At 36.7% G+C, this 144,179-nt stretch overlaps 1 long non-coding RNA gene across 1 annotated transcript; it reads right to left on the bottom strand.

Annotated features, from left to right (window-relative positions):
* Positions 1-70,982: 70,982 nt before the first annotated feature.
* On the bottom strand, positions 70,983-143,119 carry LOC126960632 (uncharacterized). The gene is made up of 3 exons (XR_007728087.1): positions 142,998-143,119; positions 121,478-121,644; positions 70,983-71,123 (listed from the first exon to the last, which is right to left on the bottom strand). It is a non-coding gene; the product is annotated as an uncharacterized LOC126960632 (long non-coding RNA).
* Between the last annotated feature and the right edge of the window lie 1,060 nt (positions 143,120-144,179).

Genomic DNA, 144,179 nt, shown 5'->3' with positions numbered 1-144,179 from the left:
GTGCTGGGATTATAGGCGTGAGCCATCACACCTGGCCTATATTTTTCAATCACAGATGAGAAACCCTTTATTCTATTAACTTCACATATTCTTGGAGTCATTCAGACTTATTGAAAAATCACACAGTTTTCCCTCTAGCCATGGGAAGAGCCATGGGAAGAGTATAATCAAAAAGAAAATTACATCACCTGATTATGTTCCAAGTATAAAATTGTCAGGATTAGATGATGGAAAGTGGGTATCTATTTCTATATTTCAATTGTTTGAGAAATTATTGTGTTGAATCAAATATACTTTAATAAGAAATGTAAACTAAATAAAAGGACTGGTCAGAAAACTGTGCCAATAGCTGAAGGATTATAATCGCTTGTGGAAAATTTTCAATCCCCTAGAAGTATGTTTTAAATATTCTGCCAACATATGTCTCAATTACTAAGTCTTGTAAAAATGTGGTCTTTCTTATTTTTGAAGAACACTTACAATAGCTATATTCAGTAAAACCTCATTTATCTGATAAAACTTCATTCAAAATAGAGTACAATTTGAAGACCTACTCTTCTGTAGTTGTATAGAGTTTTCCTGTTGAGTGTTCATTTATTTTGAGATAAAATTTCAAGGTTACAGAAACATATATAAAGAAGCAGAATGGTCACACATTAGTTATCAAGCTATACTATGCTTTTCCATGAAAAAAACCATAAGTACCAGCATCATATCATGACATATTTGTACTGAGAATTTAGGTGTCTTCACACTAAAACCCAGTTGCCATAACTAGAATAATCATAAGGCTGTATCCATTGGTTCTCAAGGTCACTAAGATAAAAGACTAATTTGACATTTCTCTTCACATAAGAAATAGCAGCCTTACTTAGGACTATGTAATAAAGATAAAAGCTCTTATAAATATCGCTGTATATTTTTTATAATATTAACCTTTTAAAATTTTTCCACCAAAATACAAATTATTATTTTTAAGAGTAATCTAAAGTAAACAGAAAGGGAACCAAACAAAATAAGGGCTACTATATGTTTTATTCCTGTTTTTTAGAATTAATGTGTATTTCTAAATTTGTAATGCATGCATTGAAAACAGAGTTCAAGAGGTATTAAAGTACAGAAAATTTTAAAAGTAATTTTCTTTTTTATTCCTACCCAGCTTTTATCCCCAAAGGCCACCACTATTGCTAGCTCCTTGGATATCCTTCCACAGATATCCTATGCACATGTAAGTATATTTATGTGCCTATAGATTTCTTCTTTAACATGTACATTTAGCATGATATAGAATCTTTTCTCTATCTTTTTTTTTCATTTAATATAAATAGATTATTCCATTTTGGTGCATATACTTCTTTTTATTTTTTAAATATCTGCAAAACATTCCATTGGACAGATTTACAACTATTTATTTAAACAAACCCAATCAATATACATTTTCAGTGCTGCAATGTGTACATGCATTATTCTGTGTATTTGAAAGTACTATATATAATACTATATAATAATGCATTCTGTGTATTTGAATAATACTATATATAATACTATATAATAATGCATTCTGTGTATTTTAAAGTATTATATATAATACTGTATAATAATGCATGTACACATTGCAGCATTGAAAATGTATATTGATTGGGTTTGTTTAAATAAATAATTGTAAATCTGTCCAATGGAATGTTTTGCAGATACTTAAAAAATAAAAAAAAATTATATGCACCAAAATGGAATAATCTATTTATATTAAATGAAAAATAAAAATAGAAAAAAGACTCCATATCATGCTAAATTTACATACTAAAGAAGAAGTGGAGGCCTTTGGAGAGAGAAAGGCTGGGTAGGAATAAAAAAGAAAAAAAGTATGTGTATATATCTATACACACACACACACATATGTATGTGTATATATATACACACACACACATATGTATGTGTATATATATACACACACACACACATATGTATGTGTATATATGTGTGTGTGTATGTGTGTATGATATATTCCTAGAAAATGAATTTCTGGAACACAGGATATGCATTTATATTTATGATTAAATAGTAAAGCTGCATTTAATTTCAAATATATCAATTCACAGTCTTTTATAAGGTATAAAAGTATCTGTTTCCCCATACTATATGGTTTAAAATGTATTCGTTGTCATTTTGAAAATGACTAAATTGAAGACATATTTGCCTATGTTTGAAAATTTAAAAAATAAAAAACACAAACATAAGCTACAATGGAAGGTTTGCATATTTTCTTTTATAAAACTAAATATAATCTCCAAATCTGAATTTTCTTTGGATAAAATAATGTCATTTTTCACAAAGCCAGGTTATTTAAAACTAATAATTATCTCCAAATTTCAGCATTATTACAAATAAAATAAAATTACTTCAGTTTGAATACAAATAGTGCAATTGTAGAAAGCGATTCATTTCCTCATGTATCATTTAGAGGCAGAGAATGCTAGTAATCAACTTAAGATCACTTATCAGAAATCAAATATTTAATTCTATTTTTCCAAATTATTTGTTTTCTCAATACTACATGTCATTTTCTCTCTAAAATAAGAAATCCTAGGGTTTGAATTCCTCCCAATAAAGTACACTATTAAAAATTAAAAGAAAAATATTGATCCAAAATTTTATTCATTCAAGTGCTAGTTTCTTTTTAGTACTTAAAAAAAAAAAATGTAGACTTATGCATAAAAACGCTACTCTCAACTTTAATACTTGAGGAATTTCAAGACTGCAATGCTTGGTTAAGAGTTACTTACTCAACAATATTTCTCTTTAAATAAAACTACACTTTACATTTTACAGTTAATCAATTTTGAAAGATTAGACTTGATAAATATATTTTTTATAGTATGTCATGAAGTTTTTATATTGAAAATAGCTATGCGGTTCTGAAATATCCCCAGTGCCTTTGAGCATTGGAAAAATTTTCCTAATTTTCCATAAGATACAGGATTAAATTGCAAAACATGAGGAAAAGAACTTCTTGATCTTTTTTTTTTTTTTTTTTTTTTTTTTTTGGACTGAGTCTCGCTGTTACCCAGGCTGGAGTGGTGCAGTGGTGTGATCGCGGCTTGCTGCAACCTCCGCCTCCTGGGTTCAAGTGATTCTCCAGCCTCAGCCTCCCGAGTCGCTGGGATTACTACAGACATGCACCAGCAGGCCCTGCTAATTTTTGTATTTTTATTAGAGATGACATTTTGCCATGTTGGCCAGGCTGGTCTCAAACTCTTGACCTCAGGTGATCCGCCCACCTCGGCCTCCCAAAGTGCTGGGATTACAGGCATGAGCCACGGGGCCTGGCCACTTCTTGATCATTTTAACATTGTTGTGAAAAACTTTCACTATCTAGACTCATGCTCGTTTCCTACTTAATTTTATTTAGGTTGCCTAACCTTCTTATATGATTCTCTTTTTTTAATCAATACCCATTCACAATTGTTTTTGCTGTGATAAAGCCCCAGTAGTATTAACTGGACACTTTGAAGCATCAGACGTCACAGTTAAGTAAAAACTCCTTTTAAATCAAAAGTGCTCCTTTAAAAAACTGCTCAACTGAAATTTGTCTCACTAAAAGATTCAAGAAAGGGGATGAACAAGGCTGGCTTTTTGGCCTTTTCAACCAGACTCCAGGGACTGAGTGCAAAGATCTGGCAGTAGTACCAGTTTGATTTATCTTTGACCACCGCTGGGGTAAAGAATATCCAGACATAATGAAAGACAGCAGCCAGAGGTCAGTTCCACTGGGTTATCTGAATAAGGCTCTCAGCAGAAGGAAGTGGGGCTATTTATAACCCCTGGGGAAAGGGATAAGAAGAACCTGGGGTGTGTCTTCAATGGGCCCCAGATTCCCAGCCCCAAGAATCCTTATCTGAGCAGAACTTGATAAAAAGTTTTCACAAGACACTAAGGCATTTCTCAGCCTCAGTGACTCCTGAAATACTAATACTCTCATCCATAAGAGAATATTAATCCTCGGTGACTGTGTACAATGCCCATTCTTGCACTGAGATTTTATTTCATAGAAATATATGTTTATATATTTTTACATATTTATAATTTTTCATGAAAATCTATTTTTTTGTTTCTTTTTATTATTATTATACTTTAAGTTCTAGGGTACATGTGCATAACGTGCAGGTTTGTTACATATGTATACTTGTGCCATGTTGCTGTGCTGCACCCATCAACTCGTCAGCACCCATCAACTCGTCATTTACATCAGGTATAACTCCCAATGCAATCCCTCCCCCCCCCCCCCCTCCCCATGATAGGCCCCAGTGTGTGATGTTGCCCTTCCCGAGTCCAAGTGATCTCATTGTTCAGTTCCCACCTATGAGTGAGAACATGCGGTGTTTGGTTTTCTGTTCTTGTGATAGTTTGCTAAGAATGATGGTTTCCAGCTGCATCCATGTCCCTACAAAGGACGCAAACTCATCCTTTTTAATGGCTGCATAGTATACCATGGTGTATATGTGCCACATTTTCTTAATCCAGTCTGTCACTGATGGACATTTGGGTTGATTCCAAGTCTTTGCTATTGTGAATAGTGCCGCAATAAACATACGTGTGCATGTGTCTTTATAGCAGCATGATTTATAATCCTTTGGGTATATACCCAGTAATGGGATGGCTGGGTCATATGGTACATCTAGTTCTAGATCCTTGAGGAATCGCCATACTGTTTTCCATAGTGGTTGAACTAGTTTACAATCCCACCAACAGTGTAAAAGTGTTCCTATTTCTCCACATCCTCTCCAGCACCTGTTGTTTCCTGACTTTTTAATGATCGCCATTCTAACTGGTGTGAGATGGTATCTCATTGTGGTTTTGATGTGCATTTCTCTGATGGCCAGTGATGATGAGCATTTTTTCATGTGTCTGTTGGCTGTATGAATGTCTTCTTTTGAGAAATGTCTGTTCATATCCTTTGCCCACTTTTTGATGGGGTTGTTTGTTTTTTTCTTGTAAATTTGTTTGAGTTCTTTGTAGGTTCTGGATATTAGCCCTTTGTCAGATGAGTAGATTGCAAAAATTTTCTCCCATTCTGTAGGTTGCCTGTTCACTCTGATGGTAGTTTCTTTTGCTGTGCAGAAGCTCTTTAGTTTAATTAGATCCCATTTGTCAATTTTGGCTTTTGCTGCTGTTGCTTTTGGTGTTTTAGACATGAAGTCTTTGCCCATGCCTATGTCCTGAATGGTACTACCTAGGTTTTCCTCTAGGGTTTTTATGGTATTAGGTCTAACATTTAAGTCTCTAATCCATATGTCTTAGAATTATCAGATATTGGTATTCTGTGAGTCATAAAAATTTATTGTTGCCACTAGCTTTTATCACAGCTTAGAAAATTTGAAAACCTGTTTAGGCCTTTATCATTTTGGCACTTACTGTTTACTGTCTATAGTATCTTTCCACTATGTCCCATAATCAGCACTTTTGTCAACTATCTTTTATGAATGAAGCCCTGACTAGCTCTTCCACAAAAGAACTTACATAATTTTGTCCTCACTGCCAAAAGATACAGTCTAATTTCCCAGAGCATTTCTTATACTATTCAGAATCTCGCTCCAATTAACTGCCAAGTCATCTCTCTCTCTATTCAGCTGTATGCATTTTGCATTGCAGACATTTAAAACTTATTGAAAAGTTTCTCAAATGTAACTCTATTTTGTTTTGCTTTGTTTTGTTTTGAGAAGGGACGTCACTCTGTCACCCAGGTTGGAGTGCGGTGGCGCACTATCATGGCTCATGGGTCACTGTAACTTGAACGCCTGGGCTCAAGAGATTTTCTCATCTCAGCCTTCTGAGTAGCTGAGACTACAAGCACATGCAACCAAAACCAGCTAATTTTTGTATTTTTTATTGTAGAGATGAGGTCTTGCTATATTGCCCAGGCTGGTCTCAAACTCCTGGCCTCAAGCAATCCTCCCACCTCGGTCTCCCAAAGTATTGGGATGACAGGTGTGGGCCACCCTGCCCAGCCTCAAATGGGTAACTCTGTACCATTGACCTTACCATTCCACCAAGCACATTCCTATTGTTTATTCAAGGTAAATTATACACCACCTCTTCTGTGAAGCCTCAATAATTATGATGGTGAAACTAGTAATGTCTCAATTTGCTATGACTTACCAAATCTACTAGAGATTGTGTTAATCTGTATTGTAATTACTTCTCTATGTGTTTGATCCCTTTGTTAGACCATTAGCTAATTTTTCAGGACGTGATTTTTATATTTGCCTGTCTAATGCCTAATGTCTGAAGCCTACATGAGATTAGACCATGATAGATAATTGACAACCTAATGTTGAATGAATAAATAAACAATGAAGTAAATACAGAAGTGCAGCAAAACTGCAGAGAAGATCTACATAGTTAATATTTTTCTGGTAGAAGGCTGCCTGTTTTTTAATATCCCAATGTTATAAAACATATGAGTCTTTTAGCACAGTATTTTTCAGCCAATTATTTACATAGAAAAAAATGCATTCATGTCTCTAATACTCAATATGACATTTCTTAACAAAATTGTTTGGGGAAAAAAAAGTTATGTTCCAAATAGAATTGACACAATGTCATAATCACAAGGACATTTTGAGGAGCAGGTCAATTCTCATCAAAGGGGGTATTTATCTTAGATGTTGCTGGCACTAAAAAAGGCAACGTTACTGCAAACAAATTATATTTTTATCAAGCAAATAAATTATATTTGGTGATCTGGAAGAAATATTTTAAATATTCACTGTGTTTCAGGAAATTGAGAGCTTGGAGCTGACAAGTACTCATTATATTTTTTTTCCCATTTTAAATAATGGGAAATAGATTCTTGACAGCATTTCTGTTCAGATCGTGATATTGGAGAACAATATTTTCAATACATGGGAGATAGCTATATAATATTTATACTTATTACATTCAAGCCATTGTGTTGTTTATTAAGACAAATACTAAAATAAAGTGATTTATTTCTTGTCATCAAGGAGCTTATGGTTTAGTTGGAAGAACAAGGCATACATGTTACTAACTATAATATAATCCACATCTGAGAAATATGGCAGGCTCACAATTAATCTTCATATTGAATGCTAACGGATGACATTGTAGTGGATGCATGGGGTGCTATATTATTGAAGACTCTGAGGTCACAACCCAGCTTGGGAGAACAACACCATGATGATTAGTGATGTTTGTAACAGAAACATACTTGCCACCACTGCTCTATAGACTCGGAGAAACAAAAACTTGAAGTGATAAATTAAAATATCTTTAAAGAGGTGACATTTAGGCTGGGCAGGGTGTTTTTAGGATCAGGAATACAAAGAAGTAGTCCAAGTGAAATAGTGCCAGAAATTAAGTCTAGATTAGAGAGAAATGACAAAATACAATGAAAGCAAGTAGTCATGTTGGCTGAAGCCAAATTTGTCCTCAAAATGTCAGCAAAGGACAGCTGTTAAGAGAGCCTCTTTCTGAGGACTCTGTTCTGTTCCATTGATCTATATCTCTGTTTTGGTACCAGTACCATGCTGTTTTGGTTACTGTAGCCTTGTAGAAGAACTCAAACAAATTTACAAGAAAAAAACAAACAACCCCATCAAAAAGTGGGCAAAGGATATGAACAGACATTTCTCAAAAGAAGACATTCATACAGCCAACAGACACATGAAAAAATGCTCATCATCACTGGCCATCAGAGAAATGCACATCAAAACCACAATGAGATACCATCTCACACCAGTTAGAATGGCGATCATTAAAAAGTCAGGAAACAACAGGTGCTGGAGAGGATGTGGAGAAATAGGAACGCTTTTACACTGTTGGTGGGACTGTAAACTAGTTCAACCATTATGGAAAACAGTATGGCGATTCCTCAAGGATCTAGAACTAGATGTACCATATGACCCAGCCATCCCATTACTGGGTATATACCCAAAGGATTATAAATTATGCTGCTATAAAGACACATGCACACGTATGTTTATTGCAGCACTATTTACAATAGCAAAGACTTGGAATCAACCCAAATGTCCATCAGTGACAGATTGGATTAAGAAAATGTGGCACATATACACCATGGAATACTATGCAGCCATAAAAAAGGATGAGTTTGTGTCCTTTGTAGGGACATGGATGCAGCTGGAAACCATCATTCTTAGCAAACTATCACAAGAACAGAAAACCAAACACTGCATGTTCTCACTCATAGGTGAGAACTGAACAATGAGATCACTTGGACTCAGGAAGGGGAACATCACACACCGGGGCCTATCATGGGGAGGGGGGAGGGGGAGGGATTGCATTGGGAGTTATACCTGATGTAAATGAAGAGTTGATGTGTGCAGCACACCAACATGGCACAAGTATACATATGTAACAAACCTGCACGTTATGCACATGTACCCTACAACTTAAAGTATAATAATAATAAATGAATTAAATAAATAAATAAATAAATAAATAGTAGAAAAAAAAAAAAAAAAGAGAGCCTCTTTCAATTTGACACATTATGGAAGGGACAGTACTTTGCTCTTATGGGAACAGAGACTTACTCTGGATACAGATTTGCCTTTGCAGCACCAATGCTTCTCCCAAAACTACCAACTACAGACTTATGGAATGCCTTATACACTGTCATGATATTCCACATGGTATTGCTTCTTATTGAGGAAATTAATTCACAGAAAATTAAGAAAGGCAATAAGCCTCACTCATGTACAATTACTCATGTAATTCACTGGTCTTAAATGTTTCCCATATTCTGAACTGATGGCTTGACAGAGCAGTGGAATGGACATTTGAAGACTCACTTATAGCATCACTAAGTGGCAAAACCTTGCAGCTCTGAAGCAATGTTGTTCAGAAGGCTGTGTATATCTGAATCGGTGTCAAATATATGGTATTCTTTCTCCATGGCCAGGATTCACAGGTCCAGAAATTAAGGGATGAAAATGGGAATGGCACCACATACTATTACCGCCTAATGACCCACTAGTAAAATTTCAGGATACTGTTTCCATGACCTCATCCTCTGTTGGCATAGAAGTTTTAGTTCCAAAGGAAGGAATGCTTTTACCAAAAGACACAACAATTATCCACTCAACTGGAAGTTTAGACTGCCACCCAACCCATTTGGGCTTCTCATACCTCTGAATCAATAGGCAAATAAAGGAGATGACTGTGCTGGCTAGGGTGGTTATCCTGACTACCAAGAGAAAATTGTACAACTGATCCACAATGAAGTGAAGGAAGAGTATGTCTGGAAGACAGAAGATCCCTTAGGGAATCTCTTAGCATTACCATGCCATGTGATTAAGGTCAATTGAAAACCAAAACAACCCAATCCAGAAAGGATTTCTACTGGCCCAGACCCTTCAGGACTGAAGGTTTGGATCACCCCATCTAGTAAAGAGCCAAGACGAACTGAGGTACTTGCTACAAGTAAAGGAGATCCAAAATGGGTAGTGAGAAAGGGTTGTTATAAATACCACCTGCAACCATGTCACCAGTTACAAAAACAAGTACCGTAATTGTCATGATATTTCCTTCTTATTTTTACGAATACATTTGTGTGGGAGGGGTGGGGGGAGTGGGTTTGTGTGTATGTATTAAGCAAATATCTTTGTTTTCTTCCCTTCCTTTATTTTTTGTTAATTCCCTTATCATGTAAGATAAGAAGATTTCACATCACAGTGTTTAAGTATTATTAATTTTACATCATAGTAGTTAACTTATGGAATATCGAATATTAAACGTCACTCAAAGACTTTACCACTTCTTCCAGGGAAAGTTAGAATGTGTTTTTGGTCATATGCAGGATGGTTGCACCATGTTTTGCAAAATTATGCCTTGTTATTGTCTTTATTTGGAGACTAAGTATGTTTAAAAGAGACGTGTATCAATGCTAAGTTGACAAGAGGTTGGCTTGTGATGGTCAATTTTATATGGCAAGTTGACCGAGCCATAGGGTGTCCAGACATTTGGCCAAACATTATTTTGTGTGTGTCCATGATGCTGTTTCTGGATGAAATTAACATTTGAATAGGTAAACTAAGTAAAGTGGATTGTCTAATGTGGGTGGGCCTTATCCAGTTAATAGAAGACCTGTGTAGAACAAAAAGGCTGAATAAGAGGGAATGCCTTCTGACTGCTTGACCTGCAATATTGTTCTTTTTCTGACCTGGAATTGTAATTTAAACATCACCTCTTCTGGTTCTCAGGCCTTTGGACTTGGGCTGGAAGTCATACCATCTGTCCACTGGGTGTCCAGCTTGTCAATTGCAGATCTTGGGACTTCTCAGATTCCATAGATGTGTGAGCCAGTTTTTTATAATAAATCTTGAAAATCTCTTTCTCCCTATATATATATATATGTATGTGTGTGTGTATGTATGTATGTATAATGTGCAACAGAGGATTGAATTATATATACATAAAATCTATTGTTTCTTTCCTCTGTAGAACCCTAAGACAGCTCATACCAATAAATTTGGCCTCAATAAACTTTATGTTTTCCCGGTTATCCTATACCCTTAATATCTATTTCCATACATTTTCACCAGGTTTTTATATAAATATTTATATTTTAAATGTGGATTTATTTATTTATTTATTTATTTTTGGTGCATAGTTCAGTGAAGCTCCTGGAAAGTCACACTTCTTATCTCATCATTTAGAGCTGAGTCTTCAACTTGAATCTAGTTAAAGGTCTGGAAGCACTCATGCTTATTAAGTCCTGAGAAAAATCAACAGTGCTTTGCAAGGCAACTACCACAGGGGAGGCCAACACTGGTGCTTTAAGCTAAGGACACTAGCCTTCTTATAAATGAATATTGTTTATCATTTCTCAAAACTTCTAAAACACACATACATATTTTATTTTACAATTTAGCATCTTCCACATATTTCTGGTTAACACATTCTTTTACTTAGACATGTATTAGATATTTTAAAAAAATCCATTGGATGACAAACATCATCTACAATTTTTTCACAAAGCAAGTGTTCATTTTTTACTACAAATCAGCAGAGAGGTAAAACAAAAGTCTCAGATAGAGGTTGTGAAACTTACTATTTTGCAAGAGCGTCCAAAACCAGCTATAAAATGCATAATCTTTGAGGTTATTCATCTCTATTTTATAATAATTTTCATTCTCCTTTTTTTCCCTTACGTCAATAGTTCATTTCTTCCTCCACTGCTAAAACTATCAGCCTCATCACAGCACATTGTATCCTTAATACATCAGAAACTCCCAATTGACTTCAAAATGCATTCCTCTCTATTTTATTTTCATAAAAAATTTATCTTTACTTGCTTTTAAGGGAGGTGGCCACTCCTCTTATTGTCTTATGCCCAATTTCTGTCTCCAAAGAAAGAAGAAGTAAGAAAGAAGAAAGGCAGAAATGAAATCCACAGGCAGACAGTCCTGGGCCTGGCAGTTAAAGATCGACCCCTGACCTAATAGGTTAAACTATATCTATAATCTATAGATTGCAGACATTGTATAGAAAAGCACTGTGAAAATCCCTGTCCCGTTCTGTTCCATTCTAATTACCAGTGCATGCAGCCCCCAGTCAGGTACCGCCTGCTCGCTCAATCGATCACGACCCTCCCATGCACATCCCCTTAGCGTTGTGAGCCCTTAAAAGGGACAGGAATTGCTCACTAGGGGAGTTCAGTTTTTGAGACGTGAGTCTTGCTGATGCTCCTCAGTGTCTGAGGGATTTTGTCTGCAGCTCGTCCTGCTACATTTGGCTGCATTGATAAATATATGATTATATAATCTATTACATATTTACATATGTAATAAAATTTTATATAAGCAAAAACAAGACAAAACCAAATCCTATTTATTAAGCAGGGAGAGAGCAGAAAGAGGGAGTGACTTCCTTCTATAAAACCCTCTTATGGAATCACTGTGAAAGGTAAGGTTACTACAATATTGTCACTGTTTTTAATGAGACAAACATGTAAGCAGCTGTAGTTATAGCCATGGCCATGTGTAGTAGACAGAATTCCAAAATGGCTCCCAGGATTCTTGTCTTTGGGGGCACATTTCCTGGTATAATAGCCTCCTGTTGAGTCTTAGCCAGATTTGTGGATATAATGGGATATCCTTACCATGACTGTGCTGCATCATAAGACTGAAGATGTAATTAAATTTTCGAAACAGTTGACTCTTGATTAATCAAAAGGAAGATTATTCTATGTGACACTGTTAATCAGATTACCACTGCGATGGTTAAAATTGAGTGCGAACTTGGTTGGATTGAAAGATGCAAAGTATTGTTCCTGGGTGCGTCTGTGAGGGTGTTGCCAAAGGAGATTAACATTTGAGTCACTGGACTGGGAGAGGTAGAACCACCCTCAGTCTGGGTGGGCACCCTCTAATCAGCTGCCAGCTCGGCTACAATAAAGCAGGCAGGAGAAGATGGAAGAATAGACTTGCTGAGTCTTCTGGCCTTCATCTTTCTCCTGTGCTGGATGCTTTCTGCCCTCAAACATCAGACTCACGTTCTTCAGCTTTTGGACTCTTGGACTTAGGCCAGTGATTTGCCCAAGGCTCTTGGGCCTTCAGTTGCAGACTGAAGACTGCATTGTCGGCTTCCCTACTTTCGAGGTTTTGGGCCTTGGACTGGCTTTCTTGCTCCTCAGCTTGCAGACGGCCTATTTTGGGACTTCGCTTGTGATTGTGTGAGTCAATACTCCTTAATTAACTCCACTTCATATATACATCTACCCTATTAGTTCTGTCCCTCTAGATAACCCTGACTAATACAGCCACTTCAAAGAAAAATACACAAAGCACTAGCAGACACTCTCCTGTTCTGTTGTCCTTGAAGAAGCAAACCACCTGTTACAGAGTGGGCCGCATGGCAGGAAATTCTAGGTCCCTCTAGGAGCTGACAGCCTCAATCTTACAGCCACAAGGAACTGAAATTTGCCACCAATCTAAATAAGCTTAGAAGAGAATCTGAGCTCCAAAGAGAGTGCAAGTTGGCAGACATCTTGATTTTGACTTAATAAGACAGTGAGCAGAGAATTCAGCTACATGGTGCCTGAACCTCCAACTTACAGAAACTGCAAGATAATAGTATTGTTTAAGGAGCTAAATTTGTAATAATCTGTTACAAAAAAATTGAAATTTAATACAACATGCATAGGAGAAAATACATAATTCAAAACGGATTTCACAATGCTTCATTTCAAGGTAATTTTCTTAACTGCTTATTAGTCTTTTTCCTACGTGCCTTCTCATGTGATCCCAGCTGATAGTGCTGATTTTAAGCACTTCCTGTCTTCCCCAAAGTAACGTGCTGCTAGCTATACCTGCTACTGAAATAAGCAGCTAGCCACGTCACAGAGAAGAGAGGGAGTCTTAACTCCAGTGAAATCTACTGAGAGAAGAGAAGAGCAAGCCAGCCTTGAGTATGCCACAGGCTTATTTCTCTGAGATTTCAGAGTTATGTGCTAATCAGTCTTTGTCTCTTTCATCACCCAGACACAAACACCATGAATTCAATAAGCCAGTGGTCTCAATATGATTTGGGCATATCTGTATACTTACTGGAAAGAGTTTCTCTTTTACAGGAATTTCTTAACTTGGAGGAAATTATTCTTCTCTAATAATACTTCTTTCAACTGCAAATATTGGTGCCTAACCTTCTTATGTATAAGCTGGAGACTTAAGCTAAATATACTTGATTATTTATTCTATATCTGCTTGTGCCGACTAGACTGAAAAATTATTCTTATCCTAGGTCTTGGCCAGTTACAATTAATTGCTTTGCTTACACAACTGAACACAACTCCAAGTTAGTAGGTCGTGATATTTAAATACCTTCAACGTGAAATGCACCATACATTCCAATGGAATCAACACAAACTGTGTTATTTTTGCACTGATATTAAACAATCATTCCACTCCACTCTTAATAACCTTCCAATAATTCCCATTATTCAAACAGCGTTTCCCAGTACAGTAGCTATTAGTTACATGTGGCTATTTAAAGCTAAATTTAAGCCAAAAAATAATTAATTGCCTCCATCTTACTAGCCACATTTCAACTGTACAATAACCACATGTGGTTAGTGGCTACCATAGTACACAGTGCAGACTATAGAATATTTCAGTCCTCTCAGAAAGTCCTATTGGACAATGCTGAATGAAGCCATAGATTCTCAAGCATTTATATTAAAGCCTTTCATAGTTTTACCTCTTCTGTGTTTTTAAAACTTAGTTCCCTCTTTCTGTCACATTTAGCCAGCGCTCCAACCATTCTAAATCACTTGTCTTTTATAAATCAGATATAATGGAAATTTTGTTTGTGTCATTCTCATGGTCATTAATATCATCCATTCCTTTTCCCACCTGATGAATTCCTTCTAATTCTTTAATACTCGGCTCCAGTTTTATCTCCTGTGAAATACCTTTCCTGATATCCTCAAGCACAAATAAGCATTTCCTCTGTGCTCCCATGATACGACTGTCCTATTGTAAACCGTGGGTCATATAGTATTAGTGATTATGAGCCTCTAGAGGAAAGGGGCCTTGTTTCTCTCTTTTTTTCATATTTATATTCCCCCATTCCAGGTGTAATAGGCACTAAATACTTATTAACCTATCCATTCATATGTTTATTTTCCTCATATTATTGATTGAGTGACATTAGAGTGATAACTTTATTAACTGCTTACATACAGAAACCAAAACTCCATGTTACTAATCAGAAGCTGACCATATAAGATGGGAGCTACAGTAAAAAGAAGAAGAGAATAAGAAGATGTCTTAAACAAAAAGTATAGCTTGGCGGATAGTGTAACATGTTACAAACTTACTAAATAAGAACTTAGAGTTATCTTTCTTGAAACCTCATAAAGTGTATTATATATACACATACACACACATTTTTTATAGTTCCATGGTTCTTGGCTTCCAGAGAAAGTGATAAGTAGTCAGAAATTTCAAGGAGGCTGCTGAGTTATCCTTGATAATTTGATGGATCTGGGGAGAGCACAGCTTTCCAGTTCATTGTAATTCCATCACTATATAGGTAACCAGCCTGAATTTATAATATATTCATTTGAACATTTTCTTAAATTCTGATTACACAATTCTCCCGTATGTTCTAATTCCAGAAAGTGGTTAATTGAAACGAAACAAAATAAATTCTAAGACGTGCTATTTGTAAAAGTTGCACTTAGAGCTATGAATAAAAATATTGTTTCAGTGTCTAGCTGTGAGTCATAGTTTCTGTTTGTTTGTTTTGGTAGCCTTTAAAAAAAAAAAAACAAAATGCTCTAGTAGCTTCATCTGGCAAAAGCAGCAGAGCTCTACAGATTTTATTCTAGCTGCCTGCCATCAGTCATGGATCTGGAAAGGCCCTCAGGCACACGAGACTCTCTGAGTGACGCAGAAGAGTCCTTTTCAAGGGTCTTGGAATATGCAATGACTTGGCTGCCATCAAATATTTCTAGAGGGAAGGAATCCTCAAGTCCAATAGACCAGAGGGTCTTCTGGCTTTGCCAAGAAGAGTGACAGAGGCTGTAAAACTGTCTGCTCTCCTCCTCTGCTAAATGTCTTGCCAGAAATCACACAGACTCAGAGCTGTTGAAAATACGGCTGTTTTATTTCAAACTGCACCATGCAAGGATGCTGCTTCCTACTCTCTTACGCCATCTACTGGAACTTATTCAAAACACTGATCTAGTTAACAGCTAGGAAAACTACATTCCAGAGTACCTTCCGTTTTCCTGTTATTTCTCCTTGAAGTTTTTATCCTCAAGGAGCAAAGAGTCTGATTGTCAGCAGTTTGAATTATTTTGAAGAATATTTTTTAAAGAAAATGGGAGCCATGGACAAGACAAGTAAAACATAGTTCATTCTGAACACCATATCTATTTTTTGAGCTTCTCCTCTAGAATAAAGTTTGTACTGCTTTGCACCTTTTCTGCATTGACCTTGTAATGTGTGGTGATTGAATCAGTAACTTCCAAGAGAGGAACAGAGCCTGGATTTGAAGTCAGATTATTAAATTTCAGTTCTGTATGCCTTAATATGAGAGATTTGCCAGTAGTCTTAAAATGTTGAGAGCAAATGCTCTTATATATGGGATTTTCGTGAAAAACTCTGGTGTGGCAAAAGAGGTGTGCCAATATATCTGTAATAGCGCCAATAATGGAGCTCCCACCGTCAATTCTAACCCAGACCTCTCTTTCTTGTTTGCCTCTTCAACTTGCCTTTGACCTTCTTTTTAAAAAAATTTTAAGGCCGGGCATGGTGGCTCACGCCTGTAATCCCAGCACTTTGGGAGGCCGAGGCAGGTGGATCACGAGATCAGGAGTTCAAGACCATCCTGGACAACATGATAAAACCCCGTCTCTACTAAAAATATGAAAATTAGCTGGGCGTGGTGGCGAGCACCTGCAATCCCAGCTATTCGGGAGGCTGAGACGACAGGAGAATCGCTTGAACCCAGGAGGTGGAGGTTGCACTGGGCTGAGATTGTGCCACCACACTCCAACCTGGGCGACACAGCAAGACTCTGTTTCGAGAAAAAGAAATTTTTTAATAGACTTTTAATCTTTTAGAGCAGTTTTAGGTTTCCAGAAAAATTGAACAGAAAGTACAGAAAGTTTCTAAATACATTTGTTACAATTGATAAACCAATATTGATGTGATATTATTAACTAAAGTCCATCATTTACATTAGGGTTCACTCTTACTGTTGTACAGTTTTATCGATTTTGACAAATATATACTATCATATATCCATCATTACAGTATCATACAAAATATTTTCACTGCCCTAAAATTCTCTTGTGTTACACTTAATCATACTCCACCACAGCCACCTCAACCAATAACCAATGATTTTTTCACTGTCTCTGCAGGTTCGCCTTTTCCAGAATGTCATTTCATTGGAATCATACAATACGCAGCCTTTTCAGACTAACTTTTCCATTTGGCAATGTACATTTAAGGCACTATTGCCTTTTTGTGACTTGATATCTTACTTCCTTTTATTGCTAAATACATATTCCATCATGTGGATGTGCCATGGTTTGCTTATCCACCTATCTTGGGTTGCTTCCAATTTTGGTCAATTATGAATAAAGTCGCTATAAATATTCGATTGCAGGTTTTTGTGTTGACACAAGTTTTCACTCATTTGAGCACATATCTAGAAGCACAATTGTTAGATAGTATGTAAGGCTGTTTATCTTTGTGAGAAACTTCCAAACTGTCTTCCAAAGTGGTTGTATTACTAGCAACAAATGAGAGTTTCTGTTGCTCTACATCCTTATCAGCATTTGATACTGTAAATGTCTTGGATTTTAGCCATTCTAATAGGTGTGTAGCAACTTATTTTCACTCCCTCTTCGTATGGCTCTCAGAGCTCCACTGTGATTTTTCCATTGCTGACTGGCCTCAAGGACCCTGTAAAACTAGGAACATCTTAATGAAAGTATTCACCTTTGTCTCTGTCTCCAGTAACCACAAGGCTTGGCATGCAAAGGGTTCCAAAATTGAATGTGATCTTCTGATCAATTGTTTTTTTCTGATACAATTGTTTTTTTTCTTAACCGTCCTTGGAGTCAGGCTCTGTCCAGCCACCTTATTCTGAACACTTCACTCTGTGGCTGTGTGACCTCAGGCAAGTCACATAATCTCTCTGAATATCTATGTACTTATCTAAAAACAGAACCTTCAATAATCTTTATGGCAATCTTAAAGATTTTGGTATAGATACATAAAGTATGAAGCACTTTATATGATATAAAGCACTATATAAATATCCCTCCCTGTATCCTCAAATATATTACAGAATATTACACATGCACACACACACACACACACACACACACACAAAATTAATGTCTTAATTGAATATGTAGGCCAAATCATGGTAACATTTTAAAATGTTTCTACATTAATGATAATGCACACCAAATATGTGCTTCTGAATATATTGTTGAAAGATAATCGTTCTGTGTTACAAAAATTAAAGTGTATTATTTGTTCTCTAGTTATTTTGTGCAAGCTACTTACCAATTATCTGATAATTGAAGGAGTTGGTACTGATGGTGTGGGATTGACGGGTGGTAATGATAAAAACTGTAGTCAATAATGCTAAATACTGCATACCTGACAGGGGAAGCAAGTAAAACTAGGCTACCTGCATTACAGAGTCTGATATAACATTGTCCAAAGCCATTGGGATCTGAGGCAAGGATAACTGTATGATTGTTTTCCAGGCCACGGTCACTCTTAATATGGAAAAATTATTTCCTAAGCACCTACAATGTCTCAAGAATTGCACTTGCTCAGCTTTTGTTTTTATAAAATTTCTGTACTTTGCTCACATTATTGAAATATATTTTCAGTGAGTTAGCAATTAGTTTATCATATTGAATATATTATTCTACTGTCTCTGACTTCTACATATTCTATAAAGAAGTTAAATATTAATCCACATACCACTCTTTGAATGCAATCTGTATTTTTTGCTCTGGTTGATTTTTAAGATTGTTCATTTTGTCTTTGGTACTACGATTTCATTTTAATGTTTCTTGGGTTAGAGTAATTATTCTTTCTAAAATTATTTGGGATTCATTGGGAATCTTAAATCTGTATCTTTCATCAATTCAGAAAGTCATATATTTCATTTATTATCTTTTCATGTCTCGCCTCTTCTGTATTCAGTTTACCTTCTCCTTCTGGAACACCAATCATATATACCACAGAACTTATCACTTAATCTTTCTTCACTCTTAATCTGTCCTACATATATTTTTCCATCTTTGAATTCCTCTATGCCAACTTCTAGATAATTTCTTCTGACAAATCTTTCAGTTTCTCTTTTCTCTTCAGCTGTGTCTGATCTTCTTTTAAAATTTTCTATTGAGCTTGTGATTTTATTAGTGGCATTTTTTATTTCTAGGCATTTTCTATGATTTTTTTTAAAATTGGTCATTTTTACACTTTTCTATAAGACTACAGATATTTTCGAATCTATCTTCTTATTTTTTCAAATACAATAAGTAAATTTTATAGTCTTCTCTTAAAAGTCCAATATCTATCATCTGTGTGCATGTTTCCATTGTCTATTTTTTCTGATCATTCTGGCTTAGCATGCCTGAATCTTCATGTGATTGGTTATTTTTAACTCTGTATTTCTCATAGTCTTAAAAATATCTATATGGGTATTTTGAAGATTAAAATTAAAGAACCTTTTTCTAGAGATTCGCATTGGCTTCTTGGAGGCATCTAAGGGCACTACCATTCTGCAATTACTTTGATATTTATTCACATCCTAGGTTGTTTTGTTTTGTTTTGCAACTACCAAGTGATACTAATTTATGCTAAAACTCTTATTCAAACTGGCTGTGATTACAAATTTCTTTCAGATTTTTTCTCTCTGTTCTACACGACTCTACTTTTCCTGATTTTTGGTGGACAGGGTGGAGCAAAGGCAAATCTACTTCTCATGTACCCTTACTCTGATGGTGTTGCTTTCTGAAGTCCTAACTTTATGTAGGAAAAATCTCTAATCAGATTTATTCTCTCGGTTTAATGGTAAGCCCTGGGTTTTAACTTCAGTTACCCTCATGTTTAAGCCATCAAAACTGAAGTGTGATTGTCCTTGATTGACAATTGCCTTCAGGGCAAAAATAGCACTAGTACTCCCTTGCCATTTGCGTTCCAGGTTTTCCTTAGATTTTGGTTTCCTAATTCCTTACTACCTTGTCATCTCTTTGGTGGCTTTTGAAAGGTACTTTAAAATATTTTATCTAGCATCTGTTATTGGTTTTAATGGGGGGACTGGTCTGAATAAGCCAATATACTAAGTCCTTGGAAACCGAACAAAACATGGGACATTTTCTAAACAAATTGCTTAAACTGAGGTTGAATCTACGCCTGATTGAAAGTGGAACAGGACACTGAGAAAATAAACCTGGCCAGATATTAAATTCATTAACCAATCGAATGTCTCAGAAATAGTGATGCTATGATAAGTGTGTACTGACAAAAACTTTGCAGTGTACTATCTAGGGAAACAAAGTACAGCTGAATTAAAAATAATCAGCTGTCTTTGAAGAGAAATTGTAGCAATTGTAAATAAAGGACCAAGGGTACCTCCCAAATAAAGGCTCTTATTCAAAGAAACATTAACTCAACCTAATTTGCAACGGTATTAGAACGAGATAGAAAAAAGAGTATACTATCAAAATACTGCTGATAATCAGAGAAATTAGAGACATTAAGCTGGTTCTTTCAGAAATAATTTTAAGTCTCATAACTCTAAAAGTTTTACCAATTTCCTATTGATAGTAGACTTGGCCTTCAATATTACAACTTCACTCCATACCATGCATAAGTTTGATTTTGTTATACAATTCAACTTTAGTTAATTTTAAAGTAAATTACATGTTTTTCTTTTACTATAGTTTGAATTCAGTTATTTTTTTTTTAAACTCCTTTTGGACTCTGTAGCATCCCAAGCTAAAGAGTATACCCATATAGTATTATAGATAGATATCTGGACTGACAGAGCTTCACTTTTTCCAGGAGCCAGGCTTATTTCTGGCTGAGTACACATAAAAAGTAAGATACAGACATATAAAGAAAGAAAAATACATGATGTTTATTTATTTGTTTTCTTTTGTGATTTAAGCAGGAGTATAAGAAATTGATTCTCCAGCAGAAATACCAGCACTTTGCAAGCCCTGTAATTATGTAATGAACACATTCCTTTCTATTCATTCTCCATTAAAAAAAAAATTCTGCTATCTAAATGTTTGACCTCTAAAAGACTGCATATTAAAAAGCTTAATCATATAACACTTCAAGTTCAAATGGCTTTTTATGGAAAACTTCATTACTTGAAAGGCTTTGTCATCTACTTTCTTGATCAAAATAGGTAGTGACCTGTAAAGCAGCCAAGAAATTTCTATTTGGAGTGGTTTTCTCCTGATGGATGAAGGAGCAGGCAAAGATTCTTCCTGGTAAAGTGTGGGTGCGTAATTTTATGTGACAACCACATTATGAATGAAGCAATATGAGCATGAAGTAGTTCACAGCATTCACTTCTATCAAGTTCTGCTGATTAAAAAAGCAAGGTGTGGTTCAAAAATTATCTGAGCCTCCAATAATTTTTGGCTTCCTCTATAAGTCAGCCTATATGAGAATACACTAGAGGTTCTGGAAAGGAAGCCATGTCATCACTGGTGAAAAGACTTCCAGAATTGGCCCCCGTTGATTTAAACTGAGCCTTTCAATGTGGCGTGAAGAATGGAACTGGTGCATGTAATGGCATGAAACCTCATATATTAAAATCTAAATATCATTCATAGCAGTTGTAAGCTTTATCAGAAATCCTAGATACAGGCATCTTTGCAGGATCTCAGGCATTGAAAGGACCTATTGTAATATTGCACACTGTATAACAAACATTGTTGTCTTCAGCAGGCTTGGATCTTCTGGGAGTCTGCACTCTGTCAAGGTTCTTGGCAGAGATTCAGGTAGAGAAACATTTACTTTAAAATGATTAATTATTCCCAACTCTATTTTGCCAAGGACCATGCTTTCTGTCCTCTCTTTTTAGTCATTGATTCTGAAATACTTCTGCAACTTGCTCAGCTTTCAAATTAACATGTACACTTTGAAAAATATACATATTTGATTAGATCTTTCTTTTCCCTGGAAACTGATCATGGCAGACTCTGTTGGACAAGCCCAGTGTAAATATCTATTTCATTAGTGTTATTTGAAGAATATAATTTAATTAGTCCACTTCTAAACTACATTAATAGGCCATCTGGTAAAGCCAGTATTCTGAAATATAACCTTGATTTGATGGAGTTTTAATAATGTAGTTACTGTAACAGTATGTCACACTACAGATTACACAATAATACCATCAAACTATTTCACAATAAACAACAGAATAACCTAAGACTCAATTTTTTTCCAGTGCATGTGACCTAGACCTAAGAAGGCAAAATCTGAGAAAGTTATAAATACAAACTGTGTTATAATTCACTTACACTAGTAATAAAGTGAAAATTTTGTTTCATGTCCCTCTTCATTAAATGTCCTTTGCTGTGCGTGAAGCCTTCTTCCCCTTTAGGAAGGAGGAGGAAGGGAACAGAAGTACTATGTTGGGGCTATTTAGGGTATGTGTATGTGTGTGTCGTAAAATGACCAGTTTGTGAAGTAACTTACTTACTATGCTTTCATCAAAATATGTATTTAGAACACAGGTTTTTAAATTGTTTACTTTTGGTTGGAGATGAGCAAAAAACAAAACTAAAAAAATAGGAAAGTATTGTTGAGATAAAATTTTCTCATCATTGTTTACGAAAAAGTCTGGCTCTATTAGTCAAGGTTCTCCAGAGAAACAAAACCAATAGGATTTTTTTTTTTTTTTTGAGATAGAGTCTCACTGTGTTGACCAGGATGGTCCCAAATTCCTGGCCCAAGAGATTCTCCCATCTCAGCCTCCCAAAGTGCTGGGAGTACAGGCATAAGCGCCACCATGCCTGGTCCCAGTAGGATCCATTTATGACATGGAATTGGCTTGCATGATTATAGAAACTGGTGAGTCCCGAGTCTGCAGAGCAGGTGTCCTAGTGTGCATCTGAAAGCCAGCAGGCTGCTGTAAAACCAGGAGGAGCTGATATCCCCGGTTTCCTAGGTCACTCAACAAGTATTTATTAAGCAGCTGGTATGTACCAAACTCTGTTCTAGGTATGGGGATTTGACAAAGAACAAACAGAAAAAACTCTTATGTCCTGAAACTTGTGAAGATATTTGATCATTGATAGCAGGTTTCCACAGACAAATTTATAGCAGGGGCCCTTGAGTCAAATCTGAGCCACTGCCTGTTTTTGTGAATAAAGTTTTATTGGCACACAGCCATGTTTCATTTGTATATGTATTGTCTCTGGCTGTTCTCACACTGCAATGACAGAGTGAAATAACTGTCCTTGAGACCACATGGCCCACAGAGCTGAAAATATTTACTATCTGGCCATTTACCAAAAAAAATTTGCGAACTCCTGACTTAGCATTACTATAAAACAAGGCCTTGTTTATTAGACTAGATGCAGCAAATCAATGTAAAAGTACATAACTCACAAAATAAAAGAGAAATTGAGATTTACGTTCTAAGAAATTTACTTTATTCAACATAGAGGTTTTAGTAGAGAGCACAGTAGCACCCCCAAAGATGTCCACAACCTAATCCCTGAAATTTGTAGATATGATTTTTGTTTCTTTGTTTGTTTGAGATGGAGTCTTGTTCTGTCACCCAGGCTGGAGTGCAGTGGCAGGATCTCGGCTCACTGCAACCTCTACCTCCTGGGTTCAAGTGATTCTACTGCCTCAGCCTCCGAGTGTCCAGCATTACAGGTGTGCACCACTGCACCTGGCTAATTTTTGTATTTTTATTAGAGACAGGGTTTCACCATATTGTCCAGGCTGGTCTTGAACTCCTAACCTCAAGTAATCCACCCGCCCCAGCCTCCCAAAATTTTAGATGTGATTAAACTAACGATCTTAAGATAGCAAAATCTCAGGATCTGGGATTATCGAGGTGGACCCAATCTCATCACAATAATCCTTATAAGAGACAGGCAAGGAGGCCACAGTCAGAATCAGGGAAGGAGATGTGATGATAGAAGTAGATGTAAAAGAGAAATAGACAGAGATTGGGTGATGCCACACTGCTGAATTTGAAGAAGAAGGAAGGAGCCACAAAGCAAGGAATGCCAGTGGCATCTAGAAGCTGCCAAAGGTCATCAAACAAGATTCCCCACTCAGAGTCTCCAGGAGAAATCAGCCCTAAGGACACCTGGATTTTAACCTGTCAGACTAATTTTGAACTTCTTATGTGCAGAACCATAAGATAAATAATTTCTGTGTTTTAAACCACTAAGTTTGTGATTATCTGTTACAGCAGCAATAGGAAACTAATACCACTAATACCATGGTAGACACTTTGTATGGAGTTACATCTTGACTTTACAACTTACTAGATAGGAAATGTTTGGCAGCTTAATTTCTCTAGAGCAATTTCCCTATCTAAGTCAGATAAAAAATAGTAATAACTCCAGAGTTTTTTGAACATTCAGTGAGATACAATGCATGTAAATCACTCAGTATGGTGTCTGGCATGTAATAATTGCTCAATAAGTGATAGAGATTGTGATCATGATGATTACAGAAAAATTTATAACAGGGATCCCTGAGTCAAACCTGAGCCTTAGGTTTTCTCAACTAAAATCAGAGAAGGGCTAAGTTAATCTGTAAATTATTATACATTTAAAATATTATGATCATGGGGCAGTGGTTACTTAAATGTTTTCGGAGGGTGGGATACCTAGTAATCATGATCCATTTTTTGTGGTTCATTCACGTATTGAATCCAATATAGTTTCTGTGACTTTCTCACCTTTGACATTTATTATATGGTTTAAAAATAACTCTAAATGAGTCCCCCTGGCTGTCTCTCCAATCCACGCTGGTAACAGACTGATGCTTATGAAATGCAAAGCAGATCTCATCACCACTCCACTTAAAATTCTACCCTCCCTATGCTCCTTAAAATGGCACAATTAGTTAATAGATACATATTTATGAATAAATAATTAAACGAATATTCACCAAACACCCCTTTGGACCTTAGCTGCCCATTCTGTATTTTTCTCTTATTTCAATAGTCTATCCTTTTAGTAAGAAGACACTCCAAGAAGCTATTGCTAGCACAATAAGGACTCCCCTAGATCAAGCATTCAGTTAACATAATTGAGGTTTCCTAGTCTTCAAGATAACATATTCCTCAATGACACTGCTCCTCCAAGAAATAATGCTCCATCAGCATTTCCTAAAGGCTACCCGCTCCAGCCATTTATTTCCCCTGTAACCTTGTTATTTTGCAGGGAAAACATTACTGTTTGTTTACAAGGTGCAAGTTTTAAAGGAAATGACCACAAAAACTTTTTAAAAGATATCCTGATGAACATCATCAAAACCACCATTTCTATTAAAGTGCTGACATCACACAAGTGGTCCTTAGCAAATATATTTTTGCCGTATGAGAACAGAATAACAAAAAATGCATAGAAAAAAATAATTTTATTATTAACTAGAGCCTTTGAATGCATTGATCTGTAAAATACTGATTTAACATAAGCCTCATACAAGTTGCCTTATGAAGGCAGGAATAGGACCAAAATGTAATTTTTTTTACCTCATACATGGCATTTTTTTTAAAACCACGGAGCAATGGGAGAGGGCTCAAAGAAGAAACCAGAAAAATGAAATTATATGCAAACCACATCATGTCCATGTATGTCACTCATCTTTTGGTGTTTTTATGCCTGCCTCTAGACTGCAGAAACACTATAGCCACTGCTATATCTATCTCTGCATTTAGGATACTTATTCATACCTTACGAGTACTTAGGAAACATTTTCTTTCTTTTTCTTTTTTCTTTTTTTTTTTTTTTTTGAGATGGAGTTTCACTCTTGTTGCCCAGGCTGGGGTGTAATGGCATGATCTCGGCTCACTGCAACCTCTGCCTCCTGGGTTCAAGCGATTCTCCTGCCTCAGCCTCCTGAACAGCTGGGATTACAAGTGCATGCCACCACGCCCTGCTAATTTTGTATTTTTAATAGAGATGGGGGTTTCTCCATGTTGGTCAGGCTGGTCTTGAATTCCTGACATCAGGTGATCCACCTGCTTTGGCCTCCCAAAGTGCTGGGATTACAGGCATGAGCCACTGTGTCCAGCCCAGGAGACATTTTCTAATAGTAATTACTCAAGAAAACAAATCACAAAGTAATAAATTCTATTGCACTAAACATGTCATTGTTAGTTCCACTCAAAATATAGATTATTATTTTTCAATCTCTACATGTTTACTTATTCAATTCATATGTCTAGAAAAGAAGCAATTTCTCACTATTCTGAACATACCCTGTGCTAAAGACTTTGATGCAATTGAATGCCACATGAGTTTTTACTTTAATCCTTCATGATACTTTCTGAAATTAACATTAATATATTTCTGTCCCAGGTATGGTCCTACTTCAGAGTCTTTTCAAGTCCTGCATGATATTTGCATTTTGCATCAAAACTCATCGCTTTTAAAAATATGATATATTCCCAAACTTACAAATAATACAATTGTAACCATATCTATAAAGAAGCTCACATTTCATTATCTGACAGGCAGAGCTTTGTGGGAATTGTGGTTTAGAAATCTGTAGTTACTTTTACATTGTCAGAAGTTTGACACTGATATCATGGCTTAGCCTATTCACATGATTCAATAATACTTTAGTTCTGACAAAATATCATTTCCTAAGTCAGTTTGGGTCTTTTGCATTTGTTACTTAATTCAGCGAATTTTTTTTTTTTTTTTTTTTTTTTTTGAGACGGAGTCTCGCTCTGTTGCCCAGGCTGGAGTGCAGTGGCGCAGTCTCGGCTCACTGCAAGCTCCGCCTCCCAGGTTTACGCCATTTTCCTGCCTCAGCCTCCTGAGTAGCTGGGACTACAGGCGCCCGCCACCTCGCCCGGCTCGTTTTTTGTACTTTTTAGTAGAGACGGGATTTCACCGTGTTAGGCCAGGATGATCTCGATCTCCTGACCTCGTGATCCGCCCGTCTCAGCCTCCCAAAGTGCTGGGATTACAGGCTTGAGCCACCATGCCCGACCTTCAGCAAAATTTTTAAATAGTAGGTATTATTGTATTACTTCGTTTGGATGAAAAGTATTAAAATGCACAAGATGTTAAAAGTTACTTAAAAAAATAATGCTTGCTTGTGCACAGCTTCTGTTTTTAAATAGATTTTATTTTATAGAGAAGTTTTAGGTTCAAGCAAAGTTGAGCAGAAGATACAGAGGTTTTCCATATGCCTCCTGCCCCCACAGATGCACAGCCTCCCCATTTATCAACATTCCCCACCAAACTTGCACATTTCTTACAATTTATTAGCCTGCATTCACATATCATAATCATCTGATGACCAAGGTTTACATTAGGGTTCAATCTTGATGTTGTACGTTCTATGGGTTTGGAAAAATGTGTAGTGGCATGTATCCACCATTACAGTACAATATTCGGCCATTCTTGCACTTCTATAAAGAAATAGCTGAGTCTGAGTAATATATAAGAAAAGAGGTTTAATCGGCTCACAGTTCTGCAGGCTTTACAGGAAGCATGGTGCTGACATCTGCTCAGCTTCTGGGGAGGCTTCAGGAAGCTTACAGTCAAGGCAGAAGGTGAAGGGGGAGCAGGTGCATCACATGATGAAAGCAGGAGCAAGAGAGAAAAGAGGAGGTGCTAATACACACTTAAACAACCAGATCTCACAAGAACTCACTCACTATCACAAGGAGAACACCAAGAGGTGCTGGACCATTCATGAGAAATCTACCCCCATGATCCAATCACCTCCCGGCAAGCTCCACCTCCAATACTGAGGATTGCGATTTAATATGAGATGTGGATGGGGACACATATCCTAACTATATCAAGTATCATACCAGAGTAGTTTCACCACCCTAAAAATCCTCTGTGCTCTGCCTGTTGGTTCTTCCCTCCCCTTTAATCTCTGGCAACCATTAATCTCTTTACTGCCTTCAATGCTTTGCCTTTTTCAGAATGTCATACAGCTGGAATCCTATAAAATGTAGCCTATTCAGACCAACTTCTTTCAGTTAATAACATGCATTTAAATTTCTTCTATATCTTTTCATGGCTTGATAGCTCATATCTTTATAGTGCTGAATAATATTCTATTACCAGTTTGAATTAATTTATTTCTCCATTCACCTACTAAAGGACATCTTGACTTCTCCCACGTTTTGGCAATTGTGAATAATGCTGCTATGAACATCTGTGTTCAAGTTTTTGTGTGGACATAAGTTTTCAACTCTTATGAGTAAATACCAAGGAGTGTGATGACTGAATCCTATGGTAGGAGTATGTTTAGTTTTATAAGGAACTGCCAAACTGTCTTCCAAACTGGCTAAACTATCTTGCATTTTCACCAGCTGTAAATTAGAGTTTCTGTTGCTCCACGTATGTGCCAGTATTTGGTGTTTTTAGTGTTCTGGATCTTGGCTATTTTAATAGGCAGTAGTGGCATGTTTTTGTTGTCTTAAATTGCATTTCTCTAGTGATATATAATACAAGGCATCTTTTCATATGCTTATTTCCATTGTTACATCTTCTTTGGTGAGGTGTTGGTTAAGGTGTTTGGCTTATTTTACCATCTGGTTGTTTGTTTCCTTACTGTTGAGTCTCAAGAGTTCTTCATATATTTTGGATAACAGTCGTTCACCAGGTAAGGACTATTGCAAATATTTCTTTCCTAGTGCATGGCTTGTCGTCTCATTCTCCTGAAATTGTCTTTCTCAAAACGGAGGTTTTAAATTATAATGAAATAAAGTTTTCAACTCTTTGGGGTAAAGACCAAGGAGTGTGATTGCTGAATTACATGGCAAAGTATATTTAGTTTCATAAGAAACTGCCAAGCTATCTTCTAAAGTGGCTGTACCATTTTGCATTTTTGCTAGCAATGAATTAGAATTTGTTGCTACACACACTTGCCAGGATGTGGTGCCATGCCTTTAGTTTTGTACCTAAAAAGCCATCATTATACCCAAGATTATCTAGGTTTCTCCTATGTTAACTTTTAGTAGTTTCATAGCTTTGCATTTTTACCTTTATGTCTGTGCTCCATTTTGAGTTTATTTTTGTGAAAGTATGAGGGCTGTGCTTAGATTCATTGTTTTTCATATGGATATCCAGTTCTAGCACCATTTGTTGAAAACACTATGTTTGCTCCATTGAATTGCCTTTGCTAGTTTATCAAGGATCAGTTGACAATATTTATGTGAGTTTATTTGAGAGCTGTCTATTTGGTTCCATTGATGTATTTGACTGTTTCTTTGTGAATACCACACAGACTTAATTACCAGAGCTTATGATAAGTTTTAAAGTCAGCCGGGCATGGCGGCTCACACCTGTAATCATAGCACTTTGGGAGGCTGAGGGGGGTGGATCACCTGAGGTCAGGAGTTCGAGATCAGCCTGGCCAACATGGTGAAAACCCTCTCTCTACTAAAAATACAAAAAAATGAGCCAGGCATGGTGGCAGACACCTGTAATCCCAACTACTTGGGAGACTGAGGCAGGGGAATCGCTTGAACCCAGGAAGCAGAGGTTGTAGTGGGCTGAGATCACACCAGCCTGGACAACAGGAGCAAAACACTGTCTCAAAAAATAAATAAATAAAAAGTAAAAAAGGTAAGCCTTAAAGTCAGATAGTGCCCATTCTCTAACTTTATTTCTCTTCTTTAATATTGTATTGGCTATTTTGGGTCTTTCACATCTCCATTTGTACATTAAAATTAGTTTGCCAATATTTACAAAGTAACTTGCTGTGATTAAAATTACAGTGAATTTATATATTAAGATGAGAAGAACTGATATTGTGACAATATTGCATCTTCCTATCCATGACCATGGAATATCTCTCTATTGATTAGTTTAAAAAATTTTTTTTTTCATCAAACTTTTACAGTTTTCCTCACATAGGTCTTGTGTGTGTGTGTGTGTGTGTGTATGTGTGTGTAGTCTTACACCTAAATATTTTATTTCAGAGGATGCTAATGTAAATGGTATATTGTGTTTTTAATTTCAAATTTCACATTTATTGCTAATGTATAGGAAAGTGACGGATTTTTCTAATATTAACCTTGTATCCATAAGCCTTGCTATATTTGCTTATTAGTTTCAGACAGGTATTTATTGTTTTAGATTTTTTACCTATAGGATCATGACATCTACAAGCAAAGATGGTTTTATTATTTTACAATCAGTACACCTGTTATTTTCTTTTTTTCTCTTATCGCATCAGCTAGGACATCCAGTATGATGTTGAAAATCAGTAATGAAAATATGTATTCTTGCCTCGGTTCCTTATCTTAGGGGGAAATCATTAAGTTTTCCACCAGTAAGTATGATGTTTATCTATAGGATTTCTGTAGATATTCTTTATCAAGTTAAGGAAATTCTCAATTCCTATTTCACTGAGAGTTTTTATTATGAGAGGATGTTGGATTGTCTCAAATGCTTTTTCTGCATCTGTTGATATAATCATATGATTTTTATTTTATTAGTTTGTTAATGTGATGAAATATGTTAGTTGACTTTTGAATGATAAACCAATTTTATATCCTAGGATAAATCCCACTTTGTGGAGTATAATCCTTTTAATACATTGCTGGATTTGATTTACTAATGTTTTGTTGAAAATGTCTGTACATGTGTTCATGAAAGGTATTGGTCTGTAGTTTTGTTGTAATACATTTGTTGGATTTTGGAATTAGGGTAACACTGGCCTGATAGAATGAGTTACAGAGTATTCCTTTCGCTTCTAAATTCTAAAACAGATTTTAGAGAATTGGCATAATTCCTTCCTTAAACATTTGGTAGAATTCACCAGTAAACCCATTTGGACCAAGTGCTTTCAGTTTTGGAAGATTATTAACTATTGATTTGATTTTTGTAATAAATATAGACTTATTGAAATTGTCTCTTTCTTCCTGCATGAGTTTTGGCAGATCATGTCTTTAAAGATATTTGTTCATTTCATTGAGGTTATCAAATTTGTGGGCATTGAGTTGTTCATAGTATTTCTCTATTATTTATTTAACGTCTATGCAATTTGTAGTGTTTTCTATACTTTCATTTTTGATGTTAGTAATTGTGTTTGTTCTTGTTTTTTCTTAGTCTGGTTAGAGGCTTATGAATGTTACTGATCTTTTCAAGTAATCCACTTTTTGTTTGTTTGATGTTTTCTGTTTATTTATTTTTTCAATTTTAATTATTTCTGTCCTAAATTTTATTATTTTCTTTCTTCTACTTACTTTGTATTTAATTTTCTTATCTTTTCCTAGTTCCCTAAGGTGGAAGCTCAGATGATTTACTTTAGATCCTTATTCTTCTCTAATATATGCATTCAACGCTATAAATTTCTCTCTAAGCATTGCTTTGGCTGCATCCCATAAATTTTTATATCTTGTGTATTCATATTCATTTGGTTGAAAATATTTTGTTAAATTTCTGTGGAAGTTTCTTCTTTAAACCATGTCTTATTTAGAAGTGTGCTTATTCTACATGTCCTTTGGGATTGTCAAATTATGTTTTTGTTACTGATTTCAAGTTTAATTCCATTTTCATCTGGAGACAGACATTTTATGATTTCTATTATTTTAGATTTGTTGAAGTCTCCAACTATAATATTGAATTTATCTATTACTCCTTGAAGTTCTATCAATTTTTTTCCTGATGTATTTTGATGCTCTATTGTTAGGCACATACACATTAAGGAATGATTTTATCTTTTTGGAGAATTGACCCCTTTATTTTTATGTAATGCCCTTCGTTATCCCTGATCACTTTTCTTGCTGTGAAGCCAGCTCTGTCTGAAATTAATATAGCTACTCTACTTTCTTTGGATTAGTGTTAGTATGGTATACTTTCTCTATTTACTTTTAATTTATATGTGTCTTTAGATTGAAAGTGAGTATGTTGTTGATCAAATTAAGTTGGATTCTTTTTTTGATTCATTCAGAAAATCTCTGTTTTAATTGGTGCATTTACATTATTAGTATTCAAAGTAATTATTTATCTAGGTGGATTAATACCTGTCAAATTTGTTTTTTGTTTTGTTTTTAAAATGGAGTCTGTCTCTGTTGCCCATGCTGGAGTATAGTGATGCTGTCCTGGCTTACTGCAAACTCCACCTCTCGGGTTCAAGGGATTCTCTTGACTCAGCCTCCTGTGTAGCTGGGATTACAGATGTGCGCCACCACGCCTAGCTAATTTTTTGTATTTTTAGTAGAGACAGGGTTTCATTATGTTGGCCAGGCTGTCTCAAACTCCTGAATTCAAGTGATCCACCTTCCTCAGCCTCCCAGAGTGCTGGGATTACAGACATGAGCCACCACGCCCAGCCAAATTTGTTAGTGTTTTCTATTTATTGACCTTATTCTTTGTTCTGACTTTTATCTTCAATTCTTTTTCTAAGCTTTCATTTTCATTTTACCTTTACTTATTCCTTCTTTGATGCTCTTCTTTCTTTATGTAGATCTGAGTTTTAAACTATAAATTTTATAGAGAATTTTAAAACTCTATATTTTATAGAGAGTTTAAAGTATATATTTCCCTTCTTTTAAAACAGCTGCTTTTAACATTTTTCGCAAGGCATGTCTACCGGCACCAAATTCTCCAATTATCCTTTGTCTGAAAATTTCTATGTATTCTTCATTTTTGAAAGATTATTTTGCAGGATACAGAAGTCCAGATTGGTGAGGTTTTTATTTAAACACTTTACATATTTTATTCTACTTGCTTCCCACTTGCATGGCTTCTGAAGAGAAGTTGAATGTAATTCTTATCTCTTCTTTTCTATAGCTAAGGTGTTTTCTCCCTCTGACTTCTTTCAGTAGTTTCATCTTTATCTTTGATTTTCTGTAGTTTGAAAAAGGTAAGCCTAGGTGTAGCTCTTTTCTCATATTTATCCTGCTTGGTGTTCCTTGAACTTCCTGAATCTATAGTTTGGTGTCCTGAAATTAATTCAGGAACATTCTTAGTCATTATTGTGTTAACTATTTATTTTCTACCCTTTTTTTTAATCCATCTGGTATTTTCATTTTGCCTATGTTACACCTTTTGTAGTTGCCCCATGGTTCTTGGTTATTCTATTGGTGGTGGTGGTGGTGGTGGTATTTGTTCTCTTTATTTTTCAGTTTCTATTGAAATATCCTTAACCTCAGAGGTTCTTTCATCAGTTATGTTCAGGCTACTAATAAGCCCATCAAAGACATTCTTCATTTTGGCACTGTGTTTGATATCTTATACTTTACTTTTATTCTTTCTTAGATCTTTTAAATCTCTTCTTACATTGTCCATTTGTTCTTGCATGCTGTCTCCTTTACTCTTTAGGGTCTTTTGCATACTAATGGTAGTTGTTTTAAGTTTCCAGTCTGATAATTCCAATATCCCTGTCATATCTGACTCTGATATTGATGTTTGTTCTATCTCTTCAAACTATGTTTTTGTATATTTGTGTGCTTGTCTTTTGCCTTTAGTATATGTCTTGTAATTTTATTTTTCATAGCCAGACACAATGTACCAGGTAAAAGGAAATTCTGTAAATGAGTCTTTAGTAATGTGTTGTTAAGGTCTGAAGAAAGGAAAGTGTTCTATGCCCCTTTGATTAGGTCTCAGTCTTTTAGCAAGCCTGTACCTCTGAATTGTGAACCTGACACGTGCTTCTCAACCCTCCTCACCACTTAGATGGGGCAGGGTGGCTAGAGTGGGCTAGAGTTGGGTATTTTCCAAGTCTCTGCATGGAAGGCTAGAAGAGAAGTTGGTTATTTCTCTTTCCTCAGGTCAGTTCAGCTCCGATAAAATCCCAGCAGGCTAGGTTCTGATTAAATTGTTTCTCCTGAGGGCAGATCTTGTTAAAAAGAACAAGAGTGCTCTGGTATATTCTAAATGGTTCTTTTTCATCTCTCCCCCAGAAGCAGGAGGAAATATTTCTCTGATAATTACTGTGAGGACCTGGTAGAACTCCTGTAGGTAAAACAGACAGAAGTGTGAGTATGTCCCTTATAACTAGGTAACCCTGAGATTTTTAATTCTCCAAGTTGTCCACATCAAGCCTCCAGCAATTTATCAATTACAGTTCAAATTTCCCTAGCCAAACTATGGTTTCCACGGGGGTTACTAGTGGTGAGTTTCTGTTCTAGTAAGCTGTGATTCTCTGTATTCACCTATTGGTCTCTCTACTTTTGAAGGCAGCAGTTTACTCTATGACCTCGTTTCTTTTACAGATCTAAGAAGAGTTGTTGATTTTTGTTGCTATTGTTGTTGCTGCTGTTTTTCAGTTATTTTAGCTTTTTGCTCATTGGGACACAGTGGCAATTTCCAAGCTTCTTACATGCCAGATAAGAATTCTGAAGCTCCTCTTTAGCCTTTTAAATTTTGTATTTCTCTCAGAATTTGCTCAGTGAATGCCATGGAAAGGCATTTGGATAAATTATTTTGAAAATAGCCATTGACATTAAAGACATATTATACTAAGACTACTGTCAGAGACTGCAAGATGTTGTAAATATTCTTTGCTAACCCAATTAGAATTGAAGTTATTTGAAACTTGTACTCTTGTCCATGAATAAACAGTGGTTTACTTTTAACAAACGCATTTATTGGAGTTTACCTATTTAAAAGAAATAGTATGTGAGTAGCAGAGCAATTTATACAGACATTAAATTGTACCCAGCTCCTATCTGTAATCTTACTTCTCCTTCCTGAGCCATTCATTCATTTATTCATTAAAAAATATTTATTGAATATTTTCCAGGGGTCGAGTGTTAATTAGTGGAAACACAGCAGTGAGCAGACAAAAGTACATGCCCCTTAGGGCTGTCTAAAAATCCCTAATCTCAAGAAGTTTTGAAGAAGCCTCTGTCTTTTCTTGACTCTGATTCTAGTGTGATAGAGGACCGACGGATTCTAGGAAAACCACCTCTTTCCTAGTTGTGGTCTTGGCCGTGACCACCAAATCAGTGGTGATCAAAGTGGACAGAAAACTAAGGGGCCCCTTTTCTGACACTTCTGTACTGGGGAAGAGGAAGTTCTTTGGGAGAATGGGTATGAGAGAGCACAAGTAGGAGTGAATTCTCTACCAAATGGGACCTGAGAGCACATTCCATTTTATTTAGGAAAGTACAAAAGATACTGTTTCTTTTTTTTGTTTGTTTGTTTTGTTTTTTTTTGGTTTTTTTTTGAGACGGAGTCTCGCTCTGTCGCCCAGGCTGGAGTGCAGTGGCGCGATCTCGGCTCACTGCAAGCTCCGCCTCCTGGGTTTACGCCATTCTCCTGCCTCAGCCTCCTGAGTAGCTGGGACTACAGGCGCCCGCCACCGCGCCCGGCTAATTTTTTGTATTTTTAGTAGAGACGGGGTTTCACCGTGATCTCGATCTCCTGACCTTGTGATCCGCCCGCCTCGGCCTCCCAAAGTGCTGGGATTACAGGCGTGAGCCACCGCGCCCGGCCGATACTGTTTCTTATACCAGGAATTGCAGATTAAAATCATACCTATTAGCAATGTTTAATTATAGAATTTTTTTAAAAAAAAATAGAAAATAATTTTTAAAAAATAAAAAAAATAAAATACAAAATATGGTATTCTTATGAGAACATCATTCAAGAACTACATTAAGATCATCTAGTTAATATTCTGATCTGATGTTTCTCTTAGAAATATATATTTTTCCATGAATCCAAAATAGTCTTCATTGATATGAATTTTAAAGGACTCTCAAAAATTCATTGATTAGGTGTATACATTCCTAGTGATAAATCTCTTAAAATTTGCGGGAAATGTATATAAGCAAAATAATCTTTTCAAAACTCAAACATTTCTTCAATTATACTTATTGCCTGACTGGCAGTCTAAGAATCTCTAGTACGTCTGTTTAAATGTTTAATACAAAAAGCAAAAGCTCCAAAATTCACTGATCCATAATGTCAGAGGCATGTGAACCAGAGCAACTCCGTATTAAACAGGAGCTGGGTAAAATGAGGCTGAGTCCTACTGGGCTGCATTCCCAAACAGTTAAGACACTCTAAGTCACAGGATGAGAGAGGAGGTCAGCACAAAATACAAGTCATAAAGACCTTGTGGATAAAACAGCTTGCAGTAAAGAAGCCAGCCAAAACCCACCAAAATCAAGATGGCGACAAGAGTGACCTCTGGTCATCCTCACTGCTACACTCCCTCCAGTGCCTTGACACTTTACAAATGCTATGGCAACATCAGGAAGTTACCCTATATGGTCTATAAAGGGGAGGCATGAATAATCCACCCCTTGTTTAGCATATCGTCAAGAAATAACCATAAAAATGGGCAACCAGCAGCCCTCAGGGCTGCTTTGTCTATGGAGTAGCCATTCTTTTATTCCTTTACTTTCTTAATAAACTTGCTTTCACTTTGTGCTGCGGAATTGCCCTGAATTTTTTTCTTGTGAGAGATCCAAGAACCCTCTCCTGGGATGTGGATTGGGACCCCTGTCCTGTAACAATAATGCAACTCCAAAGAGGAAATACAGTTTAGGTGGCATTTGGTTCTGAAATTAGAGTATAATGTAAAAAAACTAGGTTTTTATTAAAACTCTTACGAATTCCATAAAGAGGCAATCCAAGGAGACTGACTTTTAGTATGTTTGCCCAGCCAGTTTTGTAGCAGCATTAGTGAAAATTGGTGTTTCTTTGGCACAGTCCAGTTAAAGCAGTTGAGTTGCATCTAGGTACTATGTTGCAAGAAAACTGTGTGGTGGGTTATCAGAACCAAACACTCCTATGAAATTCCCATTTTATGAGAAGCATATGGAGACTGAGGCCCATGACAAAGCAACAGGTTTAGGTCCCCTTCATCAGTGCTTGGACATAGAGGAAAAGAAGGCTCTGTGAAGAAGGCAGTTTTTAATTTGGTTTCTGAAAGTTCTGTGGGATAAACAGGAAGATGGTATAGGAAACAAGCATACATATGAAGGTGGGAGGCTGGCAGAAGGGAGGTGCTAATATATTCCAGGTGTCAGGTTGACAAAATAAACAACGCTTTCAAGGAAACAAAGCACCATAAATATTGAAAGAAAAAAATAGCATAGCATGCATGGCAGGGGAGAATAGAGAATAGGATCAGAAAATAGGTTTAAGTCAAATTTTGATGAACTTAAGCTGTTGTGGAGAAAGACTAGTAGAATCGTTCAGGGAATAAGCCTTAAGGTTCAGATTGCCTTGCAATAGGTGGACAGAGACCAAGCTCTCCTTCTGTCCCAGTGGAAGGAACTGCACAGGAACTCAGCTTCCTATGGGTCTGAGTGCATTCCTTTCCCCAAGCCGCTAACATTTTCAGACAACTCTACAAATGAGCTGGCGTGTACATTAAATGTTGACTCTTGCCTCTCTCAAATGTACTCCAGAAGGAAGCAGACGGATAGTGTCCCCTCCCTGGAACACAAACCCATGGTGTATCCAGAAGTACTCCGTCCTCAAAGAATTTCTCAGGGGGCCAGTGAGACATCAGGGGACCCCTGCCTTCTCCTCCTGAACGTTGATGTGTTTCCCCTGTTAAAGCCTATTGTCTGTAACCATACTTCCCAACATCATGAAATACCCTCTAACCCACCTCTCTATGGTTGCTGGTTGTTTTTAATCACTACAAATTCACTGTAGATTTGTAAGCAGTGAACTTTCATTGCAGAGGTGTTCACTGTTCTGAAAGGAGTGCATGTGGGAAAGAAGCAGCCGGAGTCAAAGAGCTAAGTCAGGAGCTAGCTGAGACTGAAAACTATTAGAAGCCCTAAACTTTGAAAATGTTATGGTATTACCACCTCTAACTGTAAACCAAAATAAAATCAATGCTTAACTATTAATAATGAAACATGTGTAGGATAACTTCAGTATATTTTTCAAGGTTTTCTGATGGAAAAAATCCTGGAAAGCTTCATTAAAGCTGAACTATCTTCATCTTTAGGATATCCCTGCTTTGAAGGACCCTAAGGATTTGCTTGACTGCCTATTGGGTAATCCAGTCAAGGTTTATCTGGGGTCTAGATAAAAAGCAATAAGAATATTAAATGTGGCAGTGGCAGTGAGCCTGGAATGAAGGAGAGAACTAAAGGGAGGGGGAGTGAAATTGACCTTAGAAGGGAATTGATTGGAAAAACAGAAGGGCTAAGGGAGAGAATTAATCACACCTCTGGTTTTTAACTTGGGTGGTTGAGAACCAGTAATGGCATTATCATCAGAGAAGCAATGAATAGGAGGAGGAAGAGAGGGCAGAGAAGGAGGAAGAGGAGTAGAAACAGAAAGAAAAGAATAACAATAATATTTTTATTATAGTTAACATTTATTGAGCACTTACAAGGTGCCAAGAACACTTCTAAGTACTTTATTTGCATTTTCTCCAAATATCTTGGCATGTACTCACAGGAGGACTAGACTGTTTTACATGAACATATTTATGACTGAACATGTGTTCTTTGCATTTCACTTATACATATAGGGAATTTTTACAGAAATGTATGGCTATATTTCTCACATATACATAGTGACATTTAAACACCTTAGAAGCCTGAGTGGATTGCTTTGGCCACATGAAATATCCCTGAGCAGTTCATGTAATATGAGTTAAAAATGGAAGTTTTCATAAATCACTGCTATGACCAGAAGCAATCTGTTCTCAATTTCTGGCTTCAAAGGAATGAATATTAGGTGGTGTCTGTGGAAAATAAATGGGTTCATCTGCATGTTTGGACTTGACGTATTGGGCTGCTACATGTGTGCAGTTCCCTCCCATGATTCTATCTTTTGACCCAGATAAAATTGATTCACTGTAAAAAAAACTTTCAGTGGCTTCTGATCATTTCTCAGTGTTTGGTTTGGTTTTGTTTCCTTCTTCTTACTAAGCAATTACCTATTTGGCTTTTCCACCTATGTGTGAAAAGCACCAGGCAATCCACATATCCAAAACAAACCCAATATCTTCCATCACTTGTAAACACTAATCTATGGTCACACAACAGACCAATTCCTTCTTTCTTAATTTCTCCACTATAGAAATTGGAAAATCTGTAGATAGGCATATCCCCCTAATATCAGCAATTCATTTCTGAAAATCTGATATTCTGGGCAAGAAACATTAATCAGAAACTTACTTTCCATTATTTTAAATAGAAAAATTATAAAACATTACACATAAACACTAAACCCCCAATCAATGTTGTAAGTAAAATATACACACACAAAACACCCACCTATATACAACTAACAAACTAATATTTACTCTATAAAATATTAAAATATTACTAGTCTCCAAGCAAATAACATGTTTTTTAAGAAACATATACAGGAGCATAACATGTATGATACAGCATGACAAATTCACAGCAACTTTTGTAGAAAAACTGCAGCAAAATTTTCAGTGAAAGGGCAGCCCTTCCTTCTAATGACATATTACTCACTACCTTGACCAACATGGAGAAACCCCATCTCTACCAAAAATACAAAATTAGCTGGGCGTGGTGGTCCATGCCTGTAATCCCAGCTACTTGGGAGGCTGAGGCAGGAGAATTGCTTCAACCCGGGAGGCACAGGTTGTGGTGAGTCGAGATCGCGCCATTGCACTCTAGCCTGGGCAAAAAAAAGTGAAACTCTGCCTCAAATAAACAAATAAATAAATAAATAAATAAAAGAAAAGAAAAGGAAAAGAAACTTAATACTTGAAGAAATCTGAGAAGAGAGAAGTGGAGGAAAGTGGAAAAAGCCACAATTTGTCATTTGTTGTGCTGAATGCTAACAAACAGTTAGGGATGGGACAATTTTAGATGTTCCAGTCATTCATTGCTCCATAAAAACTTAATGGCTTAAAACACCAATTCATAATTACTTTAGCCTTGCTTCAACGTCCACCTAACTCGTAGCAATTCAGTCTGCAAGTTTTGGAAATCCTTCTGTCCAATTTGTGTTGTGCAAAATTAAGAAAGGGATCTGCTTTAGCCACACTAATCTACTGACATGCTCCTTGCTTATCCTGATGTAATCATTACAGAATGACACTGCCACCTTTTTTCTGACCTGATAAACTGGTGTTCCCAAGGCCAGTGCTTCATTGATGAGTAATGACTCACATAGACTGGTATTCACACTCTTATAGCAGAGATCTGATCATCTCTCAAAGCTTCTTTCCCATGACCCATTCCAGTCTCAGGACTGGGAAACCCTCATCGCCTCCCCATTATCAGGAAAAACTCTCCAAGTCTCTCCTTGGTATGATTCTTTCTACTTCCTACCAAGTTCATAGTTCCCTCCACTTCCTTTTACTGGGGAGAATACCACATAATTTTACCTTTATGTGCCTTGAAAAACACAGTACTGGCTCCTCCTTTCTGTGGCTCAGACTAAAGTCAGAAAAGGCTGAGGATGTTTGGTTTGTTTGCTTGATTTCTTTCAAGCTCATTCCATTAAACCGTCTACCATTTCAGTCTACTGTATACATTATGAACACACATATTTTCCAAGTGCAAATAATGTCATCCTCTTATCTTAAAAACTTCTATGACTTTCCATTAGAATCAAGACCAAAATACTAAACAGACCTTAGAAGGTCTGGCTCCAAACTTTGTCTTCTCCTTTCTCTGTATATCCAGTGACTCTGGCTAGCTTCTGGATCCACACAACACTTATGTCTGACACGTCATAGTCTGTGCTCTTCTCTCCACCCTTTCCTATTTATTTCCCTGCTAGTGACTCAATTTGCCTACTTAAGGCCCACTCATCCTTCAGAGCTTAGCTTAAATGATACTTTCTTAGGAAAATTCCCTACTCTTCCATCACCGAGGAGTTACTAAGTCACTTTGACAAACACTCAAATTATTCTTCCTCCTTGTAATTTTTCCTGTTAACATTGAAAACACTTTGTGATTATACTCTTGTTTGTAGGATTCATTTTAATCTCTTTCTTTGTATTAATCTATAAATTTCTTGACAGTCAGGAGTCACATCTGTTAGACTGGATTTTTTACTAACATGTATCTGACATGGAACTATTTGCCTAATTAATAATAATGAACTAGTGGTGAGTGGGAACCAGCCTGGTTACAAAGGATTCCCTGTTGTGGTAAAATCCAACCTTGCTTTTGTGTTTCACAATTTTCTTCTCTGGTCTGAGACCTTCACTTCTTTTTTCAGGATCCCTAGTAACAAGACTTGTTCTTTGCTTACATAAACAGTCATGTAGGGTTTTGGGAAACCAAGCTTTTATATGTTACTCTCTCAAATCTCTCAAATAACTATGTAATACATTGCTGTATTGCTCTGAACTGAGCACTGAGCATATTGTGCCTACCACCTCTCTCTCTTAGTCTCTCTGCAAGGAAAAAATGTTATTTTCTGCTCCAATTATGTGCTCCCCCTACCTAAGTATGGAAGGGGTTTTAAAGGCCCTCTGATGGGAGGATCTGCTCCTGCTTGGATACTGAACTAGGCACAGATCCTACACTTGGGCAACAACCATGACACTTACTTTGTAGCATCATTAAAACTTCCCAAGGCAACGGTAGCTGGAAGCATTGCTGTTTAATCACTTTATACCCAGTAAAGTGTAGGTTACACAATATTTTTATAATGTCATGGTAACCTAATGAGTCATCCTCCACTATAGGCCAGAATACTGTATCCATGATCAGGGCACACTGTCATGAAAGCCAGGATGGAGGCATATGGTCAGAGTCTTACGAATGTTTATTTTTTTAGACTTCATGATAACCACCCACAACATTGGCCCAAGTTACTGAAGCAACAAACTTAATTCTTACAACATGCTTTCATTATGTGTTGTGATTTCCATATTTTAAAGTTATTTCAAATTGATCATATTTAAGGATATCGGGCTTCAAATGATGCCTGTAAAAGATCTTAATCTTATCAATAAAATATTTCCAATTCTGCTAAAGAATGGCGACTTCTGAGAAATGTTCCTGAAGGTGATAATTCAGTCAGCTGTGATCAGAGATGCCCTTTCCCTGACATAAATATTCTATTGACTTCTTGATCTTTTGTCAGTCATTTCTTGTTCTGAAACTGATACTTCTACAAATTTATATTTCCATTTTAGTTTTATAACATTATTCACTCTGTCTGTTAAAAATAGACTGATGTTTTTGGTATACTAAACTGCTTAATTCTTTACTATACATTAATAACATTATTTATTGTTTATTTGTCTGCTTGGCAGAAATACTAAGAAAATAACATTATTTATTTTAAAATGTTAAAATTTAGTTGAAAATACAGCAAACAATAGAAGGCAGCTCAATATGTGAGTTAGCACCAATTTGGTAGAATAACTGAATACTACAGAAATTTGGAGAAAAAGAAGATCAATGAGGCTTGAAGAAGATGAAGAAGAATTGAGAGAGGAAGAAGTGACTCTTAACTAAAGTAAAAACGGATATAGAGTGTACATTTATCTAGGAAATATAGAAGAGAAGGGAGCATTCTGATTAAAATAAATAAATAAAATAAATAATAAATATAAATACAGAAGTACACATAGAAAAGTATAATCAAGGATCAATGAAATGGGATGAGTGGAACAAATCACAATCCCTCTTGGGATTTAATTGATAAATATAGCATTTGGCTGAATTTTACCAAAAAACAGAATATTAAATGTTAATTACACTAATGTTTTCTGGGTGTTAGCACAGGAAGAAAATGGATGGTAAAGCCAACACAGAAAGATCTGGTGTTAAATACCAGACCCTTTACTTATTGGCTGTGAAAATTTTGGTAATTATTTTTCTCTCAGTATCAGTTTTCTTATTTCTAAAGTGAGGGAGAAACATTGACTCAGTCTTTTGTTGTGACTACTGTATAAGATAATGCATGTGAAGGACTTAGGCACTCATTATTTATCAGCTGTTCTTCTTAAATCCCACTGATGAATTCTCAGTATCCAGAACAGTGTCTGGTATCTATTAAGCCCCCAGTAAGCTTTTATTCATTGAATAATATTACTTCTAAAAATTCCCCACTCTCCCAACCTTTTATTCATTAAGATTCATTTTTGTTTAACAAGTACAAGTGTAAAGATGGCTCAAATAGTCAATCTTCTTTAATAATAAAATAAAATAAACACAAATTCAAGGAATGTTAACTTCAACTTCATATATAAGTTATGGAACAAAGTGATAATAAACAGAATTTAAAAAATGAGCTATGAAATAAGAGTTTGTGATTACATATAGTACTTGGAGGTGATTGCCTGCTAAACTCTTCGTACTTTCCACAGAGGTGTCTTAGAACTAAGAATTGTTCCCCATCCCCAATTTCATACTCCCCTATACATATACCAAGAGTTTTATAAATAAGTTGATTTCAATACGGAGCTTAAATTTCCAAATGGTTTCAAATGGTTCTTCAGTGCCTGGGATTCATGTATATGGTTAAAGAGGATGGTCAAGTTTATTCTCCTTAAATAGTAAATTAAAACTGTGTTTTAGAAATATTTTACTATTTTGATTCCAAGTATCCCAAGAAATATAGAATGAAATACATAAAATATGTTACTCTGCTTTCACATTTATTACCTAGCAATGGTAAAATGGCAGTATACAAATGCATGACAAATTGATAAAGAAATCTGGTAACTAAATCAGCTTCCTGCATTTCAAATATCTGTGCAAAAGGGCCAGATGGTGAACTGAAAATCTGCATGAGTGCTGACTTTTAATGAAAACACTTACATGCTCTTCATGGCCACAATTAGTATAGCTTCTCTGCTTTCCTCCCTTGATGTTAGGACCTTGTTAGACTGACCTCTTATGTCAATAAAACCAGCTTCAAGTTCACATGCAAACACATTCATAGCAAGCAACCTCCCCTGTTAGTTAGAAAGGTTAATCAAGGTAAAGCCCTTGGTAGATGCAGGATATTCATTTCTAAATTGAAAAGTCCTCTTGATATTAAAGTTTGAAGGGAAAAATATTTGCTAACCCTATAAAATTGAATTACCATCAAGCAGGGGAAGTGGTTCTGCATATTTCATACATGAAAAGGAAATATTTGGTACTCATTCAATTTTTTTTTTGCTTATAAGTCCTGTCTCAGAGACATCACACATATATGAAAAGGAAAAAAAAAAAACATTAAATTAATGCAATACCATTCCAATAGTTTGGCTCACATTTTTTCCTGGAGTCCCCTTTTTTTTAACTGCTGAAAAAAAATAAGAATATGCAGCACATAGAACAGCAGTTCTCAGACATTTTATGCTTCATGAAAACCTCATCTGAACAGCTGTTGTTCAGGGCTGCTAAAGAGAAATGGACATCTGTTATACAGACATCTTGTTTTTACTAATATTAGTTTTCTTAAAATTGTAAGTAACATGGATTGGAATATTCATCTGTCCATGTTCTTGGTGTAAATACAAGCATTTTAGCTTTGAGACTTTCCTTCCCCAATATTTACTTCCAGAAATTCAAAATGAGAAGGAGCCGAAAAGACAGCAGTAGCTCTACTATAATACGGAGAAAATGAAGGGAATTTTTTGTCCTTCCCCCTGAAGGTTTGAGTCCCCTGATGTAAACTGACAATAGATTAACAGTAGAAGAGGCATACAAATTTATTAATGTGCAAAAATGTATGGGAGCCATACAAAGTATGAGACTCAAAGAAGAACCAGATAGTTGAGTCTTAAATACTCTACTCATAGGAGAGAGGGAAAGTGGGGATGTAGGCAATTTTGAAGGGTGGTAAATGATTTTCGGAGGAATTAGATGGGCCCAAAGAACAGACGGTAGCTTGTGACAAAGTCTGCCTAGGTGTGATTACATTCCTCAGTCTTTCTTCCTGCAATATAAATTTAATCATCTCTGGTTAATAAAATTTCAGGGAGGCAGTTGAAGGCAACTGTGTTCCTTATGGAGGAGCTTCAGATAAGAGAACTTCAGAGAGAGTTCCACCTGGCATTTAGGGGAAGAAACAGGATGAGGTCAGAAAAGTTCTTGGTTCTGAGGCTGCTTCTAAACCCTTTTAATTTCCTTTATTTTAAAGTGCTCAGCATGCTAAAATGTCACATGTTCATGTACCGTTTTCTGAGCCCCAAACAAAGGAAACCTGTATTTAATATAGAAGATAATAATTCCACTGGTAATGACTTTGAAAATTATCAACTCTCAACTCATTTCTAGGACATGAAGGATCTTATAAATGTTAAGCACCTTCAGCATAACCCTGTCTCTCACATGATTTTCAGACGTATTGCACTTGTCTTTCGATATCTGCCCTATCCAGACGATGCTGGCTAATGTGGTCTATCCTAGGAAATATTTTGAAGAGGAAATTTAGCTTGATCTTTTTAAAAAAAGTGTCGGATGTTGATGAGTAGAGAAAAAGAAGAGTGATAACTTTAAACGGAGGATACAGACGAGGGGGAAAAAAAAAAAAAGGAGTAGATACTATGCGCTGTCTGAACCCAGATATACGGCCTTTAAGACCATGGTCTCTGCAGTCAACCAAACGGGTTACAGAACAGCTTCTCTCCCTACTAGCATATGACTTAAGACGGATTTCCAGATCTCTCTGCTCCTTAGTTGGATCATCTATAAAATGGGGATAATAACAGTAGTACTTACCTCTACAAGTTGTTATGCAAATTACATTAGTACATATAAAGAACTCAGAATAATTCCTCCAAATTATAAGTACTCAATAAACTATTATTATCATCATCATTATTATTATTGGCACACAAGATATGCTTATTGAATAAAATAATTCAAGAATATGTCAATTAATGATAGTAAAGAGACAGTAAGGAGACAAGCCAAGACTGAGTAGAGGTAGTGAGAACTATACTTGGAAAGATCCTTCCAGAATTTACATTTTCTTGTTTTGAGCTCTCTCTTTGTTATTTAGGTCTCTGTGAAGCCAAAGATGACTTAGGTTCAACTACAGGGTGATTAAGAGCAAGGCCTCTGGATTGGGATTGACCTGCATTTGCATTCTAATTCTAGCCCATACTATTGCTTGACCTTGGAAATTTGTTTAGACTTCAGTTTTCTCAACCATAAAATCAAGGAAATAATAGAGTCTACTTCAAAGTCTTGTTGCAAAAGTTAAAAAGTCTTGTATAGCTTTTTACCACAATAAATGAAACAGTATTTAGTAAATAGTGACTTTATATCATTTTTTATTATCATTTCTCCCCTTCTCCGTGAGACCAACATTTTTTGTATAAGTAAAGTACATAATTGGATGTGTATGTAGGTCTGGGGGTGGGTTGGGTCCTAGGGTGGTAGTGCCTTCTAGGCAGAAAACTACATTTAACCAGACATCAAGTTATAAAGTTCCGAACAGTGATGCAGTTATATAAAAGGAAAGAACTGGAAAGGTAAAAGATCTGTTAAAGGGTAAATCAATCAATCCTCTGGGATGCTGCCTGATTAACTATAAAGAGTAAAGACGAAGAAGTATGTGGATTCCAATTAGCAGCAATGCAAGGCACCACTGACTCAATTACTAGTCAATATTGACCTCAAATATCTAGAAGATCTGCACAATAACTTAAAAAGAGCTTTCCTATATACCACTTCATTTAGTTTTCATAACATTTTTATAACGTGGATTTTATTATAATCTTTCTTCTTTAATAGGTAAGGGAAAAATTTTTCCCAGAGAGGAAGAAAACACTCCCACTGTGACCAGTAAGTGCTACAATCAAAGCTCTCAATCTGGTGTCTAATTTGAAATTCCATGGTCTTTGTATGATATTATTGCCTATCTGGAAATGAGGTTGTCTCTCAGGGTTTGTCTGTATAAATCAATTATGATGAAACAGTTGATAGGTTTTCCAATATTGAAAATTGAATTTGACCAATTGAGTTTTTCAGACATTCCTGTCTGATTCAGTAGGAGTGTGAATCCCTTAGGGTCAGTGCAAATTTATTCATGGAAAGAACCCAGAGATGATTCTTAGTCCCCAGGCAACCTTCTGTGTGCAGACAAACTGAAGGTTGTTTGTTTGGTTGTTAGATTGAAAGTGGTCAATTGGTCGACCTTCATCTAATACTGAATCAAGTGAGAAGCAGACTATGATGAGAATGTTGTCTGGTAGAGTGGTTCTCAAAGTATGGTCCCCAGACCAGCAGCAACAGCATTCCCTAGTAAAATGTTAGACATGCAAATCCTCAAGCCTGAGTCCAGACATAATGAGTCGAAAGCTCTCGAGGTGGGGCTCAGTCATCTGTTTTTAAACAAACCTTTTAGGTGATTTTGATGCATATTAAGTATGAGAACCACTGATACGGAAAAAATGCCTTATGAAAGCATTAATTTCATGGCATAAGGCATGCTGTATTCAGCTTGGCATTCAGATTTCCCAAAATATTATAGTCGTCTAATAAATGTTTACTAAATCAATAAATGCAAAACCAGACGTGGTAGGCAATAGTACTATCTGCAGATTTTAAACTTCTTTATATATCTTCATTTTCATATTTTTCTGTACAATTTTCTTTTTAATCCTTGAGAGATGCTTTAAATATTTAGTGGCTGGTTGCCAATGCGTTGCCTCTAAAAATCAACTGGCACAATTGTATACTGAGTGTGGGTCAAGGAGAGCAAAGATTATCTGGACATGGTGTCTTAAAAAACATAAAAATAATTGGTGATCTGTTAACACTTCACATGTTAAAATAAAAAGTTATTTATTAATAGGAAATTTACATTTTTATATAGTATTAGTGATCTATAGTTACTGTATACACTTCAAGGAAGGCCCTGAAAGAGATTCAGACAGTAAGAGCAAATTATAGTACTTAAATTCCAACAGCAAGCGCCTGAAGAAGTTCCCCAAATGATCCACACCTCGCTCTACTTAAGGTTTTGGTAGCCTCCTCCCACAGGCAATTTGGTCTGACCCTGTGTGAAATACTTAGAAGACGCTGCTTGGTTTTTGAAGCTGTGTCACAGGTAGCCTCACAGCTTCTGTTTGCTTTCTTGAAATACACATCCAGGGGTGGGGGTGGGGAAGCAGTCAACATATAAATAGTCCTACTCTCTTGAGACTGCCATGCTGTGAGGAAGCCCAAGCTAGCCATGTGGAGAGGTCATGTGGAGAGTGTTGCAATAGCTGGCCCAGCTGAGTCATCAGCCATTTGAGTGAAGCATCTGTCTTAGACATCCAGCTCAGCTCAGCCTTCTGGTCACTCACCTCAGTCACCACATAACAGCAATGCCAAGAAAGACTCTAAAAGTGGGAAAAGTGCAGATGAACCCAGTTAACCCACAGAACTATGAAAGATAATAATAAATTGCTGTTTTAAGCCACTAAGTTTTGAAGTGGCCTTTAACACAAAAACAGATAAAAGAAACATTAATGTTTAAACAATCTTTAGGCTAATAATCACAGAAATAAAATATATGCATGAGTGAATATTAATCTGATTTTGCTATTGGTGAGTATTTCTATCATTTTATTTCAAAGTTACACAAATTTTGATTTAATACTCAAATGTGATAGAAGTATCCTCCAAATTCTGTCCTTTTCTACTGATGTGATTTGATCAACAGAAACCTGGAAAAAGCTGAATTTTGGGCCAGGCACAGTGGCTCATGCCTGTAATTCCAGCATTTTGGGAGGCTGAAGCGAGTATATTACCTAAGGTCAGGAGTTCAAAACCAGCCTGACCAACATGGAGAAACCTTGTCTCTACTAAAAATACAAAAATTAGCTGAGTGCGTGGTGGTGGGGACCTGTAATCCTAGCTACTAGGGAGGCTGAGGCAGGAGAACTGCTTGAACTCAGTTGGTGGAGGTTGCAGTGAGCCAAGATCATGCAATTGTACTCCAGCCTGGGCAACAAGAGTGAAATTTCATCTTAAAAAAAAAAAAAAAAAAAAAAGAGGCTGAATTTTATACCTGACCATTGTAGCGGTTTTGTGTATATAGTATCACTTATCAAATTACTCTCTGTTGAGCTCTGAGCCATAAGAGAGGAAAAAAAGATAGGAACAGCACAGCAAATAACAAAGCTTAGAATATAAATGAGAATGGTTGAAAGGCAACTCTAAAGGGTATGCTTCAGGAGGTTAATATGCTTAATAAGATGTAAGCACATTTGTATTTTTATTCATCTCACTGTGCTTCGTACATTGATAAACAGTGGATAAAGAGGAAGTACTCCTCTTTTATCATTTGCTATTAAACATATTCAGCCACTGCGTTTTTCAACTGTACCTTGTTAAAGAGGAAATATGCAGAGAAAGGTGATAATGTATAGTCTTGTTTTGTACATTAGAATATAAATCACAGCAAGAAAACAGATTGCTGCTAGAATATTATTAGCATGGCTCATTCAATACATATAAATGGATCCATCCCTTACAAATAGGTAAATACCCAAAATCGAATTCTGTATCATACTTTTTAAGTAGTTTGGTTATTTTGATCATCATGAAACAGAGTTAGATTAATAATATAATTAGTAATTGGAATTCACTATTAATAAGCTGCTCGATTTACTATCTTCTAGAATTTTCATTAACAAAAGACATTTATCCCAGCTCAAAGAAAACGATTTTTCTAGACCAATGGGTGTATGTTTTATCCTCCAATTATCTCCTGACAACTTCATCCCACAGAGCCAATGTGACATAATTGAATGAGCTGTGGACTACAAGTCAGGAAGCATCAATTATTTAACTAATACTGTCAAGCTGTCATGAAATAGCAGGCCCCATGTTAGATTCTGGAGTGCACAGTTCTTCTTCGTGTGGATTTTAACATCTACTATGTTCTGTTTCTGACCCTGTCATAAGGTAGAATTGTGAACAAGAAGTCGTGTGACCTTAAACACATTAGTTAATGACTCTGACTTTGGATTGTCATCTATGAAATGAGGCTGAGGAGGTGACTACCAATACATCATTATTCCAGTATCTTGAGGCTAATAAACCACATTTTTATCAAAATATGGTGCTTCATGATTCCATAAAAGAAAAAATAATAAGCCTTATCTGAATAATGAAATTTTACTAAATTTTAAATTCTACTTCTGTCTTAAATACATTTTACTTTTCTTCTGTTTTAAAAATTGTATTGCCTAAAAATCTCCCTGGATGCTCCACTGGTTTATGCCTTTCAAAAGCTTTGCACTGAGTGCCCACAGCTAAAGTGAGCTAGAAGAGCCATGTGTACTTCTAGTGTTCAAAATTATCTGTAGGAGACAATTTTCTTTTAAATATGGAATAGAATGGTAAATATACCTGATAACTATTTTGGAAACACTAACCAGGAACATCCAATATGACCTGGCTGGAAATCAGGGAAGGCCAAGTGCTTCTCTTATGTAATGAGTCATTTCTCTACAAAGCACTATTGGAATATTGCATGAGACAAGTCTTCCTTGTGTTAGGGTGTCTCATGGATTGAAGGCCATTTAGCACCTCCTGTCTAATATCCAGTAAATGGCAGTAGTCATCCCCAGGCATGTGATACTCAAAAATATTCTCAAATATTTCCACATGTTCCCAGGAAGGGGATGATACCACTGGGTTAAGAGTTTCATAACCTTGTATCTGTCAAGATGGTTTAGACAAGTCTAGAGGATAAACGAGTATCTACTTGAAAATAACAGGAGAGAAAATGCAATGAATGAATTCAGGAGGCCTGTGTTGTTCACTTGGTCTGCAGAAACAAGATGTGCCTTATCAAGATCTGGCTAAAATACGGATGAAATATTTTCTTAAACCTCTTCTTTAAAATTCAAGAGGTAACACTTTGCACAACAAAATTAAGCGGACAGGAGAAATCATGATATACCCACCACTATGACATTGTCTTCTTATCGACCAATGTAAAAGAGAAATTCAAACTGATGTCATAACCTATAATCCCTTTTATGGACTGGGAACGTCCAAGTAAGGAAAATGTAGAGGTTATATCTTAGCTAGCAATACTATTTTAAAAGTTTGTTTTCTTTAAGTCCTTTATCTAATAAATTTGAGAGCCCAAAGAATTTAATAATCTGATAAAATCAAACTAAAAAGAAAAAGAAAACTATTGACTCTTTTTAATAGGTAACTCTGTATGCCACTGGCGGTTATAGTTGTCTTTGCACATAATGTCACAGGATCGTTGGGGTGTTGCTTTTCTGGCTGGAAACCTCTGTGGCTGGCGATGCCTTTGCCCAAGTTTTGGTCAGGCCCACTGGGCTCATTCTGCCCACTTGGGCTGGCAGGCTGCACTTGGCTCGTGCTATTGATCTGGGTCCCATGCCTGCCAAGGGCGAGCCAGGCGCAGAGCGGTAAGGAGTATGTGAGTGAGCAAGTGTGGGGTCCAGCCACTGCACACAGCCAGGCATGCTGGCTGTGGTGGGCCAGGCAGCTCCAAGTACAGGCACAGGCGTTGGCTCCCTGCAAGGCTGAAGCTGGACCAGGCATACTGCAAGCAGCTTCCATGGCTGGCACCAGGGAACACGATGGCACTGGAAGCTTGGAGTCACCAGAACCAGAGATCCCCAAAGAAGGTGTCACAGCCCTGGCTTGGGGAGCTCCTAGGTCTGGGCTTCCTGAAGGGCAGCTCTTTTCTCCTTCTTATAGCCCACAATGTGGCAAGCAAAGGCGTGTTTCAGCTCTGTTTGTGTTGCCTCACTTTCAGAGCCATCATTCGGTGAGTCCCAAGTTGTTGCCCTGTATCCAGGAAGAACGAGGTACACAGACAAGTGGAGGTGGAGCTAGGTGAAGAAGTGCTTTCTTGAGCAATGGAACAGCTCAGAAGAGATCTGCAGAGGGTGCTCTTCTCCACAGGCAGGTTGTCCCATCATCTGCCCAGCTCTCAGCAAAGAGGGACCCACAGTGCACAGCTCCTCTCTGCAGGCAGGTCATCCCCTCATCTGCCCTGGTCTGGCTGAGCCTGGGATTTTTACGGGCTTCAGAGGGTAGGAAGTGCGTGCTGATTGGTCCATGGGTGGCCACTGGTAGGCCCATAAAAAACACCGTAAGTTCTCACTCCTGTCGTGGAACTGGCAGCCGGGTCTTCAGGCTGTCCCTGGCCTGAAGATTGGGTTTCACTTGGGATCCACCTTTTTCTGCCCAGGAGTCTGTCTGCCTCCTGCTGCCGTTAACCTGCCATCCATGGTGCCTGCGGTGCCAGGTTGTTCATGCGGAGGCGTGCCTATAGGCCGAGATGAGCCACCCTTAACTTCCTCTCAGCCTCCCTCCCATGCTCATCGCCCCCCACTCCTCATGCTCGTTGGCGCCCAAAGTCCAGAGGGGGCTGAGGCAGCAGGGGTCTGGTGTGTCAGTGCTGCCCTGAGCGTGCACATGCGGCCGGGTCATGACAGCACCTGGGCTCAGCCACAACTTTGCTCTGAAATTGGAGTTCACGCCAAGAGTGGGGAGAGGCCAGGCAGTAGGAGGAAGTATGTCCAAGCCTGCAGGGGCAGGTGTGCTTCTCGGGCCCTCGAGATTGCAGAGATGCCAGGTCCGCAGTCACAGCTGGGTGGCTGCAGCAGGTCCCCGGAGGGAGAGAATCCCGCCCCTCCAACTTGGAAGGGGGCGGGGCTTCCACCTGTTCCAGGTTCCCCCAGCTCTCTGGAACGTACAGCCCCAGCTGCGCCTCCCCCACTGCAGCTGGCATCATGGCAGCAGCCACTCCACACAGGCCGCGGCTGCCATCATTAATACATAAAACTACTAATTATTCACCAACAGAGTGGCAATTAAAGTTTATCCCAGCATGAAACTACTGGAAAGCAATAAGCCTGTTCTCTTATGCTGACCCACTTAAAAAGATTTAAATTGTATCTACTTTAAATGTTACTAAGTCAATGAAAATTATGTGTTGGGCAGCACTATACTACAGATTGCAAGTTATATGTGCATTAAATTGCTGTGAAATATCAATGAAGCCTCTCGTGCATTTATATTCCAGCCTAAACTGTGTTGGTTTTACCCTAGCCATGCCGGCTCCATTTCTTAACACAGGAAGCCTCATGATGGGACACTAGGGTAACTCTTCATTCTTCTGTCTACATGGAAACATCTATCAACCAGTTCTACATAGTGCTTCACAGAAAGTATTAAACCATGTCTACATTGTCCACATGCTGGATGGCAGACAGCTCAGTATTGAGAATAATAATGTTTCTGTACAAAAAAGAAAACGAATTTTTTTCTTTATCCTTTACTATTACTCTGGTTGTTGCCTTCATTTTCCTTGAGTTGCTTCGTTAAAGTGTCATTTCACAACTGTAGGATTATTTGCTCATGAAAATACATACATGTGTACACATGCATACACACAGATGCACACACACATTTTGTCCCACAAATTATATGAAAAGCACCAAGAGTGTTTAATCAAGGCATAAATTAAGATATTAGAAATTTTTCCTTATTAAATTTTAATCTTGTTGATTTAATCACACACATTTAATCACCATAACAATGATATGATTGCATTTAGGAAAATCTCACAATAAGCACAGAAAAAAATGAAGCACTAGTCTCTAGTAATATTTTCAATCAACTATAAAATTGAATATGAAAATAATATAGACTATGCAAGCCCAGGAAATCAAGAAAAAAGGCATTTAATACTTGCTCACATCAATATAGAACTAGTCCAATAATAGCCACCAATGTTTTCAGTAATCCAGTTTGTAAATGTCTTTAGCAAAGTAACTTATTCTTCAGCCCCAGGAGATTATCTCATAACCCAATCAATGGTAACCTAAGAAGGTTTTCACTAACTACCTTAGTCTATTTCCTGGTACTAGATAATAATCTTTCCCTTGTTGATTTTTAAAGCTTTCATATATTTGTAAATAGTTTTCTTACAACTTCTCAGATGTTATTTAGCCCAATAAAAATTATCTATCTACCTATCTATCTATCTATCTATCTATCTGCATATATAATATATAATGTTGGTCAAACACACATACATACACACATATATGCACACATTCGCCCTTTATGGAAAAGAGACTCAAAATCAGTTCTCCTTAGTTGTCAATTAGAGTTAGTTTTAACATCAATTAAGTTTGCAACATTATTCACGGTTAGGAATATGCAGGGAATAACATTTTTTCTCTCAAGATTTTTTCCATTTAAGATGTAGAGTTAAGATAACCATAGCCTTATATGTGCAAAACTGAGAGTGAAATAGGGAGTGGCATTCTGTCGTCTCTACTTCCAATGCCAATAACTGTACAAAATTGTACGTTTGGTAAGACAGATAAAAATCTTTTAAATACATGTTATACCATGACTTAATAGAATAGAATAAAAACAATTCTGTTCCCTGCAACCTCTGTATAACTGCATTTACGTAAACCAAAATTAGATCAAAAAGCAATTGGACTACATAGTTTCCACTGGCCATACCAAATTTGTTCTAATTTTTATGCACAAGAATATTTTAATTTGTCTGCCAGATTTAACCAACATATTAAGCAATGTTCTGAAAATAATAGAGCTAATTCTTAAGTAAGCACCATGTCTGTGGTGTCACCTACTCATGAAGATAAGCCCTTTAACTAGGATGCTTGTTGAGCTATCTTCCTAACATAAAACCAAGCTCTATGTCCCCTTTTAATTATCCTAGTATTACTGAGACCTAATTAATAGAAAGAACTCCAAAATGCCCTCTGCTGAATGATCTAGGCAATGGATTCAAGGGTCTCAGTGCTAATTTCTGAAGTATCAGAAGGATATTCATTTGGAGGACAAAGGCAAATGCTGGGGGATGCAAACTAGTAAATGGAAGTTTAGGAATCATATGTGCTGGACTCACACTTCTGGGAGATTTGCCAATTCAGCATTTCAATAAAAATAGACGGAATGCCTACTATGTGCCCAGTGCTGAAACCATAGCTGTCAACAAATTGGCCAGGTATCTGTCGTATGAAGCTCATATCCCATACAGAGCTGTCACCTACACCTTTAACAATGGATTTCAAAATGCCAGGAAACTGACTACAGAATTCTAAATAGGATTCACTTTTCACCTGCTGGTATTTATTATATGGGGAATAGCAACCACTACAATATGCGATGCCCATGCTACTAACATGAATTCTAGAAGCTAGCTGGAGAGAGTTTGCAGTGCTCTCCATTCCAAAGTTCAGCCTTTAGGCTTTTGTAGACTGCATGCCTTGAAAATGGTCATGAATCCCTATCATTTCTTCCCTAAACTATTTATTCTCCTCTCTGCTGGAGTGAATCTGCATCTCTGGTTACTCTGATTAATAACCAATTAACATCTTGGGTTTCTAAATTACCTGAATTGATAGGAGGTTCTATTTGCTATCACCTTGCGTACCACCAAGCAAATAACACGCAGCACTAAAAATAACACCCTTCAAAGTCATTGAATAAGGCAGGGAAAATAATTATTTCCTCTTCTTTCTCTTTTCTTTCCTCTTGCCTCCTCCTTTTTTCCCTTTCTCCTTCGTTCTCTTCTTTCTCCACTCCTCATCTCTCTTGTAGTCTTCACCTCCTTATCCTCCTCCTGTAACTCCTCTTATTTGTTTTGTTCTCTATCCCTATATATTTCTTGATCTAAAAGACACTCACTGTCCCTTTGCGTCTTCAATGGACCCTCTATTTACTCCTATTAACAAACGAATTTTTTATATCAGTATTTCAGTCGTATTTCACAAACAAGATATAGAACATTATGTTTTTAAAAAAAACTGTTTAAGTTTCTGTCTACTTTCAATTTCCTTTTTCCAGAAACTTAATGTGTTTTAAAAAAACAAACCAGGAACAAAAGAAAACTCCAAAGGAAGCCTAAGTCACACAAATATCCATTTCAATGGGTATTGCTACTTCTGTTTTAATAAATGAGAAGAAAACCCCACTATTCACATGATTAAGGTCTGCCTGGCAACCCAAAAACTTCTTGAGTCCACAACTTGCAAGTTGGAAAATCTGGGGATAAACTACATGTATGTTCCAATGGCAAAGTCCTCAGTGGAGCTCTGTTTCCTTAAACCTTTTGTTGTTGTTGTTGTTAAACTGAGAAAAGCAGACACATATTATTAAAGCATATTTAATCCTATTACCAAGGCTTACTCAGCCACAAGAAGAAATTCTAATATTTCTTTTAAGTGCCATTACCCTATTCAGAGTGCTCACCACCCTGACACAATTAATGCAATGTATTTTTAATTGTGTAGCGGGTCAAAGTGATAGCATCCAAACCTCTGGCTTTTCACATTCAGTGTCAGAAATTCTTGCTGCCACAGGAATATCTTTCAGTTGGTTTAGACTCATATAAGCAGTGACACCCAGTGGATGGAAACATCTCGAGCAAGAACCTCTCGGCTCTCTGCCCTCCACCCCCATCTTCTCTCTCCAGGGAAAGATTTTTGTAAGTGCTTTGTTTCTCTGACCTTCTTACAATTCTCCACAGGAAAGGAAATTATCAGATTGCCTAATGCCAGCCAGCTTTTCTTTAAAATTTACTCAAATTAAAAAGACTCAGACCTTTCCTTTGCACTGAAGACATTTAAACCTATCAAAATATGTTCAACTAATCAGATATTTGGATTCTAAAAATAAAAGCAGACTTACAAGTATAAGGATAAAAGAGAAAGATGCTCAATTAATTTCCTACATTTTGCACTTAAAAAAATGTAATTGCCAGCAGAAATCATGGCTTTATTATTTATTCATTGCAAATCATTTAGAGAATATTAAACTAAATTTGTGAGGAAAAAGTAATATAAACTGTGGACTGAAATCATCTTCATTCCAAATGATGGCTATCAATAAAAATATATCCATTCTAATGCAACCATTTTATTAACTATTTCAGCTGCTCTCACAATATGAAATAAAATGTTTGCCTCTGATTTGAAGATAATAACAAAATGTAAATCTTTTTAAAAAGCTCTAACCTATAGCTTTTTATTCCACAAACTCTTCTGAGCAATCATTTCAAATGGGTCTTGTTTTATTTTGTTGGCAAGACAAACTGTTTTTTTTTTCTTCTGTGTAATTAGCGCCAAAGGAGGTATTAATTCACCTTTATGTAGATCTTTGTCAAGAATCAAGTATTAGCATAAGCTGTCTTAGTTACTGAAATACAAGTCAAGGAAGCAGCTACTGAAAAACATTGATGGTGGGGTAGGGGTTAACATAACTTTTTCTTACTTTGTCAAAATCACTACCTACTGCTGGGATCTCTGGTTTTCAAAGTAGGTCTCTAGCATGGATGTGCATATTTCTTGCTTGAAGAATTGAGGCGATTTGGGAAGCAAAGGAGCCATGACTCAAGTATTATTAAAGTGGCCAACAGCAAAGTTAGGAAAAGGCAGCAAGCTCTTTGAAATAAAATTACCTTGAGGAAATGAGAGGTTATGCTGGTAACCTAAGCTCAGGAAAAGGAACGTATTTGATTAAAGATAGTTGATTTAGTTTGCCATAGTTTATCCCTATTTCTTAAAGCTCATATATGCCTAGATACCATGACACGGAGATTGCCTGAGAAGAAGAGTATGACATAACATGTTTCAACATGGCGCCTAACATGGAATGACATTCCCCAGCAGGAGTGAGTCCACTGGATTCTGCAGGACAGTTACTAAATAGTGCTACCACATGGTAGTAAGAAGGGACAGAATTTATGGTCTGTTAAGACTTCTCTGACCCAGGGCACTCCAAAGGTTATATTCTTCCCAAGTCACCAACATCTAAAGGTTTACCTTTCATCTATTCTTTGGGAAAGTAAAATGCAGGTCTACTGGGTAAGTGCTAGAACAGCAGTAGAGAGGTATCTCCAACTTAGTTTGTATGAACTATGGTCATGCATGTGCAATTGAAAGAGTACACTCTCTCCCACTCACTAGAACAGCTGTCTTGTCCCTTTCTTTGTGCTGTGGTTTGAATGTGTCTACCAAATTTCATGTGTTGGAAACTTAATCCCCAAATTTACATGTTGGTGGCATTTGGAGATGAGGCATTGGGAAATAATTAGAATTAGTCATCTGGGTAGAGCTCCATGACGAGAAGTGGCTTAATAACAAGAGGAAGAGAGACGTGAGTTAACACACTCTTGCCCTCTTCCCATGTGATAGGCTCCACCATGTTATGACACAGCAAGAATGCCGTCACCAGATGCTTGAGTCATGATCCTGGGCTTCCTAGAACCATGAGATAAGTAAGCCTCTATTCTTTATAAATTGCCCAGTCTGTGGTGTTTAATGATAACAACAGAAAATAATTAAGACACCTTGCTTTAGTCCCCTCCTGAGGTTGCTTTTCTCACCCACTCACAGCTCTGGCACATTCAGTTCCACCTACTAACTCCCATTCCTCTTTGAATATGACTGGTTGCCCTACTTGAAAGAGCCTATGTGTGTACACAGACTCTAAGGCCCAAAAACACTCTCCTAGACCATACTACTCGGATTCCATAATAATCTAGTCACTTAATAAAATTTTCCTTATCAGTTGAGGAAGGAACACTTTCCCTAATACCCACAAAGGAAGAAGGGTTCTGATAGTTTAAGAGTTAAATAACCTAGTGATCAAGGAAGGCAATGGAAAAGAAAAAAAAAATGGCGAAGAGAAAGAAGGAAGGAAACATGTAATGTGAGGTCTGTGATATCCATGTCACTGTAAGGAGATAAAGTTTATTCATTCTTAATATTGTACAGTATTTTATTGTATGGATATGCCACAGATTATTCAACCATTTTGCTAATGAATCATATTTTTAATATCAGTAATTACTTGTATAAAAGATTGTTTTCTATGAATTTATTTTTAGAATAGATTTACATGAATAAATAGTCATATTCATATTGGTCCTTAATAAGATTAATTCTTAATACGCTATGTCTAGGAGAAGTTGAGCAAAAACCTTCTTGTCCACACACCCCCCCCCCCCCCCCCCACACACACACACACACACAGGTTGAGTGAAAGAAAAGGGGCAGATTGTGTTTCTAAGTCGAATGAACAGTATGAGAAAGGAAGTAAAGTTACCAAGCTATGTTTGAAACCAACTGAGTTAAGGCCATGTTGAGAAAGAAAAGATTTATGACTGACACCATTTTTTTCCAAAACTTATGTATAGAGGTCAATAATGACTCTTATGAAACTCATGGGCTTATTATGGAAAAATTTTTATTTATGAATAATAAAGAATTTATTATTTTCAGTTTAAAAAACTTTCTTAAATCTATGGAAGAAATGCAGAATCTGGTTTGGTTGTTTATGCATACACACACACGAACACATATGTGTACAGGCTGAAGAGCAAATGGTTTATAAGACCTGCCTATAGAGGGCCCACAAATGATCGAGTCAGACAACTACCCCTTTTCTTTATTTAATTGAAAATAAGGTCTATTTTGCAAAATATAACATACAATTTACCCACAAGAAGTGTGAATTTATGCAGTTTCCTATATGAAAGTGTGCATTGCACTGATCTAAGATAGACGTCTAAGGCCAGTTTAAACCTGATGATATACTCTCTCCCATAGTGCCATAGCAGTAATGTTTCTGATAATTAGTTACTCCTGTGGGCTGGCCATTTTCTGTTTCACTACACTCATACACAACTCAGGTTCTGGCTCAGCCTCATACATGCAATCAGTCAGACTTAGTAAGCTCAGGGGGCCTAGTCATCCAAAGCAAAGTTGAAAATTTCCTTATCTCCCACATTGTTACAATGAATCTGGCTTTAATATGTGTCCCAGTCCTATCAAATTTCACTATCTACAAAGCTTAGAATGATCAGAATTTACCAATTCTCCATCTCCTTTTTTTTTGTGGGGGGTGTGTGTGTGTGTGTGTGTGTGTGTGTGTCGTACATTCATAACAACAAAAACTGTACCATTATAGAATCAGGTATTACCATGTCCAATAATAAAATCAAATATTACTCTCTCTTACCTTATTTTTCTAATAATTTATGACTGAATGAAAATGAGACTAAGACACTGTCGATGCAGAATCCTCCCAGCATATTCTTACTAAATAAGTCTTTCTGTATAAAAGGAAAGGACTTAACTGTTTTTTTAAGTAATATAATGCATTCTTAACTAAGTTGCTTTTGGCCACAGTGATTATTCTGCCCTCTTTTGGAGAGAACTTAATTGGAAGTAAGTTTATGAATGAACTCACTTCTGCATATTTACCCATTTCAGCCAAAACATCGCCCCAATTCTTCAATTACTTTAACATGGGTTGATAGTATTAAAGAAAAATGTACTAATGCAATTTGACAGAACTAAATAAATGAAGAAGTTGAATATGAAAATAGGGAATTTTCCCTGTTCTCTTTAAACTTAATGGAAGAGAGGAGAAACCACTATTCTTTTCAGTGACACCAATCAAATGGTTTCATTTCTACTTGAGCACTGTCGAGCTTGTCTAAATCTGGGCACTCATCTCAAAGTCTGGAAGAGGGATATGGTTATTGTGGAATTAGTCTCTGGGGACCACATGCTTTCACATATTTCACTAGTCCCCGTGGCAAACCTTGTGTGTGAACTGCCTAGTATTATTTATTAACTAATGAGGACTTTTCTATTCATTCTTTGCAAACTCAGACATTTACTCAGATATCTCATGTTATGACCAGGAAATGAATACAAAATTAAGTAGACTTCAAGCTATTATCAAGATAATTCAAGCTATATGACATTCTTCTTAGTATCTCTGGAAAACTGAAGCAATAGTATTTAAAAATCTTCTTTCGGTCTTATGAATTATTTCCTCTTGCCTCCATTTCACTAGAAAACCATCAGTGCATCCCTGGGGAAAGCAGGATTATGACCTCTGCTTCCTGAAACTCATCTGGTGCTCCTCACTACCATGATCCAAGAAGAAGTCTGCCAAAGAGTTGGGAAGCCATATTTCCTGTTTGGGTTTGTGTGCTGAAGTCTGTGGTCACCAGTTAAAAAACCAAAAATAATTGGTCACTAATTGTTCCGGTTACTATTGCTACATCACAAAATTAACTCAAAATTGAGTGTCTCAAATTAATCATTTCATTATTCTCACAAAGTCTACGTTCTCACAAAAATTCAGACAGAAAACTGCAGAAATGACTTGTCCCTAATCCACAGTATCAAAGAGTATCTGGGAAAATTTGGAGGGATGACTGAAGGCTAGAAACTGAAGTCATCTGAAGGTTTCTTCACACACATGTATGGCACATGGACTGGTAGACTTGAGCTATGCCAAGAGCACTTATAAGAGTCTTCACCATGTGATTTGGGTTTCTCTTAGCATGGTGGCTTCAGAGTAGTTGGAATGTTTACATGGTAGCTCAGGTCTCCACTTAAGTGCAAAAGGGAAAAACTAGATTGCCTTTATGACCTCATCTCATAAGTCATTTCTGTCATGTTCTATCTGCTCAAGTAGTCACAAGCACACTCTGAATTATGTAAACCTGCTACAGTCATCTAAAGATAGTAGTAACTATCAAAGGCATTTTCGTAATGAATTCATATGCATATAATATGCTCTTCTAACTAATATTTTCTGTAGAAGTTGCTACACATGTCTTTACAAGACATCAAGAGAAGCCAGACGACAATTAGTTTCAGGTTATGTCAGCTTATGACAACAACTATTTGAAAACTTGAAAATGTATGCAACAATTTTACTTGAGATCAACAGACAGTTTGACCTATTTCAGCAGAGCAGCAGGTTGTTGGCTAAAGTATTACAAAAAGTCCAGTCATTTATTTCGTATGTTCACAGATGAAGAAAAGTTAGCTTTCTTTATTTCAATCTGTAGTTTCCAGCTTGCTTAGACTTATGTCTTCTGAAACAAATGGGAATTACTTAGGTTTACAGCCAAACATTTTTGAAAATCCCCAAGACTATGTAATTATTACTCAACACATTCTTCTCTTTGGGCATTTGAGTCAAGATTAGTTACCTGCTCAAAAAATAAAAAATAAAAAAGAGAGATAAAATAAAAGCTTAGGTATTAAAATGTCTACTTCCCACTTATGTGTCACTTAATAATTTATTATATTAATTTATAGACCAGTGGCAATTAAAAAGTTATACACATATGAGAAAATCACAGGGAGCTTTCCTTAAGTTCATGTGTTATCGAATCTAAATGAAGAGAACATTCCAGTTTTAACGGGTACCGTAATCTTTGAGGCCCCACTGTTTCTTAGGCTCGGTGTAACCTCATGGCCTAGAATGATTAGGTTTCAGAGATAGTTTTTATCCAGAAATGCCAAACTGATAAACATCTGAAATTTCAACACAGCTGCTCTGAGTGGTTTCCTTATTGCTGTAATCACACTGAGAAATCAAAATTGGAATAAAATATTTGGAACACATTTTCTTTCCTATTTAATAGTGTGTTTGAGTATGTGTAGTGTGGTGATAGGTCCAAGGGAGGTGGAATAGGAGTCAGTTTTTTATTACTGTCACCATGTGTTTCTGTGCCTTAATGGAGGCTTTCTGATATTTGTCTTTCATTTTCTTTGGATTCTGATGGTTGAAATTTTCGCATGTATATCTTAGAAGGGGATTTATTTTGAGAGTCAAACTAGCTTTGTCCACTCAAGGAAAGTAAATGGTTGAAGCGATTATTCTGGTTATGTAGACCCCAAATCACTTTAATCTCCCTTTTAAAAATATTTCAGGTGTTTGAATCCATTTCAGCAACGATGAACTAATTTCAAAGATGAAAAAGACACGATTTTAACACTCGAATAGCTGCTTTCAGTGCCTAACCTAGATAACTAACATACTCTTCTATTATTTCTTCTGCAATCCTCTAGTATATTTCTGGGGTCCCATAACAGCCTCTCACTGCTACTATACAAGATTTCTCATGTTAAGGGGCAGACACCAGTGTTGTCAACAGCAGACAAGATTCTGTTTATAAGATTGTGGATATGATAACTTCCTGGAGCTTTCCCTACCTGTAAAACAGCAATAAAACTAGTGCTTACTTCACAGGGCGTGAATGAAACCAAATGACACAATATGTGTGAACACAACTTGTAAACTGAAAGCGGCCATAAAAATGCCAATTAATTCAAAGTTCCAGGCCTAAAAATGACTGGCACATATTATATGTGAGTTCGTTTATAGGGCCACTGCAGGTGATGTCCATGTAGGACAAGCAGAATAACTGGTGAAGTAGTTCTAATGTATTCGTTCATTCAGTATGTACTGAGACAGAATAGCAAGGGAAGTTTAGATTAGATTGGGGAGTGAGCTGAGATATAAAGGCTGTATAAGTGTTAATACCCCGAAGATATGGAGGAGAGCATGTGTGAATATTCTGAGCCTCAAAAAGCTTGGTGCATTTAATGGACTCAAGAAGAGTCTGTTCTCCAGTGTAGCTGGAGTAGAATGAGAAGAGAAAGAGGGTTTCAGAGTGAAACCAAAAGATATACAAGGGATAGACCACTCAGGTTTAGCAATCTGAGTTAGAAAGCCTTGGAAAATCTTTGAAGGATTCAAGAAGAAACTATTGTGAAAACATTTACATATTTTAAAAAGTACTGAAAATGTTGTTCAGGGAATTGATTAGATGTTAGATGGACAAGACTATTATGATAGAAGAGGAAAAAAGGTAGGCTTGGATTATGGTGGTATCAATGAAAATGGAAAGATATGGCCCTAGATAGAACTAATAATGTGGGCTTGGTGATGAATTAAACATACAAGAGTGTGGGTGAGAAAGATAGCAAGGATCAGTCTTGATCTGTTCCTGCATGAAGCAAAGGGGAGAAGTAGTGGTATTTTCTAAGATGAAGGCTGGGGGAGGATTATATTCTGGATGGAATATCAGTAATTTAACTATGTTAACTTCAGTATGGTAATAACCGAAACAACAATAGATAATCTGCAGTCAACATGTATTAAATAAAATATATTTAATGGTACCAGATATTGCACTATGTGTGCATGATTTAGGTAGTAAAATTACCTCCATTATTCAGATGAGGAAACTGGTGTTTATGAAGGTTAAGTAAAGTCCCCAAGGTCACATGCCCATAAATGATAGAATTGCGTTTTGAAGTCCCACAGTCTGACTCAAATCCATTTGCAGCACTATACTCTATCTGAATTTCAGATTCACATCTCTAAGGGAAGGTGCTGTCCTGTAGTCTGAAAAGTGGGGCCTGAATTTAAATTTTGGTACACATAATGCAGTATGACCTTGGTTCAGGTAATTTCCTGTCTACGTCTCAATGGTGTCACCTCTGAAATGAAGGGAAAAGTACCTACAACCAAAAGGTTGTTATTAAAATTAAATGAGATAAAAAATTATTCCTCCTCATAGGAAATAATACATTAATAAATCATAAATATAATACATCTGTGCATTATATTTATGTACATACTATATGTATGTATAATTTTAATACTAATAAATATTACATCTACATTAGAGTGAAATACTGTAAGTTTATTATCAAATAATCATATTAAAATTAAATGAGATAAAATGTGATTCCTCCTCATAGGAAATAATACATTAATACGCCATAAATATAATACATACATGTAGCAGCCTTGTTGGTGTCTTGCCCAGATACACAAATTCATTTCATAGGCTAATAAAGATATATAACTTAAATGTTCTATGAAGGATTACCCTTAGCTTTGATGAAAGATTCCTGGGGGTTACGAACCCCATCCTGGGCAGCCAGGTTATGTTGACTGGTGCAAGAATACAAAAGTTTCACCCCCTTGCCTCAAGGTATTAATAACTCCTCAGTGCCATTTAAACTCTAGAGTTCCCTGCAGAGTTATGTGAAATCTTTACTTAGCTTTTTCATGTTTCCTATTCTTTTTCATTTATTCTCACGTAAGTTTCTCCTGCAATTTTAGGTAGTAAAATTACCTCCATTTTTCAGATGAGGAAACTGGTATTTATGAAGGTTAAGTAAAGTCCCCAAGGTCACATGCCCATAAATGACAGAACTGGGTTTTGAAGCCCACAGTCTGACTCAAGTCCATTTGCAGCACTATACTCTATCTGACTTTCAGATTCACATCTCTACTCTTATTAATCACCTACACAGTAAACATTGACCCAGCCTCTGCTTCTAGGGAAGCCAACCAAAGGCAGCTGAAGCATGGAAAAAAGACTGGAGAAATATTGAGGAATCAGCATATTGCTATTTTTTAAGTTACGAAGATGGATAGGATAGCCTAAGGAAGTGTGTGAAGACAGAGGAAAATTAAACCAACTTCAAAATTCTAATCCTTCCTAAATGTAGGTGTTGGGAGGAGAAAATGGAGGAGCCAAAGGAAGCTAAGGAGGTAAGTCCAGAAAATTAGGAAGCAATTCAGATAAGCAGGTAACATTAAATGCACATAAAATGCACAATCTAGAAGTAAACATCTGGTCAGGGAGAATCCCAGACTTATAGAGAATGGGAAGGAATACAAGAATCCAAAGGAGAGAACTTAGCAGGAAGAGGTCAGCCTGCCACAACTACATAGGAGCTGAAAACAGGCTCAACAGATTAGAACAAAATGGTTTATTACACACAGCAGCAAACAGTAGAAACATCAGCATGGTAGCATCAGTTCACCTGCCCCTAAGTCCCATGGGGAGATTCAGTGTGCACACGGAGCAGTCACACATACAGCAGGTTGTAACTCGGATGAGGAACCCGAGGCCAAGGGCTCAGTACCTTTTATACTAAGCAGTAAGCAAGCCAGTAGACATACGAGCAACAGGCAGTAGATTTGTGCTAGTCATGCTGGGGTGTATTAGTCTGTCCTCATGTTGCTCATAAAGACATACCCAAGACTGGGTAATTTATAAACGAAAGAGATGTAATGGACTCACAGTTCCACATGGCTGGGGAGGCCTCACAATCATGGCTGAAGGCTAATGAGGAGCAAAGTCACATCTTACGGTGGCAGGCAAGAGTGTGGGTGCGGGGGAATCCCCCTTTATAAAACTAAGAGATCTCATGAGACTTATTCACTATCGCAAGAACAGCACAGGAAAGACCTGCTTCCATTATTCAATTACTTTCCACCAGGTCCTTCCCGTGACATGTGGGAATTATGGGAGCTACAATTCAAGATGATATTTGGGTGGGGACACATCCAAACCGTATTACTGGGGTCACTTTGACTTATTAAGTTACCTAGGAGACTACCTATAGATACAGCTCAGGGTAGGAGAAAAGTTTGGCCTTGCAGTTTGGCAGACTCAACAAGGATGTGTAGGGACATTGGAGACAGTCTTTCTCTACAGCTTAACTCCCCTAGACTCTCAGTGATGACAACTGAAGTGGCTGCACCTTTCAGTGATTTATATCAAAAATTAATAACCAGCTAGGATCTACTACCTATGCGCTACAACAGAAAAAGCTGTAATTATATACTTAAAATAACTGAATAACATATATATACTCAGTTAATTTTAATAGTGGTAAAGATAATTATCAAATTGACAAATGCTAGGTGTCCTATTTTAAAATTTATAGTCTTTTTGCTTTTATGTAAATGTAACATTTATACCTTCCTCCTGTTATTGGCTCAAAATGCTTTCCAATAATTTCCTTCCTTTTTAAACACTTCAGGTGTTAGAATGGTTTTTCCTTTAAAAATAAGATATGTGAAATACAGGAAATGCTGAGAGCTGACAGGAGTGTCCAAGCCTTGCAACCATGTTTATGGCAGATATGAAACTAGATCACATGTATCTTTGAACAGCTAGTGTTATACAGGTTACTCTTTCCTATAAGGGAATATCTACTTGACTCATGAGGATGGTCTTCAAGTCATGTCGGCATCCCTCAGCTTTAAAGCCCTTCCAACTTTGAGCTGGAAGATAACTCATAGATTCCTTACAGAGCATATAGGAAAATTGATTTTTCTATTTAGGACATAGTTGCCACATAGGGTGCTCACAGGGGCTCTGGCTCCAGAGGTGAGAATTAAAGGACTTCAGTAGGTGAAGTCCACATTGGAGAAAGTATTTAGAAAGTGATTCTGGGGAATTAGCAATAGACTCCATCCTGTCCTTTTTCTCACTCTTCACCCCTGCTAGTTTCCACTGACAATATTCTCTTTTGTCTGCCTTCCCACACTGTTCCCTGCCTTGTGTTTCTCCTCCTGATCACAGTGTTCTATCCACTCTGTCATTTCCCTGATGATGCAGTCATGGCTCAGAGGAAACTGCTAAAAAATCCAAGTCTCCCTTTATTTCATGGATTCAACTGCTATTAGAATAGAGAATTTTTGTGAAATACAATCTTTTCTAAAGTGCTATATAAGTTGATTAAAATGTCAGCTTGTCTTTTTGAACCCACCTTCCATTGGAGGCAAAATTAAACAGTCTGTGCACAGTCATAGAGACATGACATGCATGTGAAAGCGGCAAACAGACGGCAAGATACTAACCAGTTCAGATCCAGAAATGGGCGCCCTTTGAAATGAGGCACTTCTGGGAGCTCCTACTGCATTTGAATAGGAGAAATCAAGCTTTAGACTAGTAACCTGCACACTGATCCCAAGTGTTCTGGGGCCATTGATATTAACAGTTGTGACAAGAGTAAAAAAGCAGGCTACCAGGCAGTAATAGCATCTACTTACAAAAGGATCTCATTGATGGGTGATGTGATCATAAACAAAATTGGGATAACATTGTTTCCTCCACCGGGTGTTGTAAAGGTGAGAGAGATAAGTGTTGTACCTAGTGGTTTGTCTGTAAAGTAATGGAAAGATATTAGCTCTGATTTTTTATCAAACCATCATCTTCAAAGTAAGTGGATGGATCTTCCTCATTGCACTATTCCTTGCATTTAACACATTGTGGCGCAAAACATAGCACATAGATAACCCCAAATAAATGTGTGGAAAGGAATAATGAACTTTTTCTTAGTCTGGGATTCTTAACGTAGGGCAGCAAACAGTCAGGAGAGAGTTGGCTCCGTTGCCTTGTTATATTAAGTTATATTGCATTGTATTGAATTAAATTGCATTATAGTATATTGTAGTATCCATTTCTCATAGCCTCATAGTCTTTGAATGCCTGCTGAAATATAAAAATCAGGGAAGGTAACTCTGTGTGTGTGTGTGTGTGTGTGTGTGTGTGTGTGTGTGGTGTGTGTCTAGGTGAAAGAGAGAAAAATGACAGATATTTATTAAGAGTAGCCTTGAGAAAGTGAAGATTAGGGCTAAGAAGCGTTGTAACAAATGGCTGACCACAGGATTTGCATAGGAGGACTACACATTTTTTACAAGAATTCTAGGGAGGAAAGGGAAGTAGGGGGCTGGGGATGATTGCTGGATAGGAAAGATATGAAAGCTTGAATAAGGCAGATCTCCATGAAAAGAGTTGTTGGAGCTTGTTCTGGTAACTTTCTTGATGGTTTAAGGCTGCAGGTGAAATACACATTGGTTTCCAAAAACAGAAAATAGCGATAAAGCCGCAGAGAAAAACAGTAACTCATGTTTCAGTTGTATCTGCTGCCCATAACTCTCACATTTTCAGTGAAGCAACTAAAATAATGTTGTGCCTGTTGTGATTCCATTTCTTTTAATGGCCATCAAGGGGCAGTGTTTTGCACTCAAACTAGAGCAGGGGACAAACGTAAAAGAAGGTGCCTTATAGGTTATAACTTTGTAAGGATCATAAAAGTACACACACTTGTAAACTATGAGAAATTTGGGCTTTAAGCCAAGTTTATGTGATCACTAAGGACAGGAAAATACTAACACAGTATCTGGGTAACACATATAGTCAACATCTCCTCAGCCTTACTTTGTAATATCCAGTCAATTTGTCCACCCCCAATATCCTAAATAACATAAAATAGTAAATACAGTTTGCAGATTAATAATGTCAAGATATCTTAAACATTCTCTGAAGCCCTTTTGCTTACTATTATTCTACATACAGGACCACAGTCTTTATGATGTAGAAAATTGTGAAAACATTTTTACATGTAATCTGACATGGTACATATTTTTCTTTTATTTGTCAACTTAACCAGAATACCCATGCTGATCTTTTTGAAAATTTGGTTAGAAGATCTGGCTGTTTATTTTGACACTTTGACATTTTCTAGTTCATCTTTGTTTAGAAAGCCGAATTTTAAGTATTAAGTCACTAAATGCTTTAACAAGTGGGATACCCTGAAAGTGCTATATCCATCATGTTGAATAAGTTTCAATTTTTTCAAAAACTATAGAGACACAAAAAGAAACACCCTGTAGGCATCAAAAAGAAAAAAACTCAATGCCACAATTGTATTCTAATGGCTAAAGGCATTTAAATCACCTACATTTTGGAAACATTCACACCTAGCAGCAAATATTTGGTTTTTATAACTCTCAGACTTTGTCTTGTTCTTTTAAATAAGATTCTACAGATAGATATTTCTACCCATTGTCATTCTAGGGGAACAGTTTGTTTCTTGATAAAGTAAGGGCCTTGGAAGGGGAAAATATAATAAAATGAAAAGAGTACCAAAGTAAGAATTAAAAAGTCCATATTATTGTCCTTGTTCTGCCACAGGTATGATGAAAAATCTCAGACAATATACTCTGTTTAGTCTTAATTTTTAATATTTTTTTAGCCTTTTCTGCCTTTGGCTTCCTGATAGCATTATAGTTGAACAAAATTTTCTGGAGCTAATAAAACAAAAAAGGGATGGAGTCATGAATCATAGAGGTGGATAATTTCTAAACTGTCTTCTATTTCTCAAATCATATCAAACTATAGTAACAAGCAAAGTCCTTGATCGTGTGAAAATCGATGTTATCCAGAGCACTTATGAAAGTAACATAAATATTATTATTTTACAACATAATATTAAAATCCTCCTGTTACATTGGACTTTTAGTTCCTCCAATATAAGAGGTATGAGAGAGAGAAGGTGGGTGCAAATGCGCATAAATTTGTTCCTCTGTTGGTGAGAATATGCTGGTAATTCCCAGCTAATGGCTCCTCTTCCTTCCTCTAGTTTGTGATAAGTGACTTTGGACAGCATACTTCTATGAACTTCAGTTTCTCCCCTCGGTTGACTAGATAACATGAGAAAACACATTTGAAAGAGGCTAACACTCATTCTAAGTACTCAGTAAGAGTGTATTTCTGTAGGAAAATAAGAAAAGATTTTTCTTAATATTTGAGGTTGGATAGCAATATAATTTTTAATGGTCAAATGGTAACCTTTATAGAAGAACCAAGTATGTGAGGGTAAACAGAGTTACCAAAATATCAGTCAAGGACATCCAAGAATAGAGGCATAAGGATACAGTATGTATAAAGAATGGCAAAGTGCTCTATGGTGAGATGGCTACATGGTGTGTTGTCAGGAGTGGCAGCAAGAAGAAAAGCTCATTGATCTAGAGACCTTTTCCATAATCCATAGGATAGTGTTTCAGTTTTATCTTAGAGACTTGCACTCTCCAATATAGTAGCCACCAGCCACGTACGATTGTTGACCACTGGAAATGTGGCTAATGTGACTGAGAAATTAGATGTTTTCTTTTATTTAAATTAATTTAAATGTTCAAGCTGAAGTGATGTATACTTGTATTAAACACAAATTTATTTGGGGACAGAATTCCATTTCACTTTAGTTGCTGAAAATTTGGTATCCTAGTTGAGATGTATAAAGCATAAAATACATTTTAAAGGCTTTATACAAATAATATGAAGTATTAATAATTCTTGAAGTAATTGCATGTTGGTATAATAATATTTTCTATATATTGGGTTTATAAACTATATTATTGATCCCTTAGCATTATAAGCAAAATATTGTGAATATGAGTATGTATGCAATTGTGTTCATTTTTCTAATGACATGTGTCAAGGCTTTTACCATATTATAAAAGGAGGTAAATGACACTCTCTGGTGGAAAAAAAAAGACTAAAGTCATTGATCTATGATCTATGTAGACTAAGAAGACATGGATAAATAGAGAAAAAAAACTGAATACACAACCTTGGAGAAGGTTCACATTTATATGAGAAAAGAATAATTAAGTAGAAGTAGACTAACCCTCAAAATGTAATTAAAAATAAATGACAGTTTTTCATAGGCTTTTAATGATTTGAAAAACTTGGAAAGAGTGTTTGCAAGCTGGAATACTTTATTGTTTGTAAGGATGGTTCCCATGAAAATATTTTTTGATCATGCTCTTTTTTGACTAAGATATAGTATCTGCTAGGGTATCTGTATCTAGAAGTAAGATCTCCATTTTTAAATACCATTTCCTGCCCCGGAGCTGGGAAGTGTCTAGCTAGAACATCTGTGAGATAATCAGCAACTACTCACCAGCTATCTCAATGGCCCCGTGTCCTGGAAGTTGAAGCTGGTCATTTCAAAACAATGGGGAGACTGAGTTGTACCCCCATGGGCAGCTGAGAATTTAAATGGATTTCAGGTGCAGAGGTAGTATCACTTACCACTGAAGACTTCTAACAGGAACAAGCTTTGGACCTGGGAAAATTCAAAATAACAGAACAGATGTAATCATAACAAGCCGAGCCACAGCCTTGTAACTATAGCCCCAGAAAACTGTGGCTCAAAATGGATTCACATATGGACTCATTGTAATGCACTCATTGAATAAATCAGTGAAGACCAGAAAGAAGGCAAAAATTTTAATGAATATGTCTTTTCCCAACATGTTTGCTCAAGCTTAAAACTCCAAAGGGCCTCTCTGCCATTGCACAGGTTGATGACAAATTTTTGCCATTATATAAACAGACTGGCAGTTTACAGAAGGAACACAGGGAGAATGAAAATGAGATTGAAGTCAGAAGACTCTCATCTAGAAGTCTGTTCTAAGATCATTAGATGTGTCCTCCTAGAACTTCACTTTTTCGTCTTTCCATTGAAAAGATTGTACTAACGGACATTGAATTCCTTTCTTTCCCTGACCTTCAATGGTTTTATATCAAGGTATCATTAATAAAAGAAAAATTGACATCGTGCATGGCTTAGGTTTTTGCTTAACTAGCTTAAATGTAAGCACTCTATTCAGTATTATTTTCAGCTCAAGGATTATAGATAAATGATTTGTGTTTAAACTCAATTCATTTATTTTTATTCTCAATTGGTATCCAAAATTGAATTTCTCAACACTTATGCAAATCATAGCCAAAAGAAAAACAAATAACTGAATGTGGGTTTTTTTGCAAATATTTCTGCATCAGATAATCGTAAAAATTTGGTTAAAGTATTTACTTTTTCCACATGTTCGTATTTTATTTTCAAATAAGACAGAATATATATACACACACACATATATATTTAAAATTCACCTTCTATGCTTTCAGACAAGCTTTCTACAAATGTTGATTTTCTACAAATTATTTTCATTTGTGTAATCTAAGTCACAAAATGCACACTGCTAGTAGGAGTAACTCTATTATTATTCCCATATATATGAAACACACTAGGCAAAGCATTACACATATTTCATCCTCACAACTAATACATATTATTTCACTCATTTAACATAAGAGAAAATTTAAATATTAAGTAAGTAGCTCAAGGTAAAATAGCAGATAAGTTGCATAACCAGGAGTAGAACAAAGGTTAACCTTACTCCCACTTCTCATGATGTTTTCATTTCACAACTCCTCTTCTCCTACTTTACTGACTGTTTTCCTCATCCACTAAACATTGCACATGATCCGGCTTTAACTCCAGAGGTTGGATAAAAGGTCATTCCAAGATCTTTGAACAAGTCTTTGCATCTCTTTACTGAATTATGTAAGTATTCACTTTTGTGGAAAAAAATTTATGTCTATTGGCATTTGAAATTTTCCATTTTTCACCTAACCAAGAAATTTGGGAAGCAAACTGGAGAATTTGGAGTCTCCCAATGAGCACTTTTACCATAATAGTGACCCAAATTATTTAACATCTATTAGAATCTTCTCAGTGACAGAAGATCAACAGTTTAAAAGTAATTCATTCCTGTAAGATGAATTTCTAGGTTTTTAGAAGCTATACCTACGGAATGAGTAAGAATATACATTTATCATTCCAAAGTCTTAATTTTATTCTAATCTTCTCATTGAAATTTCAGAATAATATATTCAGACACTAACTAACATCTCTTTATAAGCTTAGATGGTTCAGAAGCAATTAAAATCCACTATATTTCAAAGTATTGCCATCCTCTCCTTCCCTACACCCGCTCTTCTTCAATGTTTTCTATCTTAGGAAATGTTTCCTTTCTTAGCAAATGATACCATCATCCACTCAGTTTCTCAAACAGAATCAACAAGATTTGACAGTTTCTTGGGAGGGTTAGATAAGAAGTAAAAATGTCCTTTGATTCTTTCTTCTTTCATTCTCACTAACACTGTCATCTCATTGTTAGTTTTCTCCAGTTGTCTTTTAATTGATTTTTTCAAGCTTTTGAAAAATTGTTGAGCATATAAATAAATGTGCACCAAATAAATTGAAAACTGAAGCCAGAGGTCTATGTGGGCCAGGTTATAACCTCATTTCATGGTTGCACAATCACCTTCAATGAGATCATGAGAGGTTTGTCTCCAAGTGGGATTCTAGGTAATAACAAATGCTTAGAACTAGTAAACTGAGCAGAGATTCAAGAAGCAAGACTGTTTCATGTGGATAGAATGAGGCTCCCAGAGACCTCGGACAATACAGAAAAAGAGTGGAAGCCTTCAAGAAAAAAACATTGATTTCCTTTTTAAAAGTTAATGAAACTTTGATTATGTTAATAATAACAACAAATGTTATCTACCAATTGTTATATTCCTAATTTGCGAACAGGGGCAAATTATTTAGATTTAAATTATATTATTTTTGTATCTGCATAATTAAAGTTTCTAACTCTACCACAACAACTTGCTTTCAGATTGCTGATAATGTGATAAAAATAAACTATGTTTTTAAGCCCCATGGTATAATTTTCTATTCTTTGCCTGCAAATTAACCCATAATCAATATAGCTGCATGGGTCCCTTTATTTTCTCCTGTGTGAAATTGTTCTCTTCTCATCTAAAGTATACTAACTTATTAGATATAAATTTCAATGTCATACTATTATTTAGCCTGCCATAATGTAAATATGACATCACAGAAGTCATCTGTTATAACAATACCCATTAGTACTGATTCTCCATTTGGTTGGTAGGCTACTTATTACTGCCCCAGTATCAGAGTTTATTACTGGTCTGTTCAGGGATTCAGTTTCCTCTTGGTTCAGACTTAGGAGGGTGTATGTGAAACAGCAAAAATGGCAGCCTGCCCCTCCTGGGAATTCTGTCCAAGGGAGGTCCAGGCCTGTTGCTGGACTGAACATACATGTAGGTGGCTAAAGACCCCAGTTGGGAAGTCTCTCCAATTCCATTCCTCCTCCTCTCCTGGGAGGAGGAATGGAATGGAATCAGGGACCTGTTTAAAAAAGAAGTCTGGCCATGTTTTCGTAGAGCACCTGTGCTGTGATGGGGGTCCGCTTCAGACCCCAGTCACCTCGGACATGCCAAAGCCCAAAGACTGGAATAGGTAAGGCACCCAAACAGCAAAGATGACAGCCCACCCTTCCCTCCATGACCTCCATCCCAGGAGGCCTAAAACCACTGTTAGCCGGGGAACACTGGTGGAGGTAGCCAGAGAACCCGATTGAGAGGCTCCACCCAGTGATGAGAAACAGGATTGGGGACCCACTTAAAGCAGCAGCCTAGCCATGCTTTTACAGGGCCACTGTGCTGTGCTGGGGATCCACTTCCACCCCTCAATCGGCTTGGGCTCTCCTAAGCCTGAAGACTGGAATAGGTAAGTTGCCCAAACCCCAAAGACTGTAGCCCGGCCTCCCTCTGGGAGCTCTGTCTCAGGGAATTTTCAAATCTCTGTCAGCCGGAGAATACCAGTGGGGTTGGCTGGAGGTCCTGGCAAGAGACTGAGTATAATCCAACCTGTATTTTCAGTGCCTGCGTTATCTGACACTTAATGCGTTTGTAGTAAATGCAGAGTTGATGCTTAAAGAATAAATAAATAAATATTTATTTGATTTGATTCCCGTATCTATGAATGTTCTCACCTATAGTCAAGGCAGTTATTTTTCTAAATAGAATAATATTTTTTGGTGCTAATAGCTCCTTATCTTTAACACATACAGCAGGACCTGGATTAACCAGATTATTTTTAATGTCTGCTATTTCCTCTATTCAAAGTTAATGCTAGAGTTGACAATTTTCTTACTTCCAGTAAAATAATGCGTATTTTAAAATCCTAAAAATCTAAAGCTCAATCAAGAAGAACTCATAGTACAAATGCAAACGCAGTAGTTAACTCTCTAATATGTATTTCCCTTTTTATTGAAGAGAAGCCTACACCTGCCACTTAACTAACTTACAGAAATGTTATTTAGATGTTATTTAGAAAATAGGTGTGAAGAATTCCGTGAAAGGTGATATACAACTACAAAGTGTCATTATAATAGTCAAGCTGGTATTTTGATTCTTGTGTCTCTAGAAATTCTGTTTCTCTTACAACAAATTCTTGAATCATTTTCAGAAGGTTGCTGCACAAGTCATTCTTCACATATCAGATCTAATGGCCCATATGCTACTTAGGAAGCATTAGCACCTTCCTACGGAAATATTCACTAACACATGATGCAAACTTCTGTAGCATTAGTTTGCAGGTGCAAAATTTGTTATAATATAAAGACATATGAGCTTCAGTTTTTACAGCATTTAAATTCACTTTTCAGTTGTAATCATTTTTTAAAAATTATTTTTTCCATACATGGGAGGGGAAAATGCTCTTTCACACTTTTAGGCAACGTTAACACAGAAAATTAATTTAATTTCACCTTTGAATGTAAAAAGAACTTGAAAAACATATAATTCTTAAACACAGGTGATAACACCAGGATTCCAATAACCCCATACTCTGTTCTTAGAACAGCTGCATTTATAGCTGCCCCTCTATGTATCAAAAAACTAAGACCACTCGGGCGAGGTGGTGGGCGCCTGTAGTCCCAGCTACTCGGGAGGCTGAGGCAGGAGAATGGCGTAAACCCGGGAGGCGGAGCTTGCAGTGAGCTGAGATCCGGCCACTGCACTCCAGCCTGGGCGACAGAGCAAGACTCCGTCTCAAAAAAAAAAAAAAAAAAAAAAAAAACAACAACAACTAAGACCACTCAAGGAAAGATATTTTACACAGGAACACTGAAACTGGTAAATATAATGCTAAAAATAATGTTAGATAAGGAAGCTACAGAAGGTTTCTTAGGGATTTTCTAAATTTCATTTCATGCATTTCCTCACTTAATCTTCAAGGCAACCCTATAGTGTGGATGCTCCTATCCTTCCTGTTTCCTATTCAAAGAAACCAAACTTAAGAAAGTTATAGCTAGGACAAACTCATACAACCGGCATTTGGAAAAGGTGAGATTTGTCTACCACTGACAGAGCAAAACTTGGGGCAATCTGCATTACTGCTTGCCAGCATTTTAAAAAGTCATCGATGCTGAATTCTTCAACTTGTAGAATAAGAAGTGTAAATCTTGAAGAACCTGTTCCTCAGTTATTATATATTTTAAAAAAATAATATTAAATAAATTACTGTAAGGGACATTTTAATCCTGGAAAGGAAGTACTATAAGACATGAAATTCAGGTCACTGTCGTAATTCACAAATTGCCAGCAGAGAAAAGCCTTCTATTGTGATTGTGCAGGTATCATAACTCATAACCCAAATATCAAGAGGCAAATCTGTATGTATTTGTAGTTCAATACTAATATTCCTGTGAGTTACAACCTTCATTCACAATACCCACTAGCACTGATTCTCCATTTTCTTCATCTGAGACTTGTACGTAGAAATCAAAGCCAAAGAGCTAACAGCTTATTTACAGAAGAAGCAACAGTTGGAAGGTATTGGTGACTTTTGTTTTAGCTGGTTTTTACTCTATGAAAAATATGTGTTCAATTCAGAAAGGAATATATAATGATTATATAAATATATAATCATTCATTCAGCAAGTATTTACTGAGAACCTACTATGTAACAGGCACCACTGCTGGGTACAGAGCTGACAAAGTCCTTGCTTCCATGGAGCTAAATATTCTAGTTATCTAATTAAAAGTATGTGATTCTAATTTTTAAATACATAATTGTCTAATAGCAATAGGCAGCAAACAAACTGGCAAATATAGTGCCAAGTACCAAAAGGTGGATGTGTGGTAACGTGGGTAGCATTTACCATAGAGATAAGAAAAGGCCTCTCATATAAAGTGACCTTTAAAAGGTACCTAAAAGAAAACAGGGAGTGAGTCACGCTGACATAAAGAAAAGGTCCCAGAACAAATAGCAAGTGCCAAAGCTTTGACATGCAAGCTGACTTAGTATCTTCATGAGACACAAAGGAGTTTGATGTGGCTGGAATGGAGTTAGGTGAGTTGGAGAAAATGGGGGAAGAAGGGGAGCCTGATAGGAGACTAAGTATTGAAGATAGTGTTGAGAAGGGTGAGGTACAGATCTTGTAGAGAGCACAAGAAAGCTTTTAAGTATTTCTTCAGAGGGATTTGGGAAACCATCAGTGAATTTTGGCTAGACGATAGATTTGATGATGTGCTTTAAAATAATCACTCTGAAAACAAGGTTACAAATAGTCTGTAGGGCAGCAAAGGCAGAAACAAAGAGAAGAGTCAAGAAGCAGTTGCAATGATACCACTAAGAAATGTCAGGGACTTAGATGCAGGAAGTCATGGTAGAAGGGGAGGTGTATTCTGATAGTGCATGTAACAGATATCATGACAGACTGGATGTGAGATGTGACAAAAGGAATCTAAGATGACTGACATGAGTCACTAAAGAATGAATTTGTCCTACTCTGAAATGGGGCAGATTAAGAGGGGAGCAGGTGGGAGAGGAAGATAAATTTAGAGTTTGGCCTTGAACCTATTCATTTGTGATGCTTATTAGATATTCAAGTAGTGATGATTATACAAGTTTGGATTGCAGGTGAGCAGTCCATGTTAGAGATACAAAATTTGGCTGTAAAATAATTAAAGGCCATAGGTGTGAACAAGATCACTTAAAAAGTGAATATAGATGTGGGATGTAAAGGTCCAAAGAATGAGCTGTGGGGGATTCATTATTTAAAGAACACAAGACTGAAAAAGAAAATCAGGTAAGGCATAGAAGAACCAGGTAATAGGAGCCCTGGAGGTCATGTGAAGAAAGTGTTTAAAGAAGGACAAGATAAGCTATGGCAAATGCATCTGATAAGCTTATTTACATGAAGATTGAGAAATGATCATCAAATATGACATTATCTAGTCACTAGTGATTGGTCTATGGCAATTTTAGTTCAGAGGCTAGAAATAAATTTGGATTAGAATGAATTCAGGAAAGATTTGAAGGAGACTTGCTGCCAATGGCAAGTGTAAACACAACATGGTGACTATATTTTTCTAACAAAAATTCAGGATATATGGTATCATACATCATCTGTTAGGAGTCAGAACATTTAAACTTAATACTGTTCTAGCAAACCCAAGATCTACACTGGTATGTTACAATGCAATTGTATTTACATTCAACTTTCCTTTCATAGAGAAAGCCCAGTAACTAATCTTCACAAATTCTCAGTTCCTAAAGATAGCTTGTCACAGCAGGCATCCATGGTGGATTGATAAATATCTATCAAAAGCTTTAGTCCTTGTATGATTTAGTAGGATGTTTCCTGAAGCATAAGGCCAAATACTATTTCTAAATTTAAAATATCCTCCATATTATGTTTATGCAAGTGTGCTTACTACCACATTTTCTCTCCATGAATAATGCATGTCCTATGCAACTTGAGTCACAAATAAGAAAAATGCTATACATCTAAAAATCCATATTAAATACAAGAATAAAAATGCTTTTCTGGATAACTTAATCCTTGAAATAAAAGGAGTTACTGGGTTACTTCTATACAGAAAAGAAAATAAAGTCGAATAATTTTCTCCTTTTCTCTCTTATATTTTTTATTGCCATTAATTTCCATAACTGTTCAAATAAATGAATTCTACTTTAAAGCCACAGGGCAAAATGAATGGGTCATTCTAGACCAACATGAAACAGCCAAAGTAGTGGAAAGTATATATACTTGGAATCAAAAAATGCAAATATGATTGCTACACATATCTCTGACACTTTCTTATTTCAAACAAGTCAAGCAAGCTCTATCCTGTCTAGATCATACAAACATTATCTTATTAAAATTTAAATTCAAAAGGAAAACGCAATTGTGGCTATCAGGCTGCAGGATTACTTGTGACTGATTATTTTAATGGATTGACTAACTTGTCAGCTAGAGCTTAATAAAGTATGCCAGCTATTAATTAGGTAGTCATTGTCCCCACTGTCTCTAGTAGAGTGAGCTCTGGCTTCAGCTGTCAGGAGATTGGGAATTGAATTTTAGCTCCAAGGTATACCAGTTAAATGACATTTTGTTGGTGATATGATTTTGGATCTTAGTTATATTATCCATAAATTAATAGCATCATAGTTGTTGTGCTTATGTGTTAGAGAAAGACAGACTGAAAGAGACAAAAGTGAGATAATGTATGCTCTGATCAGTGTTTCCTCCTGTATCCTCAGACAATTATTTCCTCTTTTTTGTCTTCAACTTCTTCCTCTTTTCTGCTCAAATTAACCTCAATCCCTCTCTCGGCCATATGTCCTTCTCCATCTTTTGTTTCCTCCCCGTTAAAGCCAATTTTTTAAGAGTTGTCTACATGTGCACACACTTGTGCTCTCTCTCTCTTCCTTTCCATCTTTCAGTCCTCACTTTAGATAAAACATTTTGCAGAAAGTCTTCCTAGTCTGTTCAACCAGTACCTACAATTAATCTCCATCCACAAAAATGTATTACTCATACCCCCAAAATCACATTTTTTTCTTAAATTCCCATTTCTCAGGTTTATAACTTGAACAAGAGGAAACAGTATATATCCTCTTGCTTAAGCCATAAACTTTGGAAAATAATCTTCACACCTGCTCTTCTCCAACTCGCTGCAATTAATTCATCACCAGGTGCTGTTGATTCTACCTCTATGCACTTCCAAATACTTCTCCCTATGGCAGTTACATAAAATTACCTCCTCCATCATTTATTGTCTGAATTCCCCCAATGGCCTCCTAACTGGGCTCCTTGCAAGCATATTTGCTGAAAGTAATACTTCTAAATGTAGTCTTCCTCTTTCTTAAGAACCTTCAGACCAGATGCAATGGTACACGCCTGTTGACCCCACTACTGAAGAGGCTGAGCTAGAAGGACTGCTTGAGCCAAGGAGTTTGAGGTCAGCCTGGTCAACATAGCAAGACCCCAGTCTCCAAACAGAAAGATTTTTCAGTAGTTCCCTATTTCCCATTTCTCTATTTCCTTAGAAAAGTATCTAAAATTCTTTAGATTCATTTGATTTTAAAAGTCAATGTAAATCTAGATGGTGCTAATTTGTCCACTGTGGTCCCTTGCCACTCTCCCCTATAAGATATACACCACTGATTTTGAATTATTGCCCTCCCCTTTTTTGTACATGTACCATGTCCCTTCATCTCTAGGCTTTCACATTTGATTATCTCCTGTGGCAATCTCTCGTGACCCGAAAGGTTTGAACAAGTGGACACATCATGAAATCTCATTTAGTACTTGTAACAGTCTGTTCTACTGCTAATGAAGACATACTTCAGACTGGATAATTTATAAAGAAAGGAAGTTTAATTGACTCACAGTTAAGCATGGCTGGGGAGGCCTCACAATCATGGTGGAAGGCAAAGGAGGAGCAAAGTCACGTCTTACACAGCAAGTGGCAACGAGAGTTTGTGCAGGGAACCTCCCATTTATAAAACCATCAGATATCATAAGACTTATTCACTACAAGAACAGTATGGGGGAAACCACCCCCATTATTCAACTATCTCCCCCTGGTCCTGCCCTTGACACATGGGGATTATTACAATTCAAGGTCAGATTTGTGTGGTGACACAGTCAAATCATATCATTATGCCCCTGGTCCCCTCACAAATCTTGTGTCCTCACATTCTGAAAGCCAAACATGCCTTCCCAAAAGTCCCCGGAAGTCTTAACTCATTTCAGCACTAACTCAAAAGTCCACAGTCCAAAGTCTCATCTGAGACAAGACAAGTCCCTTCCATTTATGTGTCTGTAAAATCAAAAGCAAGTTAGTTACTTCCTACATACAATGGGAATACAAGTGTTGGGTAAATACAGCCATTCCAAATGGGAGACACCGGCCAAAACAAAGGGGCTACAGGCCCCACACAAGTCTGAAATCCAGTGGGGCAGTCAAATCTTAAAACTCTAAAATGTTCTCCTTTGACTCCATGTCTCACAACCAGGTCATGCTAATGCAAGAGGCAGGTTCCCATGGTGTTGGGCAGCTCCACTCCTGTGCTTTTCAATTGTACAGCCTCCTTCCTGGCTGCTGTCATGGGCTGGCATTGAGTGTCTGTGGCTTTTCAAGGTGCACAATGTAAGCTGTTGGTAGATCTACCATGCTGGGGTCTGGAGGACAGTGGTCCTCTTCTCACAGCTCCACTACACAGTGCCCCAGTGGGGACTTTGTGTGGGGGCTCCAACCCCACATTTCCCTTCTGCACTACCCTAGCAGAGGTTCTCTATGAGGGCCCCACCCCTGCAGCACATCTCTGCCTGGACATCCAGGCATTTCTATACATCCTCTGAAATCTAGGTAGAGGTTCTCAAATCTCAATTCCTGACTTCTGTGCACCTGCAAGCTCGACACCACATGTAAGGTGCCAAGGCTTGAGGCTTGCAACCTCTGAAGCCATGGCCCAAGTTGTACCTTGGCCCCCTTTAGCCACTGCTGAAGCAGCTGGGATGCAGGGCACCAAGTCCCTAGCCTGCACAGAGCACTGGGACTCTGGGCCTGGCCCACAAAACTATTTTTCCTCCTATGCCTCCTGGTTTGTGATAGGAGGGGTTGCTGTGAAGTCCTCTAACATACCCTGGAGACATTTTCCCCATTGTCTTGGCAATTAACATTTAGCTCCTCATTACTTATTCAAATTTCTACAGCCGGTTTGAGGTTTGAATTTCTCCTCAGAACATGAGTTTTTCTTTTCTATCACAACATCAAGCTGCAAATTTTCTGAATTTTTATGCGTTGCTTCCTTTTAAACATAAGTTCCGATTCCACACCATGTCTTTTGAATTCATAAAGCTGAACGCTTTTAACAATATCCAAGTCACCTGTTGAATGCTTTGCTGCTTAGAAATTTCTTCTGCCTGCCGGGCACGGTGGCTCAAGCCTGTAATCCCAGCACTTTGGGAGGCCGAGACGGGCGGATCACGAGGTCAGGAGATTGAGACCATCCTGGCTAACACGGTGAAACCCCGTCTCTACTAAAAAATACAAAAAACTAGCCAGGCGAGGTGGCCAGCGCCTGTAGTCCCAGCTACTTGGGAGGCTGAGGCAGGAGAATGGCGTAAACCCAGGAGGCGGAGCTTGCAGTGAGCTGAGATCCGGCCATTGCACTCCAGCCTGGGAGACAGAGCAAGACTCCGTCTCAAAAAAAAAAAAAAAAAAAAGAAATTTCTTCTGCCAGATGCCCTAAATCATCTCTCTCAAGTTCAAAGTTTCACAAATCTCTAGGTGAGGGGAAAAATGCCACAAGTCTCTTTGCAAAAACACAGCAAGAGTCATCTTTGCCCCAGTTCCCAATAAGTTCCCCATCTCCATCTGAGACCACTTCAGCTTGGACTTTATTGTCCATATCACTATTAGTCTTTTGGTCAAAGCCATTCAACAAGTCTAGAAGGTTCCAAACTTTTCCACATCTTCCTGTTTTCTTGTGAGCCCTCCAAACTGTTCCAACCTCTACCTGTTTTCCAGCTCTAAAGTCACTTCCATATTTTTGGGTATCTTTTCAGCAGCACCTCACTTCTGGCATTAATTTACTATATTAGTCCATTCTCATGCTGCTAATAAAGACATACTTGAGACTGAGTTTAATTGAGTCACAGTTCCACATGGCTCAGGAGGCCTCACAATAATGGCGCAAGGTGAATGAGGAGCAAAGTCATACCTTACTTGATGGCAGGCAAAGAGAGCTTATGCAGGGTAACTCCCCTTTATGAAACCATCAGATCTCATGAAACTTATTCACTATCACGATAACAGTATGGGGGAAGCCATCCCCATGATTCAATTTATCTCCATCTGGCCCTGCCCTTGACATTTGGGTATTATTAAAATTCAAGGGCCAGGTGCAGTGGCTCACAACTGTAATCCCAGCACTTTGGGAGGCTGAGGCAAGTGGATCACAAGGTCAGGAGTTTGAGACCAACATGGCCAACATGGTGAAACTCTGTCTCGACTAAAGATACAAAAAATTAGCTGGGCATGGTGGCACACACCTGTAATCCCAGCTACTCTGGAGGCCGAAGCAGGATAATTGCTTGAACCTGGGAGGTAGAGGTTGCAGTGAGCTGAGATCGTGCAATTGCACTCCAGCCTGGGCTACAGGGCAAAACTCCATCTCAAAAAAAAAAAAAAAAAAAAAAAAAAAATTTCAATGTGAGGACACAGCCACATCATATCAGTACTTCTCCCAGTGAAGCACTTTTTCAAATTATATTGATATGCTGTATCATTATAATCTGAGGTCCACATAAATACATCTGTTGAGCTTAGGTTGAATATCTCAGAATTTTCTTAGTGTTTGGCACTTAGTGACTAATCGATTAAAAAGTCTGATAAAGAATTGTGCAAACTGTTAACCATTATATAATTGAAAGGAATATTATCTAATTGAAATTCTTGTAAAACACAGGTATAAACAACTTAAATTTCTTATACCTATTGCCACCTGACTGAATTTACCATTTACATTTATGTTTTAGAGAGAGCAACTATTTACTTGCTCCATAAAAAACTATAACCCAAAGAAATTTTTTTTCAGTTGTATCTGTTGAAACTATAATTATACTGCTGTTTTGTGTAACAATCATTTACATTTCAAAACATAGGAAGAAGGGTATTTATTAGATAAATCCAAAAATACAGGTAAATCTTGGTTTTTTATAATGGATAATATAATGGAGGGCTTCTATTAAGTTTAATGTAAATTTTTTTAATTCAACAGTAGTTCATATAAATGAAAGAATCATAATTTTCAGAAATCCTCAGGCGATTTTTTTTAAGTGAATAATTTGTCAACAAACGAGCCACAATTTCAGTTTAGTGAAAACAGTTTCTCTGGCTGGGCACAATGGCTCACACCTGTAATCCCATCACTTTGGGAGGCCGAGGCGGGAAGACTCACCTGAGGTCAGGAGTTCAAGACCAACCTGGCCCACGTGGTGAAACCGCATCTCTACTAAAACTACAAAAATTAGCCAGGCATAATGGCTCACGCCTGTAATTGCAGCTACTCGTGAGGCTGAGGCGTGAGAATCGCTTGAACCCAGGAGGTGTAGTTTGCAGTAAGGTGAGATTGTGCCATTGCACTTCAGTCTGGACGACAGAGTAAGACTCTGTCTCAAAAAAAAAAAAAAAAAAAAAAAAAAATACAGTTTCTCCAGTTTGTTTGCTCAAAGAGATTCAGGTCTACATTAAAAAAAATTATTAATGATTTGTTTGATAGTAGAGAATAAGCATCACTATAATTAGCTGCTACAGATATCTAAAACATGTAACAAAATATATCATCTAATAAATTGCTACTAGCTACTAAAAACTCTCCTAGAAGCTTTTAAAATGTTATAGTTTTTCATAAAATCCTTTCTTCTTAGGGAGCTATTTAGATTGTGCTCATATAACTTGGCTAAAAACTACTCATTTGGATTTTGGAATACCCCATAGTTCTACAATGGATATTTAATTTAACCACTGCCTCGTCAAATGGATTTTTCTCCTGAAGCTATCAAAAAGACATAACTGAAAACATATGTTATAAACAAATTACCTAAATGGTAGTGTTTCCTTTATCAATTATTGAATAACAAATCAAACCAAAATGTAGTGGGTTCAAACAACGAAAATGTATTATTGCTCATGATTCTTGTGAGTTGACTGGAACAATGCATTGTCCTTTTGTAATTGAAGTCACATTTAGAACTGCAATAAACTAGGAACTCAGCTGTGGCCAGAGTATCCAAGCAGGCCCTCATCCTCCATCGTCTCAGACTCTCACATGGCCTTCTCACCACTGAATAGCATAGCCCAAGATTCTTTACAGCATAACATTTGACGCAAAGCAACAAGCCCCAGTAGTCAAGTGCTTTATCAAGCCTTTGCTTGTGTCATGCTCGCTAATGTCCTGTTTGCCAAAGCAAGTTACATGGCAAAGTCCAAAGCCAGCATGAACAAGAACTACTCGAAGCCTTAGAAACTGGAAGGAATGGCCATTGGGGGCCACCAGGGTAAGACTACTGTAGACAATTTATGTTTATATATTTCTGTTGCCTGATCATTTATTAAAAGTAAAATCTTGACTCAGCATCAGCTTCCATGCAAATATAACTTTAAGCAAAACAACCTTGAGGTTAGGCACAGTGGCTCCCACGTGAAATCCCAACTTTTGGAGGCTGAGGCAGGAAGACTGCTTGAGGCCAGGAGTCTGCGACAAGCCTGGGCAACAAAGCAAGACCCTGTCTCTACAAAGTATTTGAAAAATTAGTAGGGTGTGATGGTGCACACTTGTAGTCCTAGGTACTCAAAAGGTTGAGGCAGGAGGATGACTTGAGCCCAGGAGTAGATGGCTACAGTGAGCTATGACTGCATTACTGCCCTCTAACCTAGGCTACAGAGTGAGATTCTCTCTCTCTCTCAAAAAAAGGGCAACCTTTCTTAAGTTGCAACTTAAATATTAGAAACTTTGAAGTCTCCATTTATACATGTGCATTGCTGTTGTTATTTTTTTTGTTGTTGTTGTTGACAGGCTCTTACTCTTGCCCAGGCTGGAGTGCAGTGGCACAATCACGGCTCACTGCAACCTTAACCTCCTGGGCTCAAGCAATCCTCCCACTTCAGCCTCCTCAGTAACTGGGACTACAAGTGCATGCCATCACACTTCTAAAATTTTTTTTGGAGAGAAGTCTCACTATTTTGCTCAGACTGGTCTAAAACTCCTGGGCTCAAGGAATCCTCCTGCCTTGGCATCCCAAACTGCTGGCATTACAGGTGTGAGCCACCACATTCAGCCTGGGCGTTCTTTTATGTTGATTTGCATTTACTTTTTTATGAAGTCCTGAAGATTCATATATAATATCATCTGTATATTTGAACTCTTATTCTAAAATTAGAAATTTTAAGTGTTTGCATTGTTTTCATTTTGACGCATAAGTTTATGTATAATGTTACTTAATATTGGCTCAGATTTTTTTTTAAGTTTAACATTTGTCTCTACTATAGAAGTCGCAGAAGCATATTGCCAACTTGGAAGACACTTGCTATTTCTGGAGTCATGGCTTTATAATGCATCATTTCCAAGTCTTGTTAAACAACTAGACTGGGGTTGTATCAATCAGAATACTTTCCATTCATTCAGCAGTGCTATCTTCTTGAAACTCAAGAGTTGGAAACCAGAGACTATACCAGCTGAGTTGATTCTCTTCTATGATTGCCACAGTTCCTGGAATTATAGAAAGTTTTCCCAGATAAATAAGAAGAGATTAGAGTACTTTGTTTCAAAACATATATTATATACACCTGTTCTCTTACACTTTCTTGTTACCTTTTCCTCACACCTTTTTAAAATGAATTATTTAATTTCATTAAATAGTGAAATTTAGAGTAGGAAAGGGTTCTAAAAGTCAGTTACCTGACTTCTTTTTCGTCTCTTTAATTCCCATAACCTCATGCCAAATACTTCATCTTCCAAAATGGGTTTTGATATATGAGAGAGGTTTGCTACCTCAAAGGCGGCTATATTTTTTTTTTCCGAGATGGAGTCTCACTCTGTCACCCAGGCTGGAGTGCAATGGCACGATCTCAGATCACTGCAACCTCTGCCTCCCGGGTTCAAGTGATTCTTCTGCCTCAGCCTCCTGAGTAGGTGGAATTACAGGTGCCCGCCACTACATCCAGGTAATTTTTGTGTTTTTAGTGGAGATGGGGTTTTACCATGTTGACCAGGCTGATCTCAGACCCCTGATCTCAGTTGATCTGCCCGCCTCAGCCTCCCAAAGTACTGGGATTACAGGCACGAGCCACCATGCCCAGCCAAAGGCAGCCATTTTTTAACAGCTTTGCCTTTTTGAAAGTTCTTTCTTATGATGAGACAAAAATATCTCTCTACATAATTGCTACGTATGAATTGGAATTTCTATTCTGGGGCCACATAAAACAAGTCGAATCCAGCATTCCTGGTTTCCGTGTTTAGCACTATGTCCCCACTGCCTAGACCAGTAGTTATTTAGATTGTGCTCATATAACTTGGCTAAAACCTACTCATCTGGATTTTGGAAGGCCCCATAGTTCTACAATGGATATTTAATTCAACCATTGCCTCATCAAATGGATTTTTCTTCTGAAGCTATCAAAAGACATAACTGAAAACAAATGTTATAAATAAATCACCTAAATGGTAGCGTTTCTTTTATCTATTGTTGGATGACAAATCAAACCAAAATGTAGTGGGTCAAAACAGAGGAAGTACTCAACAAATACTTGGTTAGAGAGAGAGAGATAACAATTACTGAATGCTTACGATATGTTAAACATTGTATTAACTTCCTTAGACATTGTACATTATCACATTTGAAGGCATTTATCAAATTTCTGCCTCCCTATGTACAATTACCACTATTCCTCTTCAAGACTAAATATCCACAGATCATCCAAGAGTTCCCCAATGTGACCTGGTTGTTATGGAGTGAATTGTATATTACAAAATTCATATGTTGAAGGCCTAACTCTTGTATCTCAGAATGTGACCATATCTGGAGATAGTGTCTTTACAAAGCTAGTCTTGTTCAAATAAGGTATTTAGGGTGGGCCCTAATCCTCATAAAAACAGAAAATGCAGACAGAGGAGACAGATGATGAAAAGGTGATGTGAAGAAACACAGGGAGAAGATGGCCATCTACAAGCCAAAGAGAGAGGCCTGGAAAAGATCCCTCCCTCATCCCCTCAGAAGGAACCAACATCTTGATTTTGGACTTCCAGCCCCCAGAACTATGAGACAATAAATTTCTGTTGTTTAAACCAGCCAATCTGTGGTACTTTGTTACAGCAGCCCTGGAAAAGTAACTTTGTCTTCTCATGATTTTCCTGCACAGTCTTAAAAATACCAATGACAATAGCTACCATTTTATTCAGTATGCCAACTACAAATATTATTATCCCCTTTAAAACTTAAAAAAATTGACAGACCAGCCAAGATGGCTGAATAAGAACAGCTCCAGGCTACAGCTCCCAGTGTGAGTGACACAGAAGATGGGTGATTTCTGCATTTTCAACTGAGGTACTGGGTTCATCTCACTAGGGTGTGTTGGAAAGTGGGTACAGGACAGTGGTGCAGCCCACCAAGTGAGAGCTGAAGCAGGGCGAGGCATCGCCTCACCCGGGAAGCACAAGGGGTAAGGGAATTCCCCTTCCTAGCCAAGGGAAACCGTGACACACAGCACCTGGAAAATTGGGTCACTCCCACCCTAATACTGTGCTTTTCCAAGGGTCTTAGCAAACATCACACCAGGAGATTATATCCCGTGCCTGGCTCAGAGGGTCCCATGCCCATGAAGCCTCCCTCATTGCTAGCACAGCAGTCTGAGATCTAACTGCAAGGTGGCAGCAAGGTTGGGGGAGGGCCCCCAACATTGCTAAGGCTTGAGTAGGCAAAGAAAGTGGCCAGGAAGCTGGAACTGGGTGGAGCCCACCACAGCTCAAGGAGGCCTGCCTGCCTCTGTAGACTTCACCTCTGGGGACAGGGCATAACCAAACAAAAGGCAGCAGAAACCTCTGCAGATTTAAATGTCCCTGTCCTACAGCTTTCAAGAGAGTAGTGGTTCTCCCAGCACGGAATTTGCGATCTGAGAACGGACAGACTGCCTCCTGAAGTGGGTCCCTGACCCCACGGGTACCCTAACTGGGAGGCACCCCCCAGTAGGGGCAGACTGACACCCCACACGGTTGGGTACCCCTCTGAGACGAAGCTTCCAGAGGAACAATCAGGCAGCAACATTTGCTGTTCAGCAATATTCACTCTTCTGCAGCCTCCGCTGCTGATACCCAGGCAAACAGGGTCTGGAGTGAACCTCCAGCAAACTCCAACAGACCGTCAGCTGAGGGTCCTGACTGTTAGAAGGAAAACTAACAAACAGAAAGGATACCCACACCAAAACCCCATCTGTATGTCACCATCATCAAAGAACAAAGGCAGATAAAACCACAAAGATGGGGAAAAAACAGAGCAGAAAAGCTGACAATTCTAAAAATCAGAGCTCCTCTCCTCCACCAAAGGAACGCAGCTCCTCACCAGCAACGGAACAAAGCTGGACAGAGAATGACTTTGACGAGTTGAGACAAGAAGGCTTCAGATGATCAAACTTTTCCGAGCTAAAGGAGGAAGATTGAACCCATCACAAAGAAGCTGAAAACATTGAAAAAAGATTAGACAAATGGCTAACGAGAATAATCAATGTAGAAAAGTTCTTAAATGACCTGACAGAGCTGAAAATCATGGCATGAGAACTACGTGACAAATGCACAAGCTTCAGTAACTGATTTGATCAACTGGAAGAAAGGGTATCTGTGATTGAAGATCAAATGAATGAAATGAAGTGAGAAGAAAAGCTTAGAGAAAAAAGAGTAAAAAGAAAGGAACAAAGCCTCCAAAATATGGGACTATGTGAAAAGACCAAATCTACGTCTGATTGGTGTACCTGAAAGTGACAGGGAGAATGGAACCAAGTTGGAAAACACTCTGCAGGATATCATCCAGGAGAACTTCCCCAACCTAGTAAGGCAGGCCAACATTCAAATTCAGGAAATACAGAGAACGCCACGAAGATACTCCTCGAGAAGAGCAACTCTAAGACACATAATTGTCAGATCCACCAAAGTTGAAATGAAAGAAAAAATGTTACCCACAAAGGGAAGTCCATCAGACTAACAGCATCTCTCTCAGCAGAAACTCTATAAGCCAGAAAAGAGTGGAGGCCAATATTTAACATTCTTAAAGAATTTTAAACCCAGAATTTCATATCCAGCCAAACTAAGTTTTATAAGTGAAGGAGAAATAAAGTCATTTACAGACAAGCAAATGCTGATTTTATCACCACCAGGCCTGCCCTACAAGAGCTCCTGAAGGAAGCACTAAACATGGAAAGGAACAACCGGTACCAGGCACTGCAAAAACATGCCAAAATGTAAAGACCATCGATGCTAGCAAGAAATTGCATTAACTAATGAGCAAAATAACCAGCTAACATCACAATGACAGGATCAAGTTCACACAAAACAATATTAACATTAAATGTAAATGGGATAAATGCTCCAATTACAAGACAGATGGGAAAACTGGATAAAGAGTCAAGACCCATTAGTGTGCTATATTCAGGAGATCCATCTCACGTGCAGAGATACACATAGGCTCAAAATAAAGGGATGGAGGAAGATCTACCAAGCAAATAGAAAAGAAAAAAAGGCACGGGTTGCAATCCTACTCTCTGATAAAACAGACTTTAAACCATCAAAGATCAAAAGAGACAAAGAAGGCCATTACATAATGGTAAAGGGATCAATTCAACAAGAAGAGCTAACTATCCTAAATACATATGCACCAAATAAAAGAGTACCCAGATTCATAAAGCAAGTCCTCAGAGACTTACAAAGACACTTAGACTCTCACACAATAATAACGGGAGACTTTATCACCCCACTGTCAACATTAGACAGATCTATGAGACAGAAAGTTAACAAGGAAATCCAGGAATTGAACTCACCTCTGCACCAAGCGGACCTAAGAGACATCTACAGAACTCTCCACGCCAAATCAACAGAATATACATTCTTCTCAGCACCACAACACACTTATTCCAAAATCGACCACATAGCTGGAAGTAAAGCACTCCTCAGCAAACGCAAAAGAACAGAAATTATAACAAACTGTCTCTCAGACCACAGGGCAATCAAACTAGAACTCAGGATTAAGAAACTCACTCAAAACTGCTCAACTACATGGAAACTGAACAACCTGCTCCCAAATGACTACTTGGGTACATAACGAAATGAAGGCAGAAATAAAGATGTTCTTTGAAACCAATGAGAACAAAGGTACAACATACCAGAATCTCTGGGACACATTTAAAGCAGTGTGTAAGGGGAAATTTATAGCACTAAATGCCCACAAGAGAAAGCAGGAAAGATGTAAAATTGACACCCTAACATCACAACTAAAAGAACTAGAGAAGCAAGAGCAAACACTTTCAAAAGCTAGCAGAAGGCAAGAAATAACTAAGATCAGAGCAGAACTGAAGGAGATAGAGACAGAAAAAAAACCTTTCAAAAAATCAGTGAATCCAGGAGCTGTTTTTTTGAAAGATCAACAAAATTGATAGACCGCTAGCAAGACTAATAAAGAAGAAAAGAGAGAAAGATAAAATAAATGCAATAAAAAATGATAAAGGGATATCACCATCGACCCTACAGAAATACAAACTACCATCAGAGAATACTATAAACACCTCTACACAAATAAACTAGGAAACCTAGAAGAAATGGATAAATTCCAAGACTAAACCAGGAAGAAGTTGAATCCCTGAATAGATCAATAACAGGCTCTGAAATTGAGGCAATAATTAAAAGCCTACCAACCAAAAAATGTCCAGGACCAGATGGATTTACAGCCGAATTCTACCAGACGTACAAGGAGTACCTGGTACCATTCCTTCTGAAAGTATTCCAATCAATAGAAAAAGAGGGAATCCTCCCTAACTCATTTTATGAGGCCATCATCATCCTGATACCAAAGTCTTGCAGAGACACAACAAAAAAAGAGAATTTTAGACCAATATCCCTGATGAATATCGATGCAAAAATCCTCAATAAAATACTGGCAAACCGGATTCAGCAGCACATCAAAAAGCTTATCCACCATGATCAAGTGCATCCCTGGGATGCAAGGCTGGTTCAATATATGCAAATCAATAAACGTAATCCAGCATATAAACAGAACCAAAGACAAAACCCACATGATTATCTCAACAGATGCAGAAAAGGCCTTTGACAAAATTCAACAGCCCTTCATGCTAAAAACTCTCAACAAATTCAGTATTGATGGAATGTATCTCAAAATAATAAGAGCTATTTATGACAAACCCACAGCCAATATCATACTGAATGGGCAAAAACTGGAAGCATTCCATTTGAAAACTGGCACAAGACAGGGATGCCCTCTCTCACCACTCCTATTCAACATAGTGTTGGAAGTTCTGGCCAGGGCAATCAGGCAGGAGAAAGAAATAAAGGGTATTCAATTAGGAAAAGAGGAAGTCAAATTGTCCCTGTTTGCAGATGACATGATTGTATATTTAGAAAAACCCATCGTCTCAGCCCAAAAACCTCCTTAAGCAGATAAGCAACGTCAGCAAAGTCTCAGAATATAAAATCAATGTGCAAATACCATAAGCATTCTTATATACCAATAACAGACAAACAGAGAGCCAAATCATTAGTGCACTCCCATTTGCAATTGCTTCAAAGAGAATAAAATACCTAGGAATCCAACTTACAGGGATGTGAAGGACCTCTTCAAGGAGAACTACAAACCACTGCTCAATGAGATAAAAGAGGACACAAAGAAATGGAAGAACATTCCATGCTCATGGATAGGAAGAATCAATAATGTGAAAATGGCCATACTGCCCAATGTAATTTATAGATTCAATGCCATCCCCATTAAGCAACCAATGACTTTCTTCACGGAATCGAAAAAATCTACTTTAAAGTTCATATGGAACCAAAAAAGAGCCTGCATTGCTAAGACAATCCTAAGCAAGAAGAACAAAGCTGGAGGAATCACGCTACCTGACTTCAAACTATACTACAAGGCTACAGTAACCCAAACAGCATGGTACTGGTACCAAAACAGAGATATAGACCAATAGAACAGAACAGAAGCCTCAGAAATAATACCACACTTCTACAACCATCTGATCTTTGACAAACCTGACAAAAACAAGCAATGGGAAAAGGATTCCCTATTTAATAAATGGTGCTGGGAAAATTGCCTAGCCATATGTAGAATGCTGAAACTGAATCCTTTCCTTATACCTTATATGAAAATTAATTCAAGATGGATTAGAGACTTACATGTTAGACCTAAAACCATAAAAACCCTAGAGGAAAACCTAGGCAATACCATTCAGGACATAGGCATGGGCAAGAACTTCATGTCTAAAACACCAAAAGCAATGGCAACAAAAGCCAAAATTGACAAATGGGATCTAATTAAACTAAAGAGCTTCTGCACAGCAAAAGAAACTACCATCAGAGTGAACAGGCAACCTACAGAATGGGAGAAAATTTTTGCAATCTACTCATGTGACAAAGGGCTAATATCCAGAACCTACAAAGAACTCAGACAAATTTACAAGAAAAAAACAAACAACCACATCAAAAAGTGGCGAAAGATACAAACAGACACTTCTCAAAAGAAGACATTTATGCAGCCAACAGACACATGAAAAAATGCTCATCATCACTCACCATCAGAGAAATGCAAATCAAAACCACAATGAGATACCATCTCACACCAGTTAGAATGGCGATCATTAAAAAGTCAGGAAACAACAGGTGCTGGAGAGGATGTGGAGAAATAGGAACACTTTTACACTGTTGGTGGGATTGTAAACTAGTTCAATCATTGTGGAAGACAGCGTGGTGATTCCTCAATGATCTAGAACTAGAAATACCATTGACCCAGTCATCCCATTACTGGGTATATACCCAAAGGATTGTAAACCATGGTGCTATAAAGACACATGTACATGTATGTTTATTGCGACACTATTCACAATAGCAAAGACTTGGAACCAACCCAAATGTCCATCAGTGACAGACTGGATTAAGAAAATGTGGCACATATACATCATGGAATACTATGTAGCCATAAAAAAGGATGAGTTCATGTCCTTTGTAGGGACATGGATGCAGCTGAAAACTATCATTCTCAGCAAACTATTCCAAGAACAGAAAACCAAACACCGCGTGTTCTCACTCATAGGTTGGAACTGAACAATGAGAACGCTTGGAGACGGTGTGGGGAACATCACACACTGGGGCCTGTCGTGGGGTGGGGGGAGCGGGGAGGGATAGCATTAGGAGATATAACTAATGTAAATGACCAGTTAATGGGTGCAGCACACCAACATGGCACACGTATACATATGTAACAAACCTGCACGTTGTGTACATGTACCCTAGAACTTAAAATATAATAAAAAATTAAAAATAAAATTTAAAAAACCTTTAAAAAATCACTCCAAGAACAAATTATGTATTCCTTTTTACAGATGAAGACATGCAAGCATAAAGAGGTTGAGAGATTCACTCAGCGTCCTACTAGAAAGTAGCAGAGCGAGGGTTTACACCAGCCTCTATCTGATTCCAAAGTCACTGCACTGAATCTCTATTCTCTGTTGGTGCTCTTTGATTACAAGCTTCTAAAATTACAGAGAATAGAAATTAGCACAGCACTTCACTTACGGATTTACCCAGCCTGTACCTTAACTGGCACCCCAAGCTATTTACGAACTTTTCCATGTATTTTCTAGAAAATCAGGCAGTTAATACATGTATTTTTATGACGGCAAGAGAATCCTAAAGAAACTCATTCAATTGTCTCCTACTATCCCTGCCCCATTTTATCTTAACACTTTTGATTGCCCCAACTTTCAACATACAGATTATATTTACAAGAAATTACATACAGAAGTTTAATTTGTTAGATTATATTCCCAATCCTCCCATGTGGTCTGCAGGATTTTGGAGTGATCTTTCTCCTGTAGCTCCAGATAATCTCAGAGGACAATCAAATGAACTCCAAGCCACAGAATGCTACCCAAACTAGGATAATCTCTCTCTTTCTCTCTCTCTCCCCCGCCCTCTCTTTCTGCCCCCTCATTCTCTTTTATTCTGTTTCTTTCACTGGAATTTTATTCTTGAGTAAAAACATCCAGGGACAGTAAATGGATGGAAATAGTCCGAAGTGAAGACACAGCCCTAACAGATTGTGGGACATCTCTGCTACTGAGTTACGAGAGCTTCTCTGGAGTTTGTTTCTTCCCAGAGTTTGGCTTTTTAGTGTTTCCTTATTTTCTATGATTTACTTAACATTGCTACAATAAATAATTTTGTATATTAATTAATCAGGCTCAATAATTGTTATTTGAGACAAAGAAATATAAGCAATGCAGTTGGAAGTGACATACCTCAGAGGGCCAGAAGAAATGATGAATGAAAACTAAGATGGACTACCACTCTGGTCCAGACAATTGGTCAGAATAGGAAAAATCTAGCAGATGCATATTACCTCATAGTATGATGCTGAGCTGCCTATTAGAAAGTGGACATGCCTGCCCAGTACCACTGGATTTTCCTGATATTGTTTCATTACTAGTAACATGTAAATGATATTTTAATTTCTGATCTCTGTTTAGACACCAAAACCAGTACTCAATTTAATTCAAAAGTATACATCTGAATATGCAGTAGAAGGTTCCAATACTGCTAGAAGAAATTGGGTAGGGTTAATATGAATTTACCTGTAATAAACTCATATGTGTTAACCAGATTTCAGTAATTAGACACCTTGAGTTCCTTCTCTCTCTCTCCCTCTTTTTCTCTTTCTTTCTCTGCATCTCTTTCCACCCCACCATCACCCAGGAACTCTCTAGACCAAAAATATTCTATACCATGAGTTTGAAACATGGTAAGTCCCTTAGTCAGTGTAACCTGTCAACTACACAGAATCTTCCTCACTCTGACTTCACAATTTCAAATGGTATCTTGTGTTTATTACTTTAACACCTTTGCTTCTAGTCTCTTGTATTTCAGACAAGTTCTGCTTCTGTTCAGTTACTAATCTCTGTGTTCTGAATCTCAGGTGAAAACATAGCCCTGATCACTCATGTGGAGTCTCTTACTCAGGACTATAACCTGACTCTGATAAACCTCTTGATAGTGCCCCTGCAGGATTTCCCTGCCCCCCTTCCTTTGGGGCAGGAAATTGCCTTAGATCGACATCTCTATTTGCAACCTGTTATCAGGCAACTTGGCCATACTGTCTTAATATTGAGATAGAAACGGATGTACGGTGGAAGTCTTTTCACTTCCAAATCTGTGAAATCAGGCTGCAGAAACATGTAGCCAGAATGAGAGACATAACGAGGTGTGTCAGAGGCTGGGCCTGCCAAGGCACGTCAGGTGGAATGAAGGCTCCTACTATACTTGTTCTCCACCACCAGGACACAATTTGTCCTGGCACTATTGCATACCAGCAGCCAAAGGAGGCATTTAAAAATGATATATGAAAAGGGGGATTATGAGGCTTGCATGTTAATATTTTCAATGAAATTCTAGACTTCGGCAAATGATGACACTCCATCAATATCCTTCAGGAAAAGACACAGATGCAAAGGAATGTGCAATAGAGTAAAGGGTTTCAACATGTACAGGCTCCAGTAATTAACGGAGGAAAAGCATGCCATTTGAAGTAAATGAAAAATTAGATGTAATTTGTTTCAGGAATAAATAAGAGCACAAAATCACTTTTTTATTTTCTTGCTTAGTTCCCAGAGAAATTTACCATATTTTTAGGAAAACTATGTCTAGACAGGCTCAGGTCACTCTGGAAATAGATTGTTCGAGAAAGAACCAAAGGATGAGTGACTGCTGAGGGCGCTGATATATTTAGATGTGAGAAGATCAGTTCTGACAGCTTGACACCAAGTGTTTGGGGCGGGGTGGGGGGAGTTGTGTTTGTTTGTTGTTATTAAAAATATTTTTATTTTTATCTTTTTTTTTTTTTTTTTTTTTTTTTTAAGATAGGGTCTCACTATGTTGCTCAGGCTGGTCTCAAACTCCTGGCCTCAAGAGATCCGCCTCCAGTCACCTCCCAAATAGCTGGAATTACAGGCATAAGCCACCACATCCAGCTCCCAAAACATAATTTTAAAGATATTTAAATGTGAATATATCATAATTACTACTTCTCTTTCTGTCACACACATGTAAAGTAAATCTAAGTGGAAAGTTTCCTATCTTCTATCCTCAATCATTTTCTTTCATTCCCTGGAAATCATTCCATTTGATTATTCAGAAGCAGAAATATTTGCACTTAGTAACTATAAATAAAGTTCTCATTTTTTAAGTTCCAACGTGTTCCCCCAGCTTCCACCTTTACTGTCTTTCTTCTTTTAGGAATGAAAAAAAAATAGAAGTCTTAATGCCTTTCTACTTAAACTGTCATATCCACCCAAATCACATTGTAAAAATCTCACTTCATGGGGATGTAGCTGTCAAATGAGACAGCATCTACAAAATGTTCATTTGCTGAAAACTTTTAAAGAAATTTTCACTGAATCCAATTCACTTTATTAAGCTTTAAACTTATCAAAAGTCTTTCACTTAGTTTTTAACCTTTGTGAGGCGCATGACAAATTTATTGTTCTTAACTCTCTGAAAGGGTAGCTTCAATATTCATACAGAAATTGATAGATCTATGTAGTTGGAAGTGCTTGAGCAATTTTCTTAAAACCAGCTCCTCATTATAGGCAGTATTCCTCTTAATGAACCCTGGAATAACCTAATGATCACAAGTTACCAAGAACAAATCCTCTTATTTATAATATTTGTCATTATTTTTAAAATACCTCTAGTCCCTAATCCATAGACATTCATATAGCCCTCTGAATACAACTCCGTGAGTATTTGCCATATGCTTCAAGATGTTGATGACTGAAGTATTTCATCCAATGATGATGTTTAGAAAGAAATTAAGTCTCAGAAGTGATTGGCAGGGGAGGATAGTCATCAAAATGTGAAAATGCCACTAGTCATTATAATGAAATGGAGATCAGGCAGGAGAAGAAACAAAGGTTTTAGATCACAATAAACATAATTTCAAAAGACCTCTAGAAGCACCAAATGCAAAAGTAATAGCATTTCAGTATAGTAGAAACAATTATTTTTAAATTGCCCATCTTAGAGGAGAAAACAAGGCTTGAATTAAAGAAGTAGCATATTTAATTGTACAACACTGCGAAGATGTGCTATAGTTTGTTTACAAGAAAGCTATTGTTTACTACAATGTTATGAAAATATATTTTTTTCTTATAACTGCATAGTTGCTCATGTGTGATCTTGAGAAAAACACTGTCTCTCTGCTATTTTCTATTTTGTATTAAACTAGAGAGGACGTCTCGCTTTGTTGCCCAAACTGTTCCCACCTCCTGGGGTCAAGCGAACTTATTGCCTCAGCCTCCCCAAATGCTGAGATTACAGGCATAAGCCGCGATCCCCTACCAACATTTCCAATAATTTAATAAACGGCTCTCAGGAGCCCGTACAGCCAGCTCTAGCACACTACTATTTCCCAAATACATTCCTCCCTAGAAGGTATTTTTCAACATCTGTTCAAACTAAGCAAGGTAAAGTAGGTTGTCAGCCTATTAGAAAGACTTCATTGTTGGAGACTCTTAATTTGAAAAAGCACAAAAAATATGACATAGAAATAGGTGGTATTCACATCGATTTCTACATTCGAACAGATAGGCTTTACAAACGTTTCCAGTTAACTGACTGGTCTCATGCAGTATTCCACATTGACAACTTGTCATGTTAAAAGTAAGCAGGCAATCTCACTAAGCTTGGGATTGAGGAAATGCCAATGGGGAACACGTGAAGAAGAGAATTAGAAGAGGATAGGCTTTTTGAGTCCAGGCATAAGTATGGATACTGAAAGATGACTTTGAGCCTAAAACTGTGGCCCCATGTGCCTACAATGAACAATCAAACGACTCTAATAAAACGAGTTTACATTTTTTAGGAGTCAGCAGCCTTTAATGTGAACTCTGAAGGAATGTCCTGTCAAAACAGAAAAAAGGAATTAAATTTTGAAGAACTGGACAGGAGACATTGAATGAAATAATGCAGCCTTAGATTTTTAGAACTTCAACCTAAAGATCATAGTTGAAATAGATCAGGTTTGGTGGACTTAATCAGGGGATTGCAAAGTCTTTAAATTTGAAAAACTCTCCCTTTTGGAATGTAAGGAATGTTCCCATGGTAGCCCACAACAAAAGATTGAATTCTGCCTTTTGAAGAAAAAAAAAATGTTACTGTTTTGATCACAGAAGAAACAGATCCACAGGACAGAGGGACCACCCCACATAGAGGAACCCCTACAACAAAGGCAGCTTGGGAAGGAAATCTGCCTATAATTTGTGTTAATTAGACAAACTCAATGAAATAAGAGAAATCTGAAGTTGTATAATGGTATTTAAATTTATTTCAATATTGAAGTAAGATATTAAGTAATGTGGTTTTTATTGTTTTTAAGATTAACTACTTAGGTTTGTATATTTCTATATAGTTTACAAAATATACTAACATTCATTTTATCAAGTAATCCCTAGAATGACACTATAAGGGATTATCCACACATTAAAGACAGGAAGGCAGCCTCAGACATTAAAATAATTTACTTGATTTTTGATTTTTAGAAGGCAAAAGATTGAAGAATCAAATACAGACTTTCTGGCACAAGTCTAGAGCAAAGTTCCAAAAATTTTTCAGTGTAGGATCAGTTTACAATCATTTTTAGCGTTGCAAGCCATAGGTTTCTGTGACAAGTCAATTCTGCCACTGTAGTGCAAAAGCAATCAGGGGCATGGCCGTGTTCCAATAACACTTTATTCTCCAAAACAGAGGGCAGGTTAAACGTGACCCCCACTGTGCCCAGAATTGGTTCCCTCAGGGTAGGGGGTGGTTCTTGGTCTCACTGACTTCAACAATGAAGCTGCGGACCCTCACAGTGAGTGTTACAGTTCTTAAAGATGGTGTGTCCGGAGTTTGTTCTTTCAGATGTGTCTGGAGTTTACTCCTTCTGGTGGGTTCATGGTCTTGCTGACTTCACGAGTGAAGCCACAGACCTTGGCAGTGAGTGTTACAGCTCTTAAAGGTGGCGCGTCTGGAGTTGTTCATTCCTCCCGGTGGGTTCGCAGTCTCACTGACCTCAGGAGTGAAGCTGCAGACCTCCCAGTGAGTGTAACAGCTCATAAAGGTAGTGCAGACCCAAAGAGTGATAAAGCGGCAAGACTTATTGACAACCATAGAACAAAGTTCCACAGTGTGGAAGCAGACCCAAGCAAGTTGCCTCTGCAGGTTAGGGTGGCCTGCTTTTAGTCCTTTATTTGGACCCACCCACATCCTGCTGATTGGTCCATTTTACAGAGAGTTGATTGGTTCATTTTACAGAGTGCTGATTGGTCTGTTTTACAGAGTGCGGATTGGTTCATTTTTACAGAGTGCTGATTGGTGCGTTTACAAACCTTTAGCTAGACACAGAGTGCTGATTGGTGCATTTACAATCCTTTAGCTAGACAGAAAATTTCTCCAAGTCCCCTCCCTGATTAGCTAGACACAGAGCTCTGATTGGTGCGTTTACAATCGTTTAGCTAGATACAGGGCACTGACTGGTGCCTTTACAATCCTTTAGCTAGACAGAAAAGTTCTCCAAGTCCCCATCAACCCAGAAGCCTAGCTAGCTTCACCTCTCACCATTATGGGCCATAATTTGCTGACACCTGGTTTGGAGGAAAGGACTTGGACTTTTAGGTTAGACTTAGAAGAATTCAAATCTACTACTTAGTATCGTGGTAATCATGGGCAAATTACATAACCTCACTAAGAAACCTCTTCCTCAGCAATAAAATAAGGGTAATTACACCTGTTTTACCACAATACTGTGAGGATTAAATCAGGTAACATGTGTAAAGCATTTAATACCATGCCTAGCCTGTTGTAAGTCTTCAGTACATGTTGATAACCTCTTCACTTTCCAACCCCACAACATTTTATTTTTCTTAAAAAGCATCTGATAAATATCAACTATGCCATACATGTCCACTAAAATATATATATAGTTTTTGAGATAGGGTCTCGGTCTGTCACCCAGGCTGGAGTGCAGTGGTATGATTATAGATCGCTGCAGCCTCAAACTCCTGGGCTCAAGTGATACTCCTGCCTTTGCCTCCCGACTAGCTAAGATTATAGGTTAACTCAAATTAGGTATTAACTGAGCTTCCCACTTTCTCACATTTTATTCTTTTCTTCCTCACTTCTTTTTCATTTTTCAAAAGAAACATCCATATTGTATTAGTTTCAAAAGGCTGCTATATCAAATTACCACAGACCAGGTAGCTAAAACTGAAAACAGTTTATTCTCTCAGAGCTGCAGAAGCTAGGAACCTAAAATCAAGATGTCTGCAGGATCATGCTTCTACTGAGACTTTGGGTAGAATCCTTCTTTGCCTCTTCCTAGCTTTGGGTGGTGGCTGTGCATCCTTGACATTTTCTGGCTTTCAGCTGCATCAGCTCACTACAGTCTCTCTGCATGTAACATCACATACATCATCTCTGTGTGTCTCTGCCTTCACATGACAATCCTATATGACAGTCATATCATATGGGACAGTCATATCCTATGACAGTCATATCATATGGGTGGGTTAGGGTCCACCCTAACCACCTCATCTTAATTTGCATACATCTGCAAAGACCCTATTTCCAAACAAAGTTACATTCAAAAGTGCTGGGGGTTAGAATTTTAACATATTTTGTAGAAGGACACAAGTTAAGCCACAACTCAAACCACTGCCATTATCTTCTTTGTGAAGAATCTCTTGGTAGGAACACACGAAATCAAGAGGAATAAATATAATTCAGACTGATCATTACAGCAAAACATAAGAGCTTTATGTGATTTTCCAGTTAACTAGTATCTCATACACAATATTCAAAATTATCAACAAATGTTCATGTTTTGGTATTTAATGCTAAACTGACATTTGTCTGCATGCCAAATAGAACAGCAGTCTACTACTGTCAGAGGCGCTACAGAAATTTCCAGATATTACTTTAAGGCAATGCCCAAATTAGATATCTATCTATGTTGAATCATTCATAAAATGAATTGTTTCCTAGTTGTATCAGTTAGGATACATTTTACTGCAAGAGATATATAGCCAACTCAAACTGTGTTAACGATTAGCAAAATGTATATGTTCCCTTAAAAATGTTGAGGGATTATGGAATGTTAAGGCTGGTTAGATTCTACACTTTTTAATAATAGTATTTTCTCTCTGGTCTGTTTTTCGTGTGTCTGCTTCATCCTTAACACTGTCTTCTACTTTACGTCTAATGCCAACAAGTTCTTGGGGCTCCATTCTCTATGTTCACACTGAAGCCTAGAGAGCAAGTAGTTTCTCAAAGATAGTTTCAGAGTTGATGGGATTCATTAGGTTGAGAAACACGAAGCCATTCTCTTTCTTACTGAAGTGGCTGAAATTAGGTCTTAAGATTGTCCTTGAACTAGTAATGGCCAGAGGATGACATGTTATTTGCTCCAATCTCTGAAGCTAATATAATAGTCTCAAAGCACATGGACACCTCCAGGTAGGATAAACAGCTGGAAGAAAACTGAAGCACTGGAAACGGATATTGCAAAATGTTGCTGTATCCTTCAGCGTTCAACCAGTGGGAGGTTGGGGGTGGTGGAGAGTGTGCAAGGAAGGTTTATTACAAGGCATTGGCTTATGTAATTGTAGAGACTAGAGACTATGTTTGCAAGTTCAATGTCTATAGGGAAAGTCAGAAAGAGAAGATCACGAGCAGATTAGAACCTTGTCAACACAGGCCATCTTTAGTCTCTAAACTCAGAGAAGGCCTAAATCCTTTCTAAAAAGGCTCTTAGGCCTGATTAGGCCAGACCCACCCAGAATAATCTTTTTTTTTTTTCTTTAGCTTAAAGTCAACTGAGTAGGGGTCATAATCAGATAATGCAAAAATCACTTCACGGCATATCTACATCAGTGTTTGAATGCCTTGGGACTGTAGTTCAACCTACTGGAGTTCACACATCAGAAAGCCATCACAGTTGCTAACAAAGTCAGTTTTCTACTTCAATAAATATTATTTTAACTGAACAAATCGCTATCTATGTAAAAGACTACATTCCTCAACCTCCCTTGCATCTATGTGTGGCTCAATAACTATCTTCTAGACAATATGATGTCAATGGAAGTACAATGTGGGATTTCTGGAATGTTATCTTAAGAGACAGAGTAAACTTTTCTAATGTTTTTGACTTTCCTGCTGACTGGAATTTTGATGTGATGACCAGAGCTCAGCCTATCGGGCAATTAGGTTACAGGCTAAAGTTAGTATAATAACATGAGAGGAGTCAGAGTTCCTGACACCAATGAACCGCCAGATGAGCCATGGACTGTTCCACTCCGGACATCAATGCGTGATAAAAATATACTGCTACATTGTATAATCCCTTTTATTTGGACATTTATGTTAGAATCAGCCAAAACAAACCCCAACTAATATTGGAAAGAAACCACAACACCCACTAAACAGTGATGAAATTGAAACAACTTTTAAAGAATGTTGCCAAAACAATATTCTCTCTCTATTGGAGGGGGAAATTAATAAATACTTTTCAATTTTAAGCCAAAAAATAAGGCATTTTTGGATTTCATAGGTTGAAATAGGGTCGAAAAATACAAGGGAAACAAAGGCATGCTATTTATAAAGCTTAAATGTTAGGCTACATCTCATCGGAAAGCAGGAAGGGCACTAATATGATTCCTTTAATTTAAAGGGTAGTTAACCCAATTAATGTAGAAAAGTTCAAATGATCCTGCACAGCCAACACTTCTGCTGTACTAGAATCAGTAATATTATTAAGACAAAACCCAGGCCCTTTAACAAATTTAAGTAGCTTTATTATGTATTTCAAGCAAGAGAGTATAACTTCTAATTTAGCATAATTAGACAAATATAGGGGTCAACTCCCTTCTTGATAACGTCTGCAATCTGTTCTTTAAATTTTAAGTCTGTGTTCTTCACTATATATGCAGAAAATGAAAGCATTGAAACCGATTTGTATCACAGACAAATGAAGAAATATACAGACAAAAAGGAAGAAAGTCTTTTTGGTAGCCTACTACATCTAAAGTATCACCAGATTTCAGAGTTGTCCTTTAATTCCAATAGCAAAGTAAGATATTTTAATATTCCTGTTTTGTTCTGTTATGGAAATTATGTATGTTTGGTTTAACAAAAATTTGATCATGGGTGTATGACTGATTTTTTTTTAACTTTTACATTTTTGTGGCTTATATGAAATAAAGGTGTTTAATATCAATCCTTGGCAATTTTTGTGATTTATTCCAACTCTTAGATCATGATTTAACTTGGTCAACATCCCTCACCACAAGAAAACAAAATGACCAGTGTCAAACTGATGAATTTTGGAGAAGATTTATTGAGGTTTTATATGAAAATAAAATATAGCTTCAGACCAGAAAGAATAATGGGAAATCACTAGCCATTCAGAAAGTCTTCAGAAGGCCGTATGTTCCTATTTATCTATCTATCTATCTATCTATCTATCTATCTATCTATCTATCTATCTATCTATTTATCTATCTATATATTTTTTTTTTTTTTTGAGACGGAGTCTCGCTCTGCCGCCCAGGCTGGAGTGCAGTGGCCAGATCTCAGCTCACTGCAAGCTCCGCCTCCCGGGTTTACGTCATTCTCCTGCCTCAGCCTCCTGTGTAGCTGGGACTACAGGCGCCCGCCACCTCGCCCGGCTCGTTTTTTGTACTTTTTGGTAGAGACGGGGTTTCACCGTGTTAGCCAGGATGGTCTTGATCTCCTGACCTCGTGATCCACCCGTCTCGGCCTCCCAAAGTGCTGGGATTACAGGCTTGAGCCACCGCGCCCGGCTATTCCAATATATTACAGCTTTATAGGAGGTTATGCCAGGACAAAGTTTATGTCATACTGTCCCATCAGAGTTCTAATATTGACAAGTTATAAATGTCAATCTTTTGAAAATGTCCTACTGAGGCACACAGAATCTCATTCTCTCTACTTTGTTGTTTATAGATTTTTTAAAAATTTCTCCACGAAGTATTTTCTTTGAACATAAAAGACCATTATGCAAAGATCACTGTGCAAATGCTTTCTGAAGCATGCTGTCATAGAAAAAAAAAAGTCTGTGCATGTTGTGAAAGGGCTTTTCTTGACTTCTTTTAAGAGCAGAAATAATAAACCCGTCTTTTTTAAATCACAAATCACCACTGGCAAAGTCTAGAAGACATTACAATTATTCAAACTCAAGATGAATCAATCCACAATTTCTTATATAAAATGCACATATTTTATACAAAATGTTTAATAAATTGGTCGTTCTGTATTCCAGGTGACTCTTCAATTTCTGACTTATAACAAGGACATGATTTTTTAAAGAGCCTTTGAGGAAAGCTGAAATTTTCACATCATGGGTTGACCTCCTTTATAGCATCTATGACGCTGCTTGGCTTAAAGTGCAAATAAATTTTTTTCTATTGTTAGAGCAGGATAATTATTCCTTTCTACGGAAAAGTAAATATATGATTGACCTATTGAAATTTAGTTAAACTGGACGATGACTCTATTATTGAAAGATACAGAGAATTTTCTATCCTTGTGAGTCTGAAATGTTTAACTACAAAAATAAACAAAAAGCAAACGCGAAAACTAATAAAACCAAAATGTCATTTATAAATCTCCTTATCAGCTATAGTATGTAAAATTCTTGGAAGTCATCACTGTTGTTCTTACAAGTTGAAAAAGCTAGACAAACCAAAAATCAACAACTTCTTGGATTCATGAAGGAAATGAGGCCTCTAGGCAAACCACTACTATGAAACCTACAAAAACAGGTACATCCAGATATACAAAAACCAACATTTACTTACCTGGAACAGAAGATGCTGGAGCCACAAACTAGCAGTAAATGGTAATTTGAAAAATTGCATGAGGCTGAGAGTAGCCTAGAATGGGAGTAAAAAATTCCTGAGGGCTCACAGTCTTAAAGGGATCCTACACATTCATGGGCTTTTCCTCTAGGAATCCCAACAAGTCCTATGGTGAAGCTCTGAGAAATGGCTCTGAGAGGAGGAAGGCAAGCGTGATCATTATGAACTACATCCAGTGTCTTTGTTACAAGCTAAAGAAGAAAAAGTTTCTAGGACCTTATCCCAGCCATGGGAAGTGCATTCCTCTCAGTCCAGTCACCTAAAGTTTTGTGTCCCTTTTGGAGCCTGGAGTGAATATGGAGAACGGGGGTCAGGGCTTCAGGGAAATAAATTGAAAACTCTGTTTCCAGGAAAAGCAGGAGGGAACAAGGAGGACAATAATCTATACTAATTCCTAATGATTTTATTGTTTAGATTACTAGAAATATTTGTGACGTTCACAGCCCTGAATCATGGCCCAACTAAAAAACATAGATTCATTCAGAAGGTAGAATGTTTCTTTTTGTGGCGAGGCCTGGCGGCTCACGCATGTAATCCTAGCATTTTGGGAGGCCGAGGAGGGCGGATCAAGAGAGTTCAAGAGCAGCTTGGCCAACATGGTGAAACCCTGTCTCTACTAACAATATAAAAATTAGCCAGGTGTGGTGGTGGGCACCTGTAATCCCAGCTACTTGGGAGGCCGAGGCAGGAGAACCATTTGAACCTGGGAAGCAGAGGTTGCAGTGAGCCGAGACCACAACAGTGCACTCCAGCCTGAGCAATGAGACAGAAACTCCATCTCCAAAACAAACAAAGAATGCCTCTTTTTGCACACATCTAACTACCACACCAACAGGATCCTAGAATAATAATAGTAGAGTACAGTTGAAGAGTTGCAAGACACAGACTTTCTATGAGATGTACCTAGGAAAGCCTAACACAAGAAAAGAAACAAAACAAGCATAGTTAGAGGACTATAAAGACAATAGCATCTATAACTATGTAGCTCAAACACTCAACAAAGCAGAGCCACAGCCAGACAATTATAAATCTTCATACTAAAGGACTCTTCACCACCATTTCTGTTACCCAACATAATATATCTGACTTTCAACAAAAAATTCCAATGTATGAAAAGGCAAAGAAAAACAGTGTGAAAAGACAAAGCAATCATCAGAATCAGACTGTTATGACAGAGATGCAGAAATTAACAGACAGGAAATTTGAGATAATTATTATTTGCATGTTTAGGGCTCTAATGGAAAAAGTGGACAACATGAAAGAATAGATGTAAGTAGACAAATGGAAAGTAAAAGACAAATTTTGTAAAAGTCCTGTATATTTTAAAACAGTGTAATATAAATGAAGAACACCTTCAATGGGCTCATCAGTACATTCAAAATGGCCAAGGGAAGAATTACAGTGAGGCCAGGCACTGTGGCTCATGCCTGTAATCCCAGCACTTTGGGAGGTCAAGGCAGGCAGATGACTTGAGGCCAGGAGTTTGAGACCAGCCTGGCCAACATGGGTAAACCATGACTCTACTGAAAATACAAAAATTAGCTGGGCATGATGGCACACACCTGTAATCCCAGATACCCAGGAAGCTGAGGCATGAGAATTGCTTGAACCTGGGAGGTAGAGGTTGCAGTGAGCCAAGATCATTCCACTGCACTCCAGCCTGGGCAACAGAGTGAGACTCTGTCAAAAAAAAAAAAAAAAAAAAATTACATTGAATGTCTCAAATGAAACCATGTAAGTTAGAAGACAGTGAAGTATTTGAAGTTGTGAAAGAAAAAAATAATATCACTATTATATTCAGCAAAATTATCTCTCAACAAGGAGAAATAAAGGTTTCTTAAATGAAATTTAGGGAAGTTATCTCTAGTGAATCTTAAATTTGAAAATAATGTTAAAATGTTAATTCTTCAGGCAGAAAGATAATGATACGTCAGAAACATATCTGCATAATGTAAGAGCATAAGAACTGAACAAATGAAGGTAAAATAATGTATTTATCTTATTATTAATTGATATAAATCATAACTATGTGTTTAAAACTTAAGGATTCACCAGGTGATTATGTATGTGAAATGAAAGGCAGTAATGTCACAGGAAGAGACAGAAGAGAGAAAGTATGAGCACTCTATCATGAACGACCAGTACTATATGTAAAGTGTTATACTGTAATTTGAGACTGGATTTAGATAAGTCAAAAATGTATATTGTAAACTCTAGGGCAACCTCTAAAAATATATTTCTAAGTGTCATTGATGTGCTATGAGATGAGAAAAAAATGAGATTATAGAAGATGCTCAATTAAAACCAGAGAGGCCAAAAATAAGAGTGGGGTAGAGGAGAAGAAAATAGAATACATCCAACATGCAAAAAACAGTTACAAACATGGTAGATATTGATTCAACTATGTCACTAATACATTTACATCTGAATACCAGATTTTAAAACTAGTTAAAATGAGATTGTCAGACCATATTAAAACACAAGACCAATTATGAGTTGTTTACCAAAAACTTACTTTACTCTCTATAAAGACATATAGTTAAATTAAAGAGATGTAGAGTGATATAGCATGCTTATAATACTCAAATGCAAGCTAGAGAAGCTTTGTTAATTACTGAAAAAAATCATACTTCAGACAAGAAAATTATCAGTAATGAAGAGAAGCATTACAAACATAAACAGAATATAAAAATATGTGAAGACAAAATTGATAGGATTTAAAAGAGAAATAGACAAATCCATTAGTACAGTTGGAAACATCAAAAGTCCTCTGACAGGTCTGAGAGATCAAACAGGCAGAAAGTCAGTAATGATAATGATGTATAAGACCTGAGCAGCATTAGCAATCAACTTGATCTAATTGACATTTATAGAATATTCCACATAGAAACAATAGCGGAATACACATTTTTTTCAAGCTCACAGGAAATATTCACAAAGAGCATATTTTAAGCCATGAATATGAAAAATTACTTAACCGGCCACCGCACTCCAGCCTGGGTGACAGAGCGAGACTCTGTCTCAAAAAAAAAAAAAAAAAAAAAAAATGAAAATTATACCAAGTATATTCTTAGATGACAACAGAATAAAACTACAAACCAATAACAGAAGATAGCTGGAAAATTCTAAAACATTTGCAAATTGAACAATACAATTCTAAATAATCTTCATGTCAAAGAGGGCTCAACGGAAATTTTTAAGTGTTTTAAACTAAGTGAAAATGACAATACAATTTACCAAAAATTATGGAATGTAGTATAAACAGTGCTTAAAGAGAAATTACAGTATAGCAATACTGTGCCTACATATAGTCATGTACCACATAACAATGTTTCAGTCAACAAAGAGTTGCATATAACAGGGTGATTTCATAAGATTATGATACCATATTTTTACTGTACCTATTCTATGTTAAATATGCTTAAATACACAAATATTTGCCACTGTGTTACAATTGCCTGCAGTATTCAGTACAGTAACATACTGTATAAGTTTGAAGCCTAAGAGCAATAGGCTATATCATGTAGCCTAGGTGTGTACTAGGATATACTATGGACTACTAGGTCCTAGTCCTATACTACTAGGACCATACATAGTCCTATACATGGTCCTAGTCCTATACTACTTGGACCATGTAAATATACTCTGTATTATTTTCACACAACAACCAAATCACCTAATGATATATTTCTCAGAATGCATCCCTGTTGTTAAACAATATATTAGAAAATAATAAAGATGTGAAACAAATAACCTAAACTTTTACCTTAGAAAACTAGAGGGAAAAAAAAACACCATAAGCCTAAAAATGAAAAGAAAAAAAATAACAAAAATTGGAGGAAAAATATCAATGAAATTGAAAAAATAAATCAATAGAAAAAAAATCAATTTAACCAAAGACTATTTCCTGGGAAGATTGATAGTTGAAAAACCTTTAGTTTAGAAATTACTGATTTCAGAAATGAAAAGTGGTGTCATCATACTGATATCTTGAACTTTAAAATGTTAAAAGAATATGGTGCCAAGAAATTTAATGAGTGAATGAAATGAGCCAATTTCTTGAAAGACACAAACTACCATATTCTACTATTATGTCTATTAAAGAAAGTGAATCGGGGCCGGGCGCGGTGGCTCAAGCCTGTAATCCCAGCACTTTGGGAGGCCGAGATGGGCGGATCACGAGGTCAGGAGATCGAGACTAGACTAGCCTGGCTAACACGGTGAAACCCCATCTCTACTAAAAAAATACAAAAAACTAGCTGGGCGAGGTGGCGGGCGCCTGTAGTCCCAGCTACTGGAGAGGCTGAGGCAGGAGAATGGCATAGACCTGGGAGGCGGAGCTTGCAGTGAGCTGAGATCCGGCCACTGCACTCCAGCCTGGGCAACAGAGCAAGACTCCATCTCAAAAAAAAAAAAAAAAAAAAAAAGAAAGAAAGAAAGTGAATCAATACTTAATTACATTCCCAAAAGACAGTTCCAAGCCAAGATTGTTTGAACAGTGAATTCTACCAAACATTTAAGGAAAAAGTAATACCAATTATCCACACAGAAAAAGAAAGTACAGAAAATGTAAGGAATGAATGCTTTCTAAGACATTTTATAAAGTCAGCATTATCTAATACCTTAAAAAAGGTTAAGACATTACAAGAAATGAAAAACACAAACTAGTATTTCTCATGAATGTAAATGCAAAAATCCCCAACAAAACCTTAGCAAATCAAATCCAACAATGTATAAAAATATTATACACTACAATCAACTGGGATTTATTATAGGTATGAAAGATTGGTTAAACATTCAAAAATCAATTCATATAAAACTTCACATTATTAAGCTAAAGAAAAAACTCATCGATTCAAATTAATTGGTGGCAATAAATTAACTTGACAAAATTCACTGTTCTTTCTTAATATACACTCTAAGCCAACTAGGAATAGAGAGCCATTTCCTTAACTTGATAAAGAGTATCTGTAAAAACTATAATGCTAACATCATGTTTAATGATAATGAAACTGTTCACTTTTTCTCTATGATGAGGAGCAAGGTCAGAATTTCCTTTCTTACCTCTCTTATCCAACATCGTAGCAAAAATTCTAGCTGTACAATGAGACTTAGAAAAGGAACTAAAGTATATATGCATTGGAAAGGAAAAATAACATTGTCTTTATTTGTAGATGATGTGGTTATTTAACTTAAAAAAGTCAATAAAACTCTTTGCTTTGAAAAAGTATAGAAGAGTCAAAGCAGGAGATAAATATACACAGTCAATTGTCTTCCTATACACAAGCAATAAAAACTGAAATTTGAATTTTTAAAATGATATTTATAATAATACTGCCAAAATGAAATACATAGGTAAAATACAAATTATTTACAATATCCATATGTTTATGTTATGTTATATGTATATGTTCACTTCATATTGTGAAGTGAATATGCCATGCTCATACATTAGAAAAATAAATATTGTTAAGATAACAATTTTGTTCCCAATTTTATCTATAGATTTAACACAATCCCAGGCAAAAACCAAGCAAATTATTTTGTAAATACATAGAAAAGAATGAAGTTTGGCCCTTAACTGACACCATATATTAAAAAATTTCAAAATGGATTAAATATGAAAATGTAAGATGTAAAACTATAAAACTCTTAGAAGAAAACATAGGTCAGAAGCTTCACAACACTGGATTTGCAATGATTGCTAGGATACGGCAACAAAGGCACAGATAACAACAATAAAAAAAAGACAACTTGGACTTTATGAAACTTTACAAACTGTTCACCAAAAGACAACATCAACAGAGTACAAATGCAACCCACAGAATGGGAGAAAATATTTGTCAATCATATATTTGGTAAGGGATTAATATCCAGAATATACAGTATATCTGTATATCTGTAGCTAAAATTAAGCAATTTTAGTTACCCACTGTCAACCACAGTTGAAAAATATTACATGGGAAATTCCAGAAATAAACAATTTCTAAGTTTTAAATTACATGTCATTCTGAGTGGTGTGATAAAATTTCATGCCATTCTGTTCCATCCTACCTGGGATGTCAATCATTCCTTTGGCCAGCACATCCACCCTCTATGTGTTACCCTCCTGTTAGTCACTTATTAGCCATCACTCAGTTACCAGATCAACTGTCACAATATAAAGTGCTTATTCAGGTAACTCTTATTTTACTTAACAATAGCAACAAATTGCAAAAGTAGAAACGCTCGCATATTGTAATTATTGTTCTATTTTATTATTGTTGTTGTTAATTTCTTCTATGCCTAATTTCTAAATTAAACTGTACCACAGATAAATATGAAAAGGAAAAACATAGTATATATAAGGTCCAGTACTATCTCTGGTTTCTGTCATCCACTGGAATTCTAGGAACACACCCTCCATGGATAAAAAGAAATCACTATAAAGACATCTCCTAAAATTCAACAACATAAATACCAAAACACCCTGATTCAAAAATGGGTGAAGGATTTGTATATACATTTCTTCAAGAAGATATACAAATAACCAAGAAACACATGTAAAAAGATTCAGTATCACCAGCCATTCGGTAAATGCAAACCAAAACTACAATGAAATATCACATCATACCCACTAGGATGGCTACTATCAAAAAACAGAAAATAACAAGTGTTTGAAAGGAGAGAGAAATTGGAACCCTTGTGTACTGTCGGTGGGAGTGTGAAATAGTTCAGCGGACAGATGAATGAATAATCACAATATGGTAAATATACAATGGAATATTTTTCAGTCTTAAAAAAGGAAGAAAATTCTAACATATGCTATTGCTACAGCATGGATGAACCTTGAGGATACTATGCTAAATGAAATAAGCTAATCATAAATAGAAAAGTACTATATGATCTCACTTATATGAGGTATTCAGAACAGTCAAAATCATAGAGCAAGAAAGTAAAATTGTGGTTGTCAGGGACTGAGGGGAAGAAAGCATAGGAAGCTATTGTTTAACAGGTATAAAGTTTCAGTTTTACAAGATGAAAAAAGTTATAGAGATGGATGACAGTGATGGTTGCAAAACATTATTCATGTATTTAATACCAATGAATTATAAACTTCAAAATGGTTAAGATGCTAAATTGTACATTACATGTATTTTACCATGATAAAGAAAAGGAGGGAAGAAAAGGACACAGGAGTCAAATAATAGATTTCCAATGGCCAAACTGAGCCAATTCACTCATCAAGATAAAGTACTAATAAATTACCATATATCCAAAAGTATAAGAAAAATATTCTTGTGTCTGTACTGATATCAATAAATAATCGAATAAACAAACATATGAGGGACAACAGCCAATTTCCCATGCAGAAGAATGCCAAATAATTAGCAAGATCACTGGGTGCAGTGACTCATGCCTGTAATCTCAGCACTTTGGGAGGCCTAGATGGGTGGATACGAGGTCAGGTGTTCAAGACCAGCCTGACCAACATGGTGAAACCCTGTCTCTACTAAAAGTACAAAAATTAGCCAGGCGTGGTTGTGCCTGCCTGTAATTCCACCTACTCAGGAGGCTGAGGCAGGAGAATCGCTTGAACCTGGGGGACAGAGTTTGCAGTGAGCTAAGATCATGCCACTGCACTCCAGCCTGGGCAACAGAGCAAGACTCCGTCATAATAATAATAATAATAATAATAAGTGAGATCCCATCCCCTCAAGGAGGTGAAAAGTCACTCCCTACTCTGTAAATATAGTCTACATATAGTGACTTCCTTCCACTCAATAGAATGTGGCAAGGAGGAAAAAGAGTAACTTAACAGTAAATCTGACAAACTCTACCTCTGCTAGGTAATCAAGATTGTAATTAACATATGGATCATATGTACCCTGACAAAAGTGGTAATTTATTTTTTGCCCTTCCTCTTAAAAACCCATATACCCAGTTTAATCATGAGAAAAACAGCAGACAAATCCCAACTGTGAGGGTCATTCTAACAACATATCTTACCAGTTGTATTAGTCCATTCTCACACTACTAATAAAGACATACCCAAGGCTGGGTAATCTATAAAGGAAAGAAGTTTAATTGATTCAAAGTTCCATATGGCTGGGGAGTCCTCACAATCATGGCAGAAGGCAAAAAAAGGAGCAAAGTCACATCTTACAAGGTGGCAGGCAAGAGAGCATGTGTAGGGAACTGTCCTTTATAAAACCATGAGATCTCATGAGTCTTATTCACTATCACAAAAACAGCATGGGAAAAACCTGCCCCATGATTCAATTACCTCCCACTGGGTCCCACCCACCACACACTGGGATTATTAGAGCTACAATTCAAGATGAGATTTGGGTGGGGACACAGTCAAATCATATCATCAGTACTCTTTAAAACTGTCATTAAAAACTAGTGAAGTCTGATAAATTGTCAAAGACAAGGGAAGCCTAAGAAGACACCACAGCTAAATGTAATGGGGTGTCCCAGATAGGATTCTATGACAAAAAAAGGACACTAAAGGAAAACTAACAAAATCTGAACAACATATGTACCTTAATTGATAATGGATAATAATGTCAATATTGGTTAATTAACTGTGACAAATGTAGCATACTAATATATGCAAGGGTTTAACTATAGGCGAAACTGTGTGTAAACTATATAGGAACTTTAGGTACTCCCTTTATAATTTTTCAGCAAATCAAAAACTATTCTGAAGTACAAAGTTCATTAAAAATTGTCACCTACAGCTAATAACATCAATGATATACATTGATATGGTGTAACAATAAGTATTACCTTTTTAAAAACCCATAATTCCAGTATAATCATGAGAAACATCAGAAAATCCAGATTTGGGGATATTCTATAGGACACCTAACCAGTATTCCTCAAGACTATCAAGCTCACAATAAAACAAGGAAAGAATTTAAAAATTCACAGACCAGTGGACACTGGGGAGATACTGATAGATGCAGGACGCAGATAAGGGAACCTGCGCAAGGTCTTGCTTAAACATGCCCATGGTGAAAAATTCCATCCCTTAACACATGCACAGTAAGGGAAATAAGTCAATATGGAGTGGCTCAGACTAAGGGCTCACATGCTCAACTGGGAGAATGGGGTGGAGCAACCAGAAATTCACATCTTTTGTAGGAGAGGAGCTGGGCCTCTTCAGCTCGTGTGTGGTGGCCTGGTATTCAATCCGTGAGGTGGGAGCCAGTTGGCAGAACCCCCCGTTTTTTGGCTGAGAACTTTCTTTTAATAAATTCTGCTCTCCTCACCTTTCAATGTGTCTAAGTGCCTGATTTTTCCTGGTTGTGAGACAAGAAGCCTGATTTTAGCTGAGCTAAGGAGCAAAACAATCCTGCATTAATATAACAATTACATGTAATATGATATCCTGTAATGTATCCTGGAACAAATAGAAGATATTAACAGAAAAACTGGTTGAAACAAAGCAAAACACATGAAGTATGATGCTTACTTAATAGTGGTATACCAATATTAGGCTCTTGTTGTGGCAAATGTAATATAGTAGTACAAGATGTCAACAGTGGGGAAAACTAGAAAAGACTTCTACAAGAACTCTCCTTTTGCATTTTTTTGTAAGTCTATAATTATTCCAAAATAAAAGTTTACTTAAAAAAAGTCACTTACTGCTGACCAAGAATAAAGTTGAAATGAAACTGTGAAGAAACTGGAAGACCTATTTCTCCATGTAACTTACTAAAAACTCTAACTTATTTGGAAGGAAAGAAAAAAGTAAGGATTAAATTCTGGGTTATCTGTGCTGGAAGCAGAATGAATTCAAAGAGCAAGTTTCCCACATCACTTGGGCTCACTAAGAGGCACAGTTTACCAGTGGTACTAGTTGCTACACAGATCCTTCTGTCTATGATAACTATGCAATTAAGTGGCTCAAAGTTTGAAATGTAAATATGATAGTCTGGATATCTCAAAATCCTTTCCACTGTAAGTATCCAGAATTGTTACATAAAATACAGCAAATAATGTTTTAAATGCATATTTAATAGTACTTAACAGAATAGATAAGTTCACATGTGAATGAGTGACGTGATTAAAGGAAAAAATTAATTAAAAATCAGAGTGGTAAGCATTAAGCCACTCTGGGGACTTATCAATGCTAGTAACATTAGAGCTTTAATGTCCATTTGAATACAAGTGACACGGTACTGGGGCCACATGTGTTGAAGTGTTAGAATTGAAAGTTGGAGACATGTAACTGACACACACACATACATGCACACATTGTCAAAATCAAGACCCTAGAGGTTGAACTAGAAAATAAAACTCTATTAACTCCAAGGAAAATAAAAACAGAGTCTGCCTTTGCCTGTGCTCTCAGTAGAAAAAAACATATTTCTCCAGAAAACTTAAAAACACATTTTAGTTTTTACTCACATGGTTCTGGCTTTTAGTTACAATCTTCCTATAATATGGGACCACGTGCTTAAATTTTAAGAAAGGCCTTTATAACAGGCCAGTAATAGCCTGAGGCTTCTGGCAGGGGCACAGAAAACAAACAAATAAAACTAAAAAAATATTTCTAGGTTAGTCAGAACACAAGACATTTCTCCTCTTCCCCCACTGTCTCTCTCTTTCATATACATAATCCCACTCAAGAGTTCATAGTCAAAAATTGCAAAATACATAAGATATATCCAACCATAGTGAAAGTTAACAGAATTAGAACTTAAGTGTTTGGAATTACAGAACAATTTGAAAAGGAGACACATTTATTTAAAACACTGGTGAAAAAAACTGTGGAAGTACAATATGCAAGCTTGAAAAAATATACAGGATAGAACTTGAAATGCAGGAAATAAATATTAAAATGCAAAATAAATGGCTATATTAAATAACCCAGCTAAAAGGGATTCACAAATTAGAACATAAAACTGAGGAAATTATGTAGATGCAACAAGGAGTGAGAAGACATAACAATTTGAAAAGGATGTTAAAATGCATAAAGAATAACACGAGAAGAGCTGGAATACCCAAACTAAAAAGAATAAAGAGACAATGAATAAGGCACTAAAATAGAAGATTTTAAGGTCAAGACTGCACAGTTACCACAAAAGTATAAAATCATCAGCATCAAGAAAAACAAGAAAGTCTAAAAGATGTTAAGTAAAAGCAATCCTACAATTACACACACCATAATGAAACTACAGAAAACTAAAATAAAAGAAAAAAACTTAAAAACAACTAGGGAATATCTCTACAGACTGAAAATTTAATGCACTAGAGTAACAATATAATCAACAAAGTAAGATAATTGTGAACTATTTATAAAAATTTTACATCCATTTGGATCATCATTACAATTTAAGTAAACAAAAGGCATATCCCAATAAAGATAAAATGTTTTACTCATGAACCCTTGCTGAAAAATAGTAAAGGCCTAACTTTAGGATAAAGGTAATTAAATCTTGAGAAATAAATGGAATTAAAGAGGTAATGAGTATAAAAAACTGTACATATGTCAGAAAACAAAGATATAAAGACAATGATAAGTAATTTTAGTTGATTAAAAAGGTAAACTAAAGTGCAAGAAAGCAATAGCAGGTAAAATAGGAAGGGTATTGGGAGTTAACGGTCAATTGTGGGTAGTGCTTATGGTCTGAATGTATTCTCCCAAAGTTAATATATTGGAGCTTAATTCCCAATGTGATGACAGTTGGAGGTTGGGCATTGGTAATTCAAAAGTCATGAATATGCAGCCCTCATGAATAGGAATAGTGCCCTTAAAAGAAGAAACACAGGAGCACATGCTTCCTCTCTGCTTTGTGAGGATACAGTGAAGAGATGGCTGTCTACAAACCATGAAGAGGGCTCTCCCTCAACACCAGATCTGCCTGCACCTTGATGCTTAACTTCCCAACCTCCACGACTGTTAGAAATAATTGTGTGTTGTTTAAGCCACTCAGTCTGTGGCATATTTATTACACCAGCCTAAGCTGCCTAAGAGAGTTAAGGACTGGGGAAACAGTAGAGATAGTGATGAACTGTAGACATGTAGATACTGTTGAGTTCTGACTGCAGGTTAAAAATGTGCATGTAGCCATTAAAATAATATCACTTAAATATACATCCCTGCATTGATCAGGATTTGCCAGAGAAACAAAACCAATACAGTGTGTGTATGTGTGCGTGTATGCACGTGTGTGTGTATGCACACGTGTGTGTGTATGGGCGCGAGTGTGTATGCGTGTGTGTGTGTGTGCAAAGAGGGAGAGAGAGTTATTTTAAGGAATTGGCTCATGTGACTGTAGAGACTTGGAGTCCAAATATGTTGGGATAGATCAGCATGCTGGAGGCTCGAGGACAAGTTGCAACTGAAGTCTAAATGCAGTCTGCTAGCTGAATTCCCTCTTGTTCTGGAAAGGTCAGGTTTTGTTCTATTACGGCCTTCAACTGGCTATATGAAGCCCACCCCTTATGATGGAGGATAGTCTACTTAAGATCCACAGATTTAAATGCTATTCTCATCTAAAAAGAAAAGCATCTTTACCGAAGTATCTGGAATAATGTTTGACTAAGTATCTAGGCAGCATGGCTCTGGCAAGTTGATGTATAAAATTAACCATCAGGATGCCCAAACTCTTAGTGGAAACAAAAAAGAAACATAAAATTAACACAGTAAGAGACAGGAAACTGGGAGAAACGTGAAATTAACTAACTACATGATTTAAAAAACACAAACATAAATCCAAATATAACATTAAAATATCTACAAATTGACTTAATAGTCAAAATTCAGAAGAATTTCAAGCTCAGCAACATAATGAATAAAATAATTTGAAAGCTCTTCCTGTTATACACAACTAGATCCTTCATAAAAATGCTTTTTATTGTAACACTGCATTTTCTTGGAAAAAAAGTAAATCTTCTAGGGCCAGCCACATATACCACCTATAAAAAAATAAAGCTGAGATCAAAATGGTTGGCAATAAACATACTTAAAAGAGTTATCTGAGGAGGAAAGACTAAATAAGCTCTACCAAAATAGGAATAATCATGAGGTGGGTGCACAATGAAGGTGCAGAATTTGAGATTTCTGTATTAGGCCAGGGATCTTAAAATGGAGATAAATTGATCTCAGGTTTGTTGCACTCTTATCTTACAGGAAAATAAACACAAATTAAAATCAGCCAAATATGACTTCACAACCTAAGATCCATAAGACAAGAGTTTCAAATATTGAACAATACATAGAGCAGGCCTGGGTCCCTGAGAAGAACCCAGAAGATGAGGCCTACAATTGCCCTAGTTTTGGCCAGAAGGAACTTTCTGGACAGGAAGGAGAGTCCATAAATAGAACACGTGGGCTCACTAAGTTAAGAAGATATACATTATACTTTGAGGTGGCCGAAAGGAGTGGGATTTGTATGGTAGACAATCAGGAATGAGTGATATACAGATAATTAGTTCTAGAAATCAGCATTCCTGTGAATCTGTGCTACAATCTAAGCTGTGCACAGGTAGAATGTAGTTTAAAATTTCTAGAGGTCATAGGCAATTTAGAAAAATATTCAATTTCCAACCAGTAAGGATAAAAACTCTCATGTGAACATTGAGGACATTCAATAGACACTTCTCATTTTAGTAAGAAGACTAAATTAGTTCTAGTGTAAGGACTATTCTAGATCTACTTTAACCAAAACATAAACCAAGCACCAAAAATACTAAGTTAATTCACTTGTAATTTAACAGACTGGGAAAACAAATTATAAAACATTAAACCAAAATACTGGAAACAATTAAATCTAGCATCAACAACAAAAATTAAACACGTTCACTACCCAATAAAAAAATCACATAAATCAAATAATGTTTTATTGGGTAGTGAATGCTTTGAACATTATGTGAAGAAGCAGAAAAATATGACACATAATCAATTGAAAATTCAACAAGTAGAGAAAGACCAAAAATGACAACATTATCAGACAAGAATTAAACAATTCCTACAAATATATTCAAAGATCTAAAGGGGAATATGAATATAACGAGAAGTAAAACAGAAGATTTTTAAAAGAACTAAATGGAACTAGTAGAAAGGAAAAATACAATATCTGAAACAAAAACTTCACTTGATGGTTTTAGCAGCAGACTGAACGTGGCAAAGAAAAGACCAATGAATATAAGTCAATGACCATGGAAATAATACAAACCAAAGCGTAGAGAACAAAAAGGTAGAAAATCAAAACAAAAATAAAAAATTAAAAAGAAACTAAGAGACTCTGGCCTGTGGGAAAATATAAAGCAGTTTATCATAATGTATGAGTACAAGAAGAAAAGAGACAGAAAATATATTATAAAAAAATAGCTAAATTTTCCAAAATCAATAACATCTACAAAACCAGAGATTCAAAAAGCTCCATGAAAGAAAACCTGGATAAACAAAACAGGAAAACACACAAGCGAACATCATAATCGAATTGACAAAAAAACAATGAATCAGAGAAAAAACATTCATTACACAAAGTAGAACAATGTAAAGATTAATCAGTAATTTCTCATCTGAAAAAAATCCAAGACGGCACACATAAAAAACTGACATCTCTGTAGTGGAGAAAGAAAAAAAAAAGTCAAACTAGAATTTATATCCAATGAAAACATCTTTCTTACATGAGAGCAGCATGAAAACATTTCCGACAAACAAAAGCAGAGAGAATTTGTAATGAAAGAAAAGCTACAGGAAGTTCTTCCAGCTACAGGAAATCAACACGAGATGAAAACTTGGATCTACAAAATGAATAGAAAGCACTGAAAATTATAAGCTTATTAGTAAATATAAAAATATTTTCTTATCTTTTTAATTTTCATATTTATTTGAAAAACAAAAAAGTAGCAATATATTGATATTTGTAACATATACAGAAGGAAGATGTACAACAAAATCAGCACCAATGATGGGAAAGGCAAAGGAAAATACAGCATATTATGGTAATTACATTATAAATGAAGTAATATAATTGAATTTGAAGACAGGCTGTGAAAAGGACAAAAATGCATAAAGCAAATCCCAGAGCCACCACTAGAAATTAAAAAAAACAAAAAAGGAAGAGTATATTAGTCTATTTTCACACCGTTGATAAAGACAACCTGAGACTGGGTAATTTACAAAAGAGAGAGGTTTAAGGGACTTACAATTCCACATGGCTGGGGAGGCCTCACAATCATGGTGCAAGGTAAAACACAAGCCTTACATGGCAGCAGACAAGAGAAGGAAGCTTGTGCAAGAAATTATCCTTTTAAAATCAGATCTCATGAAACTTAAGAAACATTTGCCCCATGATGCAATTACCTCCCACGTAGTCCTTCCCACAACACATAGGAATTCAAGGTGAGATTTGGATGGGGACACAGTGAAACCGTATCAAAGAGTAAATAAGCCAAGAGAAGAGATTAGATAGAATACTAAAAGGTGGTAAAAAATAATACTTGGAAAAATGGCAAAAACAAAGATGACAGGCAAATGGAAAACAACCTAATAGTAGATAAACCAAACAATATTAATATTAATATTAAATATAAATAATCTAAACAATCATAGACGGAGATTTTAAGATTATATTTTTCCAAAGAAGCAAGACCCAACTACATGCTATCTATAGGAAATACACTTTAAATATTTAAATATATTAGTCTGCTTGAGCAGCCACAACAAAATACCATAGAAAGGGTGGCTTTAACAACTGAAATTTATTTTCTCACCTTTGCAGAGTCTGGAATTCCAAGATTAAGGTGCCAGTATTGTTTTCCAGTGAGGTCTCCCATAATGGCTTGCAGGCTGCTTTCTTGGCCGTGTCCCCACTTGGCCAGTCCTCTTTGCACAAAAGAAGAGAGTAAGGTCTTTGGTGTCTCTTCCTCTTCTTATACCACTGAAAAACAGGATTAGAATTAGGTTCTCACCTTTATAGATTAATTTGACCTTAATTATCTCCTTACAGGTCATTTCTCCAATTATAGTCACCTTGGAGGATTAGAATTTCAACATATGAATTTGAGGGAAGGGCACAATTCAGTCCATAACACAAAGGTACACTAAGTAGAAAGTGAAAAAAATATATATTGTGCAAAAATATATATTGTGCAAAAATATATATTGTGCAGAAAATATATATTGTGCAACATGAACGAAAATGTACATGTTGAATGAATTCATTTATATGAAGCTCTAGAACGGGCAAAACTAGTCAATGCTAAAATAATAAACTAAAAATTGGTAAAGCCTCTGTGTGGGAATAACATGTGCATTTGATTTAAAATATCTTCATTTGCAAATTTACCTGAAGTAACAGCTAACACTCAAAAAAGATGCTTATTATCAGATAACATTTTGTTTCTCAGATAGGAGGTAAGAAGCAATTGTGCAAAACAATATATTTCTTGTGTAATCACAAGAAAGAAGGAATAGTGATAATAATATTAGACACAGTAGTCTCCATGCAAGAAATATTGTGAGACATAAAAAGGGCATCTTAATAAAAGAATCAACTCATAACAAATATAAATGTGTATGTACATGATTACAGTTTCAAAATAAATCAAGCAAACCTAATAAACGAATACAGAAACAGAAAAGACTAAAATTTTAATTTTAAATTTAACAGACCTCTGATAATTAATAGAACAAGAAAACTGAAAATCAGTAAGTATACAGAAAACAAAAAACACTACCAACCAAATCAACATTGATATATGTATAGAACAGCACACCACACCACATAAGAAAACATATTCATATCAAGTACCCTTAGAACATTTAATTGAAGAGAACACAGGTTACACTTAAAAAAATTAATAAATTCATGGATGAATTTATCTCTTTAATAAATTTCATTAATTATTAATGAATTAATTAAAAACATACAGAGTATGTTTTTAACCACATGGCATAACATTAAAAATCACTATAAAAAATTATCTGGAAAATATCCAAAGGTCTGAAAAGTAATCATTATTTTTAAAAACTCATGAGTTAATAGAGCAATCATAAATAGTATCAGAAAATATTTTGAACGAAATGAAAAGAATAGCACAACATATCAACATTTGTGGGACGCAGCTAAAGCACTACTGAAGTGAGTAGAGTGGAGGTAATAATAATGATAAATAAAAACAAAATAAACCACTGAGACAATTTTTAAATGTAATATAAGCATTTATAAAGATCAATAAAATTGATGAAACTCTGCTAGATTGGTTCAGAAAAATAGAAAAAAGATTTACCAATATTGTGCATAAAGAGGAGACATCATTAGCAATCCTACAGACAGCAAATTATAATAAGGAATTTTATTAATTACTTTATTCCAATTTATTTGAAAACAGATCAAGTGGACACATTCATTAAGAGATGCAAGCTACCAAAATTTACTTAAGAAATACAATGTCCAAACATAGTTATATTGTTTAAAATTGAATTTGTCACTTAAAATCTTCCTTACAAAAAAACTACAAGCCAAAATGGCTTCACTGTCTATTTCTTTCAAACACACACTGAAGAAACAACAATTTTAACCCATAATCTCTCAAAATATAGAAAAAGAACACTTCCCAATTTCTCATTTAACATCATCATTATACTGATATCAAAAACAGGCAAAACCATTACAGGGGGGAAAAAACCTACAATCAATTACAGACTAAAATCCTTTAAAACAATTAGTAAATCAGCATTATATATTCAAACTGGAAACAAGCAATATGTATTTTTAAATATTTTGACTAAGTAGGGATTGTCCTAGAACTGAAGGGTTGTTTTAACATACGAAGATCAATGTTGTTCCACAATTTAACAAATGAATTACCATCTAGATGATGACTATTATAGAACTTAACAAAACTGAAAATCTATTCATAATTTAAAATCAGCAAATAGAACAGTCAGGAACTTCCTCATCCAAATAAAGGTAACTATGAAATATCTACTCCTAACCTCAGTTTTTAATGGTTACAGATTAAATACTTTCACCCAAAGATTAGAAATAAGACAAGGATAACAGTTTTTACCACCTTTTGTCAACCCTGAAATGGAAATCCAAGCCAGAGCAATAAAATAAGAAAAAGAAATAAATTCTTATATATTGGAAAGGAAGAGGTAAACAAACTATATATATTAGCACTCAGCATTATCATGTATGTTAAAATTGCTAAGGAATCTTATAAAATAACTACTAAGACAGACAAGGAAATTTAGCTAGGTCATATGATAAAAGAACAAAATATGAAAATCTATTGTAGCTTTACATACTAGCTATGAAGAACTAGAGATTATTTTTTAAATTTCACTTAGAATAGTATCAAAAATAGGTATAAATTTAATAAAATATATGCAAGACATGTACAATAAAGTATATACATTTTTGCAAAAGGAATAAAAGAATTTAATAAATTAATATAAATACTATGTTCATGGATTTTAATATTCAATATAGTTAGATAGCAATTATTCTCTAAGTATACTATAAATCTTTATGTAATCCTAATTAAAATTCACATTAGATTTTGTTAGAAATTGACAAACTGATACAGAATATAAAATAACTTCATAAGGAATATTTTAAAATGAAATCCCAGAAAAGATCTACCTAAAAGAGACTATATTTAAAAAAAAATTGAAAGTCTCAGAGGAAAAATCATAGCTTCAATGTTTGTATTTCGTACATCAGCAGGGTGACTATAGTTAACATTAATCAATTGCACATTTCAAAATAGCTAGAAGAAAATATTTCAACTATTCCTAGCATAAAGAAAATATAATCATTTAAGAAAATGGATATCCCAATTACCCTAATTTGATTATATGAATGTATCAAATTGTATCACATGCACTACCAAAATATGAACAGTTATTACGTAGCAATTAAAAAAAAGAAAAAAATTAAGGCTCAAAATAAATGAGTTAACTATTCAGTTTAAAATATTAGGCTGGGCGCGGTGGCTCAAGCCTGTAATCCCAGCACTTTGGGAGGCCAAGACGGGTGGATCAGAAGGTCAGGAGATCGAGACCATCCTGATCTAACACGGTGAAACCCCGTCTCTACTAAAAAACACAAAAAACTAGCCGGGCGAGGTGGCGGGCGCCTGTGGTCCCAGCTACTCGGGAGGCTGAGGCAGGAGAATGGCGTAAACCTGGGAGGCGGAGCTTGCAGTGAGCTGAGATCCGGCCACTGCACTCCAGGCTGGGCGACAGAGCAAGACTCCGTCTCAAAAAAAAAAAAAAAAAAAAAAAAATTAGAAAAATATATTAATTCCTTGAAGTTGAAAAAGATGTTAACATTTAATATCAACTAAAAATAAATAATAAATGAAGAAAAGACAAAATTTCCTTACAATAGAAGTCCAATTTATACACGTAAAAAGAATAATGGAAATAAAAAACAGCATTTGAAAAACACAATGTTAATGACTGTTGCAGGCAAAAATCATTGATAGAGGTTGAAATTAGCAAATAGAAATACAATGAGATAGCATATCTGCATAGTCTCAAAGTATCTCTTTACAAGATAATTATTAATTATGAAGGGAAAAATTATAATTTTAGTGTGGATAAACCTGAGAGACATTACCTTATCCAAATGATTGAAGTCAAAAATCATCAGTAATGAGACCAATTTATGTACCTAATATATTTATGTACCTCATGATGTCTGAAAAGGGCAAAATATCACTTCTGTGATGTTCTTGCAAAAGGGCATAACTTTAGTCTAATACTGAGAAAGCATCAGGTAAATGCAGCACAGAGACATTCTGCAAAATAACCGACCAGACTCTAAAAGGGAGGGAGACCATCTAAAAAAAAAAAAAAATTCACAGAGGAAAAAGCATGATTAAAAAAGTAAGCTGTAAAATAAGTGGTAAATTTCTAGTAAAAATATAAAGTTATAATATTGATTTAATTAAAATTAACCTTTCTCTAAATTTAACTGAGGTCAGTAAGTCACCTCATATATTGTTTATTATCTACTATAAAAAAGAAATTAAAGAAAATGCTTTTAAAACATTGATATACAACTCAAAAATTTGGTAAATTAATTGCCATTATTCCAGAAAATACGTTTAAAAATATTTTTGCAATTTATTATTTGGTGGAAAATTACACTATTTATTTTTTATAATGTATTTGCAAATAATTCAATGTAATTAATTGTACTGTCATCTAATTCCACATCCTGCTATAAACTGTGTTGTCCTTCATCTAGACAGATGAAAATCTAGTCCACTTTAAACATCTCCAAAAACAGATATGTCTCACATTCTCTAAGAAACTACTTTGATATCCAGCCTAGAGCACAACATTACTTTAAAACTTAAAAAAAAACTCTGTAATGGCATAATTTAATTTAAAAAATACATATAAATGAGTTCCATCAAGGTAAAAACAAATTAAGCTTTATTTCCCAAATACCCTTTTTGTCACAGTCACCCCAAAACCCATAGAAAGCATTTTCAAAATTTAACTAATGTTTTGCACCTGGAAAATGCAGGCATACATGGGGAGTAGGAGGAGAACTCAGTTGACAGGATTTAAAATAAAGTTCTCTGTTGTGGAGGATCTTGTTGAAGGAGAAAGCCGGAATCTTCTCTTTTTGGTCAGCAAAGCAAATTAGGATGGTGTTGAAATTATATCCGTCTTGTCATCTCCCTGGCAGGACACCTTTTGATAGGACCTTCTGTTCCTCCCATTTCTTGGCAGACTCTTACTTTGGGATGTCTGGAAATAATGGAACTTTCAAGACTAAATAATGGAGCCTGGCAGAGCTTCTGTAGTTCTTACTTAAAGATCTAAATCATATATTTGCATCAGGTCATTTAAAGTAAACGAAGTACTTGAATTGAAGCTTGAAACACAACTACTTAGTAATAGAATTCAACTCTGTCAACTCTCCCTGTGATTGCAATTTTATCTAGAAAACGGGACTTGCAGTATTTTAAGTGTATCATGCTGCTTTTAAAGAATGTGATACTTCACACTTTAAGCAAGAAAAGATAAAATATCCAGACAGAAGATTTGGTACCCATCATTGGAACCAGATGCATGGTTTTTGTTTGTTTGTTTGTTTTTTGGCTTTTTTGTTTTTGTCTTTAATGGGCAAAAGATGGGAATTTGCCTGTATTTGGTTTTGCTCCATTCCTCACGAGCCTGATCTAAGCAGGAGCTCTCACTGATTTCAGAGGGAATACTACAACTTTGACTCCAGAACAAACACCTGTATGCAATTCCAAGGGCTCAGAGCAAAACAAACATGGGCTGTACCTTTCAGCATCGTCATGATGTATGTAAAATTCCCAAATACATGTTCTCCTAGGGCTTGATCTCCTGAAGAAGAACTTTATTTATCCCTAGATGAGGCCTGGATTTCATGGCTAGTATTTTTCTGAGACGACAGATTTAAGTAATGCCATTTTTGTAAGCACAGGGAGGACTTCATTAAAGGCTTGCTGGTGTTAGCTTTATTTTAGTCCTGAAAAAATATGACTAAATAAGACAATCTCAAAAGCATTTTGCTGACTGAAAGAAGCCTTATACGAAAATGTACATGTTGAATGAATTCATTTATATGAAGCTCTAGAATGGGCAAAAACTAATCAACGCTAAAATAATAAACTAAGAATTTGTAAAGCCTCTGTGTGGGAATAACATGTGCATTTGATTTAAAATATCTCCATTTGCAAATTTACCTGAAGTAACAGCTAACAGTCAAAATAGATCCTTATTATCAGATAACATTTTGTTTCTCAGATAGGAGGTAAGAAGCAAATGATTTTTAACTGAAAATTTTTTCTTTAAATTTTTTATTGTGGTAGCATACACATAACATAAAATTTACCATTGTATTTATTCTAAAGTATATGATTTGGAGGCATTAAATTCACAATTTTGTAAAAACATCACCAACATCTAGTTCTGGAGCTTTTTCATTGCCCCAAAGGAAAATCTCCTATCTATTGAGCAGTCACTCCCCATTCTCCTCTTCTCCCAGCATTATTTGTAAATGTATCTTTTTTGTTTCAGTCACTCATTGACTACATGACTAATTTTTCAATGCCTCCTGGCACTGGGACAGAATAGCAGATGGAATGGTATCCAGGACAGACTCACTAGGTCTCTCCCTTTAGACAGCTCCTTCCCCACCTTGCCCCAAGGGTATGGCAGGAAGCAGAAGGAATGGAAACACAGGTAAGAGGCTGACACTTGCAAAGAGGAGCACAGCAACATAAAATTGCAACATTTCTTTTCTAGCAACACTTTTTAAATATAGTCTTCCTTTAGAAGGTGAATTTTAGATGTTGGGACTTTCATGAAAAGTTTTCAATTGACTTTGAAAGAAAGGCTTTGAAGTGCTTTAACAAATTATTTAGTGAGATCAGCAAAGGACAGGGAATCAGTAACTTTTGGTTCTATTCTTGTATACTGGTGACTTCCTGTGTGAGTTTAGGCAAATCATTTACTGTTTGCTGAGTTACTTATTGGGGTGTTCTTATTTCTCAGAATGAGTAAAACAGTTAAATCTATCTAAGCTGGAATGGACATATAGAATATACCTTGTGAATTTTATGCAACAAGGGTAATAACCTACTTTCTGAATGACTAAGAGTCTCAAGCTTTCTCGGCATAACCTTTTTGCATGGCCTCATCGGTATCCATGCAAATCATGTTCGACAGAGCAACATTTGACAAACACTGATCAGAATCACAAACCAAATGAGATTCTACATGTATTTTTAATGAGGAAGAGAATGGTGACATTATCAGGGACATTCATATGTATGGATAGAATCAACACCTTTATACACACACACGCACAGACACATGTTTTCCTCAGATTTTCCAGTTTAGTCCAAACTTCAATGTCAAGTCCACTTGACAAACTTTAAACATCACAAATATTTCTTCCTCTGGGCTATTCACTCTCATATAATCTATTCATATTCTTACACAGTCATGTTCTCTAGTTTGCTTCAGTCACTTTTCACGGCAATTTGGCAATATACAAGAAAATTAAAATTTAAATAAAAATTAACTTATACCTTGATTCTAAATGCTTTTGATATTTATCCTAAAGATAAAATTTCATACTCCTGTGGGGAAATAGTTTAAAATGTTCTACTATAGCATATTTTAATATAAAGACAAAAATAAAAATAATACCATAGTCATCTGTACCTATCCATACAATCTACAACACATCCATACAATGGAGTAACAAATAAGGCAGACCTTACGCATGCTGATGTAGAATGATCATACTATGTTGTTACAGAGTTCATTTATTAAATTACCAAATAACTAATGGAATGCCTACTATATTCCAGGTACTTTTCTACATATTGAGATACAACAGTGAAAAAAACAAAGTTCCTGTCCTCTAAGAGGTATACGCAGATCATAAACAAATATGTCAGTTTAAGTGCTTTGGAGAATCCTAAGGAGCTTAAGGACACTGAGGAAGAAAGGTGGCAACGCATAAGCCAGGGTAAACTAGGTTATACTCTGGTCACAAACCCCAAAATCTTTTTTGTATAAAACAGAATTGGCCAGGTGTGGTGGCTCACACCTGTAATCCCAGCACTTTGGGAGGCCGAGGCAGGCAGATTCTGAGGTTAGGAGTTTGAGACCAGTCTGGCCAATACGGTGAAACCCCATCTCTACTAAAAATGTAAAAACTAGCCAGGCATGATAGCGCTCGCCTGTAGTCCCAGCTACTTGGGAGGCTGAGGCAGAAAAAATCACTTGAACCCAGGAGGTGGAGGTAGCAGTGAGCTGAGATTGTGCCACTGCACTCCAGCCAGGACGACAAAGCGAGACTCCATCTCAAAAAAAAAAAAAAAAAAAACCAGAATGAATACCACTCATTCACTCCCTAGTCCAGTGATTTTCATGTGGAGAGCCGTAGCTCTATGCAGCGATCACTCAGGGATCCATGTGGTGGTGTCTCCAGCAGGTGTCAAGGCAAGGAAAGACGGGTCATGGAGAATCACCCACTGACTTTTAAATGCTTCCACCTGTCACTCCTGTTTACACTGTATTGACCAAAGGAAGTCACATGGCCTCACCCGACTCTCAGAGTGGAAATGTAATTACCCTGTGCCCCACACCCTGTGCCAGAACAGCGAGGGAGATCCCAATATGAGTGAAAGGGGCTTATGTCTACACAGGCTTATGTTGCCATTAATCAAGTCCCTGCTGCAAAGTTGACATCCACATTCTGATGAGAAGGCAGTGAGAGAATTCACTCTGTGGACATTAGAAGGGAGAGCACTCTGAGCAGATAAAACACAGGGCACAGATTTGAAGGAATTATGCCTGGCCTATTTCAGGAAAGTAGGGAGGCTGGGTTGATTGAAAGAATTTGCAGGATAATGATAAAGATATTAGAATAATGCCACAGAAGTTGTAGGAAGTCAAGCACAGAGAGCTCCTGGGCTGCTTACTCTCAGGATTTGGTTTTAACACTGAATGAGAGGCTAAAAGCAAGAAAATGACAGATCTGTCTTATGTTTTTAAAAGATCATTCCACCTGCTGTGAGGAGAATGAACTGGGGTGGGGGGCAAAAGTGGAAGCAAGGAAACAAATTAGAAGACAATTGCAATAATTCACAAGCAATGATCGTTTGGGATGGGATGATGGCAGAAGAGGTTTAGAAGTGGTCAGAGTCTGTGTATATGTTAAGGTACCATATACAACGGAGAAAAAGTAAAAGAACAAGGTGGTAAATAATATATACAATATAACACCATTTGTGTAACACAGGAGAAAACAGAAAAAATGATTGACAATAGTTACACCTGGAAAATGACTGGTACTGGGAATCAGAGGAGGTGGCAGGAGACATTTACCTTTATTACACTGTTTCAAAAAATACTATTTTCTGCCATAAGCATATAGATATGCTTTTAATAACTAACAATAAACAAATTAGAAAATCCAGCTCTTGAATGTACATACTGTTCAAAACAAAGAATTTCAAAATTATTATGAACTACAGGTTAAATATTGAATACTGAATATTTGAATATAATATTTTAACATTCAAATTATATTCATATGATCTTGATGCAAGAGTGTATTCAAGTTATAAAGAACTACAACATAAATTATCTAATTGTATCTTTCCAACAACCCACAAACACCTATATAAAATGTACTCATTAGAACACTGATCATTCTTTCATGCTTCATGATGCTTCGCACTTTATGTATTTTACTGTATGCCCGGAATTACATTACAGACTTAAGGAAAAAACAAGATGAAAGAAAACAAATGTAGCAAAATAAATGTAAGTATACATAACTCATGTTATTGCTGTTTTTAAAAAATTAAAAAGTGTGGGATGTTGAATCATATTAACAGGAGTAAAACTGTTTACAAACTCAGAAGCAACTGGTATACGATGTTCAGCATTTAAAATTCTTATTAGATAATCGTGTTCAGGTTGGGTCTCCAAAGTACAGACAGATATGAAAGTCTTTAAAAAAAAAAAAAAAAAAAAAACTTTCTCAAAGGAGAACCACACTGACAATTAAAAGATTAGGAAGTAATGTTTACGAGTAAAGTTTACAAAAAAGGGAATATTGAGCTGCAAAAGACGATGTGAATGCTGATTGAATACTGACCCTCAGAGTAACTAAGAAGTTTAAAGTTCCTGGCTGACTATTCTCTGCCTCAACCTAGAAGAGAAAATAAGGAAAGGATTTGAAGCTATCACACCAAGCTAGACATGAGTAACGAGTGAGGATGTTAGACACTGGAATGAAGTCATGGCATTTCTTCCTCAAGGGCCTTACTCTTTAAAACAGAGATCAATTCTCATATGCCTCAATGACTTCCTAAATCCCCTTCATCCTTCTGATTCTCTCTCTGGAGAAAGGGATTCCTTGACCTGGAATCCATCGCTATGCCAAATAGCCTTCAAGGTCAGGAAGCACTCTAGTATAATTCACCTAAATAGATCCGGCTTCAACTTGAATCCATTTCCTCTTGCTCTCTTTTTGGTGAGAAGAAAGAAACATTTGTCATGGAGCTTCATTTCAGCGCATTTCCAATAATTCAAAACAGTAATTTTGTGTTCTGGCCTTTCTTTCTTCATGCTAAATGATTTCTATTGCTTCAATATTTCACAAATTCTGTTCACGTTTTAATCTAGTTCATTACAATAGCAATCACAGCTCCTCAATTTATAGTACATATTGCAGTGAAAGTCTTCTAGAATCTGTTCTTCATATCCCTTTTATGCAATGGAACAAGCTTTAAGAATCTGCATCTCTGCGTCTCTGATATCAAAAGATGCATGATATTTTTAAGCCTTGAAAGCTGATCTGTTCATCTGAATATTCAACTTCATTCATCCACAACAGAGGGGTCAGATCTTGTATTGGAATGTCACTTCTACTTCCTAAAACTTAAATGTTTGTAGTTCCTGGGTATACTAGTCAAAAATATTTTTGCTACAAATGCCAAAAATCCAATGTGAACTAGCATAGAACAAAAGGGGGATTTATGTAACCAAGTAACAGAGGCAGCGGTTACAGCTGAGCTTCAATCATTATACAAAATCAAACATGACCAGTATTTTTTTTTTCCTCTTAGTCTCTTGATTCTGCTTCCCTTTGCACTCCACCTTCAATTTTTCTTCCTACTGACCAAGTCTCCAACATTTTAACTTGTAAATATCAGTTACATTTGCCCCCTCATCTCTATTTTTAATTCAACAACCATCAATCTGTTCTTTATCACGTCTTACCCAGACTAACAAGTTTTTCCTAAGAGGTTTCCCCTGTCCTCAGCTTCTTTCTTCTTAATCCATTTACAATGTAAATTATATCATGCCACTTCTGTGGTTATAAACCTCCAAAAAGTTCTTATTCTTTGGTGTACAAAAAATCTAAAATTCTACAATATTCAAGACCTACAATGAGGCACCCTTTGGATTTCACTAACTCCAACTTTTCCTAACAATTTAACTATTCTGAACTACTCTCATTTTTCTACATATGCCATGAATTAGAATTTCAGTCTAGGATGATTCTCTCTTCTCTGTCTACTAGGTCATATTTTTTAATATCCTTCAAGATGCAACTTAAATGGGATACCTTGTTTTAATGCCTCTAGTCAAAGTTAATCACTACTGGGGCAGTGGAGACAGTACAGTGCAATAATGAGCACCATTATATAGTTGATTTTCCAATTATTTATTTGCCAGCTTTTCTTCCTTGCTGGAGTATGTATTCTTTGTGAAAGAAAAGTTTATATCTGTTTCAGTTCTCAACTTGCACCCATCACTTATAAGCTGTATCCTCAGCATCTTCACTTCATCAATGTGATGGCGATAATACCACCGACTTCATAGGATAGTTCTGAGGACTAAATAATTAATACAAAGTGCTTAAAATATAAAATACCTGGTATGGAAAACATCCAATTAATATTAGTTGTTTTTGTAGTTGGTCGTTATTTTATTTTTACCACTGTTTCCTGGTTCACAGTTATACTCAATAAATGTTGGATGAATGAAAGAATTATTAGATCTGTGTAAGACAGAACAAAGAAATAAATGTATCTGGTGACCTCTAAATCTCTAGTAATACTACTTCCTAAGCTACAAAAATTTCCTGAAGCCTTTAATGAATGTTAGGAGCTGGTCACACCCAAACTGCATTATTAATACAGAGATATTGGATGATGTGTGAAAACAGAGTAGGTGATGCCCACTTGGGTCTACATGGGCATAACAAGGAGCTCTTCAAGCAAAGCTGCACCAGCTGCCAAGATAGCCTGATGGCTCCTAGCACAACCCTCCACAGGGCAGATTCCCCAGTGTCCCTTAAGAGAATCTATTCTCTACTACGTTCAAGACATACTGGAAAGGAAAACTGGCATTCCAACTGGATAGGCTAGGCAATCACATCCCCTTCTTGCATCCTCTTCTCTCCTAACATTCTCCATTCTATATTTCATCAGTACTGAGGGAAAAAATAACTTGCTCCTTTTTTTTTTTTTAAAAAAAAAAAAAACAGGGTCTCATTCTGTCAACCAACCTGAAGTGCAATGGTGCAATCATAGCTCACTGCAACCTCGAACTCCTGGGCTCAAGCAGTCATCCCACCTCAGCCTCCCAAGCAGTTGGGACTACAGATGTGCACCACCACACTCGGCTAATAGTTTGTTATTCTTGTAGATATTGGATCTTGCTATATTGCCCAGGCTGGTCTCAAACTCCTAGCCTCAAACAATTACTCAGCCTCTGTCTCCCAAAGAGCTGGGATTACAGGTGTGAGCCACCACACCCGGCCTAATTTATCCTTTTTAATGAAGTATATACACTAGTCTTTCTGCACTAAATGCTTCATTCAAGTGAGCTATGCAACTGAATCTTCATAATAATCATAGGTGATAGCTTATCAGTTTCAAATTATCAGCTAAAAAACTAATAAGCCAAACTTGTGTCCTTTACACTTTATTGTGTTATTTTTCAAAAATGAACTTGTAAGAAAACAATGGAAGGCCGGGTGTGGTGGCTCACAGCTATAATTCCAGCACTTTGGGAGGCCAAGGCAGGTAGATCACGAGGTCAGGAATTCAAGACCAGCCTGGCCTACATGGTAAAGCCCCATCTCTACTAAAAATTCAAAAATTAGCTGGGCATGGTGGCACGTCCCTGTAATCCCAGCTACTCAGGAGGCTGAGGCAGGAGATTCACTTGGACTCGGGAGGCAGAAGTTGTAGTGAGCTAAGACCACACCACTGTATTCCAGCCTGGGCAAGACAGAGAGACTCCATCTCAAAACAAAACAAAACAAACAAACAAAAAAAAAACCCAAAAACAAAAAAACAACAAAAATAAGGAAGATTGGAAATACAGATAGCATTCATCTTATATGTCTTATATGTTTATTCTCTTTTGGAATCAGAGAAATGGAATAAGAAAATGTAAAATGACTTTGGAAAGAAATAAATGGGAGAAAGAGAGGGCAGGGAGACAAAGAAAGTGTTAAGAAAGAGCAAGAAAATGCAGACTTCAGAATGAAGGCAATGTGTCTTCTTGGGTAAGACTTTTGTCATTCTTACCTAATTTCCATGCCTTTCAACTGATCCTCTAGTATCGTGCAAAGTCATAGATTTAGGAATCACATAATGTATTTTCATCTCTGCCAATGGTTGTATGAGTTTTGGCAAATTAATTATCCTCTCTGAATCTGTCTTCCTAATCTTTAAAACGAGTAAAATTATATGCTTCTTAAGATTGCTGAAAGGATGAAATGAGATAATTTATAGAATCCATACAGTCCAAGTTCCAGCAAAGAGTTTGTGGTCTGCATGTATGTGAAGACAGAAAGAGACAGAGAAACAGAGAGAGAAAAAAAAATGTGTATGTGTATGTATTTCCTTCCTTTTCTCATAAATTTTCAAGACCTATCCTTTTCATCACTAGGAAGGGAGGAAATAGTGATATACAGATGTTGTAAATATTGTGGCTTGTGTGCTGGAAAATATCTTTAAGATAATTTAATCCTGTGCCCTCATTTTACAGAGTCAAAGTCCTTAGAAAGTTAATCTTACCAGTCTAAATAGATGTTTTATCTTCTCCCATGAGCAATAACAACAACAAAATCAGGAAACTTTCCCTTCTTCTCAAAAATGATTAAGAATAAACAAATTCCACTGTGGATAGCACAGTTATTTGACATGTATACACTCCCTATGGAACTTATATAAGAACAAGCTATAATAAGCTAAATGGCAAATGAGAACAGAGACCAATACCATCATTTCTTTCACTAATAAGGAGAACTACCACAGCTTGTAACAAAATCATAGTGGCAGGTGCATTTCTCAGAGTTGAGTGCCTGGGGCACAAAATGAAGCAAGGAGATGAAGCTCTGTCCTATTTCTTTCTCATTAGTTATGCCCTTAATGCATTATTGGTGGTGGTCTCCTACCCATGGTGTCAATATTTGTCTCATGTTACTATGTGGCTTCTCAAATAGGAACTTGAAATGGATATTTCTGTCCTGATACCTTTTTATCCTATGAGACTACAGCTTCTTTACTATTTTATGGAGTTGAATTGCCTTAGACATTGAGGGAAGATAATAACTATGATATAATAGATGACTAAGTAGAATGCTTGACATTGTCATAGAAATATGACTTACATAATAGAAATTTCTCCCTGATCTTAAAATTGTCAATCATTTCCACCACCCAGACCTCTAATAACACTTTCAAGAACAGTGGAAAATGTTGATATTTTCCTCTAAAAATTATTTTAAAGTTTTGACAAATTATTTATTTTGGTTCCAACCAAATTGGGGGGAAATTTTAAAGTTTATTGTAAGTGGAATTTTCCATTTCTTTTTTTTCACCTCTTCTCTTTCAGTATCATGGTAGAAAGAACACTAATTTGGAAATGAGGTGATCTAAGTTTGAGTCACAGCTGTGCCCATAGCCAACTTTGTGTCTTATGAAAAACATTTAACTTTTTTTGTCTGTAAAATGAAGAGCAATCCAATCAGATGGTATCCAAAGCAATTTCACTATGGGCATCCCACTCTCAGGTTGGATTATACCCCTGAAGGCCAAATTCTAATTTGATCTTGAGAAGTTCTTCAAAACCCAGATTCTCCCTCTCCACTGAAAAACAAAAAACAAACAAACAACAAAAAAGGCGTCACTCACATTGGTTGTTGTCATAATTATTCCCTGCATTCTTATAAAATAGCTATTGTCTATATAATAAAAGCACAGAGGTAGAGTGAGGTGAAGAGAGAGATAGGACTACCTTGAGAAAAACACAATAGAGGAGTTGATACTCTCTCCTCTGTTTGTCAGAAGCAAGCATGGCACAGATTTAGGGACTACCTCTATCATGACTCTGTTCTGAGAGAACATGCTAGACATATGCCCCAGGAGGCCTAATGGGACACCAAGTAATAGCACAGCCTAGGAAGGTTATGTGTCATATTCAGTGCAGTTTCATTGCCAAATGGAGAAACAGAAACCTGGGCCCAGGCCACAGGATAGTACAGCAGGGGCTTGAGCTATTGTTGCTTCTCTGATTGCTTGCCCAAGCCCACCCTTGACCACTGCAGGGCTCTGCCCAGTCTGAGGCAGAGGGTCTACCCTCTGAGACAGGGTAGCCCCTGAGAGAGGAGAGCAGAGCTGGGACTCAGGAGATAGCATGAGGGCATGGGGCCGTCCACGCTGGCCTTAAGCCATGCCTGTTCTGTTTCTTAGCTTTCTTTCTGTGTTGTGTTTTGTTTTTTTTATTACCGCCATAAAAGCCTTAAGATTTACTAACTTTGCTTCTGATCAATTTACTTTTTCTTCAGAAAATTAACTCTCTTCTCTAAACCTTCATTTTATAACACTCTCCTCAGATTCCCTTCATCGTTCAATAACTTCTCACTCTCAACCACAATAACAAAACTGCATTTCATTTTCCATGCTTCCCTTATAAATGACCAGATTCAAACTTAGACCAGAATAGGAAGTCTCTGCTCCTTACCATCCATCAGGCTTGGCAATGTCACCCCCAACTCAGAACAGAATGAGGCAACCTGGCCTTAAAGATGTGGGTTTTCAGAGACGGTGGTGTTAAATTCCAACTCTGCTCTGACATTCAAGAGATCACGAAGTTCACCCAAGCTCTGTGAGTCATAGTTTATCACCTCTTAAAGTGGAACAGTAAATCTCCATTTCAGAGGATTTTAATAAAGGTTTAATTTGATAATTTAAATAGACAACACAGTGCCTGGTACACAGTAGAGGTTTAAAAATTATATTTAATTTTAATGCTTTCATAACTACTTTTATTAATATGTGAAATTAAAAAGCCAAAAAAATGCATCGAATGATGCAAGAAAAGAATATATGTATTTATTTGTTATCTTCGAGGCATTTAAAATTAATAATATGATTTTTAAAAAATTAAAATTTATTTCTTATTTACATTGCTGGAAGAAGTCAATTTGAGAAAGAATAAATTGTTTTCACAAATTCTAAACAATATCTCACACCAGGAATAATGTCTGACAATAGTAAGTGCTCAATAAATATTTGAATAAATGAACAAACGTCTCTCCTTATAAACTTTCTCTGAAATCAGGAGACACTAGAAGATTCCCACATTTACTCTCTTTTATTGTGAGTCATTTACCTGGACTACATCCCACAAGCCTAACAAGACTTTCTGATCGGCAGCTCTGTTCTTCACACTCTGTTTACTCTCACGCGTTCCCTGAGTGCAGAAAGTGCGGCTCTTAAGTAGGGAAACTGATTATCTTCTCTGTCTGTTCATTTTGGTCTCTGCCAGGAGATTAGGGTGATTAGGTGTCCTTGATGTTCAGTACACTGGTTATGAAAGAGGTAATAGTGCCTCTCTCTTTGGGACAAAATAGCCCATATTAGCACTCTCGTGTCCAATCATCAGTGTTCATTTTAAAAGGAGCATTAAATAAAAAAGAATAAAATACTAAGTGCCATTCGATATTCTAGACTGGATTCTGGACTAGAAAAAGGGACATTCATAGAAAATCTGTTGAAATCTTAATGCAGCCTGTAATTTAGTCAATAATATTGTGTCAATGTTAGTTTCTTAGGTTTGACAAATGGACAGTGGTTATGTGAGATGTTAACAATAGCTGGAGCTGGATGAAGGCCATACAGTAAATATGGTATCTCTGCAACTTTTAGGTAAGTCTAAAATTATTCCCACATTTTAAAAGTTTATTTAAAATTATCAAGGAGAAAATCCAAGATGCTGGCCACTTGGTTGTGATATGGTGACAGCAGTTACATTACATTAAGGAGCCACACAGGTTGGTGACAGGTAAAAAAGAGCACAGAGTTGTGGGTGATTATCATAATTACAGCAAACACACATAGGGCTTCTATATATAGTGATGAAATTGATTTATCTATATAAAATATCTTAATCTTCACAATAATATGAGGTAAAAACTGTTAGTATACCCATTTTGTAGATAAGGAAACTGAGGCTGAAATGACTGAATTATTTCCCAAGGTTACCAAATTAGAAAGATGCAAAGCCAGCATTATGAACTTAGGCAGTTTGCTTCCAATCTTGTGCTGTTAACACTAACCATCCTACAAGTGAAGTAAGATAAGGTAAAAAATAAAAAGAGGCTAAAGGTGTGTTTATGAAAGATGAATAAGAAATAATAGTAGCATTATTTTAGTAGCATCTAATAGTAACATTAGAAATAACGTTAAAAAAGAAGAAGAAGCAACCTTAGACATGACCTGGGTTTTCATTCCAGCTGTACTGTTAGGTTGGTGCAAACATAATTGCAGTTTCTGCATTGTTGAAATTTGCTGTTTGATATTGGAATACATTCTTAAATAAATGTGGTTATGGTATACATCATTTTAATGTGCATTTCTCGCTCTTTTTTTTTTGCTAATGACTTATGACTTGCTGTTTATTTTATATTTATTTTAGACTACAGAAATGGTGTTAGACAAAAAGCAAATTTGAGTGATTTTCCTTTTTGAGTTCAAAATGGGTCATAAAACAGCAGAGACAACACACAACATCAATAATGCATTCTGCCCATAAGCTGCTAATGAACGTACAGTGCAGTGGCGGTTCAAGAAGTTTTGCAAAGGAGATGAGAGCCTTGAAAATGAGGAGCATAGAGGCCGGCGATCACAAGTTGACAATGTCCAATTGAGAGCCATCATCAAAGCTGATCCTCTTAGAACTACCACAAGAAATTGCGGAAGAAGAGGCCGGGCATGGTGGTTTATGCCTCTAATCCCAGCACTTTGGGAGGCCAACGCGGGTGGATCACGAGGTCAGGAGATCGAGACCATCCTGGCTAACATGGTGAAACCTCGTCTCTATTAAAGATACAAAGAATTAGCCGGGCATGGTGGTGGGAGCCCGTAGTCCCAGCTACTCGGGAGGCTGGGGCAGGAGAATGGCGTGAACCCAGGAGGCAGAGGTTGCAGTGAGCTGAGATCATGCCACTGCACTCCAGTCTGGGCAACAGAGCAAGACTTTGCCTCAAAAAAAAGAAAAGGAAAGAAAAGAAAAGAAATTCCTGAAGAACTTAATGCCAACCATTCTACGGTCGTTTGGCATTTGACGCAAATTGGAAAGGTGAGAAAGCTTGATAAGTGGGTGCCTCATGAGCTGAGCGAAAAGTTTAGAAAGTCATTGTTTTGAAATGTCATCTTCTCTTATTTTACACAACAACAACAAACCATTTCTCGATCGGTCTGTGACGTGTGATGAAAAGTGAATTTTATACGACAACCAGTGATGAACACCTCAGTGTCTAGACTGAGAACTTCAAAAGCACTTCCCAAAGCCAAACTTGCACCACAAAAAGGTCACGGTCACTGGTGGTCTGTTGCCGGTTGGATCCACTACAGCTTTCTGAATCCCAACGAAACTATTACATCTGAGAAGTATGCTCACCAAATCGATGAGATGCACTAAAAACTGCACCACCTGCAACCAGCGATGGTCAACAGAAAGGGCCCAATTCTTCTCCACGACAACGCCCGACCACACGTCGCACAACCAACACTTCAAAAATTGAACAAACTGGGCTATGAAGTTTTGCGTCATCCACTGCGTCATTCACCTGCCCTCTCGCCAATCGACTACCACTTCAAACACCTGCACAACGTTTTGCAGGGAAAACACTTCCACAACCAGCAGGATACAGAGAATGCTTTCCAGAGTTGAATCCTGAAGCTCTTTTTCCACTACACGAATAAACAAACTTATTTCTTGTTGGCAATGATGTGTTTACTGTGATGATTCCTATTTTGATTAATAAAGAAGTGTTTCAGCCTAGTTATAATGATTTAAAATTCACGGTCTAGAATCACAATTACTTCTGCACAAACCTAATAGTATAGCAACTAGCTGTGGAAACTTCAGCAATCCAATACATTTTTTGAGCCACAGTTTTCTTATCTTTAAAAAGATGATCATTGTGATTACCTCCAGGTGTGTTTTAAACTCTACCACTCTAAGGTATAGTACAAGTGGCAGATTATTAGAATGCTCTCTCCTCCCATCTCTCCCCAAAAAACATCCTAGGAAAATACGAACAACCAGCCATTTCTGCCACAATGGGTTGCCATGGGAGCAACATTAACATAGGTATTTTATTAACATAGTTTGAAAGCTAAGTAATTTAATTTCAAAAATATGTCTAACAAGTCATCTAGTATTTTATAGAATATTAAAAACAAAGCAATTGTAACTAAATAGGTAATGTAACTTAATTCCAAGATAATTTATTAACTAAGTGAAAAATTCTGAACATCCAAATGTGCTAGAAAGAAAATAAAAACCTGGGAAACAAAAGTGAATCATACGTGATTTCTGCCATCGGTAATTGGAAAGTGCTTACAGTTGGGGTGCATATGCTTTAAAGATAGTAACAATAAAATGTGACAAGTAACACTGAAAAGGGACTGAAGGAGAAGGACCATCTAAGACAAAAGAGAAATGGAGAACTAGAAACATTTCTTCAGGTGGAGAAGAGGAAAAGAAGATTCTAGAAAAAGAGAATTGTGCATGCAAAGAAAAGACTGGGAAATGGTGAGGGATCCTGAGAAGTTGGCGCATCAGTTGAATGAAAGGAAATTGAGATGCTGGGGTGGCGGGGGCATGGGGAGGCCATCAATATAAATTTAGCTCCATTGGTCAATACCAAGAAAGGCAATCAGATGAGGGCTGTAAGCAGCAGGAAGCTACTTGGATTAGATTTGATTTTGAAGAATGGCATTAACTATCCTATTGTACACTGACCTAATCAGGTCACATCTGGAACATTAGGTTCAATTATAAGTGCTCCATTTTGAGAAGAGCACTAACAAACAGAAACACATGCCAAGAGGCTACTGGGGTGGCAAATGAACTGAAAACCGTCTAATAATGAAAAAGAGCATTTTAAGCTAATTTCTGCAAGTGTAGCCAAGAGCTACCTCTTGCACTTGACTGCAGTACCTATCCCCCACACAATCTTGCCCAAATCTAATATTTACTCCATTCCTAAGAATGTGGGCTTTAGTTTGTAAATGGGAATGCAGAAGCTTGGGGCAGGTGCAGGTGTGTGAGAGAAGGAAGAGGTAACTGGAGAAAGGAGGAGGATAGAAGAGCATCTTTAGCCCACCAGTCCCATGTATTGGTATACATCCACTAAGGAAAAAGAGGAAGAAGCTCATAGAACTATTGAGGGGAATTTCTGAGACGACAGAGAGCAGCTTTTGGCATCTGAAGATAATTTAAGGCAGAAAGCTGAGAAAGATGACCCTTACCTTTTCTTGGTATTGCCCATAGCACTGCTTGATTTTGTTTGTTTGTTTGTTGTAAGCTCTAGAAATCCCAGTAGCATCTGGTATATACTTTTGAAATGACTTTGGGCTTTTCATGGCGAGCAGTGATAACAGATATAAACAAGTAGACAAATACGAATACAAGTAGAACTGAGGCCCATGGTTATACTGCTTAAAAACTTAAAAATTCTTTTGCAGACCTCCAGATAGAACTGAAGGCAATTTGAGGATGAGGACCAAAGTCCTGCGGCTTCACAGGTGGAAACAAATCCACAGACAATGAATTACTCATTGAATATGGTTCACCCTAAAAGAGGGTAGACCAACAGAAGATGATGAAATCCTGTTATGAAGAATAAAATACTATAGGAGTGGGCCAGGGACAATTGAAAAAAATAATACAGAGGCATGTTTCAGCTCAACACAAAATAAAAACAAACCACAACTTGAACCTGTTTCTCATTTAACACTGAAACAAGCTACCTTGGAAAGAAATATCATTACTGGAGGTATTCAAGGAAGAGCTAGATGACTGTCTGTCCAGGAGAAGAGAGAAGATCTTTGGTCTTGGAACCTGTCTGAATTTTATTCTGGCTTGCTGTGTGATCTTGAGCCCATCACTTCATCTCTGTGAGACTTGGTTGGTTCATCTGCAGGCACAGATTATACCCACCTTTTAGCTGATTTGAGAATTGGAGTTACATTTCATAAAGTATCTAAAACAGTGCCAGATATATAGCAAGTGTGCAATCAATAGGAGCTGCTAGTTTCTTTATCACATTATTATTACGAGAGTCAGTTCAGAGGATAAATTAGATAATAACTGTTTAAGTCAGCTTGGCTTGCCATTACAAAATATCATAGACTTGGTAACTTAAACAACAGAAATTTGTTTTCTCACAGTTCTGGAGGCTGGAAGTTCTAGATCAAAGTACTAGCATGGTTAGGCTCTGGTGATGGCTCTCTTCCTGGCTTGCAGATGGCAGCCTTCTTGCTGTGTCTTCCTGTGGTCCTTCCTGAGAGTTTGCACTAGGGGATAGAGAGAAAAGAAGGGAGAGGAAGAGAGAGATGTAGAATTCATTTCCTCCTCTTACAAGGCCACCAATCCTATCAGATTAGAGCCCCACACATATAACTTCATTTAACCTTGATTACCTTCTAAAAGCCGTATCTTTAAATAGTCATATTAGGGATGTGGAGCTTCAGCACATGGGGTTTAGGGGGACACAATACAGTCCATAGCAACCACTAAGGACTTTCTGTAAATTTTCACATTTCAAAAGCACTCTATAATTGACAAACACTTTATTTCACTTAATTCCATGGTTCCATGCCTACTCTTGCCAGTGTTGCCTCTTACCCTCTGCCTTTTCAATTCCTAATCATTACAGGCCTTTACACATCACTCCCCAAGGATGTCGTCTCTGAACCTATAGGCTAAGTAAGATGTCCTCATTAGGCATTCACATAGCACTCTGTATGTTCATTTTGTAGCCCTTCATAAAACTGCATTAAACATTTTGAGTCTTTTCTAAATGCTTCCTTTCACTAGTAACCCTCTATGCTCCACTGGGATACAGACAGGTTTTGCCTTTTCCACCTCTGTATTGTCTGCGGTAACATAGTTGTGGCACACAATACATTTACCATAAGCATTAATTAATTAACTAAAAATCATTAGGTTGGTGCAAAAGTAATTGTAGTTTTGCCATTGAAGGTAATGGCAAAAACTGCAATTAGTTTGCATCAACCTAATAAGAGATGCTCCTTGCATACCTCTACCCCCAGCAATGTTGTTCTTGACACCTACTTGAAACCTGTCCATCCAAACTTTATCCACTAAAGTAAATTTGGTACTTCTGTGTTCACTCTGTCCATACTAATGATATAACACTTGACTACAATTAAGCATAACTGTCTTCACATAAACTTGCTAACACTGATGCCAGGAACTCAGAGTTTTTATTCTCAGAAATTACACAAACTGATAAAAAGATGGGTAGGAATATATGCAACACATTGTCAGGTGTGTTTGCGCCGCTAGTATCTTGCTCCCTGTAACACTGGACATAAAAGTGCAAGA

The sequence above is a fragment of the Macaca thibetana genome, chromosome 8 (genome assembly GCF_024542745.1).
Source record: "Macaca thibetana thibetana isolate TM-01 chromosome 8, ASM2454274v1, whole genome shotgun sequence".
NCBI classification, from domain to species: domain Eukaryota; kingdom Metazoa; phylum Chordata; class Mammalia; order Primates; family Cercopithecidae; genus Macaca; species Macaca thibetana.
Note: the sequence above shows the minus strand (reverse complement) of the source record. Positions and strands in the feature narration are given on the sequence as shown.